Here is a 135,494-nt window from a genome sequence, read left to right as displayed (position 1 = left end):
GGATTGCAAGTGCTTCTACACTTTATCATTCATTGATACACTGTAAGGAAAATAATTAAAGATGCTTATTAAGCCGCTGATAATATTTTTATCGAATATTGCTCAGAAACCTTCCCAATTAAATCAGATTCGTAGACAGGCAAACTTTTGTAACCTATATAGCATTAAAGAACGGAAAGTCCAGTAACCATTTCATTTTGATCTGTGTTCCAAATCTACCGTATAAAAAGAGCAAATTGAATTGGAAGAAAGCATCTTTTCAATTTTTGGGACAGATATAGCGCCAGGAAGATAGTGCTTCGTTAGTTTTGATAATGATTTACAATCTATCTTTACAATTTTCTTCTGAACATAATATTACAGAGTTATTTGCGTTTAAAATTGAAAAAAAAAAAAAAAGCTTTTAAATTACAAATTGGAACTTTTGAAAAAAATTTGTATTTTAGAACTTAAAATTGCACTATATTTTCTGTAATACTAATCGTACAGGATTAATACGAAAAAAAATTGTAGTAAAGTTTAATTTCTATAGCTTTGCTAATTATAAAAATTGATAATGTAAATCGAAAAACTCTTCAAACGCTAATTCACGAAACCATATCTCGTTAATGATATATCAGATTCAAAAATTGCAAGGAAACTTTCTTCTAAAAATTTAATCCTTTTTTTTCCACTTGTTCATTTCATGCGTTAATGCTGTCTATTACTTTGAACTTATAGCGATAGTTTGAAAATAGAAATTGTGATTCATATGAAAACTGAAATTGTGAAGCTAATCATTTCACCAACCAAAAAAAAAACAGATTTTAGATATAAGTAGATGTTTTTTATTAATTTGTGTATAAATACAAAAGAAAAAAACTAAAACTTAAAAAAAAAATATCTTTACACTTAATTATTAACAGATAAGAAAATCACACTTGATAAATGTTCAGTTATATAAGCACAATCTTTATAAATATCATAAATAAATCGCATTATTTCTATACATAGATAATTATTGGGCTAAGTAATTTTTTAATTAACAAAGAAAATACTTAGCGTTAACCGTTTAAAGACTAAATATCACAAGATGAACTACGAAAACAAAATATATTGATGAATTCAAATATAAAATTAAAAATGAAACACGAAAAATTTATGAAAAAAAAACAAAACAAAAAAGTTTTTCAAATTTTCGAAAACTAGTACGAATGGCGGCCAGAAGGAGATGTAAAGCTCCTTTTTTGTTATGTTATTTTGACCGTTTTGGGGAGTTTTTTGCAATACAAAAAATGTGTGCTACCTACGTAATAGGTTAAGAACTTAAAAAAGTCATCATCCTATATGGGGTCCAAATAAAATACCAAAAAAGCAGTAGAATTTGAATGGCGTATAAAAGAAATATTAAAAGAAAATGAAAGAAACTGAAAGAAAAACAGCTAATTAAATTAAAAGGACAGAATTGAATATGGTTCGAATTTTATTTTTAATGTTTAATAATGACGATAAAAAACAAACTCTTATCATTTTCGTAATTAACTTATTTATCTTAATTTATTTTATAAAAAAATTAATTAATTTCTGTAATATTTTATTTTTTCATTAAAGTTTAATCCTTATCAACAAACTATAGCCAAAACGATATTTTTAAAAACACTCGAAGAAAAGCACAGTCGAATTTAACCTTATCGTCGTACTGGGCACTATGAAAAATGCCTTTTACCGAAATTTTAATATTGGGAAGTTAAAAATTTTTAATTAAAATAATAATTCTTAACATTTATAACTAGAACTCTTTTCACAATTTGTTGATGAAACTGCAAAACATTTTCGATATGACGGAGACAAATTTTACCTACCTAATATAAATCCAACGCTGAAGAGTTGCCCAGTTATAATTCACGGTTTGTATGTATTTGTGCCCTTTGTCCTGATGTCGATTTCGATATATTCGAGAATTGATGACAAGATCTGAAATCAAAATTTAAATCGATGATAAACATTATGGATATAAGCAATTAAATAATTTTTTCTTGTCTTATTCTTGCAAAACAATTTTTTATATGTCTCTATGGCAATAGCAAGTTATGACGTCACCAAGTGTTATTTTCCTTTCTTTCTATTTGTACATTTAAGTCCTTCATATTTTCATAGTTATTGATTCTATCCAAAAATTCATTTTTCACGGTGTTTTGGCTCGATAAGGAACGACCCATTGGACTTGTAGCATTCGAATAATACCGCAAATTTTATCCATTTAAATATAAATAAAATTCTGAGATAAAATTAAGGGCAAATAATAATAATAATAATAATAATTAGCCACTGGACCCACTAAGTGGGTATGGGCCTCTCCTCCATTTTTAAGGAAAAGTAATTTTAAATTTTTTTATGTTTTTAGATTGCTGGCAAGATTTTTATGGCATTTTTCCACGCATGTCTGTCCCTTGCAAATCTGGTCCACTCGTTACCAGCATAGCGTTTAAATTCGTTCATCCATCTTATATTCTGCCTTCCTTGCCTTCTTTTGCAGTAATTAGGTGTCCAATATATTAGTTTTTTAGTCCATCGGTCATCTTGCGTTCTTAGAATGTGACCGGCCCAAGACCACTTGAGTTTTTTTGCCATGAAGACCGCATCTTTAAGATCTGTTTTACGACGGATACTGTTGTTTGTTATTTTATCGCGTAGTCGTATATTTAGTATTGCTCTTTCCATTTTTCTTTGACACACTCCTATTGCTGTGTTTGTTGTGTCTTTCCTAGACCAAGTTTGACATCCGTAGAGCATTACCGGTAAGATGCATGTATCCATGACTTTCTGCTTAATTGTCCAATGAAAGTTTCCTTTTAAAATTTCTTTTAAGGACCAGAATTTCTTCCAAGCTGTAATACATCTTCTTTGCACCTCTTTTGTTTCCTTGTTGACGAAACTAACTAGCTGTCCTAAGTAAATGTAATCTTCGGTGTATTTCAATTCATACCCTTCAATTGATATTTTTCTGTGTGTACCGTTGGTAATGATTTCAGTTTTATTATAATTGATGGATAGCCCCGCTTTTTTAATCTCTGTAGCTAGTTCCATTAACATAGTCTCCAGCTTTTCAGCTGATTCAGCAAAGATTACTACATCATCTGCAAACCTGAGATTGGATAGATACTCTCCATTTATATTTAAGCCATAACTATCCCATTCCATATGTCTGAATATAGTTTCTAGGATGCAGTTGAAAATATCAGCGGACAGGGGATCACCCTGTCTCACACCTCTATTTTGCTCAAAAGTTGGTCCTGATATTTCTGTTTCTACATACATCTTATTATTGGTGTACATTTCTTTGATCAGATTTATATATTTGAAGTGTAATCCGCTGTTATATAACGCATATATCATATATTTATGAAATACAGAGTCAAATGCTTTATTGAAGTCTATAAAGGCCATATGTATTGTTCTTTGGTACTCTGTTGTTTTTTCAATAATTTGATTTATAGTTAAGATGTTGTCCAATGTTGAAAAATTTTTTCTGAATCCAACTTGGTTTGGAGATTGGTATTCATTTAGTATTGGAGAAATTCGTATTTGTATAGCCTTGCTAAAGACTCTGTAAACAGCTGATGCGAGGCTAATTGGCCTATAATTACAAATATTATTTTTTTCATCTTTTTTATGAATTAGTGTAATTTTTGTCAACCGCCATTCTTCAGGAATTTTACCAGTTATTAATATTTTATTAAATAGAATTTTCAGCGGCTCACATAACACATCTTTGGCAAACTTTAAATGTTCATTTGTAATTCCATCTGGCCCTGCTGCTCTTTCTAATTTTAAATTTTCCAATACAAATTCTATCTCATCATTTAAAATTGGGGGTATTTCTTCATCAGTAATATTAAGATCAAACTTTGTTTCTAGTATTTCTGACTCCCTTTCATGGCTGTATAGATTTTTATAGAATTCTGTGGCTATAAGATTTATTTCTGTGCGATTGAATTGTTCTTGATCATTGGAATCTTTAAGCGATTTTATCCACGAGCGTTTATAGTTGAGTTCTTTGTTAACTTTTTTAGTTGACGAATTGCACTTTTCTAGAATATCGTTAATAATTTTTTCACGATAGGCCTTAATGTCTTTACGTATAGCCTTTTTAGCAAGCTTTTTGGTTTCACGATATTCCTTTTCTAGCTCGGATGTTCTCGGATTAATATTTTTCATTTCTTCTCGTTTGGCAATGATATGGAGAGTTTTTTCCGTTAACTTATTTGTTTTGATGTTTTTTTGCATACATTTGTTTGATTCTTTAGCACTGTTGATAATGCCGTTTTTTATCAGATCATAATATTGGTTTGTAGGAATATGTTTTTCATCCGTTGGTATATCCAGATTTTTTCTTATCTCTGCGGTATACTCATCTTTATTTATATTATTTACAAAGAAACTTTGTTTCTGTTTATGCATTTCTTTTCTGGTATGTTTAGAATTCATCGCCAAAGATGCTCTCAACATTCTATGATCAGTGTCAAATTCAACACGATTCAACACTTCAATGTTATTTATAATTTTTAGATCTTTTATCAAAATGTAGTCTAACTCAAACTTGTCTTTATTTGGAGATAACCAAGTCCATTTTTTATTCTGCCTACTTTGGTAGAAGGTATTGCCAATTTTTAAATTATGACTAGACGCGAAGTTTAATAAATTTTCACCACGATCATTTCTTTCGCCAAAATGATATTTCCCTATCAAGTGTTCTTCTCCTGGATTAGCTCTCCCCACTCTGCTATTAAAATCTCCCATGATTATAAAATAATATATTCTTTTCTTATATATTTTAATAGTTTCTTCCAATTTGTTATAAAATTCTTCTATTTCTTCGTTTGGAGATACAGCTGTTGGGGCATGTACTTGAATAATTAATATTACCATTTTGTTAATTCTTATTTTTAGCGTAACTATTCTTTCATTAATTGGTATAAATTCTTCAATGTCATTTTTACATTTCTTATTTACCAGGAAACCAACACCATATTGCCCATTTATCGCAGATGAGTGTAGAAATAGGTTACCATTTTCAGTTTCTTCTATTTTTGTAAAATTTCTTCTTATTTCTGATATACCTAATACATCCCATTTTAATTTATTTAACGCGTTTTCCAGCTCGATCATTCTATCTTCCGTTTTTAAAGTACGTACGTTAAGTGTGCATATATATGTTTTTGGTTCTACTCTTCGTTTGTTTTCAGCATTTTGCTTTACCTTTATATTGGGAGGAGGTATTTGGTTATGATCTCTCACGGTTACCAGTCGTCTTGAGAGATTGTTAAATTGTTTATATCTATTTTTTGTTATCCAGTCCATGTGCTTATCCGTTTGACAAATTCTTTTCGTCTTATTTTCAATACCGGGAACCTCGGATGGTGGCTATGTATCTTTTTGTAGTTTATTTGATTTTTCATTTTCTTTTTCATTACTTAGATTATTTGCTGTTGAAGAACCCATGGAATTAGATCGTATTCTTGCGAAGTTCGAAATAGATGTTTGTGAAAGAGATCCGGTTTGTGGTTTTTTTTTGGACTCTCGTGCAATTGTTTTTACTGTAAAACTTTTTTCGGGGCTATTTTCATTAGGCCTCTTTTTATCATTTATGATATGTGATTTGATTTTATCATTTTCTTGATATTTAAAATTGTTTTCATTCCATTTAATCCCATCTATCCACAAATCATCTTTTTTGAAAATGGCTTTTTTGCCCTCGTTTCGGAATTTTTCTAAAATTGGCCTTAATTCTCTACGTCTTTGTAATGTTTTTTGTGACATGTCTTCTGTTATAAAGATATCGGTTCCATTGAGGTATTTTTTTCTTTGTAATATTGTTAGCTTCATGCCCCAAGTTGTCAATCCAACCAATACAGGTCTACATTTTCCCACAGATTTTTCGCCTAATCTTTTGACAAAATCTATATCAAGCCGATTACATTCTATGTCCAAATTTTCTTTTAATACTTTTTTTATCAACGCATCTAATTCGAAGTAGTTTGTTTCAGATTCCATAATTCCATACATTACAATATTTTTCCTTCGACGTTCTTCGTCATAAGTTTCCCATTTTTTGCTTAATTCAGTTTGTTGTTTTGCAAACAAGGCTTGGGTTTCATTAATTTGTTGAATTTGATTGCAGATATTAATGTTAATATTGTTTAAATCTTGTCTAACATTCGATTCTGATTTTTGTATTGCTTCTAATATCAATTCTAAATTCATTGTTAATTTTTTTGTTTTTATGTATATAATAACAATATTTTATGATCCGCTGCTCTTTCAAAAATAATTTAAAAGAATAACTTAAAACAAAAATTTTTTTACTTCAGATGGATTTGAACCTTCAATGGTCACTGTATTATTTTCAAGTCCGATCACTTAACCACACAACCACACTGGTACTTACAAACAATATAGTTTTGTATAATCAACTTCAATTATTTGAATGACCCACTATTTTTTATTTTTTTTAATTATGTTTTAAGATTTTTTTTTAAAATTAGATGACTTTCCTTCACCCAATTTATTTTATTTTATTTTTTTTTTTTTTAAGCACTTTCAAGTCCACACTTTCGGATAAATACACTTCAAACTTTGCACAATAATTTTTAAATTTTAAATCCTCAAAGATTAAATTAATACCTAAATGTTATTTTTATTTTTAGGTTATTGAAGTATAAGATTTTGAATAACTTTTGGGCAAATAACAATTGATTATTTGCAATGAATCAATTGCAATTGAAGTTTTAAGAGCTGAAGTGGCGTAGGAATTTGACCTAATATTTAATTTTGATTAATGAAAATTAATTTGAAATGTAAAACCCAATATTTCAAGAATATCTTCAATATATGTATAAGAATTCGATAAATAAATACGATTATTTTATTTCAAAACATTCAATTTGTTTGATTCTAAATGAATATTATTTACGTAAAATATCTTTCATTTTATTTTATAAATTTCCCATGTCCGTATCATTCGGGGAATCTACTTTAAATAATAGTCAAAAAGTCTGATTTTTTCATCCTGTTTGGTTATTTTAAATATCAACACAAGTCTGCCCATGCTCCACAACTTTTGGAGAAGCTGCAATAACGAGAAGTAAATGGAAATAGTAAATATTCTCTTGCACTTGCCAAGTTTTGCTATAAGAAGAATCACACTTTAGTAGAAGAATTTTTGAATTTAAGGTCTCTTGAAGCATTAGGCACTTTTACTGCTCATGTAAAGCTCCAAATGATTCAAGGAGGAATTGTTGTTACCGAATCTGAATCTTTTAAATAACACAATGAGCGTTTGGGCCTAAATTTGTCCAATTTAATTAATTGTGTCCAATAATATAGTCCAAAGTTACTCAAAGTGAGGAATGTGAACTCTTAGGGGCTCGCTATTTGAAGTAGAGGTTTACCAAGAATTACTAATGGCGGCTGGATGTCTGGTACAAGGCAATCCAAACGTGCATATTACTTGACTTGGTTATTTTTCAGATATTAATAATACCTACAGAAGCCTGGGCTCAAAAACCAACCACAACCAAGAGTATAATTACTAGTTTGAGTTCTAAGCAACAGAAGTCATTACTAGAAACTCTTCAAGCTGATTTAAAAAGGGTGACACTGTATTTGTTAAAAATAAAAAACCTTATTTTCTATAGCTAGATTTTCTTATTTTCTTTAGAGGGGGATTGGGGAGAAGGCGTTCCCTGTGGTCTAGGAACAGGCCAACAGAGATATGAAAGCCATAATTTTGATCCAGTCTAACCAAGCCAAACATAAACGTGTCCCCAAAAAAATTATACTAATCACATGAATAGGACCTTCTTAAAACAAACCTTGTCGAACTACAATGTTTGTTTTTAATATAATCTCATACCGCATCCCCCCTTAAACCATCAAAATAAATAAATGAATTTCTGTCTTTTATTATTCAATATTACACATTGTTCTTATTTCTTTTATATATACAATTTTCTTTTCTTCGTTTCTCTTCTCTTATTTCTGTGTTGTTAACTTTTAAAAGAAAATATAATATGTAGGCGCGCAGAATACGCCAGTCAGAGCGTGGCAAGTTGAATTGAATCAAACAAAAAGTTGTTAATTATCAAAAGATTAATTAATAATACACACACATATAGACATACAGAAGAAAGGGAAAATCACAATGTTCTACTTAGAATACTTCTGATGACAAAACAACAAATAAACATCCTTAAATTTACTACGTGCATTGTTTTTTTTTTGTCGGGATTTGAAAGCTATAATAAGGTCAAGTTTATTGCGGTAAGTCTGTTGTTTTACAAAGGTTTCTTTAGGTGTTTGATTTAAAAGGTTAATAAAGTCTAGAAAAAGATGGTTTTTGTGAAAGCTCTCTTAGTTATTTTAAATGAATGGTCAAAGAAAGACAAATGAGACTGTAGCATCTATTTTGTTACCACATCTGCTAAATCCTTTCTTGCTTAAACTCCAGACTCATATATCTGTCTAGAGGGGTGTGCTTTATAAAATATATCGCAGTGGTTTTAAGAAGGAGCTTAAACTATCCCGGATATTTTGTTAAATCAATTTTACATTTTACTATGGCAAGTCAATTTTAGCAAGTCTAGCAGCCTTAAAAGGAGGACTTAATTTTGTAATCCTTCATTCAAACCGGAATAAGTACTTCTAACTTTGCTAATTGCTTAAGCCTTCACTTAGAAATATACGATTCAGTGACGTGGAAGTGAGCACATGTTTTATGTGATATCTGTTTCAGGCTCATATAACCAACTCTGTTAGCCTGTGTGTTCTAAAGATTTTAATGTAAAAAATGTAGTTGGCCCAGAGCAAGGAAAATTTTTCAGTCAGTCAGTTAAATAAGAGAACAAAGCTGGCCAGTCAGCTCTAATGTATGCGCAATAAATAAATAAGATAAAATTAAACTTAAATATTGTTTTTGAGATACTTGTATATTAACCATAAATAAAATGTTCAGCTAACCATACAAGTTCCAACAAGTTCCGTCAGTCAGAGAAAACAAAACAATTGTTTTATTTCATTTTATTTCAATTTTTTATAAATTTTTGGGCTGACTGCTCCTCAATATTTTATTGTAGTATAGTATACAATTAGGTACCTCTAAAAAAAATTTCAAGTTAAAAATTTATGAATTGCGTCTTATTTATTGATTGTACACACATCAGGGCTGACTGACCAGCTCTGTTTTCTGCTTTAACTGACTGACTGTCATATCTGTTATTTATATGCAATATACAATCTGTATAACAATTTTCAGCTTAAGTAAATTCATTTAAATACCACGGAAATCATAAACGTATTGAAAGCATATATCTGATCCTGTTCTACCGTTTGCTTGACTGATCGCAGTATGTGTGTGTACACAACTACTATAACCAAACCTCAAATGATCAGCTTTAGTAAATTCACTTTTTCATCCTGGAAATAAAAATTGCTATGAGATTTTATCTATATTTTATGCAGTCGAATTTTCGAAGTTACAAAATTAATTTTGATACTTTTTTCAGGGCTTTCAATCAATCACCTTGACAATAGATAACTAAATTTATTCGGAAGTATTAAAAATATTTTATTTGTTGTATAATTATCAAGTTTCATTTTTTTTTTCTTCCATTTTTAATATATAATTTTTAATTAATTACCCAAACAAATGTGAATAGGTAATATAATTTTATCCTCCATTATACGATTAAAATATTTTTAAAATTAATTAAAACTTCCTGTGCATTAATTATTTATTTTCTGTTTTGTTGTGTTAACTTAAAAAATATGAACTTTTTCTGGAGAAAGAAAATTTTTAATCTTAATAAATAATAATTTTTAAACAGTTAATTATTTATAATTTATAACGATTTTTTCCTTCAACGAAAATAAGCTTTTGATATTGTACCAATGAGATCAAATTCTCAAATATACTCCAGTTTTAACTACGAAAGATTTTGTAAAATAATGTCGTTAAAATTTTTCTAAATATATTTTATTTTTAATTATTCTTAAAAGGGAATTCTCTTAGCTGATGCACCTCTTTTATGACGACCTTTTTTATTATGTTGCTTGTGTTTTTCTTGGGAAGTATTGTCTAATTGTTTCGGCCAATTGACATTTACATTTTCCAGCACAAAGTAATTAGTTCTGTTAATTTTTCATTTCTTTGTTATTTCATATTTTCTTTTTAATATTTTCAACTTTTAAAGTTATGATTAAAGGCTTTTTTTAATAAATCTTATGGGACCGCAATTAACAGTTATATATTATTCAAATTTTTACAGTGTACAGGTTTACAACTTTACAAAAGCTCTCTTTGTGAAATGTTTCGAACATTTTATAAATTTAAGGTATTAATTTTAGAAGACATATATTTGTTTTATTTTTTAAGGAATTCAATTTTATAGATGCTTTTATTTTTTAGTGTATGAATTAATTGTAATATTAGTTTAAAAACATACTTATGATTTAGCAGTCAACCCAATAAGTATGTGCATACATTACATTTGGTTTGATCAGGGTAATTATTATGACATAACTTTTCTTTGTACTTACTTTAAATTATCTCTATTATCTTTAACTTCTGATAACTCACTTTCACAACTCTTTTTTTTAATGTAAAAACATAAAATTTTGATAAAAAATATAAATTGACAAATTATAAAAATATTTTCTCAAAATTATTGGCAAGCTGAATCGATTGAAAAAGTTTTAGTTTCTTAGATGACCTAGGTGAAGAAAGTCGTTTTTCTGTTATAATTGTTTTGGTTTTACCTCCCAACTCACAAACAAATCAGAACGGTTACGTGCGATAAGAAACATGGATCAAAAATATTTTTCAATTTTCTATAAAAATCAGTAAATAACATAATCTTCGCCTAAATTATACAAAATATGTATTCATTTGTTCATTGGTTGAATAATTGATCAGATTTTGTACAATATTACGAGTGAAAATGAAAAATTCATTTTTAAAACAACACTTAATTCCTAGAAATTCTAAAACAATTTACATACTCATTCCTGTAACTTTCCAAAAGTGTTCTTCTAATTGGCATTTAGTAAAAGTTTTAACGATAACAGACATAACGAACACCATAAACTTTTTAATTTCTATCTAAAAAGGGATGCGTAAACATAACACCCTTATTTTAAAGGTGGATGTAACACAAGCAGTAAGTACCCAGGAGATAATTTATGAAAATAAAAAATTGACAGTAATATAATGTAACAACATATAATTGGAATTACAGAATCTACAAAAATAAAAATAAAATATACAAACCTGATGGTTTTTTTTAATGAGAATTTACACGTTTACAGAATGTAACAAATGTCGCTCTCAAATTTATTTCGATCTTGTGACAATAGTGCATTTTGGCAACCATTTCTAACGAGAGAAGCAATTTGAAAAACTATTGCTCGGACCAGGCGCAACACTTTCGAACATTTTAATAGCTGAGAACTTCTCTTTCAAGATCTTTTAAGGGGTTCAGAAAATTTTGTAATCCAGCACAAAATTAAAATTGATGAATATCCGTAGAGGATAATATTTACATTCCCGTCAATAAGATTTAGGATTTTATTCACTGAGAATAAATCGGTTGGATAAAAGTTTCTAATGTTTAATCATGGTAGATAACAAAATAAAAAATTATTTTTCATAAAAAATAAGGATTATTATTATTTTTATAAAATAACAAACGCTTAAACAAACGCAATGTAAACAGCATAACATTTTAAAAGGAGGAAGCAGATTAGATGATTACAACTGCTGAAACTTGCATACACTAAAATGCTTGTATGCCATGACTTGATTTCATTCAAGACAACATGATACTCTACATTATTTTTGAAGCAAATTTGAATTGGTTTTTGAAAATGCCAAATAGATAATGCAAATAATATTTTTTTTCTTAAATAATACTTTTTCGTGTAAATCAGACAGGTACAATGTAACGTATAAACTAATTTTTCAAATTTAGGACAAAAGCCTATTGTATCAATTATTAAATTATCTCATGTAAGATCGATTGACTCAACAGATTAAGTATTGGATTGCCACGTGAAAATCCCGCGTTCGATTCTTAGAGCAGTTGAATAGATTTTTTTTAGATAAATTAGCATATCGGTCGGTGAAATAAGATGAAAAGATTTTATCCACCCAAAAAATTATTTGAAAAATCGAATAACTTCCAAAATTATACAACAACTTAACGAATTTTTCTTCATTTCTATTACACACTGTTAAATACAATTTTATATCAGTTAATACCATTAAAAATAATTATATTATTACTTTTTAGTAGTGAAAATATCCAAAATTAAATTAAAAATTTATTGTGTATTTTTATGTTTTAAAATAAAATTATATTAAATGTAATTATAATTTTTATTTTTTTTATTTTACTTTATTTTATTTTTTGTGAAAGAACTCAAACTTTTATTAAACACAAGCTAATTTCGAAAAAATAATTCATTCAATCATTGTTTCTAATCAAAAATAATTATATTGTTTTAATAAAAGTAGTCAAAAAAATATTTGCCGGCACAAAATCATTTCATACATAAATTATCAAAAATTTTGTCGTTATTTTAAAGTTTTGGAAAGCTTAATTTAAGAGCCTTGCAAGTGTTTCAATCAGTTTTTCAGCATTCATAAAAGTTATTTTTGTTAATATATTTTCAGATAGTTTTTTTGTTCGAGATACAGAAAAAAAAACAAGATTAAAGACAAAAAATTGTAATGATATTTATCATTATAATAAAATAAACCCACAAATTTTCGAAAACAAACGACACTTTCGAAGTTTCCGTATTTCACCAGACCTGAGTATCAACTGGATATCTATTCAGGAACGATATTCCGATAGATAGGAATTCTCAGAGTCATGCTGACCTATAAAACTTTGTTCAAAGGCTACCTGATAGTTACAAATTCGATTAACTTTAACTTAAAAGATAGTTCCCTGATAGCTACCAACTTGTAACAGACTAGATGAAAAAAGTTTGCAACTATCGACACGGTTTTGGGTACAAATGCACTCCAATTTTCCACTATTTCAACAGTTGTGAATTTGCTATCATTTTTTTGCGTATACTATTGTCAATAGCGTTCTTTTAAGATGTAGCGAGTAAAAACCCCGCTGAAAAACACGAAAATCGAAAAGCATGGTTTCCATAAACCTAACGTATTTTAAAATAAAATCTGAATTTTCTTTATTATCAACGAATGTTCGCTTCAATATGAGCGCATTTTTATGTTAAACCAGAACCAATCTTTTCAACGAATTCGTACTTGATTATTCTTAAAAGTTAACATAGCGCCGATAAACAACAACCTATATGAACTTTAGTATTCTTTAAATGTAAACATAAAACGGTGAAACGTAAATCTTCAAAATCTTAAGAAATTGATAATAATATTAAGAAAATTTTTTTACAAAATCTCCATATAATATACTTTGTTTTATATATGGAGGTTAAGAAGAAAAAAATTATATCATATTTTTGTATTAAATAAAAAGAGAAAAAACAAAAGTTTTTTGTACTAATAAAATTTATATCACTCCTAAAAACAAGAAATGGAAATTATTTTTCTTAAAATTTTTTGTATAATTCTTCTAAAAGTTAATGAAAAATAGTTTCTTGAAAAAAACATTTTTTAGTAAATATTTCTCTGATAAAAACGGATAAAAAGAGTCCTAGAAAAAATCCCTCAGCTGGTTTCACATACAATTTGAATATAATTAATAAGTTAATTGGAATTGTAATTGTCATAATTTCCAGGCATCAAAAACCACGAATCTTTGAGTAAAACGTTATTTTTTCCAATTAATTTTCATTAGTTTTTAGAATAAAAAATATTCATTTATACAAAATTCGTATTTTAAAATTTATTTGTTGCCATCACATATTTATTATATTAATTAAGTCCAAAAATAAATAACTGAAATGTCATTCTTGTAAATTAATTAAATTTTAATTAAAATAAAATTAATTTATAAAATTTAAATAATAATATAATAAATTATAATTTTGTAAATATATAGTTTTATGCTCCCATTTTTTTTTAAAAATATTATTATGCTGCAGCTAGTCACGAAGGCGAATGGTAAAAAGCAACGAAAATAGACCAGTACCAAATAGGTTTATAACATCGCAAAATGAATGGGTTGTATTTGTTTTTCGGTGTTGTCTACTGTTTGGTACTTGTCTATTTTGGTGTTCGCCATGCCTGGCCGCAACATTGTATTAAGAATAATAATTATAAAGATAAATAATTAGATAGCTATTATAATAGATAAAAATTTACCCACGCAAGGTGAAAAAAATTATAGACACCGGGTGTAGGCTGAGCGAATTTCCTAGGAAATTAATTAAGCTTAATTAAATTAAAAATTTGCAATTTTACAAAAGAGAAGAAATAGTTATAGAACCATCGTACATTTTTCATCGAACAAACGCTCATTATCAAGAAAATTGTTTTATAGGATTCATAAAACTTTAGTTTCCTATGGAAAATCGCTAAGAAAAATTATTAAGAATTAAAAATATTAATGTAAAATTATTGAATGTAAAGAAAGAGTAACAAAAAAAGAGTAAAATTTTAATTTTATGAAATCACACAAAGAAAAAAAAAACCAAATATAAATGTAAGTTTAATGTACCATCACCACAAAAAAAAAACAAAAATCCTCAAAAAAATAACTATAATTCACCATAAAAATAAGATTTCACCGTATGTCATAGGTATTTATAAATTTAATTAAAATAATAAACAGCTTTTTGCAACCCAAAAAAAAAATGAAACAAAAAATAATTATTATACCTCTATATTATTAATAAACATACTACACAAGGCCGTGAGCCCATTATCACACGAAATTTATATGATTTTATTTATCTGTCTACTTTTTGAAGGTCAAGTCAACTAATACAGGAAAATGAAAAAAATCGCTCGCGTTTTGCTAAAACCTCATGGAATGTGTTTCTTAAATATCAAAAATCATTAGTAACTCATGAGTTAGTGGCGGAAATGTTTCTATTTGTTAATAAACAATAAATTGTTAATACAGTGAAACGATTAATTTTAAAGTTCACTTAAAAAATTTGTAATTAGGCAACTTTTATGACGTAAATGTTAAGTTATTGTCAAATAATCGAAAACTATTACACATGTATGGTGTATACGTAATTAAAGTTGCCTATTTATTAATTTTGTAAGCCAACTTTAACATTAATCGTTACATTGAATTAACAATTTATTGTTTATTAACAAATAGAAACATTTCCACCACTAACTCATGAGTTACTAATGATTTTTGATATCTATATATATTCGAGTGGTTTCTTCCATTTTTCTTTATTTGTCAAGTTTATCGAAAATGAGTTTTTAATTAACAATAGATTGAATGGACGAAAAAATGAAATAACGCTTGCAAATTGTCAAAAAAAGGTTTGTTTTGGACAACATTTTCAGTGTTGAAGCTTCCTGCCTTCTTTCCCGTATTGTATTGTTAAAAATTTTCTTTTAACGAAGAGGGCAAACACAGAAGCATCGTCGAAGAATCAAATAAAATTTATTCCCATAAATTTATAAACTCGAGTTGAGACTTCCGATTACTTATTATCAAATTTTACAACTCTCAAAATGGCATATAAAAATAATCATAGAAATTTCGCTTCATTGTGGGATCAAGGTCTACGAATATATATTACACTCACGAACAAAAACATCAAGTGAGAAATTTAATTTTGAAAATGGTGCCTTTGGCAAAATAAAAAATTTTAAAGTTAATACATTAACTAATGAAAAGATGAAAACTCAACCGAACAAAATGTGCAAAACATGAAATATAAAATCAAGAGAGTTTTTTTGTTTGTTTAAGTAACTTGTATATACTGAGTTGTAAATCTAACAGTTGACCGTAAAATCTAGAAGGATTAATCCCTTTCATAAATTTTTTTGTTAAATATGTTTAATATAAAATTAATGTAGAAAAAAAATTATTTTTCCATTGTATGAAAAAAAAATTATGTTGTTATTTTCTTAATACACTCGAAATTTTACGATCAACTTTAAGTGTATACTTAAGAGAAAACAATATTAGTCTCGGTTACATTACTCGTACGAGTTAATATAGAGGTAAAAAAATGAATTTTTATGAATGTAAATGTTTTTGTTTCAACGAAATTCGATAAAAAATGAGAAAATGTTATTTAAAACAAGACAAAAAAAAACTATTTGTTTACCAATATATAAATAAATAAAATAGTAACAAAAATGAAGAAAAAAAATTTGTATTTATAAGGTATAAAAAAATTAATTAATCTTTTTCTATGTTTATTTTTCTTGAATTAAAAAAATAAAAACAAATATTTAAAAATTGTATTTGAATTGTAGTTTTTTTTACATCAAAGAAAATCCTTTTCGAGCAAATAAATAAAGTTAAAAGGTACTCTCTAAAAACGAAATAGTGAAAAGTAAAACAAATCACTATTTTGTAGTGACTATTCACTAATTTTAACCGACTTCAAACAAAAAAGGAGGGTGTTATCAATTCGACTGTATTTTATTTATGTGTGTTACCTCAGAACTATCGACTGAGTGAACCGATTTTGATAATTCTTTATCTATTTGGAAGCTGAAAGCTTCTCGTGAGGTCTCATTTTATTTTGGTCCAGTTCTGACAACGACATCCATGAGAAAGCCAGAAAAGTTCTTAAATTTGTATTAAGATTATCTAAAAAGCCACAAATTAAAAAAAACTTTTAACAAAAATAAAACCGACTTCAAAAGAAAAACTTTTCCAAAACAAATTAATTTGCATTAAAAAGCAATAAAATAACGATAATATAATGTAGTTAAAATTATTGTTATTTTTGGAGCCGGTGTCATCCAAGCTAATGTAGCAAACTGTTCTGTCAGAGTTGTTTTCTAAGTTGACACCGACTCCAAAAATAACAATAATTTTAACTACATTATATGATCGTTATTTTTTTACTTCTTAATGCGATTTAATTTGTTTTGGAAAAGTTTTTATTTTGAAGTCAGTTTTCTTTTTGTTAAAATTTTTTTTATCACTATTTCAAACTTAAAAGAGTAAATTTAAAAGGTAAGTCTAGTTTTCAATAAAGGTAAGTAATCTGTAAAAAATCATTTTATTAAATCATGGACAAATACTTCTTTCTCAAATAAACCGTCTTTCCGAAATAGACCCTGGGACCGAAAGGGTGCTTTGTTAAATGGTTAATGCATACTGGAAACTTCGTGAGTGACTTCCTTTTAGTGAGTTTACCAACATTCGCTCTACGTCTTTTTCGAAAGTACTGCGTTTTCAAATGAGCATGATAACGGTATGTTTAAGATACCGATCTGAAAAAACGCGGCAGGAACACTATGACCGATTGATAATTATTTGTCGGACACTATGACCGATTGATAATTATTAAACAATTCATCAAAAAGTAGCAATAGTGAAGCCGCCACCATAGCTTCCGATTGGAGAATTAAATTTCATAAATTTAAATATGATGATAAGGAATTTCATATTCGACATTTTTTTTACGTTTTTGAACATTGATATTTTTTAAAAGTATAGTCAGCTATAGTTGACAAACTTAAAGTTATTAAATAAATGAAGCTATAGTAACACGGCGACTTACATACCATAATCATAATGATGTACTTATACTAATAATCGTGTTAAGGATGTACGAGCACCAAGGCAATTTTGGATAAAAGGCTTGATTCTTTTAAATATGAAGTTGAGTACAATCTAAATCAATTCTGAAAATTTTAGGGGGGGGGGGAGGTTGCCCGATTATTTTTTATAAGTAAATGACTTCCAATGTAAGAATATTTTATTATGGGAAAACGGTAAATCCACCAAAACTAGTAGGTGGAAAGTAAAAAAAAAGAAAGTTTTTAAATTAAAGTTAAAACCTGAATAAATAATTGAAAACAAAAAAAAACCGTTCTGCCCAAATAATTAAGGATGTATGAGCAAAAAAGTGGGGACAAAAATTATTTTTAAAATATATTTTTTCAATTTTTCGATATCTGGAGTAATTTTTAAAATATCGAAAATTGAAAATTTTGTTTAATTATTTTGCTTGAAATATTTCGAAAACCAAGGCAGATTTCGAAAAAATTTATTCGTATTTTTCGTCTACATTCATGAAGTTAAAACAAAATTAATCATCAAAATTGAAAATATGGTACAAATAATTTCAGCCACAAGGCAAAACTTGACTTGGCGCTCGTACTACCTTAATTGGTTTTACTTTAACAACTCATTTCACTATTACCACTACAAATTTGCAACTAAACTTATAATACCCATATGTGCATTACATTATATTTAGGGTAAACAAAATTGACAAAAAACCATATTTATTTAAAACAATTTTTTGTAGTCCATATAATTTATATATGTTTTAAATGATTGTATAATTTATTGATGGAAGTTGACAAATAATAATAATTATTACCTGATATATATAACCCAATAATAATTTGGTTTATCGTATTTTGGTAATTAATTACAATTATCCAAAATTATGATAATCTAAAATGATTTACACAGTATTTTGGCAAAGTTGAATTTATGTTGTACATTTAATATTTATGAGGTGGTCATTTTATCAGTTTATAATTTTTGGATAATATTATTAATTACTTTTTGGGTATATAAATTATACATCATTATATTTTATTAGCTTTTTGATTTGTTTATAATTCTTTATAAAAAACAGATTGATCAAATTTGATAAGTCACAAAATGTTTCAATAAATTACTTACATAACTTATAAAAAATTCTAAACAATTTTTATTCGCTGTCTTTATCTTAAAAGCATTTGCAAAAGTAAAGTCTTTTTTTATATCCTGTATACATAAAATATATCTCAAGGTATACTAATTATACCCTGTATATATGTAATATATATCAAGGTATACTAAGTTTAGTCCCAAGTTTGTAACGCTTAAAAATATTGATGCTACGAAAACAAATTTGGTATAGGAGTTCAAAAAAACACCTAAAGAGTACATTTCTGGTTATCTATCTGCCTGTATGTCTGTCTGTCCCTCTGTTAACACGATAACTCAAAAATGGAAAGAGATATCAAGCTGGAACTATTATAGCGTGCTCAGGACAAAAAAAGTGAGGTTTAGTTCGTAAATGGGCAACATAGGTCAATTGGGTCTTGGGTCCGTAGGACAGAGCAAAAGTTTAAATTTAAAAAATGTTCCTTATACAAAAATAAACAACATTGCTTGAAATATTTTTTCATAAACTGCCAATCATTCTGATGACGTAATATTGGTAAAAACAACAGTCGTATTTGTAGTTATAATATGTATAAAAAAATTGATGGTAACATAACCTACAATTACTATGAAATCCATCAACAAATTAGTAATTAATAAATATTATTTTTTCCTTAATGATGTCACATCATGGTGGCTTGTGTTTTAGGTCATGTGATATACATATTAAAAATAACGACTTTTAATTTTAATATAATAAAACAATAATGTGCTTTTATGAATCAAAATCAGAATATTTAAGTATATTTCCACATAAATTTTAATTATTATCAAATTTCATAATTTACTTTTTACTACCGAAAGTACCCTATTATGGCAGCACTCGGCAAAATTTCAAAGGGGTGTCATATATAGTATTGCCAAGGTAGTGGTGCAATGATAGTGAAAAACTTCAAGTTTCTATTTTTTAACCCCCGAACCAAAAAAAGGAATATTATAAGTTTGACCGCTAGGTGAGTGTGTCTGTCTGTCTGTCTGTGGCATCTTGGCGAATAAACGGATGAACCGATTTGGATTTATTTTGTTTATTTTGAAAGGTAATTTAATGAGGAGTATTCTTACCTATGTTTAAAGTGCGAGTCCAGTGTTACATACTCGAAAAAACTTAAATCGGTTCAGTTTGGAGAAGGCTTTAAGGGAAAAAGATAATTTAGTGGAAAGTGTTCTTAGATACGTTAATTTCACTTGTGTAGTTTCAGACTATTAGTAGAAAAAGAATCTTTGTTTATTTTTAAAAACAATAATGCAGATAACTGCAGATAAATACACATACATGCAGATAGATAAATACGAATATAATAATCATACAAAACAAAAAATTACCATTTGAAATAAATTTTTATTAATTTGAAAAAACAACATCAAAAACATCAAAACATTTTCCGCCTTTTTTACGTATGCTGTGTATGCTTGTTTTTTTTTCATGTTTTTGTAATATTTAATAAATTGATAATCGATAAACACAAATTACATCACAGAAAACTGAATAAAAATGATATTATTATTATGATGGTTGAAAACAATATTCAGTTACCTACACATCATAAGAGAAACGAGAGGATACTTTTGATAGACTTGTTGACTAAACTTTTTTTATCACTTCCGGCGAACAATTCTCACTGCACATTCAAAAAAGTGAAGTTGGTTTTTGAAAATCTTTAGTACGCAAAATATTAATGTTTAAAATTCATTATTAAACAATTGAAAACAAACAATTGACTGAATTAATTGTTGAAATACCATGCATAGTCAGTGTTGATTTCTTTATTACATAACACATGCATACATGTGACACATACATAACTGATATTCAAGTATGGTACATACTATAAAATTTCCGCCTAATTGGCGCTCTCACGGGTAAACAGTGATGTTTACGAAAAAATGTTTCAAGCAAAAGTTGTTTATTTTTTGATAAGGAACATTTTTTACATTTAAACTGTTGCTCTATCTCTAACGGTTTACAAGATGGATCCTACGGACCCAAGACCCAATTGACCTATGATGCTCAGTTACGAACTCGACCTCACTTTTTACGTCTTGAGTACGCTGTTTCAGCTCGATATCTTTTTTCGTTTTTGAGTTATCGTGTCCACAGACGGACGGACGGACGGACGATGGATGGACAACCGGAAATGGACTAATTAGGTGATTCTATGAACCCCTATAGCAAAATTTTGTGCGTGGCATCAATATTTTTAAGCGTTACAAACTTGGGACTCAACTTAGTATACCTTGCATATTACATATATGCATGGTATAATAAAGAGGATGATATACTTTGGTGACGTCATTGTCCGATATCATCATAGAGATACATATATAAAACTATGATTTGCAAAAAGAAGATGGGCAACAATCTATGAATGCTTATAACTTCTTCGTTTTTTAATCAATTTTAATTTCACTTTAAAATTTTGTCATGGTATGAAGTCTAGTTCAACATTTTTATGGGTCATATGACAAATTCTACATGAGGCAACTACCGTATTGTAGAAAAGATACAAGCCAAGATATTTGAATAATTGGGGAGCTGGAAGAAATAAAGGTGTAAGTTCTCAAAGTATATTTTGAGAAAAGCGGTATTGATAAAAAATACATTTTAAGCCAATTTATATTTATCAAGGAAGGCTTATGCTTAAAGCTTGTAACACGGTAGTCGCCTGATGCCAAATTTGCCATACTTTTGCATAAAAATGTAAGACTAGATTTTGTACCATAACAAAATTTGAAAGTAAAATTAAAATTGATCAAAAAATGACGAAGTTATAAGCATTCAAAGATTATTGTTCATCTTCTTTTAACAAAACAAAGTTTTATATGTATCTCTATGGTGATATCCAACAATGACGTCACTAACCTATATCGTCCTCTTAATAGGAATTTTAAACTAAAGATTTTCAAAAACCAACTTCACTTTTCTGCCCGTGCAGTGGCAATTCTTCACCTGAACTGATAAAAAAATTTAGTCAATATTCCTATTTAATTAATTTTCAACCCCAAAATAATTGAGCTTCCATTCGCATAGGTACTTAAAACTTTCAACTTATCCAATATGTAATGTTTAAACGCCCTTCATCGTTATAATTAAATAAGCTTTGTTAAAAATTGTCCATTTTTAGCCAAAATATGTATTTTATAACAAACTCATTAAATGTGTAGCAAAAAAAAAAAAATATTATCTAATCTCTAATCCGAACATCTTCGCTTTTTTGCTGATTTATGGAAACATCAAAGTTTGAAATAGGCCCTTATTTCCCGACTACAATACAGAAAGGAGTGGAAATTTGTTTATCAAGCTATCTATGTATGTATGTATGCGTGGATCGATTATATAGCACAGCAGTGCGAAGCGTAGATTAGTTTAAAATGGAAAATCGAAAATTGAAAGTGTAATGTATGATGATGTATATGTGAAATGTGTATGCTTTTGCTGTGACTATATATACAGGACGTCAAATAGCCCTTTTTCACACCCTTATATCTCAGAAACTACTTGAGCTATATTGGGATGATTCTAACGTCAATTGATTTCTCATAATCTTGCGAGTGGCACTAAAGGTTGGCACGAATGAAAATTAAATATGACGACAGTCAGATGACATAATGTGAAAAAAAATGAAAGTTTGCGAACTCTGTTAAGTGGAGGGTCCTTGAAAACCGATAATGTTAAATTTAAACTAAAAAGAAAACAAGTGAAAACAAACAATTAACTGAATTAATTGTTGAAATATCTGGTTTAAAAAGTAATGTGAGTGCTGGATTTTGGATTACGAAAATTTTCGGAAATTTGTTCTACAATTTTTTGTTGCGCAAGACCACTAGTTGAAGCTACCAAAAAATTTTTAACTGCCTATTTCTTTCCTATAGTTTTAGAGAAAATGGGAACCAAAATGTTGCCCTTTTTGCGCCCTCTCGGGTAAACTGTGATGTTGACGAAGAAATGGTTCAAACAAATGTATTCAAAGTTTTGTTCTATCTCTAACGGTTTACAAAATAAGGACCTCCAACGGTTTACAACATCCATTTGACCTATGTTGGTCATTTACTTGACTTGACTTATAGATATCTCTGTTTATTGTGAGTTATTGTGATCACGGATGAGCAGACACCCATGTCACTCTAGCCCCCCACCATCGCAAACCAAATTGGCTCAACCCAAAAAATTTAGTCCTAATTAGTTGCTCTATTTCCCGATTTTGTTGCTCCAGCCGTTTAGCTGGAATCAACGATTAAAAGTGGGGGTGCTAGGTTGACGTCACGGTTGCCCCCGCCAAATCGTAATGACGGCACAAATTCAAAAATTGAATATATGAGAATTTTGTGCTAATTAGTTTATTCCCGATTTTGTTGCTCAAGCCGTTTAGCAGAATACGACCATAACTTTAGATGGTGGACCAGGTTACCGTTAACCTAGATTTACCATGTTAAATACAATACAAATTCAATTGATAAATTTTTGAGAATTTGTTGTTTTTTCGTTGCTCCAAGCATCCACTGTAACATTTTTTCAATGGCACCACTTTTTACAGTGAAACCTTTACATGCCTTGAAACTAACGACACAAACTTCACATAGGTTACTCGTATAATCGATAGTTGTAGAGAAAAAATTTCAATATCTGTAGTTGTTGATATTTTATTGATCTGCGGATTTGGTATAATAAATAGAAATCATTTATTAATTTCGTCTGGAAATGTTTACCCATAGTTCTATGTTTCTTTAATTAATTATATAGAAAAACCAAACAAGTTTAGAGTCTTCAAGTGCGAGATTCGTGTTTCGTACCCGAAAAAACTAAAAAATTGGCGATGATCCTCAAAATCGATTTAGTTTGGAAAAGGCATGACATATAATTTTAACATATAAATAATTACTATGGAAATAAATGGTCAAATACACCTGGCCCCATTCATTTTGAAAAGTGAAATGGCAAAATAATTAAGTAATTCCAAACAATAATTCAATAGAACAAAGTCAACTTAAATATTTAAATATAAATATTTCCAAAAATTTATTCCAAAAAATGATAGCTCTCTATGTATCCTTTTATCTTATCTGATATCCTTGACCATCACATTGATATTGATTTAAGAAGGAGTGATATAAATTGAAAGTGTTTATCTGTACGTTTGTGTGTTTCTCAGTGGCATCATAGCCACTAAACGGTCGAACCGACTCGATTAAGAACATATTATACAACCAAGTTTCCAAAAATCGGTTTACAAATAATAAATCGCATTTGTCGGGGGTTTTTTAAATTTTGTATATTTCACTTGTATTTTAAATTTTAGACAGTCAAGTTTTTTTGATTTTCTCCTAAATACACTCCAAAATATGATTATCTGTTTTTGAGTTGTTATCTCAGAAATGCCAATTAATAATATATATATATATATATATACTATATGTATTATGCATATTTATAAAAAGGATTAAGAAGTTTAAAATATAAATATTAAATATGTACATTCTATTAATACACAATGCTAATTAATTTATTTAATTAAACAATATTAACTGTAATATACTAATTAAAAATCAACAAATTTTCATCCCATGTGTTGAGTATCTGTAATGAGGCCACGATTAAATATAATTAATAAAATAAATTTATTGTATCTAGGTATATTTATAAATAACCTTGAAAAAAAATTATCAAGATTTACCTACATCAACAAATAAAATTTACAAAATTTAAAAAACGCCCGACAAATCGATTTGTTTCTTGTAAATCGATTTTTGGAAACCTATCTATAAAATGTCCTCAATCAAGGCGGTTCCACCGTTTAGGGGCTACGATGTCACTGAGAAACACACAGACGGACATATAAACACTTTAAGCTTATTGGCGAACGAAATTACCTAGAGATGGCTCTTGTGTGAATGCAATATGGCCGATATAGAGGATTTTCGTTCAAGTTGTCAAAATAAATTTTTGCATTTTTTTTTGTTTATTTGTTTTTTTAACATGGAGAAAGCCCTGGATATTAATATTGGTGATATATTTTATCTACTTGGTGGATCAGTAAGGCCGTTGATGGAAGGAGAGGCGCTTTCTCGTTCCAAAAACTTGTTTTTCTGTGGTATCCAATCGAAGCAAAATAATTGTTTATTAATCAAATCTTCATGTTTGCAAACGTCGAACATCACCGAGAAACCTCATGAGATCTAAATCAAAGTGTTTGTAGCCAATGACAACAAAAAAATCGAATGCTATTGTTCTTGCAAAGCGGGCGCGGGAAGCAAGTGCAAGCATGTTTTTGCGACATTGTGCGACAACTGACGCCTGTAGATCTTGTTTTCCCACACTGGGGAACACCACAATGTTTTTCATTTTTGATAATTTCCATCTCAACAACAAAAACATTCATCACTTGTGTAGCTGTCAAAACTCAAAATCCTCTATACTAGTTTCATTAATCCTCACTGCGCGGCGCCACCGTATCTTGCGATCGCCAATAACACTCCTTCTTAAATCATTATCTATGTAATGGTCAAGGAAATCAGATGAGATGAAAAAGATACTTAGAGAGCTATCATTTTTTGGGACAAATTTTTGGAAATATTTTAATTGAAATTGAAATATTTGAGTTGAGTTTGTTCTTTTGAATTTTTGTTTTGAATTACCTAATTATTTTACCATTTCACTTTCCAAAATGAATTGAGCCAGGTTTATTTGACGATTCATTTCCATTGTAATTATTTATGTTAAAATTATACGTCATGCCTTTTCCGAACTTAATCGATTTTGAAGATTATCGCTAATTTTTTAGTTTTTTCGAGAACGGAACTCTAAGCTCGCTCTTGAATAGGTAAAAACACTCTCAGTTAAATTACCTTTCAAATGATACCAAAAAAATTAAAATGGGTTCATCCGTTTAGGCGCTAAGATGCCACAGACAGCCAAATACGCAGACACACACACACACACATAGCGCTCAAATTCATAACACCCTTTTTTTTAATTCGGGGGTTAAAAAATATATGTTCACATTATTATCAATTATATATATTTTCAATTTTGAAGGTGAATTATGTTATAGCTTGACAATATAAGACGAAAATTAAGAATTTTTCGGTATCTAGAGTAATTTTCGAAATATCAAAAATTGAATTTTTTTTTATTATTTAGCTTTCGATATTTTGAAAACCAAAATTCATCATCAAAGTTGAAAATAAGGTACAAATACGTATGACTTTAAAACTGACCAAATTTAATTTAAATTTTTATACCATGCATATATGAAATATACATAGCATATTAAGTTTAGTCCCAAGTTTGTAACGCTTAAAAATAATGATGCTAGGAAAAAAATTTTGTCATAGGTGTTCATAGAATCACCTAATTAGTCCATTTCCGGTTGTCCGTCCGTCCGTCCGTCCGTCCGTCTGTGGACACGATAACTCAAAAACGAAAAAAGATATCGAGCTGAAATTTTTACAGCGTACTCAGGACGTAAAAAGTGAGGTCAAGTTCGTAAATGAGCATCATAGGTCAATTGGGTCTTGGGTCCGTAGGACCCATCTTATAAACCGTTAGAGATAGAACAAAAGTTTAAATGTAAAAAATGTTCCTTATCAAAAATTAAACAACTTTTGTTTGAAACATTTTTTCGCAAACATCACTGTTTACCCGTGAGGGCGCCAATTAGGCGGAAATTTTATAATATGTGTACAAACTATACACTAAATGTCGGTCGGTAATGCAGAAACCTATAAAGTCATTTACATATGTACTATACTTTATTAGTTATGTATGTGTCACATGTTTGTATGTGTAATGTGATAAAGAAATCAACACTGACTATGCATGGTATTTCAACAATTAACTCAGTCAATTGTTTGTTTTCACTTGTTAATTTTTAAATTTCATTATACTTTTTGCTTTGATTTCTTAAAAATACTAAAGATAAAACATAAATTCCTGTAGCATTACCATCACTATAACGTTGAAAATTGTATTAGAAGAGGAAGATTTAGCAAGAATTCTTATTACTAACAACTTATAAATCTAATCTTCGGTCTTCGTAACAACAACAGTATAACGCTTATATTGAAAATATTATTATATAATGCAATCATAATATTTACTTCTTGTGTTTCATCGCCTTCAAGACTTCCGAGGAAATGTAAAATATTAAATACTGTAACATTTATTTTAAATAATTTATAATAGACTAGGAGCCGGTGATATTTGTATTTCTGAATATCTGGAATAAAAGAATAAAATAATAATGGAATAAAAAGTAATGTCCTGTGCAAAATTAGAATAGCCCTGGAACCCATGACAGTAAAACCTAACTTACACGGATATCTAAATTTCGCATATGAATCAATACAATTTAACGATAGGTTACAATATGGGCTAGGTGTGCCAAGATTAATACTGGCAGAAATATATTTTTCCCGGGTAGAAATTTTTATTTTTTACTGGTGTGATTGATATATTGGTCAAGTTTTGAGCTGTCACACCGAAATATTTCGAAAGTAAAACTCAAACCGAACAAATTTAAAAAAAAGTAATTCCTTGTTAAGGATAAAATTTTATTGGCTTTATATATTAACAATCTATGTGACAGACGTTTCTGTCACGATAAACGTTTGACTTTTTCGTAAATGATTACCGGATTCTTAGGCCACATAACGGAGGATAGCGTGGCGTCAATCTATTCTTTTATTTCATTCTTGCTAAACGGCTTGAGCACAAAAATCAGAAATAGAGCAACTATAATTAGCACATAAATAGCAGTAGATGTTTTGAGCAGAGCTGACTTGGTTGGTGATGGTCGGAGGGGGGAGGGGTCTAGGGTGACATGGGTGAAAAAACTCATAATTCAAAAATTATTTAAATTATATATGAATGTCTGTGTTTGTGTTTGTCAGCTTCTAAACGGATAAACCGATTTTGATTTTTTGTTTCTTTGAAAGGAAATTTAATCGAGAGTGTTTTTAGCTATGTTTCAAGAAAACTGGTTCAGTTTGGAGATTATAGCTACAAGGATAAAACTCGATTTTTTGGTGTTTTATAAATTTTATAAATTCCACTTCTTATGAATGGTGCTTGCAAAACTTCAGTACTTTAAAGTGGAAGCCTTGAATCGTATTTTGCTCGTTGCCTTTTTTTTATAATGTGGATTAATATATATACGTCTATAACGGAGGCCACCCACATCATTAAATTTGATCTTTATTTATTTAAAAACTTTTATAATGTAGGTCGAGTCGGTTACTTCGTTCTTATCCAAGCGATAGCCGTATGATCAATTTACCGCCCCATTAATTATAATTGATCAGAATGGTGCTGCTTACATTTGAACCCGCAACCCAAGTAGTCAAAGGGTTATAGTTTATTGCACTTTAACTCGCTCGGCCACTTAGGCTCAACTGTTTTACTCGCTTCCTGTGAAAAATAGTAAACTGTATTCATAAGAATCGTATTGATTTTATGTTCCGGTGAAACATTTAAAAAAAATTTTATTGGTTTCATCTACTTTTAGTATGTTTTTCTTTTTTAGTCTTGAAGGCCAGAGGATATATAAATATTATCGAAGATAATAAATGAGAACTCTAGGATAAATCGAAATAAATTTCGATTTTGCCCCAATTTACTAGATCAGTTTTTTGTATTTTTAAAATACGTATTTTCGACTACCAAGTAGTCATCATCAGTAAGAATTAGCTAGTGATTACTCTTATTATGAATGTTACTCTTTGCTAATTTGGTGGCGGACTTCACGTGCATCACTAGCTAATTTTTACTGATGATGACTACTTGGTAGTCGAAAATACGTATTTTAAAAATACAAAAAACTGATCTAAGAAATTGGGGCAAAAATCGAAATTCATAGCCAGAGGATATGTTTTTAATATTGGCTCACGGTCTCGGTGTTGTATTTATACTGAATGACCCTGCCTATTATTTATTTTTTCTTTATTATATTATGCAAAGATTATAGTCTACTTAAAACAAATTTTCAGGTATTATAAATTGAAATTGTTTGAATTATAAATAAACACATGCAAATAAATTATTTAAATAACGAAAAGTTGCTTTTAACTTTAAGTAGAATAGACCGTCAGCCCATAATAAAGCATAAATCTCATCATTTTCTTTTGTCAGCGATTTGGAGGATTTGGTAAGCTTGGGTCTTGACAATATATCAGAATAAAATGAATAAAAAATTTTTTAAAGTTTTTTTTTTAAGTATTTATATTGACACGGTAGTCAAAAAATGGAAGAAAAAATCGAAAAACTTGATTTCCATAAATTCGACTCTTGAACCACGATTAAAACCTCAATTTTATTAATACGCTTGTTCTAACAATCTAAAGGAGAAAATGAATCTGATTTCGACCCGATGTTTTTGTATATTTTCCTTGATAAAGTTGCCTTTTACCTAGGTTAAAAAAGACTTCAGATTTGGGTTAATGAAGAAATAAAGTATTTTTTGTGTTAATCTCGATTCATGACCTTAATTATTTTAAACAAAGTATTCAAATTTTTTTATATCTTTTAACGTGATCTTGTTAAGTATATATATAAGCAGGGCACCACGAAGCCAAAAAATTGTACGCCAATTATTTAGATATTTTATTTAGTTTACAATGAGAAAAAAATTCGAGAAAATTTTCTGAATACACATTTGTCCAACTTGTTCCTAAATTTCCAACGATAATAAATACTTTAGTGTGTACAGGAAACACCATAATTTTTTCTAATTTTTATACCATGCATATATGAAATATACATAGTATATTAAGTTTAGTCCCAAGTTTGTAACGCTTAAAAATAATGATGCTCGGAAAAAAATTTTGTCATACGTGCTCATAAAATCACCTAATTAGTCCATTTCCGGTTGTCCGTCCGTCCGTCCGTCCGTCTGTGGACACGATAACTCAAAAACGAAAAAAGATATCGAGCTGAAATTTTTACAGCGTACTCAGGACGTAAAAAGTGAGGTCGAGTTCATAGATGAGCATCATAGGTCAATTGGGTCTTGGGTCCGTAGGTCCCATCTTGTAAACCGTTTGAGATAGAACAAAAGTTTAAATATAAAAAATGTTCCTTATCAAAAATTAAACAACTTTTGTTTGAAACATTTTTTCGTAAACATCACTGTTTACCCGTGAGGGCGTCAATTAGGCGGGAATTTTATAATATGTACTATACTTGAATATCAGTTATGAATGTGTCACATGTTTGTATGTGTTATGTGATAAAGAAATCAACACTGACTATGCATGGTATTTCAACAATTAACTCAGTCAATTGTTTGTTTTCACTTGTTAAATTAATATTTATTACCTATAAAAAAAAAAAATATTTAGTATGGCATACTCGTTTATGACGATATTACAATAATCTAAAATTTCAAGATGACCTATTTTCAGCGTTAAAATAAAATTATAAATAATGGAGACATCCTTCCGGGATTGAAAGTTTTTTATTGTAAGTTTCCTCCTTAAATTTCTTAAATAATAATATTTTAATTAATATTGGCGAAAAACGAAATACCTTTATATCTTTCTTTAATTGTCTATAACTTTTGCAATTTTTTTTTGTGCTGAAAAATGCTTTTGGCACATTTTTCTAGACATCATTCCGAATCCAACGAGCTTTCACACGTATTTTTACCATTTTTTTACCATGTTACACCAATTTAAACTTTCTGACTAGACACTTTATCAATTTTCTAGCGAAAGGTGTAATTTTTCCACAAACGAAGTCAAATATCTATGGGTATACACCTTGATAGAAGACAAACTTGGCGAAAACAGATCTGGTTGAAAGGAAAACAGCTAAACTTGAAATTTTCTAATTTATACTGGCTCTTGGGTCAAAATTCTAAGCTATCATTGAACAATAAAGTGTTAGAGTATAAAACAATACTTTAACCTGCGTGGACCTATGGCATACAGCTACGGGGAACTGCTAGCAATAGCAATATCGAAATCCTGCAAATATTTCAATCAAAAGTGTTGCGAACTATTAGTGATTTCTCCGTGGTATGTGCGTAATGACAAATGCGTTGAAATATGTGCGATATTCACCGAAGTCTCGAAGTGACCACAGTACGTGAAGAAATTGCGCGTTTCAGTGATAGATACCTGGCACGCATTGAGGCAGCACATAGTGATCAATCTATTGGACAAGTGTGACAGTATGAACAAACTAAACAGACAAAATGTGCTAGATTTAAAATTTAGCCAATTAAAGTAATCACCAGTGGATAGATTACCGTTCAAGTCAACCTTTTAGGCACTATCTATAGTTCTTTTAAGAACTGATAATAGAAAATATAAACAAACAAACAAACAAAATTTCTAGCTGTTTGCCTGCTGCCAGAAAGAATCAATTTAATTAAAAAATTTCGCTTCATTATGGGCACACGGTTTATAAATTCCTATATATGTTTTTATTGTATTTGTTTTTTAATATCTTATTTTCTTAAAAATATTCGTCAAAAAGAGTTCACTTTTCACTTTGATCTATAATTCTGATTATTTTTTAATGACATTTCGGATATTATATTTGTTGAAAGGAAGATACTTTCATGTAGAAGTTAATGAAATTTTTTTAATGAATTCTTTAGAATTTCAAGTTGCTAGTCCATAAGAATGTGTTTATTTTTTTTAAAAGTGTTTTGTGATTTAATTAAGAATTTCGAAAAGTTTAAATAATCGAAGAAAAAAGGTTTGAAGTTTAAAGGTTTGAAGGTTAATTAGGAGTGCTGAAGTAAACGTCGTATTTTAACTTCTTTTATTTCAACGCAGGTGGGTTTCATTTGATATATTTAAATTAATCTTTAGAAGAAGTAAAACCATTTTTAAACGTAAAAATCACACTTAAATATAAGAATTCATTAAATTTCGTGCAGTTGAAATGTAATTCAGTAGATCTTTTTGAAACAGGATTATGGTTCATAGAAATTATTTCTAAATTCTTTCTATATGTTGGTCCTCCTGATAATGCAAGTAAGAAAGCTCGTAACTCTTGTCCATAATTAGAAACGGAAGTTATTTTTTTTTTTTATATAAATAGGTTCAGTAACACGTACCGAATGTAAATGCACAAAATTCTTAAAAATTTGGAAGACAAAAATACCGCCATAATAACCAAAAATATTCCAGCCTATATCTCCAGAAGCATACACTTTAGACCAAAATTGGTAGGTACTAGCCTTATTGTAGATAATTAAATTTTATATTTTTTTGTTAAATAATGTTTTTGGATCTCTAACCGTTTTCGACTTAAACGACTATTACGATTTATTTATTGACTTTTTGACCGATTTCTCTTCTAATAATTGTTTAAACGTTGAAATGTTAATAACTTTTTTATATTTGCAAATTTCCTACAACTTTTACTTTAAACTATTTTTCAAAAATTAATACTTTTGAAGTTATTGAAGTTACTGAATGCAAAGGTTAAATAAAAACGAGGTATGCATAAGTTAAGATGAAAATTCAATAAATATGTAAAAAATATTAGCAATAAATTATTTGCCTTCTTACGTGCAAGAATAGCGATTGGCCGTTGATAATTTTTAACGATATAAAAAAAAATATTTAATTTAAATGCTAAGAAATTAAATTAAGTATCTACAATAAAAGTTATTTCTATTTTTAGCTAAAAGTGTACGGCTATAAAGATATGGGCCGAAACGCTTTTTCTCAAAATGGTGGCACTTTCACCCCCCTAAATTTGCAAGGGTGTTGTGCATTTACATTCAGTACGTGAAAATCTTCTCTATAGTCTGTATTATGAGCAGATATCTTGGTTAGCAGAACCTTCGATGAATAGCTTTTAGCTTTATTTGCCATATAATAAGCATAATTTTCTATTCAGTTATTATTACGAAAAATGTCTGAAAAATAAGGCAGAGAAAATTGGAAGAGATGTAAATATAGTAAAAGATTTGCTTGAGTATCTAAAAAATTTATTATTTCCTAGCGCTTCCACAATATTATTTGCTGCCTTTATATTATTCAAAACAGAGAATTGCTCGATTTTTGCAAAAATATATTATGTAAAAAGTAAGCTAAACCAATGATTTTTAAAAAGATCAAATATCGAAAATATCGAACGTTCATTTTTTCTGTGATAGTGATTAAATCAAACAATATTGGTATGTTTGCTGACCTGATTTGCAACACGTTTAGTAAAATAATTCAAATTATATACCTACAGATATAATTTGTCCCAGTTTTTTTTTTCATCATTATATAATCCGCAATTAGATTTAATTAAATTAAAACTGATTAAATATTATTATACATTATTACAGTCACAGACACCATGAAAAAATTTAATTATAATCAAATATGTACAGTGTGTCTTCTTTAGTTGGCTCCATACGGAAAACTTACGAAAAAAAACTAAAAAATTAACATTCAGCTATTCACTCTTGACATCGAATGGGTGTCCACAAATTGAAAAAGTTCGATAGGAATATTAATGGTCGTTCAGAAATGTAGACCATTTAGAATAGATAATAAGGGAAACGGTTCAAGAAATCACTCCCAAGATATTTAGAAATGTGGAACGTGAAGGTGAAAACGTTGAGGCAAAAACGAACTAAAGATGACAGCTTTTACTTACGTCAAAAATTATAATTGTAACTTTATATATGAAAAATAACTGTTCTGTATTAATTATTTTGTAATAAATGTTTCAAATTAGCAAATAAACATTTTACTTACGATGACTGGTTAATTAGAATAACAGATAACGTGTTTTATAAAAAGGATTTGCAAAATTTAATTTAAAAAGTGAACTGGTGAAAACATTCCTATCGAACTTTTCAATTGCTCAAAGTTAATATTTTCGAAAGTAGAGATTTTATAAAGAATAGCTTGATTTCGTAAGCGTTACCTATAGTAAAGAAATTTTTTATATGAAGCCAACTTAAGTAGACACACTGTATATTTACACATTTCAAATTAAACATAATAATATTAAAACGAAACACGTTAAAAAACAAATCCGATCTACATAAATTAAAAATTTAAAGAAACCTGTAACACAAAATCAGATTTGATTGATTCGTTTGCGATATCGTTACTAATAAGCAGATGAATCGATTTTGATTTTTTTTAAGATAATTTGATTGAAAGTGTTCCTAGCTATGTTTTAAGAAAATCTACTCAACTGTTTGAATTTTTTTACCTCTTCTCTAGCCGTTATCGTATACGGAACTATAAAATGCTCAAATTATCTTTCAAACAAATTAAAATCGGTTCATCCGTTTAACAGCTACGATGCCACAAACACACAGATAGTCAGATACCTTAAACTCATAATACGCTGTTTGTTAGTTTGTTAGGATTGAAAATAATTGATAATTGTCTAGAAAGAGACGATAGAAACGAAAAAATGCAATACCTTAACCTGTGATTATTCTACGTTTAACTTGGTAAACGATTATTTAGTATCAAACTCAAACTCAAAATTAATTTATGTCTCGTTTTATGTTTTTGTATAACGTTTTGAAAAATATCTCATCATGGATTTCAAATATAATTTGAATTATATTTGATTCTACCAAAATATAGATAATAAGGAATATTCATGAAATTTTTTAATATTTTTAATTCATTGTTTACACCGTTATAACAACGTAAAAAAATATAAATACTGCTTAAAAATACTGTAATTAAGTGTAAACAAATAATTAAAATACAGAATAATTTTGAAATGTGTAAACGAATTATTTTGGCGCTCACTGTTGATGACGCATAAGTACGCGATCTGTCAATTGGTGACAGTTATGTAAATTTTCACTTTACAAAAATGAATTTACAACATAGAATTTACACTCGTTATTATTAACTTTTCTCATATAAAACCGTAGAATAATACAATTCAATGTAATACCATACAAAATGTAAGTAATTAATATCATACAGTATGTCAACAAATTTGACAAGCCAGTACTATGATCGTCTGTATAAAAATTTGAATTTCCGTTTTAAATGCCCTCACTGAATTTGTACTTTTATTAATTAAAGTAATTAAAAAGATATTAATTACTAAAATAATGGTTTAGTTGAAATGTCCAGTCAATAAAGTTACGGAAGAAAAATATTTGCACCAAATTTAAATTTCATGAATATTCCCTATTGAGTTATGAAATTACATCGGACATTGAATTCTCAGAACAAAATTAATTGATGAGAACAAAATTAATTGATGAATTATGTATATTTATACCGCCAAAAAAAAATAATTTTTTTATTAATATTAATATTAAAATTATAGAATAAATTTTCACATCCATATACCAATTAGAATATTTGACGCAACAGTGATTTTTTCCACTGAATTTAATCAGAAATTGTATATTTTCTACCTTTAAATTTATAATTTGAGCCTCTAAAGTTGTAATTAAAATTCTAGGATTCATCTATTCTATTATTAAAATTAACAAAATTATTCGTCATATATGTTTCGTTTAAAATTTTCAAAATTTAAAAATCAATTTAATTAAAAAATAATTTAAAAACTAAATACTATGAAAAATGGCGGGCGTTCATCTTTTGAAATTATTTTCAAATAATCAAAAAGTTATTTAGGCGAAATAATCCAACAGCTCTAAGCAATTGATATCCAGCGCTTTTAAATTCAATGAACATTCAGCCAATATACTTCCGATGAATTATGCTTTCATTTATATATGAACTAGCCTGATACGTCCGTTTCACTGAGTTTAAAAGTAAAAAACATCGCTTTATAGCCTCCACCTCTCTTGATGTGCATAGTTTTTAATTTTGTTAAATGTAAAATAGTCACAATTCATTGCGTATATCAGAAAAATTGGCCATGAATGGTTTGACATTTATTATTTTAAATTTTTACAGAATACTTTAATTTATGGATCAAAATGATGATTATATTTGCTCCATCTATAATCATCATTTTGAACCATAAATTACAGATTTCTGTAAAAATTTAAAATAGTAAATGTCAGATTAAATTTTATTTTATTTATTTTTTTTTTTAATATATCTTTATAAATTAAAGCTCATGTGTTATTCTGAGGTATGAGCTACATTTATGTACAGTTTCATTAAAAAACATTCGCTAGTTTTAGCGTGAAAGCGTAACAAACAAACAAACAAACAAACAAACAAACAAACATCTTTACTTTCGGATTTACAATATATAGGGAAAAGATTTATGGTTAAAAAAAAATGAATGCAAGTTCTCAAATGAATTTTAAAACATATTTGGAGGAAATTCGATTGCGGACTAGGATATATTTTGTAAATTCCTTGTCCCCATCAATTTTCTTACTGAAGATTTTTCTGGTAGAGGAGCTGGATATTTAAAAATCCACTTTGTTTCTCAGCCCTATGAAAAAGGAATCCCCCGCTAACAATGTTAATTTTCTCAGTTGATAATGTTATAAAGCACAACATTGACAATATTCCCTTCATTAATAAAGAATTTGCCATAAATTAGCAGCTAACAAACAAAATAGTTTAGCGATTTATATTTTCGATACAGATTTTTGGGTATGCATATGATATTGTGGAAGTCAAATAAATACTATGTGCGATGTATTGATATCGACCGTGAGCCTATAATAAAATGAAAATTCTATGAATAGATTGAAAATAGAGAAGAAATAGTTGTTAATCGTTAAATAGAGTAGAAATAGAGTCTGCATTTACAACTTCTAACGATTTGTTTGTAAACATTTTTTTTTTCAAATAATTTTCATTTACAAAAAACTCGATTTCCATAAATTCGATCACGACAAAAATTATCATCGAAATTGCGTATCATTATGGGTTCATGGTCATTTTTTTATCTAATATATATGGTATAAGAGCTAGCAGCGTTACGAAAAAGTTGATTTCAGGGGAGCTAATTTTCTGTTGGACAATTCCATGCTTATTGAAAATAGGTAGGGACGTTCTGATACCTGAGAACTCGAAAGAAACAGAGAAATTTTTAATTTTATAGCCACCATTAATTTTGCATGTTCTGTTGACAATATGAATTATAATTGCCAGACAGTTTCGTCCGTTGCTATCATTTTACAAATTAACCCGTCACTACTCCCGTCATGATATTATATTTTTTCAATTCCTCCGGAAATTGTGAGAATTTCATCCCGAGACTAACGAGAGTATTCGTGTGTTTTCGTTAGTTTACGGATACTCTGTACGGTATAAATCGTTGAAAATTATTTGTCAAAAACATTGCCATAGTAATTAATTGTGTAATAATTTTAGTGATAATAATTCATAACTGTTACTCATGTAAGTAAATTTTTATGATTTATAAAAATTATAACTTTCATTGAAAGCATTTTTATTTCCTTTATTAAATCCTCATTTTTAATTTGCAAAGAATTAATTCAATAAATATTTACAGTATAATTACTGAATATGACTATGATTATTTTGATTTTTTGTTTTAAAATTATTAACTTATAATCGAATTCGTTCTCAGTAAATTAAAAAATATTTAACAAATCTTTCCTCACGGGACTAAAGATTACCGAACGGTTGATGGGAGTACCTACTGGCGGGCTAAAAAAACAACAACAGCCGTGGATAGAGTCTGGTGCGATCCTTAAGGTTCACACGATTAATTTCCCAGCATAATAAAAAGTTAAATAAAAGTTCCCAGCATAATAAAAAATTTAAAAAAGTAAAAACTCGACCGACTCGTAATGGTTTGATCGAATGTTATGAAATTCTTTTCGAATCATATTACCGCTATACGCTTCGATCGAAACCTCAACGAAGTCGGTAAAATTTTTTGTTCGCGCGATACCGACGACGAAAAAAATGTCTACGGACGGACGTACGTACATAAACACACACGCACATACTTCTCCAAATTAATTTTAATGCCTTGTCCTAACCATGAAACCTAAAGATATGTTGAAAATTTCTATTTCGAAAATCTGCATTACAATAACTTCTATAGTGGGAAGTTAACATATGATTTTTTAGTCTTTCTGCAATTTTTAATTCGATTTCTTTACTAGCACACTGTCCCTACATTAGCTCAATAAGAAAAATGAACTCTAGAAAATGTTGCCAGCTCGCATACCATTAATTCGAATCTATATATAGAGATAGATATCTGTTATTAGAGACATGTATTGGAATTTTGTTTATTGATTTTAACATATTTTCATGTACACACAATTTTACAGATATTTTATATTTATTGTATGAAAATATGACAATGATTAATATGCCAACAAGAATGTCGTCTACCAAATGGCAAATATTTCTACTATTCATATTATATACAATCATATTGATATTATTTGTATTATTTGTACAATATGGAAATGAAAATAAGAAAATCGATCAAGAATATATTGAAAAATATCCATGTAAGTATTTTTCATTTTCTTTTTTTTTTTTTTTTTTCAATTTTTGTTTTTTTTTTTTTTTTTGAAATTTTTCTGTTCATTCAAATTCTTAATTTTTTTATACAAGTAGATGGTAGAATTACAGTGATCCAAGTAACATTTTTGTAACAGGACTTTAATATCTTTCGTTAGAACTTAAAATCGCCCTATTAGCTCACTTGGTTAAGGCGTAACTAATTCCGTCCGCGGTATGCTTAGGGTAGCAGGTTCAATTACCGCCGTCGCAACAAAATTAATTTCATTAATAGTTGAAATGGGCATGGTATATGCATGAAGGAGGTGCACTCAGCCTCTGAAATTGAGGAGCTGATAAATGAAATTATCAGCGGAAAGGTGGTATCACAATGGGCTCTATAGCCTATGTGTGTCGTTCGTAGACAGCCAATATAACCTAACCTAACCTCTACTAGAATTTAAAAATTTGCAGGATTAGATGACAAGATCTGAAATCAAATTAAAATCGATTGATAAACATAAAAGATATAAGTAATTAATGAATTTTTTCTATCTTATTCTTGCAAAACATCTTTTAATTTGTAGTTTTTATGACAATTGCAAGTTATGACATCACCAAGTGTTATTTTCCTTTCTTTCTATTTTTACATGTAAATCCCTCATATTTTCGTGATTATTAATATTATCCAAAAATTAATTTCACACGATGTTTTGCTTCGATATCGAACGTCTTTTGACACAAACAAAAATTTTAGGAGAACGGCTCATTGTGAAAAAGTAAAGAAAATTTGTTTTTAAGTTTTAAGGAGATTTATTAATATTAACCATTTTTGGAACAATAGAAAAAGAATATTCTATAAAATTATTTTTATTTAAAAAATTAATTTTCGTTTTTACAAATTAAATATTAACACTAATGATAAACGACACTTCATTGAAGAATTACGCTTTTTCATGCCCACATATTAGCGGGGAGCCCCTGACAGTAAAACTGCACTTACAAGAATTTTGAAATTTCGCATATGAATCAATGCTATTTTATACATTTTACATTTTATTGCAAATTTTTTCAGGAAAATTTAGTTTGACAGCTGTTTTTGTGGCAGAAAGGTCTGTCACATCGATTTTTAATATATAAAGGCAATAAAATTTTACCCTTATCGCGGAAATACTTTTTTTTTATTCAATTTGTTCGTTTTGAGTTCTACCTTCGAAATATCTCGTTGTGACAGCTCAAAACTTGACCAAAATATCTGTCACACCAATAAAAAAAAAAAATCCTGACAAAAAATATTTCTGCCAGGAGAAACCCTGGCGCACCTAGTACATATTGTACTAGTTAAATAGTATTAATTCATTTTGCGAACTTCCGAAATCCGTTGTAAGTGCAGTTTTACTGTCACGGGCTCCAAGGCTAATAACAAAATCTTTATTTTAAGAAAAATGATACTTAGGTCACTATAGTTCTGTTATCGCAATATCATCTGTTGATAGATGAAAGAAAATTTCTAGTACATTCCGAAACCACTTACATATAACTCACGAAACAATATTTTATTTATAACTGACATGTAATAAAAAAGTTCTCGAATCGCCGACATTTAAAATAATAAAAACTTACGAAAACTTGTCGTTGTTGAATTGAATATGAATTAAAAAGTACAAAATTATTTTTAAAAGTTATATTTTTAAAAGGAGAGTAAATTTGTTTTTTTTTTTAATTTCAATACAAGTAAATTTTCATTGTTTGTTCAAACTCCAATTTTAGAGTTAAAGTCAAATCTAATTTTATATTACCAGTGAAAGCATTTTTCCACTGCTTCCACCAAATTTCTATTTGATAAAATATGTAGTGCCAGAATATTGTAATAAGATTTGTATTTATTTTCAAACTAATAAACTGCTACGCTAAATAGAAACGTTGGTTTAAGAAAACGGCATTTTAAAAAAATCTTAAATTATTACTCTAGATTTTAGAATATCAATTTCAAAGTAACTTAAGCCATAAAAATCGAGCTCAGATGCCGATTGGTTGTAATTATTATTTATCGACTCTGTCAACGGGATTTTGCCCAATATCTCAACATGCCCCTAATTTTCATTTTTTTTCTTCCATTTGGATCAAATTTCTTTTATAGAAAAATGGGTTTCATTTAGGTACCAAAGAAATGAACTGGCTTGGCTCCGTAACATCCTCTTTCTTCGACAATTTGAACAAAATCTCAGAAGTTACTCTTTAAGATATTTCTAGCATGGAATTTGCAGTTTCTGTGCTAAAATTATGGTAAACACCCTTCTCAACAACAGAATTTAACGAATTTTTTTTCACAAACTAAGAAAAGGGCTTACTATTAAATCCCATAGTCTCATAAATTTTGACCGTTTAAATCACGAAATAATTAATGCCTAAGTTTCCAATTTTGACATTTTATGTCAAAATTAATATCTCGAAAGAAAAACGTCGTGGTTCTATTTTATTTATTTATTTTTATTCTGAAAATTTTTTTTAAACTCTTTCTTTCTAAAAATACGATAAAACAATTGACCGACTTAATTGTTAAATACCCTGTATACAAAGTGTTGAATATCAGTGCTTACTTTAATTACTTTTAATCATTAGAAGAGTTTATAAAGAATAAATATAATAATTATGGCGGCCTTTCGGTCACTATTTTTTTTGGTTTTTGAAATTTTCAAAATTTTTTGAAAGTATTTTCCAGAATTTTTTTTCGTTTTTTGAGAATTTTTTACAAGATCACAAGTTGAAGAAACTTGCAATTTTTAACTTCCTTTCTTTTATAGTGCGCTCTCACGGCTAAACAGTGATGTTAACGAAAAAATGTTTCAAACAAAAGTTGTTTATTTATTTTTTTATAAAACATTTTTTGGTCTCCAAACTATTGTCTATTTATAATGGGTTACAAGATGGGTACTACGAACTCAAGAACTATAATCGTTTACGAACTCAAAATCACTTTTTTTGTCCTGAACACGCTATAAAAATTTTTAATATTTTTTAGCGTTACAAACTTAAGGATGTATGAGCATGACAACAATGTTTGATTTAAAGGCTCAAAATTTGTTTGTAGGTAGTTAAAATTTCAGCTTAGGTATCCGTGCAAATTTTTAAGAAAAAAGTCATTAAAAATCGATATAAAATACATTGGCTCTTATGGAGGAATCTCAAAAAACGACATATTTTGGAAGTTTTTGATAATTTTCATTTGGAATGAATGAAAACAAATTTTAAAAAAAACTTTTAATAGAAAGTAAACATATTAGCAATGAATTAGAAAAGAAAAAAACTAAGTGTCACCGTCCATATAAGGGATGTAAGAGCAGGGTAGATTAAGGGTTGAAATTATTTTTATCTTATTTTCAACTTTGATGATGAATTTTGTTATAACTTCATGAATGTAGACGAAAAATAAGAATAAAATTTTTCGATATGTGTCTTGGTATAATTAAACAAAATTTTCAATTTTCGATATTTTGAAAATTAAGCCACATATTGAAAAATTTTATTCTTACTTTTCGTCTTATATCGTCAAGTAATAATATAAATTTATCATCAAAATTGAAAATATCTATTTTTAAATTTGTGCCCCCACTACCATGCTCATACATCCTTAAGATTAAAATTAGTATACCTTGATATATATTTTTAATATATGAAGGATAAAAAAATCTAAAGTAGAAATTTATACAAAAAGCTCACTGTCCTGCCTGGTACGAAACAAAGGACATTCAAGTTACCACATTATTACCACACTCAAGGCATACTTCAATGCTTTACAATTGCCCCTTTGTGTTATTTTTTTCCAAACAGTATAAAGAGTTGCGGTTGTAATGTTTAGTCATTGTAAATACTTGCTTCTACTTACTACTTATTACTTTCTCTGTATGTGAACTATAGGTACCTATTCAAATCACATAGAAAACAAAAAGCTCATTTACTGTTATATGTCTGTCTGTTACAAAGCTCATTTTGTTGTGTCTATATGATTTGTTTGTCCGTCTATCTAGTCTGTCTGTCTGTCTGTCTGTATGTATGTATGTTTAGTATAATAGTTAAAGCATAGATAGATAGAAAAAAAAAGAAACAAGAAGTTAACTAGTACAAAAACATTTTAAATAATTCATGATTTCATCACGGAACTATTTGCATGCATTTTTTTATTTTATTTGTGTGTACAAAATGTTCCAGAATGATTGTGCTTAAATAATAATCTCTTTTCTCTTTTATAGTCTTTTAGTCTCCTTCGAGTTAAAGTTTTCACCATGCTGTGAGCCATTTCGTTTCTCAAAGAGAGTCATTTTCCAGGAGGAGTTTATTTCGAATCATGATAGTATCTTCTAGAACATTATCTACCATGGGTTTGTACGGTTTTCTTTGACTGATCTCTTTCTATGGGCCCTTACAATGCAAATTCACATCGAAAGGCTAAATTTTCATTTTTTTGTTAAGCTATTCTAGAAAATTCTATAACTTGTTTGAGTTAATCTCCTTCGAATTGACGTTAATCTGAAAGTTTTGTTTTATTGTACTGTTTTTTTGATACACAGCATATGCAAGGATTTGATAATAAATACTAAGAATTTCTTTTTTGATTTAGAATATTTCCAAAAATCACAAAAAATTCCTAGATCACCAGGCTTTTTATTATTATTTAATCGTTCAAAGTTGGCTAAAAAAAGATGAATCATATAGGTTATCCTTTTCAATTGGATATTTTTATATCAAAAAATCTAGAGAGTGTGATAAAAAAAACTATCTAAAATATTTAGACAATTTTGTAGTTTATAATAATATCATGAAAATATAAAGTTGTCGATGATAGAAAACAAAATTTTAATTGAATTATTAAAGAAGATCCATCATTTGATGAACAGAGTCGACTATAGTTAGAGCATTGATGATTGAAGAGCGATATCTATATTATAAAATTTATGAACATCATTTTCACACAATATATTATATATTTTTGTAGTTGCATGGTATTGTAAAGCTAAAAATAACTCATTATTTGACTACAAAGCATGTGTTTGGTTTATATGTATGTACCGTGCAATAAACCAAAACTTATTTACAATACTGTAGGTTTACAATCAACTACGATAAATAATTCTAGAACATTCTGTATCTTGTGTGAAGTACGTTAGCATATTTTCTTGTTGTTTTTTTATTTTAAATATCCTTCTTTTGTTTGTCATTCTAGGTGGTGTGTTTGGTTCTTTTGTATGTTATGGTGTGTGGTGGGTGAGGTGACATTGATTTATTTATTCTATTGAATGAAGAAAAAGATTTTTTTTTTGTATATGTTGTGTTGTGAAAATGTGAAAATAGGTAGAGTTGTCTAGGTTGGTCTGTAGTTCGGACTAGATAGGCAAAGTGTAATTTTTTATTTTTCCAATCATGTATCTTAACTTTGGTTTTTTATGTATTTTTCCTTAAGCATGTATGAGCACGGTAGTGGGTGCACAAATTTAAAAAATAAAAAATACAAATTTCGATATCTGGCATAATTTTCAAAATATTGAAAATTTTGTATAATTATTCAGCTTTCGATATTTCGAAAACCAAGGCACTAATCGAAAAATTGTATTCTTATTTTTCATCTACATTCATGAAGTTATAACAAAATTCATCATCAAAGTTAAAAATAAGGTAAAAATAATTTCAACCCTAAATCTACCCTGCTCTTACATCCTTTATATGGACGGTGACACTTGGTTTTTTCATTTCTGTGTCATTTTTTTTTAAATTTGTTTTCATTCATTCCAAGTGAAAATTATCAAAAACTTAAAAAATATGTTGTTTTTTGAGATTCGTCTATAAGAGCCAATGTATTTTATATCGATTTTAAAGGACTTTTTTCTTCAAAATTTACAAGGATACCTATGCCAAAACATTAACTACACGTTCTTTGAGTCAAAGTCAGCCTATAAAAATTTTGAGCCTTTAAACCAAACATTGTTGTCATGCTCATACATCCTTAAGTTATTTTGATACAAAAAAAATGAAAATGATTGAATAATTTTGACAATTTTTGAAAAAATTTTATTTATCAATTAATCATCCTTTTATACGTCTTTTGTGAAAAATTCATATCGATTCTCTGAACGGTTTATGAGAAATTAACTATCAAAGTCAGTTTTTTTACCAAAAAACAGGCGAATTTCTCATAAACTGTACAGAAAATCGATATGAATTTTTCACAAACGGCGTATAAAGGGATGAATATTGATAAATAAAATTAAAAATTTTTTGGGTCATTATCATTTCAACTCTTCTAGGTATTTCGATTTCGTAAATTGAAAATGGTACCAAATACTTGAAATTTTATTTATCAATCAATCATCCTTTTATACGCCTTTTTGTGAAAAATTCATTCCGATTCTCTGTTCGCTTTAGGAAAAATTTACTATCAGTCAGTGTTTTTATCAAAAAAAAGTTTTTCATGTTTATACATAGTTTTTAATTTAGGTATGATTTGAAAGCTTAAAACTTGAAGACAACATTTACTACGACTTCTTCATATTGCATCATATGTAAAAAGGGCTGTTTTTAATAATTCATTTATCGTAAATCGTACAAAGAATCGACTTGAAATTTATAGAAGGTATTTCATACTCATTAATTAAATTTCAGTTTTTTTAACAACACTTTAAGGCAATGGACGCTTTTCTTGTCATAAATGAATGTTTGAAAATAACCTAAGCGGGAAATTCAATTCTACCTTGACAGCCTTCTCCTAGAAAATATATACAAAATAATTTAAACAGAGTATTTATTATCTTTCGTTGTAGAAAAAAAAAATGAATCAATTATATTAAATAGAACGAAGATGAAACAAAATATTGTAAATACATTTATTTTTATAAATATATTCAAAGACCTTAGTTTTTATGTTCAGAATAATACATGCTTTCGAGTTCAAGGTTTCTGGTATGTAAATTCTGTAAATTGTTTAAGAACGAATGATGGTGACTAGGATGTCTAATTTTTTCAATTCTATAACGGAAGAAGCTGTAAATTATTACGGTACGCGCATATACTGCAAAATTTTCGGAAAAGATGCATATTAATTTTTTATATCCTGTATATATGGAATATGTCGCCCTATTACCTCAGTTGGTTAAGGCGTAACCAATTCCTTGCTTAGGTTAGCGGGTTCGATTCCCACCGTCGCAACAAAATTAATTTAATTAATAGTTGTGATGGGCTGGTGTAGTGCATGGTATATGCATGAAGGAAGTACACTCAGCCTCTGAAATTGAGGAGCTGATAAATGAAAATATCAGCGGAAAGGTGTTAAACACATATATGGTTTTCACAATGGGCTCTATAGCCTAAGTGTGTCCTTCGTAGACAGCCAATATAACCTAAGCTAACCTATATATGTAATATATATCAAAGTATTCTCAGTTTCATCCCAAGTTTATAACGCTTAAAAATATTGATTCTACGAACAAATGAAATTTCCGTTTTCCCGTCGGTCCATCTATCTGTCCATCTGTTAGTCTATGGACGTCTATCTGTCGTTCCCAAGACGTAATAAGTGAGGCTAAGTTCGTAAATGAGCAACATAGGTCAATTGGGTCTTGAGTTCGTATGATCCATCTTGTAAACCGTTAGAGAAAGAACAAAAGTTTAAACATAAAAAATATTTCTCATGAAAAAATAAACAACTTTTGTTTGAAACATTTTTTCGTAAACGTCAATGTTTACCCGTGAGGGCGCAAATTAGGACTAAACTTTGGTGTCCATTTTCTCCAAAATTATGAAAGAGAGGGAGTTGAAAATTTTCAGGTACCTTCAGGTACTAAATTTCTAACAAATACTTCTGAAAATCTACCTTGACTTTGTTGGACAGACGTATACGAACTTTTGAGCCGGGTCCCCAAAAAAAACCATATTTTACTTTAAAATTGTAACTTTTTTGCCTTTATCCGACTTCATTGATTAAATACAGTTTCAACATTCTAACTAAAATTATTTGAACAGAAACATCTGTATTACTTGTACCTACATAGCTCCAGTGATAATAATAATTTATACAGCTCATATATCAAAATCTACAGTAAACATTGAATATCAAGGGACTTCAATATATACTGACGATAATTCTCTTTTAAATTTAAGAAATATAGAGATTTATATGTACATAGAAATTCAAATTAATTTATTATTTATAAAGATGTTAAATTTTTAGAATTATAAAATATAGAGAAACACAGTAAATTATATCTCTCCAGTTATTTCTGTGTTTAAAAAAATATATATATTCCAATCATAGTTCTGTTTTTGTACTCAAAATAACAAGTAACGATATTTAAGATAGACTTGCGGTTGAAATTATTTGTTATAATTTCATGAATGTAGACGATAAATAATAGGGTATTCTACTATTTTTGAAAAAATATTTCAAAATGTTGATTTTGCTATTAAAAAGCCACCAAAAATTTATTTCGGAAAAATAGACACGCTTTCTTGCCAAAAACTTGTACATTACATTTTAAAATTTTATTAAACTGTCAAAAACGCGGGCATCCAATTTGAGGACGTAATATCGGTATCATTATACAAAATAACACAAATAAGTTTGACAGATATATTCATAGACATCTGATTATAATAAATATAAATACTAATTATCTATGGATATATTATACCCAGCTGTCTACACTGAACTTACTGATGGTCTATGGTTCATACCGATATGACATCACATCAGGGCTTGCCCGCGTTTTAGGTCACGTGATATACAGTTTAAAAATTACGATTTTTAATTTTAATATTTTAAAAGAAAAATGTGCTTTTATGACTCGAAATCAGAATATTTAAGTATATTTTTACATAAATTTTAACTCATTTCAAATTTCATAATTTATTTTTTTGACTAACAATAATACCCTATTATAAAAAATTTGCAATTTTCGATATTTTGAAAATTACTCTAGATATCGAAAAATTTTATTATTACTTTTCGTCTTATATTGTCAAGTTATAACATAATTCTCCACCAAAATTGAAAATATATATTTTTTGAAATTGGTGTCCCCACTACCTTGCTCATACATCCTTAATTAGCCGGGCACAACGCATTTGTTTTTGTTTTCAATAATTTATTAAGTATTAAATAGTTTTTTTTTAATTTCCACCGACTAGTTTTGGAGAAATCTATGAAAACATACCATCCATTTACCGTTTTCCCGTTAGACCAGTGTTTAATATACCTACTTTTGAAGCCCCACCCTCCCATAACATTTTCAGAATTGATTCAGACTTAGTCCAACTTCATATAAAAAAATCAAGCCTTGTATCCAAAATTTCCCTGGCGCTCGTACATCCTTAATTAAAATTGTTGAAAACCTCCTGCATAAAACCAGATCGTTTGTAACTATACGTATTTCCTAAACGGATAAAACGATTTTGACTTTTTGGATTTTGTTTAATAGTAAATTTGATCGAAAGTATTCTAAGCTATATTTCAAAAAAATTTGCACAGCCGTGTGAAGATCGTAATTTATTTTCTGATTGCTTTTGAATCCTAAACTCACACTTGCAATATGGCTAAGAAGAATACTCTCGATCAAATTTCCTTTCAAACAAACAACAATAAAAATCAAAATCGGTTCTCCCGTTTAGGTGCAACGGTGCCACAGAAAGACACACAAATTCACGGACATGTTATACCTATACAACTCTCTTTTAGTCGGTGGTAATGCTTCTGTGTTGACCACAAAGAGAGAGAAGAAAATTTTGCAGGCCTTTAATCTTATATAGCCATGATCTTATATTGGTGTTCCATCAATATTTTGTCTCATGGTACAATTTAATTCATTCGTTTTTCCCTCATTTTAGTCAAAACTGATAGTCTATAGCTTCTTCTGAAGCAGTGCGGAGAAAATGGTGCAACCTTTTTGTTATCTTACTAAACTTTTTGGGAAAAAATGTCATATTCCCATTCGGAATGCTACAAATATAAAAAATAAACTATACGAATAATATTAACTTAACCTATTCATTATATATAATTTTACTCATAACTGTAGTTCCCTGATTCCTTGATTTACATAAAATTCCCTGTTCATTACCAACTATACAGGATCTGTTTATATGTTCTGGCATCTCTATGTTAAAAAAGAATTTACTAAAAAAATAATAACTACTTATAACGGTATCATTGCCAGCGGAGGTGACCGCTTGGAGCCGGAGATTTGCCCGTCTCTTTCGGGCAAAACATAGTTTTATAGGTAATTTCTATGGTGATACCGTGCAATGACGTTACCAATCTATATCCTTCTCTTTCTTTAATTAAGAGTTTTAAACTTTCATATTTTGCACACTTCTAAAGATTTTCAAAAACCAACTTCACTTTTCTGTCCATACAGTGAGCATTCTTCACCTAAAGAGATTTAAAAACAAGTGAAAATAAACAATTGACTGAGTTAATTGTTGAAATATCTTGTTGACAGTGTTGATTACTCCATCACATTTCACATATACTTATACATGTCACACATACATAACGGATAATCCCATATTTATACATACTATAAAATTTGCATCTAGTGTGTGTCCTCGTCAGTAAACAGTGAGGTTTACAAAAAATGTTTCAAACAAAAGTTGTTTATTTTTTAACATTTTTAAAATTTAATCTTTTGTTCTATCTCTAACGGTTTACAAGATGGGTTTTACGGACCCAAGACCTAATTGACCTATGTTGCTCATTTACGTCCTGAGTGCGCTGTAGGATCAATATTTTTTAGCGTTACAAACTTGGGACTAAATTTAATATACTGTGTAACTGTGTATTTTTCGTATATACCTGGTATAAAAATTTAATCATAGCCCATTATGTAAATAAAGAAAGAATTTCCAAAGATAATTGAAATGTTTAGACCAAGTTTCTCTATGCCACTTTTGTCGAAAGTGCTACATTCTCAAATTAGAACGATAACGTCATATTTAAGCTATTGGAAAGAAAAAACGCAGCAGGGAATTTGTCGGACACTATGATGACCACTGGATAAAATTAATAATTATTAAACAATTCAGCAAAAAATGAACGATGCATGTACTGAAAGGCATGAACGGCAAATGTATTGAAGGCTTATGTATCTATTGAATTGTTCAAGGCTTGTTCAACGGATTGTTTAAGGTCATAGATAAGCTTATCGGTGATTTTTGTCGGATAAAATATTTTATTGCTTAATAATTATTAATGTTATCACGTGGTCATTGTGCCCGGCATATTCCCTACTGCATTTTTTTCAGAATGAGAAACTCAAATGTGACGTCATCATGCTCATTTGAAAACGCGGCCTTTTCGAAAAAAGTCGAAGAGGATAGTTTGATAGACTCGTCAAAAAGAAGCCATTCACCAAATTTCAAGTATGTAATACTCATTTAACAAAGCACCCCTTTTCTGTCCCATAGTCTATAAATTAACAGAATTTACAATTTTCTTTTTAACCTCCGAACTAAAAAAAGGAAGTGCTATAAGTTTGACCGCTATGTGTGTGTGTCTGTGTGTTTGTCTGTCAGTGGCATCATAGCGCCTAAATAGATGAACGGATTTTAATTTTTTTGGTTTCATTTGAAAGGTAATTTAACGGAGAGTGTTCATAGCTATGTTTCTTAACTATGTGCGAGCATAGAGTTCCGTACTCGAAAAAACTAACAAATTGGCGATGATCTTTAATATCGATTCAGTTTGGAAAAGATCGATGACGTATAATTTTAACATATAAATAATTACTATGGAAATGAATGGTCAAATAAACCTGGCTCAATTCATTTCGAAAAGTGAAATGGTAAAATAATTAGGTAATTCAAAACAAAAATTCAAAAGAACAAAGTCAATTCAAATATTTCAATTTCAATTAAAATATTTCCAAAAATTTGTCCCAAAAAATGATAGCTCTCTAAGTATCCTTTTTATCTCATCTGATGTCTTTGACCATCACTTTGATATTGATTTAAGAAGGAGTTTTATAAGTTTAAAGTGTATATCTGTGCGTCTGTGTGTTTCTCAGCGGCATCGTTGCCCCTAAACGGTCGAACCGACTTGATTGAGAATATTTTATAGCTCAGGTTCCAAAAATCGGTTTACAAGAAATAACTCGCATTTGTCGGGAGTTTTTTTAATTTTTTAAATTTCACTTGTTAAAATTTCTATCTATAGCACTTGTGTTTATATTTAACCGTAGAGTTTTCGCTAACGAAAATGTTCAAAATAATGTATTCCTAATGATTTAATACACCTACTGTTAAATATTTAAAAATTTAAAATATGCAAATAAAAGAGTAAGAAAAAAAACTCTTCTTTTCTCACGATACCTGTTCTAGATTACCTAAATTACATTAACGTTTTATGTATACATTTGATTGAAGTAATCTTTTCTTTATACGGCCAAATGCAAATTGCCCTTATTACGTAAGACACGACCTAAATAATATATATACAACAATGACACCAATTTTATTATTCAACTTTGCAGAGAAAATCAGTTTTTTTTTTCGTTTAATGAAAGGGCATTAGAGCAATTTATTAATAAAAATTTGAATATCAATCAGTTGTTTGTCAATAAAAAGTCGAAGTATTGAGTAGCATGGAAAAAATTTAAAAATTTTGATATATGTCTACAATTAGCCTTTTTGCTCTGAAGATTAATAAAAGATCCTCTAGATGGCAGGTATATTTGTACCCCCCTAGTGTTGCCATCTAGCGGATCTTATATCTTCTGAGTAAAAGGGCTAATTAAAGCATTATATTTTTTAAATAATACAAATAAAAATTTTTAACTACATAAGACAAATTATAAACAATATCATATAAATATAAATATTATCGAAGATATTAATATAGGATATATCGAAATAAATTTCGATTTTTGCCCCAATTTTCTAGATCAGTTTTTTGTATTTTTAAAATGCGTGTTTTCGACTACCAAGTAGTCATCATCAGTAAGAATTAGCTAGTGATTACTCTTATTAAGAATGTTACTCTTTGCTAATTTGGTGGTGGACTGCACAATGATACTTTCGTGTATTTACAATTTATACTGTTCACAGTATCTGTCAAATTGTAGTATCAGTATAAATAATCCTTTACTTTTATAACGTATTACCAATTTTTAGAAATTCAACCTTGATTTTGCAATTTTTATTAGATCCGAATTTGGAATAGGTCCTTTGTCCAAGTTCATTGTTTCATTAACCAGCTTTTGAATGAAGATGCTTTTATAAGCGTCAAATTTGCAAGGATTGGGTACTGATTTCAGGAGCAGAAGTTCGAATCGAGGAATTTGAACAAAAATTGTTTTATCTTAGCTCAGTTGGTTAAGGTGTAACCAATTCCGTCCGCGGTATGCTTAGGATAGCGGTTTCAATTCCCGCAGTCGCAACAAAATTAATCTAATTAATAGTTGTGATGGGCTGGTGTAGTGCATGGTATATGCATGAAGGAGGTGCACTCAGCCTCTGAAATTGAGGAGCTGATAAATGAAATTATCAGCGGAAAGGTGGTAAAACACAAATATGGTATCACAATGGGCTCTATTGCCCAAGTTTGTCCTTCGTGGACAGCCAATATAACCTAACCTAACCTAGAAAAACAAATCATTTTTATTGGATTTATTGGAAAATTTTTTTCGAAGAGAATTTTAATATAAAAATACAATTTTAGGAAAAACTTCTCAGTCCGTTTATGCTTTATGCCCTAACTGTACGGTTTGCGGAAAGATGTTTAAAACAAAAAATGTTTCTAAAATCAATAACAACTTTCTAATTTAAAGTGTTCATCTATCGATTACTGAACATCTATGATTATGAAATAGAGTGAGCTTTTCATTGAGCTTGAAAACCAAGTCAAGTTTTATGTCTGCGTAAGATGTGCGCCTACACATCCAAAATTTTTTGCTTGAAGCATTTTTATCGATAAAACTTATTTTTCCAGTTTTCTAACATGTGTAAATTTGAAACACTCTCTTAATCCACTGGCTAAGGCCCTGTTAGTGCATGTAAAGAAATGACGGGAACGACTGTAAACATTCACCAATTGCTCGCCGAGCAATGAATTTTTATTTTCCTATAAATAAAAATTTTACATCTCTATCAACCAGAATTTTATTTTTTTTGTTTTTACAATGAAAGTTTATTACAAAATTAAAATTTAATTTGTAAAATAAAACCCAAATTTCCATATCGAATAATCGAATGCTCATTTTTTGGTTATTATTAAAAACTTTAACACTTTCACCAATTAAATAATATTTTAGAATATAAAATCCATTCAGATGGATTTAGTTCTCTCTATATCTATGTATTCAAAACCAATAGATTCACCAGTGTTCAAAATAAAATAATTAAAAAGTAATTATTTCAAAATGTAAAATTTTATTCATACATCGCTACAGAGAAAATAATTGCACAAGTTACTTACAATACTACACAATGTAATTAATGTTCAATCATGATGTAGATAGATATATATATTTATACAGGATGTTTAAAAAAATATTGGCCATAAATTATCCTGGGCACATCAGTCTTAAGCTTTAACTAGTTTAAGGCACAGAGGTGGGACTTTTTAACCTTGTTTTTAATTTCCTGTCTCTGACAATCACCTTTGATTTATTTAATTGTTCCTCGAAAAATAAACCTTCATTTTTTAACCGACTTGAAACAAAAACGGAGGAGGTTATCAATTCGACTGTATTTTTTTTTTTTTTAATGTTTCTTACCTCAGAACTTTCGACTGGGTTAACCGATTTTGATGATTCTTTATCTGTTTGAAAGCTAATGCTTCCTGTGTGGTTCCATTTCATTTTGGTTTAGTTCTGACTATGGCATCCATGAGAAAACCATAAAAGTCTTAAATTTGCATTAAGTATGCACGACAAGAGGACGAATAACTCAATATCACTTCGATGATTCTTTTTTTAGTGAAAAATTAGTACTTCAGATTCACTAAAAATCACAAAATAAAAAAAACTTTTAACAAAAAGAAAACCGCCTTCAAAAGAAAATTTTTTCCAAAACAATTAAAATGCACTAAAAAGTAAACAAATAATGATAATATAAAGGAGTTAAATTTATTGTTATTTTTGGAATCGGTGGCAGCCAAGGAAACAACTCTGACAGAACAGTTTGTTACATTAGCTTGGCTGACACCGACTCCAAAAATAACAATAATTTTAACCCCATTATATTATCATTATTTGTTTACTTTTTATTTTAATTTGTTTTGGAAAAATTTTTTTTATTGAAGTTACAATTGAATTTCAACCACTGCGATTATACTCTTTATTCTATCAATTTGAAATTTGGTTCTGCTTTTATACTCAAAATAATACAAAGTAACAATATTTAAGATGTAAATGTGGTTGAAATTATTTGTACCTTTTTTTCAACTTTTGTTATTTTCTGTTAAAATTTCATGAATGTAGACGATAAATAAGAATAAAATGTTCAATATCTGCCTTGTTTTTCGAAATATCGAAAGATAAATAATTCTCAAGTTTCGATATTTTGAAAATTACATCAGATACTGTATTCTTACTTTTCCTCTTATATTGTCAAGTTATACCACAATTCAATAAATTAAAAATACATAATTTTTTTTAATTTATGTCGCCATTACCATGCTCATACACCCTTTATTAGCCAGGGACAACGGGCTTGTTTTTGTTTTCAATAATTTAATAAGTATTAAATAGTTTTTTTTTTTTTAATTTCAAACGTCTAGATTTGGTGAAATCTATGAAAACATATCATCCATGTACCATTATTTAATACTAATTTTGAAGACCCACTCTACCGTAACATTTTTAGAATTGATTAAGACTTAGTCCAACTTTATACAAAAGCCTTGTATCCAAAATTTCCCTGGCGCTTGTACAGCCTTAATTAAAATTGTTGAAAAACCTCGTGCATAAAACCAGATCGTTTGTAACTATACGTATTTCCTAAACGGATAAAACGATTTTGACTTTTTGGATTTTGTTTAATAGTAAATTAGAACAAAAGTATTCTCAGCTATATTTCAAAAAAATTTGCACAGCCGTGTGAAGATCATAATTTCTTTTCTGATTGTTTTCGAATCCAAAACTTACACTTGACATATGGCTAAGAAGAATACTCTCGATCAAAAAATCTTCAAAAAATGGTTGTTACAATTGAATTTCGAGCACTGCGATTATACTCTTTACCCTATTTGAAATTTGGATTTTTTAGGTATTCATAATATAGGTATTCATATTCTTAATGCCCTGCGATTTTTATTTTTCGAAAATTCTGTTAATTTTTCCAATTTTCATTGTTCACACGCAGGTACATTTTCTTATTCCACTGTACGTGGATGTGAACATGTAAAAATGGGGAAAATTAACAGAATTTTCGAAAAATTAGCATCCGAGGCAGGTAGAATATGAATATCTATAATAAACGGTAATCGATAGAATAAAGGGTATAATCACAGTGCTCAAAATTCAATTGTAACCTTAATCATTCTTATCCGAAAAACCACTTTTCTTTATAAATTTTTTTTCACCAATGAATATTTTAGAGGATTCTAAAAAAAAAAATAGAAAGATTTACGCCAGTCAAAGATGTGTATAGAACAGCCTTAAATAGTTTATAAATACAAAAGAAAATAATTTTTTAGCGAATGGAGCTATTGCTTTTGTACTGGGGATGGAATTTCGAAAAATTTTTTTTTATTTTTTTATTAGTTTTAAGTAATAACATACTCTTGTGATTTTTTTCTCTAGACTCTTAGTTTTCGAAATAAAAAACCTCCACCCTATCATGATATACACAGTTTTCAATTTGGTTAAATGTAAAATAGTCATAATTATATATCAGAAAAGTTGGTCATAATTTGTTTGACATTTACTATTTTAAATTTTTACAGAATTCTTTAATTTATGGTTCAAAATGATGATCATAGATCTTATCTATCTTTAATCATCATTTTGAACCATAAATTAAAGTTTTCTGTAAAAATTTAAAAAATGGTAAATGTCAAATTAAATTTAGTTTTTTTATTTTATTTTTATTTTAATATATCTTTATAAATTATAGTTCATGTGTTATTTTGATATATCAGCGATATTACTGTACAGTTTCATTAAAAACCATTCGCTAGTTTTAGCGTGAAATCGTAACAAACAAACAAACACACAAACAAACAAACAAACATGCTTACTTTCACATTTGTAATATATATGGATAGGGATAGGGATTATATTTAATAAAAGACTCTTGTGGGTTTAAAAAGTGGTACGGATCCACACACAATAATTATAAAAAAAGTATTTAAAAAATGGTCGGAAAATTTGAAACCCTATCACGCTTACCCAATTTCAATAAGAGAAGATATCTCGAAAATTCATTCCAATTCAAAATAGGAAAGTTTTTTATCTCATCTTGTACAAGTCCGCATACTTTCAGTTATCAACCCAAAGAGAGGGATTTCCTTCTAAAAAAGAATCCTTAGCAAGCAAGCACACACACATTAAAATGTGCCAATAACACAAAACATAATATATTTCTTTTGTATAAAATAAAAGTGATAAAAAAATAAAATAAAACAAACTTTGTTTTAAAATCTTCTTTACTGTCTATCTATAATTCTTCTCCTTCCTAAGCTTCGTCTTCGTCTTCGTCTTCAACCATTCATTGTCAAATGATTGCACACACATACCAAAGTACTGTTGTAATTTATGTATTGAGTAAAGTTTTTTGTAATTTAAAAATATTTAAAATAGAATAGAAAGAGTTGTTGCTTTTCATCAATAATTAAATTTGAACCTTACTGTAGAGTTTAGTTTAAGAGATGATCGCTCAAACCATTTTATTCTATTCAGGGCTGTATGTAGAATTAGGAGATCCTGGGGCCAAATTTTGGTGAAGGTCCTTAAAATTATTTCGTATACCATGTGTGTTTGTACCATCTAGGCATGTACATTTGTGTAGTATGACAGAATACATCCGTTTAGAAATGCGAGAGGTATTATATACATGTATTGAACATTAGTTGGAAGACACTTGGAGAGTGGGAGTTTTCAAATCAATTAATAATATTTGTATGCAACCTTACTCCCACTCTCTGCATGCACACAACAGAAGATCTATCGTATCGTATCTGTAATCTTACACACATGTATATAATACCTCTCGCTTAGATGCATTACTAAACGGATGTATTCTGTCATACTACAGATATGTATATGCCTAGATGGTACAAACACACATGGTATAATGCAGTATACTTGTATTATATTTGCACACTGACAATCGTTTATTAATTCTAATTAAATTAAAGCTTTGCGTAATTTCTTATTAGCAGTAAAGTGTTGGTAATCTCATCAAAATTCATATCGCGGAGAATGTCGCTTTCAAAACTGAGAAGCATGAGATTCGGCAGGCGTTCACGAGTCATCAACGCTCGTTATCTGTTCGTTATAATCTTTAGTTTTGAAAATGATCTTTTCTTACTGCAATTAGTTACCATCATCGATAAATAAATAAAAATTGCCACTTATGCATTACAAAAAGTAGATTACACATTATTTTGCAAAATTATCCGGTAGAGAAAAATTTCATTTGATTCACCCTTTTTTCTTTCCGTACTATTATGCAAAAGTGGCGAAATGAATCAATTCATGTCTTAATTATCAGGGTAATGATATACAAGATTTTTGGCCTTTAGTTCCAACTGAGAAGGATCCATTGTGGTTCCATCTCAGCCAAGAAACCGAATCGTTCTTCTACAATTTCGGTTATTCGAGAACTACAACTACACTAGAAAATCCTTCTTAATTTCTATCGAATTTGGGATCAATTAAAAAGCATATCAATAATTTCTATTTTATCCAAATCGGTGGGGGCCTTCCAAAACTGCAAGGAAAATTCTGTTTTTTGAATAGTCGATTCTTGATTAATTTAATAACACTTCAATTATAAATTTGAGTTTGTTGGATTTTTATAACCCGTATATATGAAATATATATCAAGGTATACTAAGTTTAGTCTTAAGTTTGCAAGGCTTAGAAATATTGATGATACAAACAAAATTTTAGTATATAGGTGTTCATAAAATCACCTAATTAGTCCATTTCCGCCTGTCTGTACGTCCGTCTGTGAACAAAATAACTCAAAAACGAGTGTTGAGTTCGTAAATTAGCAACATAGGTTAATTGGATCTTGGGTTCGCAGGACCCAATTATCATGTAAAACGTTAGAGATAGAACAAAAGTTTAAATGTAAAAAATATTCCTTGCTAGATTAATACCCGCCCGCTTCACTGGGCTTAAAAGTAAAAACCACCGCTTCAAAGACTCCACCCTCTCTTGAAATACACAGTTTTCAATTTTGTTAAACGTAAAATAGTCATAATTCACTGAGTATATCAGAATAGTTGGCCAAGATTTGTTTGACATTTACTATTTTAATGGTTTAACTCACGGATCTAGTAATTATAGTAGGGATGTAGTATAAAGTCCTACTTTAGACGGAGGGGGGGGGGGTGTATCAATCAGGGGGGAAGCAACGTGCTTACTTTTGATTGGCTGCGGCTCTCATTTGCGGGAAATTCAAATAGTATATCCATATCCATGGTTTTAGATTGCCTCAAGCAATATGCATGCTTTTGATTGGCTGCGGCGGGAAAATCCCAATTGCGGGAAAATTTAAATGGGTAGCGAATTCTGCGTGTATTGTAGATTGATCCGAGCAAAAAATCTTTCTATGTAAATAATTCGTAAAATAATAAAAATAAAACTTCACTTATTTAAATTAAGATTAGTTTCACGGGTACATAATTCAATTCATAAATAAGTAATAATTTCCCCAAATAAATTTTTACATTAATTTCATATTTTAAAAATTCTATAATACGTTGATATTTAGTATTGAAAATTAATCGACGTATTTTCGAGACATTCTTAAGCCCTCTTTTGAATTTCATTAGTTAACTTATAATAGTTGTAACACTAGGATTAAAGATTGAATATTCACTAAATTGAATAGAATATTGTTGCGTTTAGGTTACTTATATCGTTGAAAAAATTGTTTTAAAACAAGCATAAATACTTCACGTATTTATTTATTTTTGTATAAATTTTACTTTTCTTTTGAATATAAGATTATTTATGTATGTTGTCCACACACGTCAACCATATGTCAAACATGTTTCCATGCTTACAAACGAATCAAAAACACTTAAAGAAGGTTTTGAGCATACTTTCAGCATGTGCCTAGTTAACAAACAGCCAATAGAAAGTAGGCACAATGATACCCTGTTCTAGATTTAAGATTTAGATTTACGTAAATAGTTTTATTTATAGTTCACATACTATAAATTCGATTAGGTGGCTATCACTGGGTAGTTGCCGTTCATGTTATCTATTCATCAGACCTATTTATAGTTCCTTTAGGAACTGATAATAGAATATTAGGATACCAAAAAAAACAATGATACCCTACCTCTTCCCCCTGAGTGAGACTCACCCCATTCGGTTATACTCCATCCCTTTAAAAATATTCCTTTATCCATGGTTTAACCATAAATTAACGATTTCTGTAAAAATTTACAAAATGGTAAATGTCAAATTAAATTCAATTTTTTTATTTTTTTTAATATATCTTTATAAATTGTAGTTCATGTGGAATTCTGATATATCAGATATATTGCTATACAGTTTCTTTAAAAACCATTCGGTAGTTTAAGCGTGAAAGCGTAGCAAACAAACAAACAAACAAACATGCTTACTTTCACATTTATAATATAAAGAGCTTTTGCTTGAAAGATTTTTTCGTAAACTTCACTGTTTACCCGTCGGGCGCAAATTAGGACAAAACCTCGGTGTCCATTTTCTCCGACACTATTGAAGTGGGGAGTTAGAAATTTGCAATAAGCTTTAACTAGTAGTCTTGTGAGACATTTTCGAAAAAAGAAAATTTCTAGAAAATAAGGTTAGATAGTAAATTTGTTAGTTTTTTAAACTCTTATTTATAAGAACTAACTCTAATTATAGAAAAAAAAAAAAAAAACTAATTTATAAAAAATAATATAAGCACTGTCCTTCAACCCTTTTTATACAAGGTATTTCAACAATAAACTTAGTCAATTGTTTGCTTTCATTTGCTTTCACCATCAAAATTTTTGTAGTTAATCGTCAATCCGGAAGATCTTGATCAGGATAATCGGGATAATATTATTAAATTATTGTCTCGTAATTGGTCCTTTGTAAATGTGTGAAGTTTCAATTTTGAAATGTGTGAAAAATAAATTTCAAATTAAATTAAATTAATTTCAATTAAATTAATTTCAAATAAAATTAAATTTCAAAAGATATTTCATTCAGTTTGAAACTGTTTCGTTATTACAGATCCCCCTTCTTAAAAACCATCGAATAATGATTTTGAGAAAAATCGAGAACTTTTAGAAAAATAATTTTTACTTTGTTTATTTGATTTTGAGAAACTTTTTGTGTGTCAGATAATTTCGTAACAAAAAAACATTTAACCATCAAACAGGATAAGTGATTCGATGTCTGTTTTCCGCGATAGCTTAAGATCCCACTTTCATTCGAATATCCCTGATTCGATTCGTGGAAGATGTGTAGTTTTTTCATTGATTAATCAATTGAAATATCCCGTTTCAGTATTTCAGGATATTCATATGATGGTATTTATTGGTGTGGGATTTCTAATGACATTTTTACGCCGATATGGTTACAGTGCTGTAAGTTTTAACTTATTGATGGGTGCATTTTTAATCCAATGGGGAATATTATGCAATGGGTTTTATCAAATGGAATCGATTAACGACAAAATTCATCTTGGTATTGAAAGGTAACGTTAAAAATAGTAAACATGGTATAATGAGCTACCTACTATATTTGATGGATAATTATTTTGTTGTAGTTTAATGGGAGCTGATGTTGCAGCTGTCACCGTTTTAATATCAATGGGTGCAGTTTTAGGGAAAACTACATATTTACAATTAATTATTATGGGAATAATTGAAGTTGCATTGTATGCTTCAAATAAGTATATTTGTGTGGAATTATTAAAGGTTAGTATTAATAAATGTAGTCGCGGAAACGAAGCACTGAAAAACGAAAATTTGAACAGTAAGACGGATTTGAACGCGGTTTTCTGAATTCGATTCGCTTGAGCGTCAGGAAAATTTGTAATTTATAAGAATTGATTTATATGAAATTAAAAATATGCAAATTGCATAAATAATATGCATTTTTAATTGCATTTTATATTGACCGTAAATATAGTAATTTCACAATTCGGATAATAGTGATAAAAATTATTCCAAAATTGTTACTCGGGGTTTTTTGGGGTCCAGGGTAAAAGACAGCCTCGTCGTCTCCAGAAGTTTGCGGGAAATGCCTTACATAATCGGCCAAAACTCGTAACTCGGGGGGTTTCGTGTTCAGCGACTCCAAAAACCCTCGAGTAACAAGTTTGGAATCATTTTCTTCACTATTAACCGAATTGTGAATTTAGTATATTTATGCTTAATTTAAAATGCGATTATACATATTTTTTATGCAAATTGCATATTTTTAATTTCTTATAAATAAATCAATTTAGATAACAAAATTACCTGACGCTCTAACGAATCGAATGCAGAAAACCGCATTCAAATCCGTCTTACTGTTCAAATTTTCGAACATTGACTGTTTTAAGTGTTTCGTTTCCGCTCCTAATGGAACTATGCAAGATCCCAACAAAAATAGACCACATCACCTACCTACGATAAAAGTGCAAAAAGACAAGTAGATATTCGTCAATGCTTGCCCATTTAATATTACCGTTTCTCGAACTTTCAATATTGAATAAAAAATAACTAATCATTTATTACTCATAGTAAAAACACTTTAAAGTAGAAAACTGTCTGCCCGCTTCCCCCAATAAAATGATATCGGAATTTAAAAAAAAATGAGCCATGCCAAAATTCAACTCCTACATGAAAGGTTCCGTATCTTTTTCAAATTACTCTTTCATAAATACGTCGCATTGTATACCGTTATTGTGCTTAAATCTATATATGTAAAAGAAGAAACTGACTGACTGACTGATCGATCAATGACCAGCTTAAACCGCTGGGTCTCGAAGCATGAAATTTCCCACCAAATGCAAAAAACTGTCTTACTCCTACTTTTTCGGAGTGTTACAATGTACGTGATTAAAATATTCTGTTATTTGGACTTCATTTTGGGTCGATTTGTGAAAATCCCATGTTTCTATCATAGAACTAAAAACTGTAGCAGAAATAGGTTAACAGGCTGAAAATAGGTTACAGTTCAAACGCTAATAAACAGATGCATATTAAGAAACCATAGTAATTAACAACAAGAAGTCTTAATAGATGTTGGTTTTTTAGACAATAAGTGCTTTTAAAAATATTTTCCTATTTACATAAAAAAATTTTATCAATATTCCTCAAATTTTTAGCTATTATAATCAAAATTAAGAGCTGTGAAGATAAAAATGAAAAAAGTTTTTTGGTAAAAACACTGACTTTGATAGTTAATTTCTCTAAATCGTAGAAAATCGATATGAATTTTTCACAGAAGACGCATAAATGGATGATTAGTTGATAAATAAAATTTCAAATTTTCTCGATAATTTTCAGTTTTTTGATATCGGAATATCTTGATACCGACAAGCTAGTCAGTTATGGGATAAATATCCCTTGAATTTTCACAACTACGGATTCTTAAAAACGACACAAGAAACTTTATACCTATAAACAAAAACAAATAAAAATCGAACGAACGTCGAACGATTATGATAACATTAGCAACATCAATACCATTAAAAAACATAATAATAAATTTTATAAAAACTCGATACAATGCAATAATAACAAGTGAAAACAAACAATTGACTGAGTTAATTGTTGAAATACCATGCATAGTCAGTGTTGATTTCCTTATCACATTACACATACAAACATGTGATACATACATAACTGATAATCAAGTATAGTACATTTTTTAAATTTTCCGCCTAATTGGCGCCCACGGGTAAACAGTGATGTTTACGAAAAAATGTTTCAAACAAAAGTTGTTTAATTTTTTATAAGAAACATTTTTTACATTTAAACTGTTCTATCTCTAACGGGTTACAAGACCCAATTGACCTATGATGCTCATTTACGAACTTGACCTCACTTTTTACGTCCTGAGTACGCTGTAAACATTTCAGCTCGATATCTTTTTTCGTTTTTGTGTTATCGTGTCCACAGACAGACGGACGGAAGGACGGACGGACAACCGGAAATGGACTAATTAGGTGATTTAGTGAACACCTATGACAAATTTTTTTTCCTAGCATCATTATTTTTAAACGTTACAAACTTGGGACTAAACTTAATATACTATGTATATTTCATATGTACATGGTATAAAAATTTAAAAAAAAAGGACAAAACCATACATTATAGCCAACCAACCAACTAGCTATGTAGTAGCGTCACTTTGCCGTCAAACAAAAGCTGACTTGGTAGAAAAAAAATGGAATTTTACAAGGAAAAATAAAAACAAACATAGGACACAAACAACAAAATAAATGACAAACGTAATAGTTTGTAGTGTTCGTTAATGGCTATCATCTATCAAATAGATAAAACTATGATATAGATAAGGAGTTGACATGGATTTTTATTTAGAAACCCTAACTGTGTGATGATTGGTAAATTCATAACTGATGATTATAGAGAAGACTTTTTGTTTCCTCTACACGTAAATCCTACATTTTCGTGATATATTGGGCCTTAAACTAAAGTGGAAAGTTGTTATCCTTACTGCAGTCAGCCAGCAGTAAGAAATTTTAATTGTATACCATTCTTCCGGACTTAAATCGTCAATATTGAAGCACTGATCGAGTTACTGGAAAAGTGATAAAATTGAAATTTTTTTTTGCTGGTCATGTATCTCTGTGTCACAAAATCTGAACTAGTTGATTATAATACATTTTTATTAATTCTGTAAAAATTTTAAGGTTTGGGCTTAAAAGTAAAAACCACCGCTTTATAGTCTCCAAGTCTCTTGATCTTATTTATCCCTCTTCCGTAACACTCGATGGGATTGTTTTACACAGCAAAAATATATGCACAGTTTTCAATTTTTTTAAGTGTAAAATAGCCAGAATTCATTGAGAATTGTTGTACATTTACTATTTTAAATTTTTACAGGATTCTTTAATTTATGGTTCTAAGTGATGATCATGGATGGAGCAGTGAAATGTCAGGAGAAATTTATTTTTTGTCATTTTTTTTTTAAATATATCTTTATAATTTATAGCTCATGTGTTTTTCTGATGTACTAGCTATATTGTTGTACAGTTTGATTCAATTCCATCCGCCAGTTTTCGCGTAAAAGCGTAACAAACAAACAAACACCCTTACTTTCATATTCATAATATACAGGGATAGGGATGTTTATCACCAAATATATATTAGAGAAAAAAGTATGGCACTTTTTTGACATTTGCTCTTTGCAGATATTGTGACACAGAGTATCTATAACTAGGTTGATATATTACTGCAATATGCCGACTAGAAATATCAGTTAGGCTTATATAAGCTTTGAATGAGGCATTCTGAATTCCCTGTTTAGTCCATCTGCCCTCCTAAACCGGAATGCCTAATGTGGCATGAATTCGGAAGTCACTCTTGTGTATGATGATCTCAACCTAGCCGGGCGTAAATTCAGCCTTCTATTATTTTTTTTGGGTTATTATATTTTTATTTCTATTTATTTCTATTAGTATCCACATCAGGCCTTCCTAATTGTTGCTGAAAGTGTGGCTTCCAAATTGCAGCCTATAAAGGAAACCCAGTTTGGGCTATCACCAAAGAAGAAAACCATACTAGATTTTGGGCTATGAATATCAAGTATGGCTTCCAAACTGCTGTCTAGTTAGGAAGCCAAATTAGGGAGAACCTCATAATTTGTTTATTTCCCAAACGTTGGCCTTAGTGATGAGCGAGACAAATTTGTAGCATAAAGACAGCCAAATTAGCCGTTTTTTGGTCTTGGTGTTTATTAGTATTTGGCCTAATTTGAATTCCTCACTTACCGCAAGTTTGACATTCAGTGTGTCCTATTTGGACCGAATCAATGCCATACTGAAATTTCTAGTCGGAATCATCTCGAAAACGCTGGAGCTATCAGCCATGAACTTGCCAAGCATTGTCCGATTACCTTTTTTAATTAAAAAGCGTGTCAGCTCCTACATTATTAATATTTATATATTATGTAAGAAGTCAATTTTGAAAATATGTAAAGAAATTTTTTGGTGAATTATATAGAAAATAATATTTTTTTACCCGAAATATTTTTCCTTCGTTTTATAAGTATAAAACAGCTTAAAACGTACCTTTTTTTGTTGACTTATGAAAAGTTTAATAGAGAAAATTTTTCATGTTTTAATGTTGAATATTCTATTGAATTGAATTGATTTTCTTTACAGACTTTTATCGTTTAAAACTTTTAAAACACGAACACAATTCAAATTTTTACACTTTTTAAAAATTTTCAAATCACGTCACCAAATTCATTTTTGTACTTTTACATATATTATTTTCTAAATCCTGAATAAATCTTTAAAAAAATAAAACTTTTAAAAAGATCACATCAATCAAAACTAAGGCACGCTATAGCAATCTGGTACCTTTCAGTACAGTTCTGGAATGTAAATAGTGATCAAACATGTCAAAATCTACACCTTCATTCGAAACATACAAATTATTGCAGAAACAAGTGAAAACAAACAATTGCCTAATTGTTGAAATTCCATGCATAGACAGTGTTGATTACTTTATCACATTACGCATTCATACATGTCACACACTGATATTCCCATATAATACATACTATACAATTTACGCCTAATTTGCGCCCTCACGGGTAAACAGTGATGTTTACGAAAAAATGTTTCAAACAAAAGTTGGTTATTTTTTTATTAGGAATATTTTTTACATTAAAACTTTTGTTCTATCTCTAACGGTTTACAAGATGGGTCCTACGGGCCCAAGATCCAATTGACCTTTTACAAATTTGACCTCACTTTTTACGTCCTGAGTACGCTGTAAAAATTTCAGCTTGATATCTTTTTCGTTTTTGAGTTATCATGTTGACAGACAGACGGGCAGACGGACAGACAACCGAAAATGAACTAATTAGGTGATTTTATAAACACCGATACCAAAATTTTGTTCATAGCATCAATATTTTTATACAAACTTGGGACTATATGCATGGTATACAAATATTTTCTTGAAATTTTTAAAGAATTCGATAAATCTAAAAATATGTCGTAAAAACAGGAGCAATTGCTTACAGAAATCTATAAACGTCTTGGAGAATTTAATAAAAATTTCTTTTGTTTAGGCTAGTGATCCTGGAGAATCTATGTTTGTACATGTGTTTGGAGCATATTTTGGTCTAAGTGTCAGCTTTATATTAGATCGTTCCCGAAAAGATTCACAAGAAGATGAAAATGGCTATGAAGAGTCCAGTTATATTTCTGATCTCTTTTCTATGATTGGTAAGTAATTTAAGTATTTTAACAAAATTGGTCAAGTAAATTCTAGTCTATTTTTTGGGCAAAGGAAAAAATATCTTGTTGATGTATTGTTTTAAAATGTAAAGCATATCCTTGAAACTGCAGTAAAAAAAGAGCAAAAACTCTTATATTTAAGGGGCTATATCCAGTTGCGAGGGCAAAAAAACTTTTTTTAATGAGTTTTTTACGTAATTAACGGGAAGAACATTTATTTTACATAAATATAAAAATACTGTGTCCAAAAAATAAGGTGACATTTCAATTTAAAATGCCCGCGTTTGTTGTGCATTATGAATTCCTTCCGCCCGGCCAAACAGTCAACAAGGAATATTATTTGAACGTTATGCGTCATTTGCGTAACACTATCCCCCTAAAAAGGCCGGAATTGTGTAAAGACAATTCATGGTTTTTACACCACGATAATGCACCATCCCATACTGCACTCATAATTCGTGATCATTTCGTCAAAAACTCAACCCATATCGTTCCGCAACCACCGTATTCACCTGATCTGGCGCCGTGCGACTTCTGGCTGTTCAGCAAGCTCAAAAGACCGCTCCGGGGATACCGTTTGATACGATAGAGGAGATTCAAGTCGCAGCGAAGACGGAACTGAATCCCGAAAAGTGACTACAACCAGTGTTTCGAATATCAAAATAATTTTCAGAAATCTTATTCCTTCGATTAATACCTGGGGAAAATATCTTAAAAGATTGTGGAAAAATTCGAAACCGATTGGTCAAATCGTTTCGGAGAAAACTTACTTAAAGCTCACCGAATTTGAAAATGTTGTTTACAGAAAAACGCGTTTAAAGTTTCAAAAGACATCGTGTGATCAATCCCTGATAAACAAATTTTCTATTATGAAAACTAGCACATCCCGTATTAAAATTAGCCTTAAAGGAATAATTGAAAATTTTCCTTTGAATTACTTTACACAAGAACATCTTCATAGTAAAATATTAATAACTAATTGGGCAGAAATGAATATTGAATTTGGCGTAGTTTATGAATAAATAGGTATAATTGATAACAGATGCTCCAAAATTGTGTTATTTCCAGGAAGTAAATTACTGCAATAGTAAAAGCTATCCAAGTTCTTAAACCATTATTCCTATTAAACAATTATCTTGGTTAATAAATAGGTACAAATTATTTTAGAATGCTTATAAATATTTCCTATGATATCGGATCCTTTTAAAGACTTGTTGACTTTTAATGAATTGTTCAACAATTTTAAATGTAATATTTATAAAATCTACTACAAATGATTCCAAAAATTTTATAAATCGGCATTTTAAAAAGCTAGTGATACAAAGAAAAGTAGCTTATAAAATTACGTAAAGAGCTTTTAAAACCATTTCAATTTTCTATACCGTCCGATGATACATTCTCGAAATATTATTTATTTTGTAAGAATAGAACAAAACAATTTTTAAAGTTATGGAAAGCAATATTCAAAATATTCCGAAAGACAGAACTCTGTTTGGTAAATTGAATAATACATACATGTAACTTCGTGAGTCGACTTCAAACTTTACACTTTTTCAAAAGTGTTGCGTTTTCAAATAAGCAGAAATTAAATGCAATAATGACATAATATAAAGTCGAATTTCCTCCGAAAGTTGACGATTTTTGAAAAAATGTTTTTTTTTTTAATGAGGATCAACTTTCTAATTTAAAGTGTTATTCTATCTTTCACGTTTTATGATTTAAATTGACTTTTAAAGCAACCCAGCCCAGGGAACTAGATACAATCTGACGTCAGAACATGATGCCTCCCCAATCAAACTCTGCAACTTTTGCTTAAGTTATTTTTTTATTGATTTGACAGATGATTGTAAATAGTATCACAAAATTAACCAAATTAAGATTTGAGTGTTGAGCCAATTTACCCATTATCCAATTACGTGATAGCGTTGACAATGGAAACGCAAAAACAGCTTGACAGCCGACAAGGTTTTTAAAATTTAAACAGAAAAACCTTGGCATTTTACATGTTTTACTGTAAATTTCACTGGATATGCTATTCTATAGATAAACCAAAGTTTATGAATTAATAAAAAAATATACAACTTTTAATTAAAAAGTGTGCTTTGGCTCAAAATTACTTATTGCGCTAATTTTGGGATTATAATCCAGGAATTAATTGCTGTGAACAAAACATTGTGACATCCTGTATACAATTACCAATCATTTAAAATTTATTAGACAAATAAATTAATATTTTATATATTTAGAACAATATTTATTTACAAATCTATTAATTCAGAACATAATATTTGTACCTGAAATAAGATCCATACAAAATGTGCATATTGCACACTTCCTACATATACACACAAGTTCAAAAATATTGAATCAAATCGATATAATTTTCGACAAAAAATTCTAAACAATTTCCAAATCAATGTATAAAATTCTTAATCAAAAAAGATTACAATTTCATTTAAATCAATTTGCTTAAGGTAGTAGGAGCACCAAGACAAGTTTAAACTTGTGGTTGAAATTATTTATTCCTTATTTTCAACTTTGATGATGAATTTTGTTATAACTTCATTAATGTAGACGAGAAATAAGAATAAAATTTTTCGATATCTACCTTGGTTTTCGAAATATCGAAAGCTTAATTATTAAACAAATATTTCAATTTTCAATATTTTGAAAATTTCTCCAGATATCGAAAAATTTCATTATTACTTTTCGTCTAATATCGTCAAGTTATAACATAATTTACCATCCAAATTGAAAATATATATATTTTTTAAATTTGTTTTCCCACTACCGTGTTTATACATCCTTAATTAGCCGGGCACAACGGCTTTTTTTTCAATAATTTATTAAGCTTTTAACTTTTATTTAAATAGTTTTTTTTAATTTCCACCTATTAGTTTTAGAGAAATTTAAGAAAACACATCATCCATCTACCGTTTTCCCATTAGAACATTATTAATATGTCTACTTTTAAAATCATTTATTTATTTAAATAATCGGGCAACCTCCTCTAAAATTTTCAGAATTGATTTAGATATTTTAACTGATCTAATGTGTACGTACGCCCACATAATGTGTATGTATACACAGGTGTAATTCAATTCGAAATTGAGGACTTTCTTAGCCAAACATACGAGTTTTGGTAGAGAGAATTTGTTGGTAGAATTGAGACAACAGAAGGAAGACGTATGTACATTATATTATGCATAGGTAGAAAACAGTTACTGTTAGGTAATTAGTTTTCATTGGCTAGTTAAGTTAAACTCTTCGTCTCTCTCTCTCTCTCTCTCTCTCTCTCTCTCTCTTTTTGTCTTCGTAATACAAGTGTAATAATTTCGTATATAGTATTATCATAAGCATGACATACATATACATTCACGTTATAATGTAATAGATACAACTTTTGTTTTATGTTTGTACAACTAAACTATATTATTATGCACACTGGAAAACAGGGCTTGCCGAAAAACCATAGCACTCATACTAAATTATTATTTGAGCAAGTGAAACCAAACAATTGGCTGAGTTAATCATTCAAATACCATATATAGACAGTGGTGATTATCTAGGTTAATTGGATTACTTGTTAAACTTCTGAGATATTAGCAACTTACCGAAGGAACTAGAGTTATTGATTTTATACTGATGTGGAATTTTGAAAAAATTACTTCAAATGTTCATCGATCCTACCTTATAGACGTCAAAAATGATCACCGTTAAAATTTATTTATACATATGTGTCTAGGTGGCGGTCTCAATTTAAGTCCGATTTGAATAAAACTTGGTATCAAAAAGGGTGTGGGTATTTGAAAGTTCAAGTTCGTTAATGAGAAAAATCGACAGATAAACAAGGGGTAGGGGGTGAGTAAAGTACAAAATATGGATTTTTTTTTTAAATATATATATATTTGTACTTTATGATCAGTTTTAAGCAAAAAAGTACTCTTGTAATTTTTTTCTCTAGATGCTTAGTTTTTGAAATAAAAATTCTTGAAATGCAATATCTCTCTAAAAAGGCAATATTCGATTTTAGGAAAAATCTGTTCTTTTCAATCTCTGAGGGAATTCGCTTAGCTAACGCAGCTCCTGCGCTACGAATTATAATATATACCGACGAGCGAGCAACATATTTTTGAACCACTTTGTAACCTACAAGTTGGTTCAAGTTATAAAAAAAAAACAAGAGAACGGCTGCTAGAAAAATTAGAAAGTTGACATACAATGGCCAAAACGTGAACTTAGAAAAATTGGAAATTTGTCAGTATAAGCTATGTAATGTTTCATATAACGTTATTATTATCATTACCGTTATTAAAACAGGAAACGGGATGATTTACCATAAACCATAAGTTATTAGTTTATACTGTTAAAATTTTCCATTTTTCAAAGCTTGTGTGTTCGAATTATTCATGAAAAGTTAAAGTTCAATAGAAAAGGACGCTTTCCCGATTGTATATTTAAAAATCAGTTTGTTAAAATCAGTTCGATTCTAAAAATAGGATTTTTCATGAAAACGTACAAAGTTAGCTGTATAAATGTTGATAGTATTCGCTCCGTGCGTGAGTTTCGTTTCCATGGTAACGATACACTACTTTAATTATAGAATTGTATGGATGCATATATAATTTTATGGATTGCATTTAAGACTTACATTGAAAATTTAATATTATTGTCTCACAAATTTAAATAAATAATTATGATAATTTACATTTGAAAAATAATATTTGTGCCATTTGATTTCTTATTTTCACAATTTTTAATGCATTAAGTTTAATTAATAAGTGTTTTTCAATAATTTTAATTTAACATTTCTATAAAATTAACATGTAAAGAACTGAAAATTAGTAATAACAGGCCCCTTTAACGCCAAAATTTTTCACTGGAAGCGCTGGCATCGATTTTATTGTCCCTAGCATGACTACGCACACAACGAATATGTGATACTTATAAGCAAGTGTAACAATTTACACTTACTGTTGACATAAACGCTGTGTTTTATTTAAATTAAACAAGTTATTGTCGTTTAAAACAAACAATTTTTAAGGCATATTTTTGCAACAACCTGTATACCCTGTAATATATAAGCTTTGCGAAATTGTACGTTAAAATTGCTACTATAATTTCAGAAAATACATAATATTTTAAAAATCGTGATGTTAAAGTGAGGTAAACCTAATGAAAAACACCTTTATTTTGCCCGTAGAATCTAAAAATGAAATAATAATCAGAGTGTTCCATTCTTTTTTAAATACAACTTTGATACATTCCGCGCTTCCGGTCACCCAGTATATAACAAAAGTAATTGGAAAATATACAGCCCTCCACATAAACCTCCATCTATCCCAGAAAGATAATTTTGTTATAATCAAGCCGTTTAGCCATAATCGTCCGTCTCGTATAGTGTGAACAATTTTTTATATCGCTAGATAGAGTCGTTCTTTGCATTGATATCCAAAAAAAAAGAAAGTAATTAGTCACTTATACGTTATTTCTTTAGCCGGTTTTAGCCATGGGTACATCACTGCCCGGTTGTTAACTTGCATCACCCTGTATATATATATATATATATATAGTGTGTCTCCGGATAGAGGTAACTATACTTGTAAATTTTCTTATTTTGCATTTTAAGAAAAAAAGTCATTCTTTATAGGAAGTTTTGCTTCTTCTGATAAGTATGTAGGAATATTTAAAACTTCTAAATAATGTACAGGGTAGCCAAAAATTTGGTATCACTATTTTTTTTTATTGGGTAAACTACCCTTCGTTTTTAAAAGTTGACAAAATGTTATTAAAAAAAGTTACTCGAAATTAACAATTATGACTCTATACAAAATATCAAGAAATACTGGAGTAAATCTAAGCAAAAAAAGGCTGTTATATGGATTAAAAGTTCGAGCAGCGAAACTTTGGGGTTATTCTTTTCACATCAAAATAAGTATTTTTTGAAATTTTTTACTTTCCCGGAGTGGTGCAACATGTTTAAAAAACAAAATGGCGTCAAAAATGAAATTATTTTCAGAAATTTTATCATTTTTATTTTATATTCGCAAAAGAAGACATCGGTGCATATCCAAATTTGGTAGGTTTGTAGTCCATGTTAAGAACTACTCCTCATAATTTTTTGGTGGGGTTTCGTCCCTTCCCCTCCCAGTTATATATATATGTATACATACATATGGTAAAACAGTTCATTTAACTATAACTTGAAAAATATTCGATTGATTTTAATAAAACTAATATCAATAGTAGGTTTTATTACTTACAACTTTCGGTTAAAATTTTAGCGAAATCCGTTAAATAATTCGGCCAAAATTTCCAATTTAGGGAATTGTTTAAAATGGCTGCCATTTTATGCCATTTTGTCCTACGAGGTTAAATTTTTTTTTAAATTGTAGCATTTTTTATTTTCTTTCGATTTTATAATAAGTGGCTTACCCGTAAAATGACTCCTTGATCCATATTTTTGCGAAAAACGGAAAATTTAACACTTTCTGGAAATAATTGTTTGGGGGGTGTATGGACTGGCTTTGGGGGGTGTTTTTTGCTATGACATGAGAAAACTATTTTTAAAAGAGGTCTATATGGTTTAAAGCAAAATTTTTAAGTTTTAACCCCCGCGCTGTAAGGGGGAAGGGGTGTATGAAATAAATGTATCTTAAAAGATTTTAAAAAGAGGTCAAAATAGCTTAAAATGCTAAAGTAACCCAAAATTTTAGATGTTTTTATTAATATAGCACTTTTTACAACATCCGCCCCTTCCCCTTCCGCTTTCATATTTTTTGCAAATTCAAAATTTTTATGACGTATAAAGGGGTTTTGGGGGTCGATAAAATCGAAAGAAAATAAAAAATGCTACAATTTAAAAAAAAATTTAACCTCGTAGGACAAAATGGCATAAAATGGCAGCCATTTTAAACAATTCCCTAAATTGGAAATTTTGGCCGAATTATTTAACGGATTTCGCTAAAATTTTAACCGAAAGTTGTAAGTAATAAAACCTACTATTGATATTAGTTTCATTAAAATCAATCGAACATTTTTCAAGTTATAGTCAAATGAACTGTTTTACCATATGTATGTATACATATATATATAACTGGGAGGGGAAGGGACGAAACCCCACCAAAAAATTATGAGGAGTAGTTCTTAACATGGACTACAAAACTACCAAATTTGGATATGCACCGATGTCTTCTTTTGCGAATATAAAATAAAAATGATAAAATTTCTGAAAATAATTTCATTTTTGACGCCATTTTGTTTTTTAAACATGTTGCACCACTCCGGGAAAGTAAAAAATTTCAAAAAATACTTATTTTGATGTGAAAAGAATAACCCCAAAGTTTCGCTGCTCGAACTTTTAATCCATACACAAGGCGTAATTTCACTCTACTAAAAATCTTTCCAACTTTGACAATTCCTTTCTTAGTGAATGTTTATCCGAGAAAATAAATTTTCTATTCAATTTTCTAAACTAGTCCACAAAAAATTACACTCTCGGATAGTACATGTTAATTGACTTATTATTATTTTCTTTCTTACGTTTTTTTATAATTAGAGCTTTTGTTCAAATAAAAAAATTATGCTATAATTAAAGTACACGGATCTTCTTGATATTTTGTATACAATCATAATTTTTAATTGCGAGTAACTTTTCTTTGTAACATTTTGTCAACTTATAAAAAAGAAGGTAGTTTACCAAAAATGAAAATAGTGATTCCAAATTTTTGGCTACCCTGTACATTATTAATAAGTTTTTAATATACCTACATACTTTTCAGAATAAGCAAAACTTCTTATAAAGAATGACTTTTTTTCTTAAAATGCAAAATAAAGAAATTTACAAGTATAGTTACCTCTATCCGGGGACACACTATATATATATTTATATATTTGTTTCTCAGTATCCATCTCAAAGTCTATTGAGTATTATTATGGATGGAAGAGCCGATAAAGGTGCCTATATCATACATATAGGACGTATAGTATGTAATAATGTTGGTCGTCGTAGTTAGAACTCTAAACTCGAACTCAACTTAGAAATCCATCTCATATAAGTATAGATAGTTAGAACTACACAATACAAAACATTATTCAGGATGTAAGTAAATTTCACAAACTATTTTATAATAAACTAATATGAAATTACATTATTATCAAAAGATATGCTTTTGTTGTTTATTCCCTGGACAATCTTTCTCCTATATATACATAGGTAGGTACCGATGTTGTATTCCTGTATATATTCTACAGGAACAGAATGTTATGTGTATGGTACGAATAAAGTGTTTGGTTTCTAATTAAAACTATTTCAACACAAGAGATATAGAATATTATTTATTGAACAAGATAAATAATACCCATCTACGAAGGTTTGAAGCTGAAAGCTAGAAAATTATATCCATAGTTTATTCAGAAATGTAGTATAATCTCCAAGTAATCGGAAAAATACACTAAATTTGAACATTTTTGATCCGTCCACATTTTCAACAACACTCTCTACAATCACTGAAAAATGATATGGTTAGTTTGTATACAATTTTCAAGTGTACAGTCCATAAAATTCTTAAATAATTCTTAAATACATAAATTCCAATATGTGCTGGAATTTATAAGGTGATTTTCGAATTAAAAAAATGAAAAGTTGTGGATTAAATTGTGCTAGAGTTGTGCTGCAATGTGCACATTTTAGCACAACTTTTGATTTTTTTAAATTCAAAAATCACCATTCGAACTTCCAGCACATAATTCCAATACTGATTTTGTCTTTACATTATTATTCTTTATAATGAATTTTTCCCAAACAATACCAGTAATGTGTTCCGATTGAATCACAATAATCGAGAGTTCGAGTTTCGGCCCCTATGTAATTTTTATACCATGTATATATGAAATATACATAGTATGTTAAGTTTAGTCCCAAGTTAAAGTTTAGTAACGCTTAAAAATATTGATGCTACAACCAAAATTTTGGTATAGGTGTTTATAGAATCTTCTAATTAGTCCATTTCTGGTTGTCCGTCCGTCCGTCCGTCCGTCTGTCAACTCGATAACTCAAAAACGAAAAAAGATATCAAGCTAAAATTTTTACAGCGCCCTTCGGACGTACTTAAGAAGTGCTTAAGACGTAAAAAGTAAGGTTGAGTTCGTAAATGAGAAACATATAAGATAAATGGGTTTTGAGTCCGTTGGACCCATCTTGTAAGCCGTTAGAGATAGAACAAAAGTTTAAGTATAAAAAATGTTCCTTATCAAAAAATAAACAACTTTTAATAATTGAAATATACACGTAATATATTTTAAAATTTTTTTTTATTTAGCAGTGTATATTTCAATTATTAAAATGCAATTCCACAAAGTAAAGCTTGACACAATCGAATAAACAACTTTTGTTTGAAACATTTTTTTGTAAACATCACTGTTTACCCACGAGGACACACATTAGATGCAAATTGTATAGTATGTATTAATATAGGATTATCAGTTGTATATGTGTGACATGTATATTTGTGTAATGTGAGAGTGTAATCAACACTGTCTATACATGGTATTTCAACAATTAACTCAATTGTTTTTCCACCTCACTTTTTACGTCCTCAGCGCGCTATACAAATTTCAGCTTGGTATATCTTTTCATTTTTGAGTAAACGTGATGACAGACGGACAGACGACAGACGACAGATAGACAACCGGAAATGGACTAATTGGGTGATTGTATGAACACCCATACCAAAATTTTGTTGGTAGCATCAATATTTTTAAGCGTTACATACTTGGGCCTAAACTTAGTATACCTTGATATATATTACATATTATATACATGGTATAAAAATTAATATAATATATTTCTAAAAGATCTATATATAAAACTATCTATAAAGCAATAATAATAACGTAACCTATAACAACCAATACAAACCAATATACAATATTTAATATTATATATGATTAATAATAATATTTAACACAATAAAAATATTATATATAATTTAATTAATTGATAATAATAATAATATATTATTTATTTATTTATTTTAAACAATATAAAATAGTTTTCATTATTAAATGATAAACTATTTATTTTATTATATATATTTGTATTTTGTATTGTTATGTTTTTATTCAATATTTACAAAATACCTTTATAACCTCATCAATATATAAAATAATAATAATAATATAGCTTCATCAATAAATATTGATATTGATCATTATCAAATAATGTTTGATGTGTTTTAATATAAAATATATGTCAAATATTTATTATTATAATAATTAATGTAATTAAGTTATTTTATTAACTTCTCACTTTAGGAAGTTAATAGCTGATTTCCGCCCGCTGCACTGGGCGTATTAACCATTTGGATGTGAATATTTCAAATTGTAAATTTTTCAAATTTTAAATAGGAAACTAGAGTGCCAGTCAGTACACAGATTTCCACATCTCCCGTGAGGTACTATGTATTGGAATGCGTTGCCGTTGTTTGTGGCGGGTCCCAGTCAGTGTTCCCAACTTAGTGGTTTTACTACTAAAACTAGCAGTTTTTATATTTTGTTAGTGGGATTATTTACTTTTTGGTGGTTAGTGGTTTTTTTTAGTGGTTTTAATTTATGATTTGTTTGAGTAAAATATTGTTTGCTATAGAGTAAAAATGTGTACTCTATTGTTTTTCTATTTTATATAAAGAACTGTTTTCATACATATTAATTGAATTTTTATTAACCTAAAGTTAATTGAACAACATCATAAAAATCTAAATAGAATTTCAGAAATATAAGTTTTAAATTTTCAATTATTTGCTTCATAATAAATTTAAAGTTTTGAATTTTTATTGTGGCAGAAGTCTTAGTGGTTTTCTAGTGGTTTTCTATCGTCTGTTTAGTGGGTTTGAGAATTGAAAGTTGGCAACACTGGTCCCAGTAGGCCTACACCACGAAAAATTTGTCACCATAAAACATAGGACATTTGTTTTTTTCTTTTAACTTTTATATTTTTACGTCCTTTATTTTTTATGTATGACAATTTTTATAAATAACAACTACATTTCCATTTTTCATCACATTAATTTATTTCTCTTAATTTTAACAATTTAGAGTAGAGTCACTTCGTAAATCTACACCGGCTAATTTTAAACCTTGACCCTGTGCTTTATTGATAGTCATCGCATAGCAACATTTTACTGGAAAATGCAAACGCTTAAATTCAAAATCATAGTCAGATGGAATCAGAGGAGTTCTCGAAATGAATATATTTTCACCCTCATACTTTCCTGTAAAAATTGTTGCTTCGATAACGTTTCTTTGGATGGTTTTGACTCGTAGTCTGATGCCATTACACAATTTTGGGGGATTTAAATTACGCAACAACATTTATGATGCACCAATGTTTAGATGAAGAATATGAGGTGGTATCCCAATGGGTTCAGTGTATGTTGAAACTCGACAGGATAGTTAACAGTATCTTCTACCTCTGTGACTATTAATTAATGGACCCATGTCACCCTAGCCCCCCCACCATCGCAAACCAAATTGGCTCAACCCAAAAAATTTTGTGCTATTTATGTGCTAATTAGTTGCTCTATTCCCGATTTTTGTGCTCCAGCCGTTTGGCAGGAATCGACGATTGAAATTGGGGGGGCTAGGTTGACGTCACGCTAGCCCCCCCAAATCGTAATGACGACACAAATTGAAAAAGTGAATATATGAGAATTTTGTGCTATTTATGTGCTAATTAGTTGCTCTATTCCCGATTTTTGTGCTCCAGCCGTTTGGCAGGAATCGACGTTTGAAATTGGGGGGGCTAGGTTGACGTCACGCTAGCCCCCCCAAATCGTAATGGAGATACAAATTGAAAAAGTGAATATATGAGAATTTTGTGCTATTTATGTGCTAATTAGTTGCTCTATTCCCGATTTTGTTGCTCTAGCCGTTTGGCAGGAATCGACGATTGAAATTGGGGGGGCTAGGTTGACGTCACGCTAGCCCCCCCAAATCCGAATGACGGCACAAATTCAAAAAGTGAATATATGGGAATTAGTTGCTATTTATGTGCTTTAAGAAACCGGTAAAACATTTACGAAAATGTCTACCGTTTACAGTGAAACCTATACATGCCCTTCCCCTACTACCACAAAACAAATTCGTTCTATCCAAAAAATTTAGTGCTATTTATGTGCTAATTAGTTGCTCTATTCCCGATTTTATTGCTCCAGCCGTTTAGCAGGAATCAACGATTAAATGTGGGGAGGCTAGGTTAACGTTACGTTAACTCTGCCAAATCGTAATGAAGGCACAAATTCAAAAAGTGAATATATGAGAATTTTGTGCTATTTATGTGCTTATTAGTTGCTCTATTCCCGATTTTATTGCTCCAGCCGTTTAGCAGGAATCAACGATTAAATGTGGGGAGGCTAGGTTAACGTTACGTTAACTCTGCCAAATCGTAATGAAGGCACAAATTCAAAAAGTGAATATATGAGAATTTTGTGCTATTTATGTGCTTATTAGTTGCTCTATTCCCGATTTTTGTGCTCCAGCCGTTTGGCAGTAATCAACGATTAAATGTGGGGAGGCTAGGTTAACGTTACGTTAACTCTGCCAAATCGTAATGAAGGCACAAATTCAAAAAGTGAATATATGAGAATTTTGTTCTATTTATGTGCTAATTAGTTGCTCTATTCCCGATTTTGTTGCTACAGCCGTTTAGCAGGGATCGACGATTGAAATTGGGGGGGCTAGGTTGACGTCACGCTAGCCCCCCCAAATCGTAATGGCGACACAAATTGAAAAAGTTAATATATGAGAATTTTGTGCTATTTATGTGCTAATTAGTTGCTCTATTCCCGATTTTTGTGCTCCAGCCGTTTGGCAGGAATCAACGATTAAATGTGGGGAGGCTAGGTTAACGTTACGTTAACTCTGCCAAATCGTAATGAAGGCACAAATTCAAAAAGTGAATATATGAGAATTTTGTGCTATTTATGTGCTAATTAGTTGCTCTATTCCCGATTTTGTTGCTCAAGCCGTTTAGCAGAATACGACCATAACTTAACACGATGGGACCAGGTAAACGTTAAGCTAGCTTCATCACCATGTTAAATACAATACAAATTCAATTAATAAATTTTTGTGATTTTGTTGATTTTTCGTTGCTCCGAGTATCCACTGTAACATTTTCTCAATGGCACTACTTTTTACAGTGAAACCTTTACATACCTTAAAACTAACGACACAAACTCTACATAGGTTACTCGTATAATCGATAGTTGTATAGAAAGAATTTAAATATCTGTAGTTGATATTTTATTGATCTGCGGATAATAAAATCCAAATCATTTATTAATTTCTTCTGGTAATGTTTACACATAATTCTATGTCTATCTAAATTAATTATATAGAAAATCCAACAAGTTTAGATAATGTACCCGTGTACTCAAATTAATTTGATTTTTATAATTTGTTTTGAAATCTACCACTAGAAGTGTTGTCATCAAAGGGTATGTGAGCAACGGCTGTGATTACGCAATTATTCACGAATATCTGTATTGCTGTGATCCGAGTACCCGTAAAATTGATATTATTTTTATTTAAAATTGTATCGATTTGCAATAGAAAAATCCTCTCGAGCTATGTTTCAGCACCCGACACATTTTTAATTGTTTATCGAGAATTAAATAACGCGTAACAATTTTCTAAAAAGTTGTTACAAATAAATTTTAATTGCTTACGAGTGTCCGGGCCACGTTGGTGTACTCTGCATATTTTTAAACCGTATGTTCTCTCTAAAACCCAATACTTATTTTTTTGGTAATACACATTGCTGATTAAACAAAAAAAAAAAAACAAAAAAACTGGTTCGAAAAATATAAATTTATTCAAAAAAACATAAAAATTTTACATATATACATATATTTTTTTTACAAAATGTAATAGTTATGAACTTATTCCCACAAAATTTGGGAATGTACGAAATTATCGTGCGGATTCAATTTTAAAAGAATAAGTTATATAGGAACGCGCAAATTGGGTTTGCACGTGGAACATGCAAATGCGGGTCATTAATAAAATGTTATATCGATAACAATGAAAATATAATTACCAAAATAAAATGTAAATTTATTAAAGGTGCAGGGAATCTTTGCGGAAAACGCTACCTTAGAAATCCAGTTAGGGAAGCGGTTGCACAAAAATTTGATGAAATGAGCGTTGCAAAATTAATGGTCGATATGGCAGAAAATTTAATGGAATGCGGTGATAAAATTGAGCCTCCGCATTTGTTTAAATCAAATGTTTTACGAAATGCAAAAAACAAATCAAAGCAACAAAAATATTATCATAAAGATCCGGTTAGTTCAATAGAAATAATGAAAATGGGACCAATGAAAAATGTAATTCATAACATAGGATTAAATCCATTTTTTGTGCATTATTGGTCGAATTTTAAATTAGATGTGTATCGTTCATATGCATCAAATGAAACTGTGTCTATTTACATCGATGCTACAGGAAGCATAATAAAAAAATTAAAAAGGCTGATAAAACAAAAACAGGCGAAATATTTTTGTACAATTGTGCGGTGAACTCAGAAAGAAATGGACTATTTCCTGTCACACAGATGATATCTGAAAGGCATCATACGGGAATGAAGCAACTAATTAGCACATAAATAGCACAAAATTCTCATATATTCACTTTTTCAATTTGTATCTCCATTAAGATTTGGGGGGGCTAGCGTGACGTCAACCTAGCCCCCCCAATTTCAATCGTCGATTCCTGCCAAACGGCTGGAGCACAAAAATCGGGAATAGAGCAACTTATTAGCACATAAATAGCACAAAATTCTCATATATTCACTTTTTCAATTTGTGTCGCCATTACGATTTGGGGGGGCTAGCGTGACGTCAACCTAGCCCCCCCAATTTCAATCGTCGATTCCTGCCAAACGACTGGAGCACAAAAATCGGGAATAGAGCAACTAATTAGCACATAAATAGCACAAAATTCTCATGTATTCACTTTTTCAATTTGTGTCGTCATTACGATTTGGGGGGGCTAGCGTGACGTCAACCTAGCCCCCCCAATTTCAATCGTCGATTCCTGCCAAACGGCTGGAGCACAAAAATCGGGAATAGAGCAACTAATTAGCACATAAATAGCACAAAATTTTTTGGGTTGAGCCAATTTGGTTTGCGATGGTGGGGGGGCTAGGGTGACATGGGTAATTAATGGCATGCATATGAAATATATATACAAGTTATACTAAGTTTAGTCCCAAATTTGCAACGCTTGAAAATATTGATGCTACCAACAAAATTTTGTTATATGTGTTCATAAAATCAACATATTAGTCCGTTTTCTGTTTACACGACTGTCTGTCTGTTTACACGACGACCACTCAAAAACGAAAAGAGATATCAAGTTGAAATTTTAATAGCGTGCTTAAGACGTAAAAACTAAGGTTGAGTTCGTAAATGAGCAACATTTGTCAATTGGGTCTTGGATCCGGACTACCCATCTTGTAAAACGTTAGAGATAGAACAAAAGTTTATATGTAAAAAATTTTCCTTATAAAAAAATAATATCTGGATGACCGAGCTTTGCTCGGCATTCTTAAAAAGACACAAATTTTATCACTAATAGAAGACCGTTTTAAATGTCTCCACACAAATACCAATTTTTTATTTCATTAACTACGATATACACCAATAGATGTCAGGAAGAGATATAATTTGCATTGTATTTCATTAACTACGATATACACCAATAGATGTCAGGAAGAGTTATAATTTGCATTGCTGGTTTCAGTTTTTCATGAAAAGACGGATAAAACGACGTTTTTTAAAAATGAAAGTCCTTGTTAGATCGACTTATCGCCCCAAAAAACCCCTACATACTCATTTTTATGAAAATCGTTGGAGCCATTTCCAAGATTGTTGATATATATATATATACAAGAATTGCTCGTTTAAATATATAAGATATAGCTTTTGTTTGAAACATTTTTTGTTTAATATCACTGTTTATCCGCGAGGGCTCAAATTAGGTACAAAATTTTTAGTATGTATTAGATGGGAATATCTGTTACATGTGTGTGGCTATCTGAGAGTAGATGATATCTTTATTTACAAGACAAGGGTCATCATGTCTTTACATGGTTTTTAAACAATTAACTCAAGCAATTGTTTGTTTTCACTTGTTTTGTGTAATATAACTTGTTTTTCAGAAAATACTTACAATATACCACCATAATATCGGTACCGTGTCATGTCCATTTCTAGAATTTAAATTTCAGCTTGATTTCTCTTTTCGTTTTTGACTTATCGTGGTTATGGACGGACAGACATACGGAAATGGACTGAATATATGATTTTAAAAGTACCTACACCAAAATTTTGTTCTTAGCATTAATATTTTTAAGCGTTACAAACATGGGACTAAACTTAGTATATATTTCATATATACAGGTTATAAAAATAGGATATTCTACAATATTGGAAAAAGTTCTTCAAAATGTTGATTTTGCTAATAAAAAGCCATCAAAAATTTATTTCCGAAAAATACACACGCTTTCTTGCCAGAAACTTAAATTAAATTTTAAACCTCTTTTAAACTGTCAAAAACGCGGGCATTCAATTTTATGATTTAATATCGGTATCATTATGCGAAATAACACAAATAAGTTTGACAGATATATTCAGAGATAACTAATTATAATAAATATAAATATTTATTATCTATGGTTATTTTATACCCAACTGTCTACACTGAACTAACTGATGGTCTATGGTTCATACCGATATGACATCACATCAGGGCTTGTCCGCGTTTTAGGTCACGTGGCATACAGTTTATAATTTTCGATTTTTAATTTTAATATTATAAAAAAAAAAGTGCTTTTATGACTCGAAATCAGAATATTTAAGTATATTTTGACATAAATTTTAACTTTTTTCAAATTTCATATTTTATTTTTACTACCGAAAGTACCCTATTGCAATATACCAACAGAGTGTCTTTCTTGACAATTTCCCCTATGTTGCGTAGGTATATTTTTGAAGAACATGATAATATTTTATGATAAAGCAATACAAGAGAAAATTGGTGCTAATATAAAAATAGGGTTTCGTTTTATGAACAATTTCTTCGAAGGGCATTTTTTTTTACTTCAAATTTTTATTGATGCTTGCTTTCTTATTTTGTTTGCACTACAAAAAATTGTACTATATGACATCAATATCTTTTTTGTTTTGTTTTGTTCTGTTTCATTATTTGATTCTTTTATCATCCAATAAACTATAATCAAACATAAAAAATTTATAGATTAGTGGAAGAGGCGAACATTTGAAAAAGTTTTTGCTCGAAATATTTGATTAACATCTGTTTTAAAGGATTAAGAATTTGTTTATTTTGAAATTACTTTTGTAAATTAAGAAAACACGCTACTTATACATGAACTCAAAAATACAAAAAAAAATTCATAATTTTTAGCTAGTGCTATGAGCATTTCACTCACGCTGGATTTAAAACATAAATAACTTTTTTTTAATCTGTTTTGGAATTAAGAATAATAATTTTTTCAACGTAACTTCAAGTCAACAATTTCTTCAATTCCATTAGAAATTGTTAGAATTTCTCTCATCACAAGAGTAAAGGTGTAAGCAAAAAAAAAATCGATAACATTAAGAATATTAAAAGTCCGGTTCTATTTGCATTTGTGTGGATGTTGTAAATTGCTTCATCGATTTTCAAGCAATGACCTCTTGGACTATAACATTTTCCAAATTTCTTGGAAATTGGTACTTGCATACTATACTGATATAGAAAACCTTTGTAGTTTGGATGATTTTATAAGACGTCGATCTGAATGAAAATAAATTAAATGCTTTTATACAAACGTTTTTAAACATATGCGTTGATTCTTTATTAAAAAAGGGGAGTTTGTAGAAATGTACCGGGTTGTTCACGCTATTCGACACGAAAGATTATAGCGAAACGACTTGATTTTAACAAAATTTTCTTTTAGGAATAAATGGAGGGTCATTGGTTGTAAATTTAAAAATTATTTTTATAACATACAGTTATTTCCCATTAGTTTTCCATTTTCAAGTTCCACGATCAAGATGTTTTTCATTAAGGTTTACCTCACTTTAACTTCACGGTTTTCGAAATGTTTTGTATTTTCTAAGATTATAGCAGCAATTTCAACATATAATTTCTCAAAGCTTATATCATTTTTCAAACCAAATTTAACTTGGAGTCTACTAATCGATTGAGTTTCTTGCCGCAAAGTTTTTAACGATAATAACTTGTTTAACTTAAATACAACACAGGGTTTATGTCAGTTTTTAGAATCGAACTGATGTTTAATATATAATTAAGTACCTCTAAAAAAAATTTCATTGAATATTATTTATTTATTGTACATACATGAGGGCTGACAGACCAGGTGTGTTCTAACATTTAACGGACTGACTGTCATAACTGTTATTTGTATGCAATATACAATTTGTTAACAAGCTTAGTATATTCATTTAAATACCAACGCAATCATAAACGCTTTGATAGCATATATCTGACCCCTCTTCTATCGTTCGCTTGACTGATCGCAGTATGGGTGTGTACACAACTACTATAAACCAATCCTCAAAGGATCAGCATTAGTAAATTCAGAAAATTTTTGAAGTGAAAACTTCTTTTGGCACGATGAGCACTTTTTGAGTGAACAAAAATCATGGAACTCTCTGTAAGTGTTTTTACTTGAACTTCTCTTAAACGGATGGATCGATTTTGATGAAATTTTTTGTGTGTGTTTAAATGGAAGCGAGGATGGTTTAAATTCACCAATCGGTCCACTAAAAAATATTTTAGAGGGTTCCGAAACAAAAAATTAAACCCAATGAAATAAATGGTGGAAACGCATATAAATGGTAAATTACATTACAACTTACTATTCAAATGTATTTATTTGCGCTTCCACCATAAAAATTGATATAATAAATTGGTGAAAAATAAATCGAAATTGAATATGAAGAATAGTGTTTTGAAACATTCTTAAAACTAACTTTATGCGAAGATAAAAAGTAATAACATCGTTATTTTACAAAGCCTCAGTAAACTATAAAATAAATTTTGTGTAATAGAGGCTTCTTTTTATAAAATATATGAAATTTCCAGTATAAAAACAGTAAAAAATAGAAACAGCAAACAATATACCAACAACTAAAACGTATACATGGGGTGTCTTTTTAAGTTGATATATGCTTCAATTTCAAAAAATAATTTCTATCGATAAAAATGCTTCAAAAGAAAAATGTGGGGTTTTGTAGGCGCACATTTTATGCAGACATTAAACTTGACCTACTTTTTCAAGTTCAATGAATATCTCACTCTACTCTATAACTGGTAATCGATAGATGAACAGATTCTTTTCTTAATGCAAGCTTTCGTTTTTTTTGGCGAAAGCATTGATAATAACATCGCTTTCCAGATGTTTAGGAAAGCAAACCTGAATAATCCTTCCTGTTCTATTTCGGCAAGCAACCAAGATTTTATCCCGTGAAGTGTAGAAAACAATCTCTCTGCGGTAGGTACGCTGGTCGAAAGAGTTAAGGTACAAATCTTGGTCGCATGCTTCAATGAGATGAGCTACCGATTCTGGTATGGCGGAATTATATTCACATTATGTTTTTCATTTGGCCATCCAGATCATTTTATTAAATCATAAGTCTGTTTAGGTGATGGGAATACCGAATGGGTTGCTCCGTAACTGCAAGCACATGTTAACTTATAAAAGACACTCTGTATTTATAGAACATGTAAGCTTTTTATTGATTCTATACTTCTAATTTAATATTATGGTTGTATTGTTGTTGTCGATATACTAACCTCATATAGTGGACAACAATGTCAGATCATAAACTGAAAATAAATAAAGATAAACATGTCATTGAATCATAATATAATAAATCTAATAACATATAGAGCGTAGTCGTGTACTGAGGTTTGGTTCAGAGTTAGTTATCTATCCTAGCGATCGGTCAGGATCGAGGTACATATACAAATAAATCCAGTTTTCATTTAGAATTAGTTCACAGAAAATATTAATGTATATAGGTAAAATAGTGACCAAAGTAGTATTTTATTTACAGGGTGGCTTTTTTTAAGTTGACATTGACATTAAGTTGATTTGTGAAGTTGACACAAACGCACGAGTTGTTTGTATGAAAGTAATAACACTTTCAAATATTGTTGTTTTGAAATGGAATATAGTTTCAAACAATATTTTTTTTGATTCTACCTCTTATAAATATTATAACAAAATACTGATGTGATTTTCACAACCACATGAGCAGGTTTATAAGATTTTTTTTAAAATTATATTCCTTCGAGTCGGATTTGAGCCAGCGAAATATGGATTACTATTGACTTTTTTGTCTTAATTCTACCGCTGTACCGACTGTGCTGCTGTTGCTTGTTATATATATGTAACATATTTAAAAAATGATCAAGTTTATTTCAAACTCACTGTAAGTAAGTAACTACAATCTTCATGTAGTTGACACAATCACACATGGACTAGACATAACAGCTATGTGTTCATAATAACCAAATCCTATATTTAAAGCAAACGCAAAGAAATTTGCTTTTAATTCATCGATTCGCTTTATTTACACGATTATATATTCCAACTAAGTACAATTTTATTTTCCATCAATAAAATGCATGATTTTAAACTAAAATCAATCTCTTTCATAGAAGTAATGATTTTGTTTATTTAACTTCAGTGATTTTGTATCAATGAATTCATATTTTAAATTAAATCCCATTCTATTGTTAATACAATTATTTAACTATACTTGTTCAAATCATTAGAAAATTGTTTGAAAGTATTTTTATTTTATTTCAATATGAAACTGCCAACTTCGGAATGAGGTTGTCCTTATTTTATTATTTTTTTCAGTGTAATAAATTTCCTAACCTATAGTTATCCTTACTTAAAAAAAAAAAGTAATTATATTTATACGTATTATATAATATATATTGAAGCATAACAAAATTTTGAAATATAACATGGATTTCCGCTAAAATCATTTACATAATAAAACAATTAAAGATGTTACCCATACAATTTTAAAACAGGAACAATACAAAAAAAAAATTATTAGATATGGACTTAATAAATAAATATAGTAGGGTCATGGTCGTCCATCATCGAGAACTAAATAACCCAACACAAAGCTCACTAAAGGGACCACCACATATCATTTCATGTAAAAGAATGTCGTCTATTTAGTTTATTTAAAATATTTAAGTACCAATGCGGTGTGCATTTTATTCAAATCGCTGCACAGTGGAGTATTTATACCAATTTTCCAGATAAAATTTTGGTATTGGTGGTCATAAAATCACCTAAATAGTCCATTTCCGTTTGTCTGTCTGTCTGTCTGTCGTCTGTCCGTCTGTCATCACGATAGCTCAAAAATGAAAAAGATATCAAGCTGAAATTTTTATAGCGTGCTAAGGACGTAAAAAGTCAGGAGTTCGTAAATGAGTACCACAGGTCAATTGGCTCTTGTAAACCGTTAGAACGGTTTCAGAGATAGAACAAAAAATGTTTCTTATAAAAAAATAAACAACTTTTGTCTGAAACATTTTTTCGTAAACATCACTGTCTATCCGTGAGAGCGCAAATTATGCGCAAATCGTATAGTATGTCACACATATATCAGTTATATATGTGTGACATGTATGTATGTGTAATGTGACAGAGTAATCAACAATTTCTATACATGGTATTTCAACAATTAACTCAGTCAATTGTTTATTTTCACTTGTTTGCAAGTTGTTTTTGGATGTAATTAGATATTATTACAGGCGGGAGGCGAGGTTAAGGCAACTCAAGTGACCTGTTTGTGATGGAGTGGTTAAACCACTCCATCACAAACAGAACAGGTCACTTGAGTTACCTTAACCTCGCCTCCCGCCTGTTTTGTAGGCCGCTACCTACCTGTTCTTCCGGATCCATGCTTTTATTGTTGTTGCTCTCGATTTACCGTGTCATTCATTTTACGTTTACTGTCTTTGTAAGTGCAATTAAGTAAGGATTTTTTTTTATATTTAAGAGGAAGTTTTGTGCTTTATTTATTAGCTTTTAATGTTAATGTTTCTATTCATATAATTAAATATTTGTGATTCATATTTGCTGTTAAAAATGGTAACTTTTTTCATTAAATTTTTCATAACTCAAAGCTTTTTGTTTTTGTGCCCCTTGTTTTGTAACAGGGTAACGTTTAAGTATTCTATAACATGTTTATGAAAAAAAATCATGCGCGAACTTGCGTCTTTTCTTGTAAGACTAAGATAAGGGTAGAGATTAAGATAGCTTAAGTCAAATGTTAAAAAAAGAAGCAAGGAGTTTTCCAGTGAAGATTTGTAACTTAAAATTTCAAAATCATCTTACGTTTCAAAATCATCGCCCTGGTAGCTTAGTTCGGTCGTCGCAACAAATATTAATTTAATTCAATAGTTGTAATGGGCTGGTGTAGTGCATGCATGGTATATGCATGAAGGAGTTGCACTCACCGTCTGAAACTTAGGAGCTGATAAATGAAATTATCAACGGAAGTGGTGGTAAAACACATGTATGGTATTACAATAGGCTCTATAATCTAAGTGTGTCCTTCGTGGACAGTCAATATAACCTAACCTAACCTACATGGGAATAAAAGCAAGCATAGATAGGAAAAAAAATGGCTCAGGAGCAACAAAATTGAAGAAGAATTTGAAATAATTGGGTTTGAAGACGAAAATGATATTTTTTATTATTGCTTTATAAAAGGCACTTTTGCATCTAAATAGTCTTTTGAATCAATTTTGACCATAAAAATCCCTGCATTATATATTGTCCGGAAATTTGGTATAAATACTCCACTGTGCGGGGTTCGTTTTATTTACATTTACTGTAAGTAGAATAGGACAGTTCTGTTACTGAATTTATAAGACCATCTTATTTTATTTGCACTTAATGAAAATAGTGTAAACACTAAAGTGTACAAAAAGAACAGTGATTTAAGAAAAATGTGGACGCTTTTGTTTTATAGTATATCTCTCATGGGAGCTATTGTGTTTTTTTTTTATTTTATTTTATTGTAGGCTTGTTTTTTTATGTTTAGACCTGTGTTGTGTTGTGTGCTTATAAATTTTATATGTTTAGTTTTTCATAAAATTATCGGAGCATAAACATTTTAATCAAATCATTATGGTCTATTGTTTAAATTTCTTGAAATTATTATGTCTTAAATGCGTTGACCATAATTTATGTCTTATATTCGTTGTGTGCGTAGTCATGGTAGGGACAATAAAATCGATGCCAGCGCTTCCAGTGAAAAATTTTGGCGTTAAAGGGGGCTGTTATTACTAACTACTATTACATAATGCATTAAAAATTGTGAAAATAAGAAATCAAATTGCACAAATATTATTTTTCAAATATAAATTATCATAATTATTTATTTAAATTTGTGAGACAAAAATATTAAATTTTCAATGTAAATCTTAAATGCAATCCATACAATTATATATGCATCACGGAGCGAATAGGATATCCCAAAAGTAACTATATTCTTATATTAGGTGAGAGCGGAAAATTGTGCTTATGCTATGGTAAAAAAACTTTTAACAAAAAGAAAACCGACTTCAAAAGAAAAACTTTTCCAAAACGAATTAATATGCAGTAAAAATTAAAAAAATAACGATTATATAATGTAGTTAAAATTATTGTTATTTTTGGAGTCGATGGCAGCCAAGGAAACAACTCTGACAGAACAGTTTGTTAAATTAGATTTGCTGATACCGACTCCAAAAATAACAATAGTTTTAACTACATTATATTATCGTTAGTTTTGTACTTTTTAATGCATAGTAATTTGTTTTGGAAAAGTTTTTCTTTTGAAGTCGGTTTTCTTTTTGTTAAAAGTTATTTTTATTTTGTGATTTTTAGTGAATTTGAAGCATACTAGCAAATTTTTCATTAAAAAAAGAATCATCGAAGTCAGTTGTCGTGATATTGAGTTATTCGTCCTCTTGTCGTGCATACTTAATGCAAATTTAAGACTTTTATGGTTTTCTCATGGATGCCGTTGTCAGAACTGGGCCAAAATGAAATGGTACCACATGGCAAGCACCAGCTTTCAAATAGGCTACTACTCCCGGCCACTACTCCATGAACCATTTGGAGCTGTTTAAAAATAGCAGGAGGGCTTTGACGTCGACTGACTTTAGGTCGGAGAGGTCGTCAAAGAGAGGCTGGCTCAAGTAAGTCCATCTCCTCATGACAAGAGCTGGGCAGTGAAGATGAGACATTGCCTCCTCCTCGTCACAACTGTGACAGCTCCTGCAGTAGTCGTGTTTTAATATTTAAAGCCAATAAAATTTTACCCTTATCGCGGAATGACTTTTTTTTTCGTTTTGAGTTCTACTTTCGAAATATCTAGCCTAGTCTATATTGTACCGATTCATATGCGAAATTTCGAAATCCGTGTTAGTTCAGTTTTACTGTCACGAGGTCACCGCTTATGATGGAAACGATAGGAAAATCAGGTCATATATGGAATATCGGACATTGTCATCTGATTTATATAAACATGGATAATTTTACCTGAATTGGAATAATGGAATTGGGTTAGTTAAACTTTTAAAATTCTAGGACATACATAGATGCAGTTGAAGTTAAAAAAAAGTGAAAACAATTGACTGAGTTAATTGCTGAAATACCATGTATAGACTGTGTTGATTACTCTATCACATTACACATACATACATGTAACACATACATAACTGATAATCCCATATTAATACATACTATAAAATTTGCATCTAATGTGTGCCCTCGTGAGTAAACAGTGATGTTTACAAAAAAATGTTTTAAACAAAAGTTGTTTATTTTTTGATAAGGAACCTTTTTTACATTTAAATAAGGATAAGGAACCTTTTTTACATTTTCTTCTATCTCTAACGGCTTACAAGATGAGTGCGCTGTAAAAATTTCAGCTTGATATCTTTTTTCGATTTTGAGTTATCGTGTTCACCGACGGACGGACGGACCGACGGACAACCGAAAATGGACTAGTAAAATGATTCTTTGAACACCTATACCAAAATTTTTTTCGTAGCATCAATATTTTTAAGCGTTACAAACTTGGGGCTAAACTTAATATACTATATATAATATGTATACAAATATACATTTTCCAAATTGTTTTTTTACTTAATTTTTTCATTTTTTTTTTTTTTTTTATTATTGCCGTTATAATTTTTAGTATTGCCAATATATATTTTTTTCAAAGTTCATCAAACCAATGTTGTTATTTATTTATATTAACTATGAAACCATAAAAAACAAACTTTCAAATTATATTAAATAAACTATAAAAGAAATATATTTTTAATAAGTTTGACATGAACCAGACAGGTGAAAACATTTTTATTAAAAACAAACATACAAAAAAACAAAAAATAAAAAAACCATATTTTTGTAGAAAACTTGTGTAAAAATCACGTGTAAATTGTACATAAGTTATTTAACCGTTTATATAAAATCGTATTTAGTCTAGGGTCAAGTAAAATAATTAACCGTATTTTCCAAACGGATGATCATTTGAGGAAAAGTTGTTATCAAAATCGTATCAGACAACTTTTTTCTCTAAGAGAATTTTCCGGGAATGATTGTAATCTCATTCATCTAATTCATTTTTTCCATCTCCTTTCATATATGAGACAAAATCGAGAATGTTCGTTCTGCGCGAAAGCCTACTGTTGGTATAAGAACGGAAAATTCAATTAAGATCGGATAAAGTTTGGGTTTATTATGAAAAAAATCGATTTTTTTTAACTTTATGACGTCGTCAAAATCAAAAAAATTGTATTTTCCTCTATCACATCCAAATTATACCCAATATTTAATAAATCAAGTATCATAATTTTCTTTGTGATAAAATTTAAGCTGCCTAAAAAAGTTTTAAAGATAGTAGGATCTTGGTACCAATATTTTTCACAAAGCTAAATTCAAAAATTTAATATCAAATATGAAAAGTTTGACCCAAAATTAGTGAGTTCAATAAAAATTCAATTAAGATCGGATAAAATTTGGGTTTATTATTAAAAAATTTGATTTTTTTGGTTTATGACGTAATCAAAATCAAAAAAATTGATTTAAATTATATCAAATTTTAATAAACCAAGTGTGGAATAATACTAAATTGCGGTCATACTTGTGGTCAAATTTAATTAATGGTCAAAAACTTGACAATATAAGACGAAAAGTAAGAATAAAATTTTTCGATATCTGGAGTAATTTTCAAAATATCGAAAATTTTGTTTAATTATTTAGCTTTCGATATTACGAAAACCAAGGCCCATTTCGAAAAATTGTATTCTTATTTTTCGTCTACATTCATGAAGTTATAACAAAATTCATCATCAAAGTTTAAAATGAGGTACAAATAATTTGAACCACAAGTGTAAACTTGCCATGGCACCTGAACTATTTTTAGTTCAATAAGGAAAAAAATATCTGGATGACCGAGCTTCGCTCGGTTATTCGCCAATAGATGTCAGCAAGAATCATATTTTTCACTTTAGACTACTCAAACGCCTCCTTTTTGTTATGTTATAATTTGCATTGTATTTCATTAACTACGTTATACACCAATAGATGTCTGATGAATTTTTCATGAAAAGACGGATAAAACGACATTTCTGATAAATGAAACCTAGCTAGATCGACTTATCGCCCCAAAAAACCCCTACATACTCATTTTCATGAAAATCGTTGAAGCCATCTGGATGACCGAGCTTCGCTCGGTTATTCGGCAATAGATGTCAGCAAGAATCATATTTTTCACTTTAGACTACTCAAGCGCCTCCTTTTTGTTATGTTATAATTTGCATTGTATTTCATTAACTACGTTATACACCAATAGATGTCTGATGAATTTTTCATGAAAAGACGGATAAAACGACATTTCTGATAAATGAAACCTAGCTAGATCGACTTATCGCCCCAAAAAACCCCTACATACTCATTTTCATGAAAATCGTTGGAGCCATTTCCAAGATCGTTGATATATATATATATATATATATATATATATATATATATATACAAGAATTGCTCGTTTAAATATATAAGATTCTATATTGTAATGACTCTCGTAAACGTTGCCAATTCTCGTAGCCATTTCAAATACTATGACCGGTTCTTGACTTAAACGTAGATGGGTAAGACAGACGGTAGATGTTGTACAAAATTAAGTTAATAATAAAAGTTGCTTTTCAGTAATTTTACCATATAATTTTATAACAACAATCAACTGCACGAAACTTCACTTCAATTCTATAGTCTTCGGTAAATATTTTATAACTGTTTAATTTAAGTTTCAAGTAGGGTTATATTATAGTTAAGTTATATAATGTTTATTAGTTTTCAAGAAAAACTCGATTAAAATGTACTTTTGATAAATTATTTTACTTTCTAATTAGGAGAAAAATGATATCGAATCGATTTTTGTGATATACAGTGTGTCGCATCTAAGATGAACACATCTTCATATTTTCGCCATTCATAGATTTTTTAAGATACTTAACCGAAATCTGAACTTTCAATTCAATTCAATTCAATTTATTCATTCTTTTTTTAAACAATACAATATTGTACAGAACATGTCATTAAAAAGGATAGGGAAAAAGAAAGGAAGGGGAAGGTATGCAGCTATAGCTGACTTTGTTAGCAACTATCCCGGCATTAACCTCGTACAAAACCCGGAAAACTATAGAAAACCAAAGGTAGGATAGCCGGCAACTGATACTAAAAATGCCTCCTGAGTATCACTCATAGTGTGATTTCTTTTAAAATGATACCATTATAATTTAAATTTCAATGTTCTCATTATTATCAATTCAATTGAGAAGTCAAATATTTACGGAATATAAATCCTTACAATAAAATTGATATGAAAATGATTAGAATTGTCAGAGCGCTACCTAAAGTGTATTTACATTAACAAAAACTACCACCTGTTTAGAAACACAAATATTATCGTACAAAAAAAAATGATTTGCATAAAACACGAAGCGCACAAAACAATAACTTCTAATACAGGCCAGTTCAGAGTTCACTGGTAGTATAGGTTTACATTTAGATCCGGTAAAATCCGTCATTGAGCATGACTTATTTTCGCATGGAAAATTTTTACAGGATCACGTTTGAAAAATACTCCTGATCATAAAAGTACAGGTTGCCGGTGGGTTACCCGGTCGGATATTATTAAAACTAATTTTTTTTTTACAAATAAATAATACTGACCGAAAAAAATTTATTATATAACTGGTGTCAAATTAACAAAAAAATGTTTTTTCAAAAGACATTTTTCTCTAAGCTCTTTATTTTTCGAGTAAAAAATTCTTAAATTTTGAAAAAACACGATTTTTACGATTTTCATCCCTCAAAAAGTTAATAAAAAATCCAATTTTTAATCTGTATAAAATTATTATTTTTAGTGTAAAGCTTATTGCATTTTAAGCTCGTGATTGTTAATTGAAGGGTTGTAAGTATAAAGTATCTAAGTGCCAAAAAATCAAAAGACAATATTTATACAAAAATACAATCTAAGTGCCAAGCCTAATATTATCAAAAAGGATCCCACTGCCTGTTTCTTTTAAAATTTTACCCATACACATATAAAGTTGGGGCGGGATCTAAGTGCCAACTTACTTTCGCTCAAAAACATAACGATTCGATACCGCGGGACAGCATCAACATTTTTAAAAAAGGCAAGTCTCCAAACCAATTAAAAAACTTCACTTTGCCATCATTAGATGCTCGAAATAATATTTCAAAAGAGAAAAAACTATTTAAAGGACATTCTACCATATGGACCCACCGAAAATAGAGCATTCTAAGAAAATTTGTTTAATCAAACAGAAGACTGAGAACTTTTTTATTATCTTTCATAAAAGATAATAAGTAGTCTTTATACCATGTATATATGAAATATACATAGTATATTAAGTTTAGTCCCAAGTTTGTAACGCTTAAAAATAATGATGCTAGGAAAATAATTTTGTCATAGGTGTTCATAAAATCACCTAATTAGTCCATTTCCGGTTGTCCGTCCGTCAGTCTGTGGACACGATAACTCAAAAACGAAAAAATATATCGAGCTGAAATTTTTACAGCGTACTCAGGACGTAAAAAGTGAGGTCAAGTTCGTAAATGAGCATCGTAGGTTGATTAGGTCTTGGGTCCGTAGGACCCATCTTGTAAACCGTTAGAGATAGAACAAAAGTTTAAATGTAAAAAATGTTCCTTATCAACTTTTGTTTGAAACATTTTTTCGTTAACATCACTGTTTACCCGTGAGGGCGCCAATTAGGCGGAAATTTTATAATATGTACTATACTTGATTTTCAGTTATGTATGTGTGACATGTATGTATGTATGTGTTATGTGATAAAGAAATCAACACTGACTATGCTTGGTATTTCAACAATTAACTCAATCAATTGTTTGTTTTCACTTGTTTTTCAATATTTTTCATAAGGCACTTCAGACATTCTAAATTATTGAATGTTTATTTTGTATTAATTCCTAAGATTCCTATTTGTTTTACGATTTCGGGTAGTTATAAGACTGTGTATAATTGATTTAAGTAAAAATAAATAATAATTTCAATAAATTGTTTATTTAATTATGTTTTTTTGTTATATCTCTAAATAATAAAATTATTTCTTAGACCCTTTAGACTTACAACCCTTCAATTGTCAAGAGAGCGAACGAAAAACCACTCAAATAAAAGATTTTCTGTTCTATACATGTTAGAAAGTTGAGATTTTCACCAATCGACTCGAAATTAAATCAAATTAACAGATTTGAGATCAACACAAGTTCCACAGCTCAACTCCTCGGAAAATCGATTTAATAAAGCACCTAAAATGCTATTAGGTACAAAATTTTTGAGGGTTGTTGTTGAGTAAGCTTTACACCACAAATAACAATTTACATATTAAAAATCTGGTTTTTCCATACACTTTTTGAGGAATGAAAATCGTAAAAATCGCAAATTTTACAAATTTTTTTTCTCAAAAACTGAGAGCTTTAGAGAAAAATGTCTAATTTTTTGTTAATTTTTGACCTCAATTACATGATAAAAATTTTGCGAAGCAATTCGGTTAATATTATTTATTTGTTTAAAAAAAAATTTGATTAAACAATATCCGACCGGGTTACCACACCGGCACTTTTACGTTCAGAAGCATTTTTTAAAACGGGATCCTGCAAAAAATTTCCATTCGAAAATTATTTATCCTCAAGGACGGATTTTACCGGGTCTTATGAGTTGTTGTTGGTATGTATGCTGGTAACAGACCGTTTTTTAATTCATTTGTGTTTGTAAAAGAATAGTTTTATACAAACCTTTACCTACAACAACGTATAACAAATTTTTGATAAAAACTGCTTTTTATTATTTAGTATACACAAAAACAACGAAAAACTGTTTTTATGAATACAAAATTGAGTTTTCCGCCAACAATACGAAAATGATGGTTTTGTATCAAACAAAATGTTTTCTAAACTCTACACAAACTCTATGAAATAAATGTTTTGTATTATCTTTTGGTATGATTTTGTCCATGTTTTTAGGGGAAAGAAAGGCAAAACGGACCGACCTTGAAACTTATAAATAAATAGGGTATTCTACAATATTTGAAAAAGTACTTCAAAAAGTTGATTTTGCTAATAAAGAGCCACCAAAAATTTATTTCGGAAAAATAATCACGCTTTCCTGCCAAAAACTTAAATTAAATTTTAAACCTTTTTTAAACTTTGTGACGTAATATCGATATCATTATACGAAATAACACAGAGAAGTTTGACAGATATATTCATCGACAACTAATTATAATAAATATAAATATTGATTATCTATGGATATATTATACCCAGCTGTCTACACTGAACTAACTGATGGCCTATGGTTCATACCGATATGACATCACAGCTTGTACTATCAGCTAATTCCTAAATTTTAAGATGAAACCCTTAAATGATTTGACTATAAGCATTTTTTTTCACATTTCCATTGGTCAAAAATGATACAGATTTGAATTTCGTTCCGTCTCCTAGTCTCGAAATGTGAAAAAAATATAACACACTAATGAAATTTCATCATCGATATATCACGGCGTCATTTCTATTAGACGTAGTAAAATAATTCTCGTCCGATACTGCTTATAATCTGTATAAAAAAAGAATTTAATTACGAAAGTCTGTTTTTATTTTATTTTTTTTAATATATATATAGAACAATAAAAGTATGAAAATTAAATTCTCAAAATAAAAATGGCATTATTACAATTACTTCCAGTCTAATTAATTGCCTACGAAGTTATTATAAGCATGCGGATGCCAACCATATAGGATAATAATATGATATTTTCATGAACATAAAAATGAAGTTAAACTTAGTTATACACTATTAACATCTAGGCATAGAAATATCACGAGTATGACAGAGTACATGCGTTAAGCAATGCATCAAAGTAAGATGTATTATAAGTGTTATATAAAATTGCAAACTGATTTGTATCGTGGCTTATCTGTTGTAGTTTATCTATTCAACTGAGAAACTCCCACTCTCCAAGCGTCTTACAACTACCTCAACGCATATCGACGCTTTAACACATGTATATAATACCTCTCACTTAGATGCATTACTTAACACATGTATTCTGTCAAACTTGTGATATTTATATGCCTAGATGTAAATCAAACATTCTGTATATGTATTAAAGCTGCTATATAAATTTTTGATTGGTTTGAAACAATCTTCGATTGGCGTGAAACTTTAGAATTTTTTAAGAATCCCCTTAAATATTCATTGGTGGAAAAAACAATTTATAAAGAAATGCGGTTTTCCAGATGAGAATGGTTAAAATAACAATTGGATTTCAAGAACTGTGATTATGAATTTCAAGCACTTTATTTTGAAATTTGGTTATGCTATAGATATTCATTTCTACCCGCTCTGCGTATTTTAATTTTTCGAAAATCTTGTTAATTTTAACAATTTTAATTTTTCACGCTCAAGTACAGTGGAATAAGAAAAATTTCTATAGTCCCAAGGCAGGTAAAAATACCTTCCCATTATAATGAGGATTGAAAAATTGCAAAATTTTCTTTCATTATTTTAATGGGAGGGTATTTTTACCCTCAATTAACAATTTTTCGTAAAATAATAAATGATAGTACTTCTCTATTCGGTAATTTTCCCATTCTAGAGTTTCTCTACAGGACGAACGGCGTATATTAAACTTTTGCATAGTTCTACAAAAAAAAATTATTGTTCCAAAATTGTCTAAATAAAATTACTACTTTTTTGTATACCCTGTATATATGTAATATATATATATATAAGGTGTACTAAGTTTAACCCCAAGTTTTAAACGCTTAAAAATAATGGTGCTACGAACAAAAATTTGCTATAGGTGGTCATAAAATCACCTAAAGAGACCACCATTTCCGATTTTCTGCCTGTCCACTTGTTAACAAGAGATATTCATATCAAGCTGCAATCATAGCAAACTCAGGATATAAGTGAGGCTAAGTTCGTAACTGCGCAACTTAGGTTACTTGAGTCTTGGGTCCGTTGGACCCATCTTCTTAGAGATAGAATAAAAGTTTAAATACAAAAAATGTTCCTTATAAAAAGATAAATAACTTTTGTTCAAAAAATTTTTTCGTAAATATCACTGTTTACCTATTAGGGTGCAAATTAGAACACCCAATTTTGGTGTTTATTTTGTCCAAAACCATAAAAGATAGGCTGTAGAAAATTTGCAGGTAGCTTTCGAAAATTTTCGAAAACCAAATAAATGGCGCCATAATTGTATTGGTTTTTTAAACTCTTCTTATTTACAAAAGAAGATAATGTAAGCACTGATATTCAACACATTCTTTACAGGGTATTTCAACAATTAACTCAGTCAATTGTTGTTGTTTTTTTGCACTTGTTTTTACTAATATTTACTAAGCTTCAAAGCATAACGTATACTTTAAGCTTCACATATCTACCACCATCAATAGTCACTTGTTTGTGTCACGGATGAACTATGATATGGTTGGTTAGGAAGATTCTTCTTTAATGAGGTTTCACTGTACGTATATACATATAATAAGAATGTAATTTAAATTCTGTTTTATATATGTTAGTCTTACTTATATTATCATTATTTGTCACTTAATGAATTGGTACAATGTTTTTACTTACAAAATTTATCAGATGTTATAATTCTCACGCTTAAAAATATAATTCCATAAAATTATTATTATATTTTAACTACTTTCAACCATATAGATAGGAGGCATAATAGTGATGTCGCAAGCAACGAGAGAAACAACACGATACGATCAAACATCGTCGGAGAGACAGAATCTTAATTTTCGGGATGATAATAATCTTAATTTTCGATAATTATTGAATAGATATTCGAGAAATAGATGATAAATATTCGAAAGGTAAACAATTAGTTTTTCAACCGAAATATTTTTTTACAAAAAAAATTATAAATATTAAAACAGATGATATTTTTTTTATCCTTTTTATACCATGCATATATGAAATATACATAGTATATTAAGTTTAGCCCAAGTTTGTAACGCTTAAAAATAATGACGCTAGGAAAAAAATTTTGTCATAGCTGTTCATAAAATTACCTAATTAGTCCATTTCCGATTGTCCGTCCGTCCGTCTGTGGACACGATAACTCAAAAACGAAAAAAGATATCGAGCTGAAATTTATTTTACAGCGTACTCAGGACGTAAAAAGTGAGGTCAAGTTCGTAAATGAGCATCATAGGTCAATTGGGTCTTGGGTCCGTAGGGCCCATCTTGTAAACCGTTAGAGATAGAACAAAAGTTTAAATGTAAAAAATGTTCCTTATCAAAAATTAAACAACTTTTGTTTGAAACATTTTTTTGTAATCATCACTGTTTACCCACGAGGGCGTTAATTAGGTGCAAATTTTATAGTATGTATTAATATAGGAATATCAGTTGTGTGTGTGTCTTTTTAAAAGTGAATATCTTTTGTTATTTACGTGACGTCAAAAAAACAAACGATTGCGCATCAACACTGTCTATACATGTTTGTATGTGTTATGTGATAAAGAAATCAACACTAACTATGCATGGTATTTCAACAATTAACTCAGTCAATTGTTTCTTTTCACTTGTTACTAGTAAGTTAGTCGTGTGGACCTTTCGGGTCGCACCTAGACCGCTTTTTTTATTTTTAATATTTTAAAATGTATCAAGGTAGTACGAGCGCCAAGGCAAGTTTAGACTTGTGGTTAAAATTACTTGTACCTTTTTTCAACTATGATGATGAATTTTGTTATAACTTCATGAATGTAGACGAAAAATAAGAATAAAATTTTTCGATATCTGCCTTGGTTTTCGAAACATCAAAAGCTGAATAATTTTTAAAAAAATTTCAATTTTCGATATTTTGAAAATTACTCCAGATATTGAAAAATTTTATTCATACTTTTCGTTTTATATCGTCAAGTTATAACATAATTCACCATCAAAATTGAATATATATATATATTTTTTAATTTGTGTCCCCACTACCGTGCTCATACATCCTTAATTAGTCGGACACAACGATTTTTTTTTTCAATAACTTATTAAGGTTTTAACTTTAATTTAAATAGTTTTTTTTTTTTAATTCCAGCGACTAGTTTTGGAGAAATCTATGAAAACGTACCTTTCTATCTATCGTTTTTCCATAAAACCATGTTAAATATGCCTACTTTTGAAGTCATTTATTTATTTCGAGCAACCCCCCTTAAATTTTCAGAATTGATGTAGACTTAATTCAAAAAAATCAAGCCTTTTATTCAAATTGCCTTGGCGCTCGTACATCCTTAATCAAAAGACAGAAACCGACAAATTTTTCCAGAGTTTCTAGGTTGTTCCATTTTTATTTCGTCGAATCCTTGTTGAACGTATATATCGACAAGATAGTAATAATTATTATCTTCATTTGATAATATCGAAAATAATTTAAACTATTAAAACGATACGAGACGAAACGACAGAAAACTTGTGAAGTCGAAACAATGCTAATCTCGCCTGGCCCGATCTTGCGACAAAACTATGCATAAAGTATATAAATATATTAACTACATCGTCTCTTTTAAAATGTGTTTAAAATTCTGCAAGACTTTAAGTATTATTCATTGTAAAAACCAATGAAAATAACATAAAATTGATTGTCTTAGAGTAGGGAATATAAGTAATTATTTTTATGATAAAAGCAAGTGAAAACAAACAATTGATCAAATAAATTGTTGAAGTACCCTGTATAGAAAGTGTTGAATTTGTCAGTGCTTGCATTATTTTTTTAAAATTAGAAGAGTTTATAAAACCAACACACTTATGGTGGCGACCTTGCAAATTTTCAACTTTCTATCTTAGTTTAGTAGTTTTTTTTACAAAAAAATGTTTCAAACAAAAGTTGTTTATTTTTTTATAAGGAATATTTCTTTGTTTCTATCTCTAACGGTTTACGAGGTGGGTCCTACAAGACCCATTTGACCTATGTTGCTCATTTACGAACTCAAACTCACTTTTTACGTCCTTAATATTTTAAATTTAGCGCCGTCATCTTTTACAAAAAGTAAAGTTTGAGTGATTCATACAAAATTTTTTTTTACTTTTTAGTACAAAAAAAAACTTTGTTTCTTTCAAAATTAGTTTTATTAAAATTTTTTTTACATTAATTTCCAAAAATTTTACTTTTGGTTACTAGCTTGATACCCGCTCGCTTCACTGGACTTAAAAGTAACAAGTGAAAACAAACAATTGACTGAGTTAATTGTTGAAATACCATGTGTAGACAGTGTTGTTTACTCTGTCACATTACACAAACATACATGTCACACATATATAACTGATAATCCCATATTAATACATAGGTACTATAATACATAGTGTTGATGCGCAATCGTTTGTTTTTTGACGTCACGTAAATAACAAAAGATATTCACTTTTAAATAGACACACACACAACTGATATTCCTATATTAATATATACTATAAAATTTGCACCTATTTAACGCCCTCGTGGGTAAACAGTGATGTTTAAAAAAAAATGTTTCAAACAAAAGTTTTTTATTTTTTTATAAGGAACATTTTTTACATTTAAACTTTTGTTCTATCTCTAACGGTTTACAAGATGGGTCCTACGGACCCAAGACCCAATTGACCTATGATGCTCATTTACGAACTTGACCTCACTTTTTACGTCCTGAGTACGCTGTAAAAATTTCAGCTTGATATCTTTTTTCGTTTTTGAGTTATCGTGTCCACAGACGGACGGACGGACGGACAACCGGAAATGGATTAATTAGGTGATTCTATGAACACCTATACCAAAATTTTTTTCGTAGCATCAATATTTTTAAGCGTTACAAACTTGGGACGAAACTTAATATACTATGTATATTTCATATATACGTGGTATAAAAACTACTGCTTTATAGCCTCCACGTCCCTTGATCTCACTTATCCGCCTTCCATAACATTTCAAGGGATTGTTTTACGAGGCTAAAAGATTTGCTCAGTCTTCAATTTTTTAAATTGTAAAATAGTCATAATTCATTCATTGAGTATATTAGAAAGGTGGCCATGAATTGTGACATTTACTGCTTTAAATTCTTACAAAAATCTTTAATTTATGGTTCAAAATGATGATCATTCTGCTCCATCTATGATCATCATTTTGAACCATAAATTAAATATTTCTGTAAAAATTTCAAATAGTAAATGTCAGATTAAATTTAATTTTTTTTTTTAATTAAAAATCATTCGCTAGTTTTTGCGTGAAAGCGTAACAAACAAACAAATAAATAAACAAACATTCTTGCTTTACATTTATAATATATAGGGATTAAATTTTTTGGGTTATGCTTAAAATTTGAAGGTCATTTTTTCATCATAAGAAAAATACCTTCCTTGATATCTTTAAAAAAGGGTTCACCAAAAAAACAAATCCTTCTAGAGAGCACAAGCAAAGCTTATATATATATAAAAAAAAAAAAAAAAAAAAAACATTTGAGTAATAATTTTTCAACATACGATAAATTATACGGATTTTTGTTTTTCAAAGATTTATTTTATTATATATGTCACGTTTTATGAACTCTGATTTGTGTGAAGTATCTATCTACCTTCTACATATTATACATACATATATAGTCACTCATCCACAAAAGCTCAACGCTTTCTAGACAAGCCGCTATGAGTACTACTCTTCAAGTTACAACCAGAAATTGCTCGTAGCCATAATCGTATACTCCTTCCTAACTTTAATGAGCAAATGCATCAATCTGATTTACTTTTTACAAATTTTTTATTGATTTGTCCACAACTCCTCGAGTAAAAAATTTATTTAAAATTGATTATTATTAACTTCTGTTTGAAACATTTTTTCGTAAACTTCACTGTTTACTCGTGAGGGCGCAAATTAGTTTATAGCATTATATAGTACTAGCTTGATAACCGCTCGCTAAGGTTTAAAGAAAAAAATTGGTAAAGGCCACCGCGTTAAGGCCTTTACCTCCCTTGCTCTTACTTATTCTCCTTCCATAACACTGGAAATAATAGAAGGGTTTAATATTTTTCTACACAGGTTACATATATGTACAGCTTTCAATTTTTTTTATTAAAATAGTCAAAATTCATTGAGTACCTACATTAAGAAAAATGACCATGAATTGTTTTACATTTACTATTTTTAAATATCAGATTAAATTTAAATTTTTTTAATATATCTTTTATAAATTATAGCTCATGTGTTATTCTGATGTTTGAGCTATGTTAAAAAATACCGAGTAGCTCGGTTACCCAGGTACTTTTGATTTTCTCGGAGAACTCAATAATTTCCTAACAGAAAAGCTTTAAAAAAATCAAAACTCCTCACATATCCAGATACTCAGTATGTATGTATGTATATACATGTATACAGGGTGTTCTGTTATTGACTGCAGATCGTCGGCCTACAGAAAAAGCTCATAAAGACGAAGGAAAAAGTCATTTACCAATTTTGGATTTGTGCCCTAGTTTGGGCGCTACAGGTATGGCAAAAATTGATAAATTTGTTCATTCACTGACTATGATTCGATAACCAGCAGCCAATGATAATCAGTAGATATTAGTATCTATCATTTAATAATATTAAACTAAAGAAGGGATATGAACTGATTTCAATTGGATTTTATTATTTTGAAAAAACATTTTAAAAAAGTATTTGATTGGTTTGGTCAAATCCTACTTTTTTTATTTTTATTATATTTTTCCAAGAAAACATTAGATTCTTAGTAAAAAAACAAATTAAGTCATAAAAGGCGTTGTTTAAATTTAACGTAAACAAACAAAAAAACGCCTATGCTGACGTAATTTGTTTTTTTACCAATTGCATTTTAAGTTTTAATAATTTCGTTTGTTTACGTTAAATTAAAACAACGCCTTTTATGACGTAATTTGTTTTTTTACTAAGAATCTAATGTTTTCTTGGAAAAATATAATAAAAATAAAAAAAGTAGGATTTGACCAAACCAATCAAATACTTTTTCAAAATAATAAAATCCAATTGAAATCAGTTCATATCCCTTCTTTAGTTTAATATTATTAAATGATAGATACTAATATTTACTGATTATCATTGGCTGCTGGTTATCGAATCATAGTCAGTGAAAGAACAAATTTATCAATTTTTGCCATACCTGTAGCGTCCAAACTAGGGCTCAAATCCAAAATTGGTAAATGACTTTTTCCTTCGTCTTTATGAGCTTATTCTGTAGGCCGACGATCTGCAGTCAATAACAGAACACCCTGTATACATACATACATACATACATACATACATACATACATACATACTACATACATACATAAAGTAATCACTATATTACATACAATAATGTACTTAGTAGAATGAAAAATCTATATAATATGGTGTGATGGTGATGGTGATGACATGAACATATGAAAAATATAATTTATGATCAAAATGCTTGAATAAGATATTTAGAAAAAATATTATATTCATTCTGAATGATATAGAAAATTTATTTTATATAACATATACTTTACTTTACTTACTTATATACACATACCTGACTGACTAGTGACTACTAAACTACTATGTAGGGGAGGGAGAGCTTTGAAATCGGTCAATCACTTTTATGTCTACAAGAAGTAAAGATTTTGTAATGTGTAGAATGCAGAAATGAAAAAAATGGTTCGACTGTCAGGTGACTTTCAATTAGTCGGCTAGGCAATTTGTATGACATACATGTAAGAAAATGCTATAAAAATATCGTTAACTAGGCAATTTGTATGACGTAAATGTAAAAAAAAATGCTCTAAAAATATCGATATCGATATTTTTCTGATATATATTTCATATATACAAGATATAAATAATTGTAAAGCCAAAAATATTTATAGTATTTTTCATCTATTAATTATATAAATATAAAAAAATGTTTCTTCTGCACAATTTGCTCTATTAAAAAAGAAAATAATCAATTCCAATACCTTTTCTTAAGTAAAATGATTTTGTCGACTTATAATAAGATCGTCTAGACATTATTGTGTTAACCAAACTTCATCCCACGATAAACATGTATATGGAAAAAACATTAAGTTGCAAGTTTTAAAAAAAAATAGAAATAAAAACACTATAAATTACTAACTAAAACTATATACAGAGTAATTGATCAAATTTAAGTCATTCCAAAAAATAACTGTTTTCTGCTGATCATTTTACTTGTAAAGTGAAATTTACAAAATTTGAAGAAAAAAAATAGAAATTTTTCAGTACAGAACCATAAATTCGCACTTGAAATTGAACCCTAAACTTGCACTTGAAACATAGCTAAGAACACTTCCCATTAAATTACCTTTCAAACGAAACAACTAAAAAAAAAAAATCGGTTAATCCATTTAGGCTTTAGGCGCTACGATGCCACAGACAGACAGACATACATAGCGGCCAAACTTATAATTATAACACCCCTTTTTTTGGTTCGGGTGGTTAAAAAATAAAATGCCTCATGTGAAGTTATTCAATATTCCGTTTGACATTGATAAGTAAACCGTAGCTAAAAAATTACTAAAAAAATTCATTGCATCCCATGAGTGCATAAAACTATGCAAATTTTCGAGATAAAACACATCCTTATTTTAAAGAGATAGTGCAAAAATTTAAAAGGAAATTGAATACGATTTTTTGAAATTAAGTGAAATTTAGATAAAATATTTTGTTGTTTGTTTTGTAGGTGGTTAAATAAATTTTTAAGGATTCAGATTATCCCAAAATTATTGGTAAAGTCATGTTTAGATATCAATAGGGAATATTCATGTATGTATAATTTTCACTTTAAAAAAATGAATTTACAACACATTCGATCTTATTATTAAGTTTTCTAATAAAAAGTCGTAGAATAATATAACTCAATGTAATACCATACAAAATATAAGTAATTAATACCATACAGTATGTCAACGAATTTGACAAGACAAAACTATGACGTTATGTCCATTTTAAAATTTGAATTTCCGTTTTAGAAATTTTGAATTTCTCCCACTGAATTTGCACTTTTATTAATTAATTCTAAGTTATTAAAAAGATATAAATTACCAAAATAATGGTTTAGCTGAAATGTCCAGCCAATAAAGTTACGGAAAAAAAATATTTGAACCAAATTTAAATTTCATGAATATTCCCTATTGTTAAAGAACAGCATTGAATTTATACTATAGGCAAGCTAAGGGCGGTAAGTTTTCTGGGGTAACAAAATTCAGACAGTGAGAAATAAAATTTTCTCAAATTGGCATTAAGCATAGTAGAAGGGGAGTACAAGTAAATCGATCGTAGAACTAAGAAGAATTATTGAGGACAAAAAATAAACACTCCTTAACAATCATTTACACCATTTTTTCCATTGAATCCGATTCACATACAATCTATTTCTTCAAGTGCAACCAATACAAAAACTCTAATAAAAATTGGTCAAATATATAAAAATAATAAAAATCATATATTCTGCACTTACCTACGATAACTCTACGATTATATGTACCTTCTATGTGCAGTATGTTACATGCATACTATATTGTAACGATGCGATACATAGAGCTTGCTTCTGTTTATGAGAGTAGGGAATATTATTTATACAGGGTGTAATATTTAAGTTGACATATGGTTGAAATTCTATATATCAATTTAAATATTTATGCAATGTGTTCTGTTATTGACTGCAGAAACCTAGCTTCCGAAAGTAAGCTTATCAAGAACAACAAAAAACTCTTTACCAAATTTGGATCTGAGGCCTAATTTGGGAGATACGGGTATGGCAAAAATTGATACATTTCTTCATCCACTGACTATCATCCGATAACGAGTAGCCAATGATAATCAGTAGATATTAGTAACTTTCACTTAATAATCGAAGGGATTTTAAAAAAAGTATAAATAAAATAAAATAATTGAATTTGGTCAATCTGTCCCACTTTTTATATTTTTATTCTATTTGTGAGAAAATAATATATTCTCACATGGTTTGTTTGTTTACGTATAATAATCTAATGTTTTTTCGAAATAATATAATCCAATAAAATCATTCTATACTTTTTAAAAATCCCTTCCTTAGTTGAATATTATCAAATGAAATTTACTAATAGCTACTGATTATCATTGACTACTAGTTATCGAATGATAGTTAGTAGCCAATGAAAAAATGTAAGTCAAAGGCATACATCTTATACCGGCATTAAATTCGATCTAAGTTTATAGGTTCAACACTTTAAATTAGGAAATTGTTCTTTATAAATACGCTAACATTTTTGTTTGAAATTTTTTTTTGTAATCCGAATAGTTTAAACAGTAATTGATAGCATAACTCTTACATTTTGTGTGTTTGTTCATTCAATTTGAACAAAAAAAAAATGGTCTCTATAGGAAAACAAATCACTTTTATTAGATTTATTGAAATTTTTTTTTCGAAAAGTGCCTGGATTCCGCAGAAACATTAGGGGATAATCCTGATATCGAATCGGTCATATAACCCATAAAAATGTAAAAATGGACTTGATCCCATGACAAAATTTGAAAGTAAAATTAAAATTAATTAAAAAACGAAGAAGCTATAAGCATTCAAAGATTACATTCAAAAGATGGCCATCTCCTTTTAGCAAATAAAGTTTTATATGTAATCTCTATGGCGATATCCACGTATGACGTCAGTAGTGTGTATCTTCCTCTTTGTTTAATTTGGAATTTTAATCGATCATATCTTACATACTAGTAAAGTTTTTTAAAAACCAACTTCACTTTTCTATTCGTGAAGTGAGAATTCTTCACCTGGAGTGATTAAACAAATTTAGTCCGTTCCCCTGTCTTCCGAAATAATAACAATTTTGGATAAAACTTTCCGTAAAAAAGTTCGTTTTTACATGTTTTGCAGAAAAATGTTTCGAACAAAAAATGTTACTTTTTTAATCAAAATTTTCGAGTTTAGAAGTGTTCATCTATCGATTACTACCAGTTATGTATTAGAGTGAGCTTTTCATTGATCTTAAAAACTTAGGTCAAGTTTAATGTCTGCGTAAGATGTGTTCCTACACACCCAACAATTTTTGATTAAAGCATTTTTATCGATAAATTATTTTTTTGCGAGTTTCAAACATATGTCAACTTAAAAAACACCCTGTATGTGGGCAGGACATGTGGACGGTCAATGAACCCTACAACACTACCTACTAAGACGGTGGTACATATCACGGTTACTCAATCGTACTATATAGGTCAGTTTGTGTGTCACTGATATTGAACCAACTTGCCGACATACATATTATATAGAAATAAATTCGGTCACGACACATCTATTTAACAAGCTGAAAGTCATCGTTGCATGCATGGATAAATCTTCTTCCTGGATTTTTTTCCAGACGTATTGAATATGGTTTGAAAACGCGCTACAAACATATAAGAAAATTTCTTTTGAAAAAATGAATTTTTTCAATCTTAACTTGAGAAAACAAAAAATATTCTAGATTCGTCTATACTTACGTAAGGGAGAATAGTTTACGGTGTACTGGTTCTTAATTCGGATCGGGGGATTTTCTCATAGATGTAGTCCAGTGCGAATTAGCGCATGAGTACAAGCAACTATTTCACCTCAATTTCTTTATACGATTCTCTTCAAATTGTTAAAAGGATGATATAAATACATGTTGCCAGGTCGAAAAAGTGGTGGGAAAACTTTTAAACAATTTTCCTAAACAAAATTGTGAAAATTATTTATTATGTTTCCGGAAAGATTATAAGGTTATTTGGACAATTAAAAACAAAAAAATTTTCTCTAAAACTAATAGTTTCAGAGATATTAATTATTTAAAGTTCGAAAAAATGGAAAAATGAATACAATCGTGAAAAACAATATGATAAACTAAAAATTTTAATGTTACCAAAGTTCTTAAATATTCCTTCAAACATCCCTTAACAAAGTTCCATAGCGTTTGATTATTTTTGCAATCGATATCAAGTGCTAGACGAATTTCATTCCTACCTCATTTCAATAAGGAAAGTATCCGAAATTCAGTCATCTCAACATTAACCTTCGAAAAAGTTCTCGTATCATTATTCATTTGCATTTTAATTTACCGAGATCGATACTGAAAAATAGAAAAAATAAATTATTTTACATTTTAAATTATGCCTAAAGGTATTTTTATTTTGAACTATGTATACAAAGTTTTCAATTTGTGGCAGTTTTTAAATGTATAGTTGGTCATTACATTTTACGACCCTAGGCTTAACAGTTAGATTTCCTACTATATGTGATATAAATTTTATGTGACTTCGCCAAAGCTTGCATCTGGTCTTGCAGGATCATAAATAGTATACAATCCAAAGCCAAAATGTTGGATGCTCTTCGAGTGATAGTTGTCTACCATCGAGGCATCACGGCTGAAAGAAAAAGCTGCCACAACCAGAATGAAGAAGAAACGTCAATTTATCATCTTGTCAGTAATTTCTCAGTTCTCGCTGAGAAAACTTGCTCAATTGGATCGACTATTCTTTGTCGTTTTCTAGGAGTTGACCTATCGACGTGAAATTTCGCTAAATGTTATTGAGCAGCTCTTAATGCACGAATCCTACGAATCCTATTACTAAATAATTCCATTTTCTTACACTCTCAGGTACGATCTTCTTATGGACATATTGGCCAAGTTTTAATGATGGGAGTTTAAGTGGTGACGAACAACATTGTGCTATTGACCTGATCAAATGGCACTACAGCCCTGGGTGGAACTTGTGCTCCTCAACAATTGACCTCCATAGCATTCTCTTTTTCATTTTGAAACACCATCCTGTGATCTTCATAATTCGGATATCATCAATGACATGTCCATCCATCTCATTTTAGGCCTCCTTCTGGTGTAAACTTTGGCATGTAGTACTTTTTTAGGCATTGGCGAGTCGTCCATGCGTTGCATTTGGCCAAGCTATTCAATTCTGCGAGCTTTGTGTAAATTTTGCAAATTGTTATTTACCTCTGCTTTGTAGCAGATTCTCCATTCGTTGTTTTCTTTCACTCCACCGTTTATCTTCCTGATTACCTTCCTTTCGAATCTTCTCAATGTTTCCTTATCATCTTCAGCCGAATGTGCAAATTAGTGAAGCATAAATTTGCATCGTTGCAGCGTGATTTAATAATTTGAGAATTTAAGAGATTTATATTTGCATAGTTGGCTCTAAATCCAGTTTGTATTCGTCCTTTAATTGCTATCGATCAAATTTACAAGCACATGAAGGATGTTACTTCCTTGAAAGTTTTGTTATCAATTACAATATCTACTGAAATTTCTGTTTAGCCTGATGACACGATCATGTATTGTGTTTTTTTATTAATTATGAGACCGACTTACTTAGCCTTTTCTTCCAAGCTTCTGATAGCTCCACCAGCCTAGATTTAGTTCGTGCTAGCAATCCGATGTTATCTGCATAGGCACATATTTGTGTTGGTTTGAAGAATACTTTTTCACTACTAAATAATTCTAAAACAATCCCATTTTCTTCTTCTCTCAGGTACGATCTTCTTATGGACATATTGGCCAAGTTTTAATGGTGGGGGTTTAAGTGGGGATGAACAACATCGTGCTATTATTAACACATATCTATCAATTGGTGGTTCATGTGTAGCTGCATTTATTACATCTGGTTTAGTGAATACAGAACGACGTTTTGCAATGGCTCACGTACAAAATGCGACATTAGCTGGTGGTGTTGCTGTAGGCACTGTTGCTAATCTAATGATACAACCATATGGTGCACTTCTCATTGGTTATGCAGCCGGTACACTTTGTGTTGTTGGTTTTCACTATATCCAGGTAAGATATAAGTCTATCTTCTATTCTATTCTCTCTATTTGTGATAATCAAATTTATTATTAAATAAAGATGAGTAATTATAGGTTGTTTGATGAATAAGCAGAGTTTTTCTTTATTCGTTGTGTGTATAGTTATGGTAGGGGCAATAAAATCGAAGCCAGCGCTTTCAGTGAAAAATTTTGGAGATAAAGGAGGCTGTTATGAGTAATTTACAATTCTTTACATGTTAATGTTATCGAAAATGTCAAATTAAAATTATTGAAAAAACACTAATTAATTAAACTTAATGCATTAATAATTTTGATAATAAGAAATCAAATTGCACAAATATTATTTTTCAAATGTAAATTATCATAATTATTTATTTAAATTTGTTAGAAAATAATATTAAATTTTCAATGTAAGTCATAAATGCAATCCATGCAATTATACAACGTGTTCTGTTATTAACTGCAGAAACCTAACTTCCCAAAATAAGCTCATCAAGAGCAACAAAAAAACTCTTTTCCAAATTTGGATCTGAGCCTTAATTTGGGAGCTACAGGTATGACAAAAATTGATAAATTTGATTATTCACTGGCTATCATTCGATAAGCAGTAGCCAATGATATTTAGAAGATATTAGTAAATTTTTTTAAATAACATTCAACTGAGGTAGGGATTTTTAAAAATTATAACATGGTTTGATTGGATTAAATTATTTTGCAAAAACATTAAAATTATTGTACGTAAACAAAAAAACTATGTGACAATGGGTGTGGTTTGTTTGCTTAGATCCAATTATAAGTTGTTTACTTATAATTATTATTATTTTTCTCAGAATAATAGAATAAAAATATTAAAAGTGGGACAGTTTAATAATTTTATACATTTTTTATTCTATTATTCTGAGAAAAATAATAATAATTATAAGTAAACAACTTATCATTGGATCTAAGCAAACAAACCACACCCATTGTCACATAGTTTTTTTGTTTACGTACAATAATTTTAATGTTTTTGCAAAATAATTTAATCCAATCAAACCATGTTATAATTTTTAAAAATCCCTACCTTAGTTGAATGTTATTTAAAAAAATTTACTAATATCTTCTAAATATCATTGGCTACTGCTTATCGAATGATAGCCAGTGAATAATCAAATTTATCAATTTTTGTCATACCTGTAGCTCCCAAATTAAGGCTCAGATCCAAATTTGGAAAAGAGTTTTTTTGTTGCTCTTGATGAGCTTATTTTGGGAAGTTAGGTTTCTGCAGTTAATAACAGAACACGTTGTATATGCATACATAAAATTCTATAATTAAAATAGTGTATCGTTACCATGAAAACGCCTCCTATAAAACTCACGCACGGGGCGAATAGTCTAGTTCAAATTATTGAAATATAGAAATAATGGTCGTAAAAATGCGTGTGATAGCTTGCTGAATTCGGAATGATGTCTAGATAAATGTGCCAGAAGCGTTTTCAGCACATAAAAAGTTGGACCTCGCAATATTAAATAGGGAAATGGCTTTCTGTGAAACTTTTTTCAGCCCACCCAAAAATGTTCTTTGGATCATTCTGGCCAAAAGCTCTCACGGCCACAGAAATTAAATGAGAAGTTTTCGAGCTACGGGCGATCGAATCTACGAAAATATTATAATTTTAAGTATATGACTAGGAAAATGGCTTTCAGTAAAACTTTTTCAAACCGCCTTTAAATGTTTTTCAGATCATGTTCTGATCAAAAACTCTCACGATCACCAAACTTTTTAACGAATAATTTTCAGGCTATCCTTCTCGAATTTTCCCGCATTTGTGGCTTATACCAATCGTAGGAACACCTTATGGTTTAGCCTTGTGCCAAGTTTAATTGAAATCATTGAAGCCATTTTTGAGAAAAGCCCAATAAAAAGGTTTTCCCAAGGGTGTGGGCCTTCTTGAATTTTCCTGGATATGTAGCCTATACCAATCCTAGGAACACCTTAAGGTCTAGCCTTGTGTCATGTTTAATCGAAATCGTTTGAGCCATTTCGCCGGTTTTTTTTAATAGATAGAATGATTCAAGAGGAAGGTTTATAAGTAGATGTAATACATGCATAAAATAGTAGATTAAGGAGTTGAAAGGGTTGTGCTAAAAAGGTGAGCAGCGATTATATCAATTATTGACAAGATTGAAGATATACAACCAGCTTCAAGGATTATTTTTCTCTATTTTTAATCTTGGTGGAGCGAGAAAATGGGGATGAAAAATCGAATATTTTCAAATATATCTAAGTGAGTATAAAGGGGACTAATAATACTGTAACCCCTATGCAAGGGAATATGATTAGAGGGGGTGAAAGTGGAGATGTTGTCCAGCAAAGCGGGTAGTTTATAGCTAATTACATTACCTATAAAAAAGTATGCTGTTTCCCTGAATAATTTTTTTTCTGATTCAAATGTAAATAAAAATTATAAATCATTTGCTTTGACCTTGTTTAGTCAAAAATGTTTAATCGAAAAGTTACAAAAATCTATTTGATTAAAATTCAGGTATTGTTTTTACCCCGACTATACAATGTCGAAGGTTATGTGTTTGACCCATATGTATGTATGTTCATCTGTTCGCACCTAGCTTCTAAACTACTGATCATAATTTGACAAATAGGGTACCGTTAAAAGCGTCTTGATCGTCCGCTGGTTATAGGCTATGTAGGTGGCGTCACATTGAATTGAGGAAATAAAGTTATGATCGAAAAACAAATTTCGATTTAATGATCGCGTGTTGGGTATGAAATTAAAGGGCGTAATTAGCACTTTTCAAAAAAATATATATTGATATACTTAATCATGAAATTATCACCGCAAAATTGTTTAAAATGTATTAATTTTGGTCTGTTCCCGCCGAGCTTCTAAATTACTTATCATAATTTGACAAATGGGGTATCGTATAAAGCATCTTGATCGTCCCCTGGTTGGTAGCGTACTTTATCACAAAACTATAACCCCGAAATAGATTAAATAAAATAAAGTATAAAAACTAAAACCCGGACTCTCTAACAAAATAGTGCTCTTAAAGGTATGAAAACAAGAAAATATCTGAAATTATTCTTATGATCAGTAAAATCGTCATTACAGTCGGGGGACCTCTTTTCTGTCCTGTGGAAAACTGTTTAATCTTGTATTGACGATTTTACTGATCATAACAATAATTTCAGATGAAAATATTTTCTTGTTTTCATACTTTTAAGAGCACTATTTTGTTTAGAGAGTCGAGGTTTTAGTTTTTGAACTTTATTTCATTATTGAAGACAAGAAATATAAAATTAATTTTCACAAAATATGTAGAAGGATAAGAAGATTGTTATAGGTCTTTCTTAGACCCTAACCTGAATAAATATATGTAAATAATAATTTCAGCGATAGATAAAATACTGTAGATACGTGCTTGTTTTTTGTTTCTATGTTTTAAATCATATGGTTTTAAAAGATTCCATACAAGACGTGATTTAAATCTATATCGGCTTATTTAGAAACAAGAATTGGTTTTAATACTTAGTTTACATACTGATTGTGTATAAGATATACCTACCTATTCGCACCGTGCGTGAGTTTTTTTTGAGGCATTTCCATGGTAACGATACACTACTTTAATTATAGAATTGTATGGTTGCATATATAATTGTATGGATTGCATTTAAGACATTGAAAATTTAATATTATTGTCTCACAAATTTAAATAAATAATTATGATAATTTACATTTGAAAAATAATATTTGTGCAATTTGATTTCTTTTTTTCACAATTTTTAATGCATTAAGTTTAATTAATTTGTGTTTTTCAATAATTTAAATTTGACATTTTCTATAAGATTCACATGTAAAGAACTGCAAATTAGTCATAACAGCCTCCTTTATCGCCAAAATTTTTCACTGGAAGCGCTGGCATCGATTTTATTGTCCCTACCATGACTACGCACACAACGAATACAAACGTTACCTACTATTCAAAATAAAATGCAAATAATACATTTCACTTTAATGGAATGTTACTCGAATTGTATACATATATAGAAAATTCTATTAGTGATAATTCGATATAAACTGTAATAATTTTTTACTTAAATCGATTTAAAATCGAATAGAAACAAAATTAATATATAACATTCGATGTGAAGATGGAATTATATACTGTGAAAAAGTACATATATTAAGGTAGTTGGGCCTTACATGAGATAAGTGCAATTAACAAGTGAAATTTACAAAATTTAAAAAAATCTCGACAAATGCGATTTATTCCTTGTAAACCAATTTTTGGAAACTTAGCTATAAAATGTTCTTAATCGAGTCGGTTCGACCGTTTAGGGGCTACGATGCCACTGAGAAACACACGGACGGGCAGATAAACACTTCAAACTTATAACACTTTTTCTTAAATCAATATCAAAGTGATGGTCAAGGACATCAGATGAAATGGAAAGGATTCTTAGGAAGCTATCATTTTTTGGAACCAATTTTTGGAAATATTTTAATTGAAATTGAAATATTTAAGCTGACTTTGTTCTTTTGAATTATTGTTTTGAATTACTTAATTATTTTCCATTTCACTTTTCGAAATGAATGGAGCCAAGTTTATTTGACCATTCATTTCCAATGATTTATATGTTAAAATTATATGTCAAGCCTATTCCAAACTGGATCGATTTAGAAGATCATCGCCAATTTTTTAGTTTTTTCGGGTACGAAACACTAATCTCGCACTTGAAACTAGAAACTAGCTAAGAACACACTCCGTTAAATTACCTTTTAAATGAAACCAAAAAAATTAAAATCGGTTCATCCGTTTAGGCGCTACGATGCCACAGACAGACTAACACACAGACAGACACACATAGCGGTCAAACTTATAACACCCCTTTTTTTAGTTCGGGGGTTAAAAATGACATTTTTAACACACGTAGCATAGAAGAAGCGTGTGAAAATGGCAATCTTTTTAATTTTTTCCAGTGAAGGAGAATTACTGTTTTGACTAAAAACTACTATTTAGATGAATATTAATATATCATTTGAAAAATAAAAATTATTAATTTTTTTTAATCGAGTGTAAGAGAAAGGCTCTTAATGTGAGTGCTGACGGGTTAGTAGCCATTCCATCGAAAACATGGTACAGTTAAAGATATTTCAAATAACGGAAAATGAGAGAAACCGCTTGCATTTTGGTCAAAAATCATGAAATGTGTCACTAGGGTGTCAAATATCATTAGTTACGGATGAGTTAGTGATGCAAATGTTTCTATTTGTTAATAAACAATAAATTGTTAATTCAATAAAACGATTAATGTTAAAGTTGACTTACAAAATTATTAAATAGGCAACTTGGATTACTTATAAGTTATACATGTCTAATAGTTTTCGATTATTTGACAAATACTTAACATTCACGTTATACAAGTTGCCTAACTACTAATTTTTTAAGTGAACTTTAGCATTGATCGTTTCATTTAATTAAATATTTTTTGTTTATTAACTAATAGAAACATTTGCGCTACTAATGATATTTGACACCTACGTAAAACATTCCATGAGGTTTTAGCAAAATTCTAGCGATTTCTTTCATTTTCCTTTATCTTTTATCGTGCTATAAAAATTTTTAAGATTTAAGCCTGATTATGACTTTGTGGACTTTGTGATGTCATAAGTGATTTTCATATGCATCGGAAATGTTACTTAATTAAAGATAGTGACCTAAAGAACTACTATTCCAATTCTAGCCTGTAAGTAAGATATCATCATACTTTTGTTTTTATACCATTTATGTATGAAATATATCAAAGTATACTAAGTTCAGTCCCTAGTTTATAACGCTTAAAAATATTGAATGCTAAGAACAAAATTTTGGTATAGGTGTTCATAAAATCACCTAATTAGACAATTTCTGGTTGACCGCCTGTGGGCACAATAACTCAAAAACGAAAAGAGATATCAAACTGAAATTTTTATACTGTGCTCAACACGTTTAAAGTGAGGTTTAGTTCGTAAAAGAGCAACATAGGCCAAGGTCATGAGTCCGTAGTACCCGTCTTGTAAACCGTTAGAAAAAGAACAAATGTAGAAACGTTCCTTATAAAAAAAAGTAACAATTTATGTTCGATACGTTTTTTCGTAAACATCACTGTTGGGAGTAAAGAGAAGTATGTTAGCACATTATGTAGTAGGTATGTATACATGCATTGCATTGTATCAAGTAAATGTATATGTATGTGTTTGTTTATTACTATGTACATTGAGGAAATAATTGCGTAATCAACATTGTCTATACATGGTATTTCAAAAATTAATACAGTCAATTATTTGTTTTCACTTGTTTCAATATATTTTATATTATACCCCACAAATAGCCATTTTTGAAGACTTTCGAATACTTTTAGTGCCTACTTTGAAAAACCTTGAAAGAACACTAAAAGATATGAATTCAGAAAAATTAAACCTTAGTGTTCTTAAATGAATGTTTTATTGCGTCCCAAAAAATGATAGTGAATGATTAAATTGCATAACATGAAATAACAAGTGAAAACAAACAATTGACTGAGTTAATTGTTGAAATACCATGCATAGTCAGTGTTGATTTCTTTATCACATTACACATACAAACATGTGACACATACATAACTGATAATCAAGTATAGTACATATTATAAAATTTCCGCCTAATTGGCGCCCTCACGGGTAAACAGTGATGTTTACGAAAAAATGTTTCAAAGAAAAGTTGTTTACTTTTTGATAAGGAACATTTTTTACAATTAAACTTTTGTTCCATCTCTAACAATTGACCTATGATGCTGATTTACGAACTTGACCTCACTTTTTACGTCTTGAGTACGCTGTAAAAATTTCAGCTCGATGTCTTTTTTCGTTTTTGAGTTATCGTGTCCACAGACGGACGGACGGACAACCGGAAATGGACTAATTAGGTGATTCTATGAACACCTATGACAAAATTTTTTCCTAGCATCATTATTTTTAAGCGTTACAACCTTGGGACTAAACTTAATATACTATGTATATTTCATATATACATGGTATAAAAAGTATGTAGGTATGTATCTTGCGGACAATAAAATTGTGACAAAGCTGTATATCAGATATATTTATTTGGTGGCACACATATTAATTAATGTGTATTTTTCAACCAACAAATATATCAGAATTACAGCAAAGTATCGCTTTTTTTTCCACAAGTGTACAAACTTGAAATGAATGAATAGGGTTGGAATACTCATAAAACACTACGTATAATGATTAAATTCATAATAAGTAAAAGTGGATATAAATAAAGTTTTGTTATATTAAGTAAAACGTTTTTGTTCATTAACTTAATGAAGAATATGAATACATACATATTCTTTATACATATATACACACATACAGGATGGGACAGATTTGTGTTCGATTTCGAAAACGTTGTTAAAAAAATATCCCATCACTACATTTTCCAACCATCTTAACCTGCCAGCATTCTTGTCCGTTTGGTAATCTTCAGTGGCGTGATGAGAAATTCTTTAACTTTGTAAATCATAACCTCTACATAATTTCAAATAAATTTATTTGATAATTAAAACTAGTTTGATTACGTGATTATTGAATGATGTTTGAGAATGAAAATATTAGAGCAGAGAAATATTCTATAAATAATTAAATTCATGTTAACTAGTTTTACTACATTTCTATCACACGTTTTTTTTAATTTACTGAGTACGACTTATATTAAACTAACGAAAGTACACAAACACACATTTACTCACAAACACACGTTTGCTCACACATTTACTTTCGTGATTGAAAAAAATTCAGTAAAAAAAAATTGTAGGTAGGTTGAAAAATATGAAAAATTCATACTACATAAACGCAGTATCGAAACTGGAAGCAGTTTAGTCAAATCTGTATCAATCTTTATCGATCACCTTAGTCAAAAAAGCGGTCAAACCCAGAATCTAACGAAATAACAACCTTTATTTTGGTAATAAAAATGTCGTGTCAATAGTCACATATGGTCACGTGTGCGCATCTTTAGATATTCGAGGTCAATGATCGCAAAAACCAGTTGTTTTTTCTTTGAGAATATTTCGCTTCCCTGACCTTCAATCGTATTTACATTTATTATGTAGTGGATAAAATTATCTACAAATTTTGCCCGAAACTTTTTGCCCGAATACATTGAACCGTTTTTGAAATAGAGAATGCAGAAGATAGAGTCCTCAGCTTAACGTACTTTAGTGCAGAGTCAATATTTATAAATAAATATAACCTGTTAAATAATTATTTAAGTAGTATTTAATTAATATTGTTTTTAAAAACCGTATAATAGACTGGGTCTGACCCAGTCTATTCTGCGGTCTTTTTTACTTAACTATTCATTAAGGATGTATGAGCATGGTAGTGGGGGCACAAATTTAAAAATAGATATTTTCAATTTTGATGATAAATTTATATTATTTCTTGACGATATAAGACGAAAAGTAAGAATAAAATTTTTCGATATCTGGCTTAATTTTCAAAATATCGAAAATTGAAAATTTTGTTTAATTATTTAGCTTTCGATATTTCGAAAACCAAGACACATATCGAAAAATTTTATTCTTATTTTTCGTCTACATTCATGAAGTTATAACAAAATTGATCATCAAAGTTGAAAATAAGATAAAAATAATTTCAACCCTTAATCTACCCTGCTCTTACATCCCTTATATGGACGGTGACACTTAGTTTTTTTTCTTTTCTAATTCATTGCTAATATGTTTCCTTTCTATTAAAAAGTTTTTTTTAAAATTTGTTTTCATTCATTCCAAATGAAAATTATCAAAAACTTCCAAAATATGTCGTTTTTTGAGATTCCTCCATAAGAGCCAATGTATTTTATATCGATTTTTAATGACTTTTTTCTTAAAAATTTGCACGGATACCTAAGCTGAAATTTTAACCACATATTCTTTGAGTAAAAGACTACCTACAAACAAATTTTGAGCCTTTAAATCAAACATTGTTGTCATGCTCATACATCCTTAAATACTACTTAAATAATTATTTAATACCTTATATTTATAAATATTGACGAAAGTACGTTAACACCGCACTAAAGTGCATTAACAGATGAACAGACCGGTCGCACACATAATCCTCGAAACTGATTTCGTTTTTATAGCGTTTTCGAAATCGCACCTATATATCTGTCCCACTCTGTAAAAACATCCTGTGCACATATAACATATTATATGGATTAATTTATTTAGTATATATCATTGTTATTGTTCTTACATTATTTTATTTTGAACATTCTATGAACAGAAGCACAATGAATGTAGGATAGGTAAGGGTTACAAGTGTGGAGCTTTTTATATACGAACAAATAATGGTTGGATATATAGTTCAAAAAGAAATATCAACAGATTCATTTAAACTGTATTATTTTTTTGACAATACTTAAATAGTTTTATATAGTAGAGGGGGTGGTTTTGTTTAGAACTGGAGTGGAGAAACAAAATAAATCCAATAAAAGTGGTTTGTTTTTCTATAAAGACCATTTTTGTTCAAATTGAATGATGAACAAACGCGCAAAAAGTTAGATTTTTTCTATCAATTACTGTCTAAACTATTCGGTTTACAAAAGAAATGTTTCAAATAAAAATGTGTGAGTATTTATAAAGAAAAACTTTTGTGTCACACATAGGAGAAAGAGTTAATCGAGTAAGGCCAGTATTTGTGGATTGTACAACTTGGAGGTTAAAAAAATAAATTTTGGTAAAAAAATGGCTTTTAAAAAATTCAACGGTTATAATTAAAGAAGACTTGCCCAAGGAAGTGAGAGAGGACAGAAAGGAAATAGAAGCAACTATGATCCAACTTAGATCGAATGGGAAAAATGCAAGTATGAGAGGAAATACCGTTCTCCAAGCCGCCTGGTGAGCGTAGGAAAAGCGTACCAATTACCTTCCGTTGACGAAAATAGGAAAATAAGCAACATTGTGAACTTTCGTAAAATAATTAAAACTATAAAAACTTAGTAAAAACATAAAATTAAAGAAAAAATCATAAGTAAGTAATCTATTCTATCTCTGTACATTAAATGCAAGGACACTATTAAAGAATGGCAAATTAATCGAACTGGAAGCAGCAATGGGAAAAATTAATTTTGACATAATGAAGAGATCAATTTACAAACTTTGGCCAGAGATCGAATATTATGAAAGTCGATGAGAGAGGCCTTTGCCCAAAATTTGGGATGTTAACGGGCTTATTATTGTTATTATTATTGAAGAATAACTTTCTAGTTTAAAGCGTTCATCTAATATTTGTCCATTATGAATCAGAGTGAGGTTTTAATTGAACCTGAAAACTTAGATCGAATTCGATGCCGACATAAAATGTGTGCCTATGAAACTAACATTTTTCGTTTGAAGCATTTTCTTCGATTAAATTTGTTTATCAAGTTTCAAGCATATGTTAACTTAAAACAGCACCCTGCTTTTCTAGAACGATAGGTTAGGTTAGGTTAGGGTAGATCCCATTGTGTTACCATATATATGTTTTACCACCTTTCCGCTGATAATTTCATTTATCAGTTCTTCAATTATTTTCAGAGGCTGAGTGCACCTCCTTCATGCATATACCATGCTCCACACCAACCCATCACAACTATTAATAACAATTAATTTTGTTGCGACGGTGGGAATCGAACCCGCTACCCTAAGTATACCGAAGACGGAATTGATTACGCCTTAACCAACTGAGATAATAGGGCGACTAGAACCACATGATGGACCACAGAATTTTTGTTGACAATTTTGAGGGAACTCTAGGGAAGCACATACTGATAACATATTTATTCACACAAGTACCTAAAGCAACATTCTTACTATACATATACAACATATTATTATTAATATAATATAGAACGTTCATTCTATCTGTACAAGAACCTCAGTTAATTAAAATATTTTATTAAACAACAACCATACTCTTTTTCATGTGTAAAATAAATTTTATGTAAATAATTCATAATCTTATATATGGATATACATATATATGTATTATTATTTACAAAAATATTATCTTAAATATCTATCTAAAAAACAAATCTATGTATGTCTTCATCATTTATCAAAATTGTCTGTAAGCTGTCTATAGACAGTCGTTGTATTTTTTCCTGTTCGATGTTTCAATCATAAAGATAATACATAACGAGAACGCTAGTAGTGTAGGAGGAATCGGCGCATGAGTACCGAAAACTATTCCACCTCAATTTTTTTATGCGATCCTCTTCAAATTGCCCTCCTTATGATATAAATGCATGTTGCCAGGGCGCAACCCGGTGCCATATTGTTTAAACCGAAATTGTTTAAACAATTGCAAGGAATTGTTATTTTTCAACCGGACAAATTTTTTTTATATTCTTTATTGAAATATCAATAAAAAAGGTCCTTTGACTATTCACGATAAAGTTAATATTTTTAAAGATATGAGTTTTTAAAGTTTCGAAAAATCTCAAATTTGGGTACTTTCGACCCATGAAAAATATATTTAAAAAAAAAAAACATAATGTCTAAGTAATATTTTTTTTTAATTCTTTATACAATTGTTAATAATATTGTTAAAAGAGATTTTAAAAAATTTCATTGTTTATATCTTTTTTTTAATTGTTAATTCCGCGCGCTCACAGGTATGGGTTGCGTCGGCTTCTATGTGTCTTGAATCATTATTTATCAATTATCTTAAAAACTATCAACTTTATCAAGATTGTTAAAGAGAGCAATGTTATTAATAATTAAATTGTCTACAATTTGTTTTTAATAAATTTTTTTCTGAAATCAATTTTTCAAAAGTTATTTAAGCATAAATCGAAACATGTAATTAAAATTACTTTTTTATCAGTTTATATTACTTTTTTGTTATAATCATAGTAATTTTTGCATTTATATCAACAATAATAAGATATAATGGTATTTGACTATTTTTTGAAATCACAATTATTTATAAAAACAATCACATTGAGGCTGATACTCGAATTTTTTGTCACGCTGCTTATAATATTCAGTTTAATTCTGAAATAATAATTTCAAAAAATTAATGTTTTTGTACTATGTATTTATTATTGGTCCCGGTTGAAAAAAAGTGGTTGTTCCGGACTATGGATGGAAATTAATAATAAAAAATCACGCTTCCTTTCGTGTCACACAGCAGCTGATTCTCTAACATACCCGGTTTGTGAAGTTTTACCTGCTTTACACGCATTTACGGGTTGTGATACGACTAGTAAAATTGGCACCAAAAAAAAAAGCTTTAGAAATAATAAAAATTAAAGAAAATCGTGATGCTTTAGTCCCTCTTGGCAATGGCTTAGAATTAAGTAGTAAGGAGTTAAAAGGTTTAGAAACCTTGTATTTAAATATTTTGGGTAAAAAAGGTAGCACTGCGGATGAAGCTAGACAAATAATTTTTTCTCGTTGCTTTGGCACTAATATTAATTTATCTAAAATTCCGTGCACATCAGATGCCTTGCAATTGCATGCATTTAGAGCTTCTGCCCAGACATACCTTTGGAAAAATGCTTTGAATCCCCAATATGAAATATTAGATTTTACGAATTTCGGTTATAAATTAGAGAATGGTACTTTGTTACCTTTATTTATGAACAAAAGCCCATTCCCAACTAATCTTAAAAAACCGTGTAATTGTAAGAAAGCCTGTAAAACCAAAGCTTGTTATTGTAAAAAAAATAATATTAGTTGCATACTTCTATGTGGTTGTGATTCAGAAGACTGTAAGAATATAATATATAAAAATGATGTTGATAATGAATAAATACTTATTTTTAAATCTTGTTTTATTATTTCATACTTCTCTATCTATAACTTTCGTTTGAAGAAGTTATTCAATGTAATTAAGGTAAAAGACCCAGTTATTGACACTTACAATTTTATTTTAGTTAAAAAAAAAAAACAAATCAATTCTAATAAATTATTAGATATAATTTTTGAATTATAAATTTTAAGACAATCGATTTTTTGAGAAAATTGCATTTGTTTAATTAGAATAAAATTGCAAGTGTCAAACAACTAAGCCAGTGTCAATAACTGGGTCTTTTACTTTACTTTCCGTTTTAATAACAAAAAAGTAATATAAACTGATAAAAAAGTAATTTTAATTACATGTTTCGATTTAAATAACTTAATATAATAATGCTTAAATAACTTTTGAAAAATTGATTTCAGAAAAAAATTTATTAAAAACAAATTGTAGACAATTTAATTATTAATAACATTGCTCTCTTTAACAATCTTGATAAAGTTGATAGTTTTTAAGATAATTGATAAATAATGATTCAAGACACATAGAAGCCGACGCAACGCATACCTGTGAGCGCGCGGAATTAACAATTAAAAAAAAGATATAAACAATGAAATTTTTTTAAATCTCTTTTAACAATATTATTAACAATTGTATAAAGAATTTAAAAAAAATATTACTTAGACATTATGTTTTTTTTTAAATATATTTTTCATGGGTCGAAAGTACCCAAATTTGAGATTTTTCGAAACTTTAAAAATTCATATCTTTAAAAATATTAACTTTATCGTGAAAAGTCAAAGGACCTTTTTTATTGGTATTTCAATAAAGAATATAAAAAAAATTTGTCCGGTTGAAAAATAACAATTCCTTGCAATTGTTTAAACAATTTCGGTTTAAACAATATGGCACCGGGTTGCGCCCTGCAACATGCATTTATATCATAAGGAGGGCAATTTGAAGAGGATCGCATAAAAAAATTGAGGTGGAATAGTTTTCGGTACTCATGCGCCGATTCCTCCTACACTATAGGGATTCGCTAGCCTGGAAGTGGATGCGAAATGATGAATGAGAGAGAAGGTTGATAGTGAGTTCCTCTGTGTCCTTGCCATAATCGCATATGATGTATGGCGATTTTGTGTATGCTATTATATTTGTACTATTCTCTTTATGTAATCCTTTCTTCGCATATCACAAGTTTTGGGCCCTGGTACATAAACTCTTTGGTTTCAATACGGTAGTACTACACTTCATGACAAAATTTGAAAGTGAAACTAAAATTGATTAAAAAAAGAAGAAGTTATAAGTATTCAAAGATTGTTGCCCATCTCCGTTTGGCAAAATAAACTTGATATGCATCTCTATAGTGATATCGTTCAATGACGTCACTAACCTATATCTTCCTCTTTGTTTAATTAGGAATTTCAAACGTTCTTATTTTGCGTACTTCTAAAAATTTTCCAAAATCAACTTCATTTGTCTGACCGTACAATGAGAATTCTTCACATGAAGTGATAAAAAAAATTTAGTCAACAAGTCTATTCTACTTAAACGATATGAAAATAGTTTCTCTGCCGATGACGTAAAAAGGTAAGAAGGGGATAATTTCTGCAAGCGCAGATCCAAACAGCGGCAATCGGAACAATTGTTCACATAAAACGATAGGAAATAGACAATTTTAAGCAATTAATAAATAACTTGAGGTCTCTAGACATGACACATAATATAACTGAATTGGCAGGGAGCATAGTGGGTGGAGAGGATAGCTAAATCGACTGTAGCGCTGTTATCTTATTAAATTTGCAATAAATCATGCTTTTTATTTAAAAAGTGACTAACTTTAAATTGTTTACATTTTAAAATTATTGAAAAACAAGTGAAAACAGACAATTGACTGAGTTAATTGTTGAAATGTCACGTATAGACAGTGTTGATTACTCTGTCACATAACACATATTTAACTGATATTTCCATATACTACATACTATACAATTTGCGCATAACTTGCGCTCTCACGGGTAAACAGTGATGTTTAAAAAAAATGTTTCAAACAAAAGTTGTTTAGTTTTTTATAAGGAACGTTTTTTATATTTAAACTTTTGTTCTATCTCTAACGGTTTACAAGAAAGGTCCTACGGACCATGACCCAATTGACCTATGTTGCTCATTTACGAACTTGCCTCACTTTTTACGCCCTGGTCACGCTATAAAAATTTCAGCTTGATACCTCTTTTCGTTTTTGAGTAATCGTGATGAAAGACGGGCAGACAGGCGACAGACAGACAGACAGACAGAAAGACAAACGGAAATGGACTATTTAGGTGATTTTATGTACACCTCTATCAAAATTTTGTTCTTAGCATCAATATTTTTAAGCGTTACAAACTTGGGACTAAACTTAGTATACCTTGGTATATTTCATATGGTATAATAAAAATCAATTAAACTTTTTGCATTAGAAATTGAGTATTTTAGGAGATATCCCCAGAATCGTTCGAAATAAATTCTTTTCGTACAGGGTTTTGTTCGTAATTTCAAAACTAACTCATCCAATCGTCAAATGAACCCGATTATTATACTTTTTAGGTCAATGCATCCCCATGTAACAAATTTCATCAAATTTCGAAATACAAAACTTATTATATATTATTATACTATTTCTATTTTTTCAAAGGGTCCTTAAGAAAATTTCGAAAAATCGAAAAAAGTATTTATCTACGAATTGTATGAAAATCATTTTTTTAGAGTAGTTTTGTCCCAAGGAATACAAAAATCGGAACCCTTTGGCGATTGGAAAAATAGCTTCTGAAAAAGCAACTAATGGAGAGTGATCTCTGGGGAATTTCAGCCAATTTCGTAGAAACTTATCGTTCAATCGCCAAATTAATCAAACTTTCGAGTTTTTTGTTTCAAAAACTTATCACAAAATACTACTTCCTGGTTATTATGAATTTTAGACAAAAATATTGGTGTATTGGTTGTATCATTTATTCATAAATTTTTCGAGTTCCAATTATCTCTGCATCAAGACTCTCAGTCTAAGTTAACTATTAAAGATGGAAACAAGAAGGAAATGATCTTCTACGTCTATAAGCCGCTTTATTATCACAAACAGATAATGTCTTCAAAATAAATAATTTACTGATAGAATATAATATGAGTATTTTGATATATCAGTGATACGCCTTAAATTATTTTGTTTGTGTATTTCTTCGTTTGTTTGTCTTTTATATTTTCGCCAATTATATTTAGAACAACTGAAGTTATTCTTACGCCCAATTATTTTTGTACAAATACTTTTCAACTCGCTAAATACGTGGAGCTTGCTTTTTCAAATACCTACGTGATTTTTAATAGATTACATAAGACAGTGTGGAAATAAATTTAAATTAAAGCTTCATCAAGCTGATACATCTTATTGTAATTTTCTTTGAAACCCACTAATTTTGTGTCATTCTTTTCAGCTGTGATGTCAGTTTTTCGATAGCTATCACAAATGTGCTTTATTCCGTTACCAGGACTCCGAATTCTTGAAACGTATTATCGCTAGGTTAATTTTGATCACAAATTTGAAAAGTATGACCTAAATTAAATACTTGGTTTATCAAAATTTGATAAAATTTCGATGTGATAGAGCAAAATTAAATTTTTTGGATTCTGATAACGTCATAAAATTATTCGACTTTTTTGATAACACAGGCATATTTGATCCGATCTTATTGGAGTTTTTTTTATAACCCACTAATTTTGGGTCATTCTTTTCAGCTGTGTCACTTTTTCGCTAGGTTTCACTTATGTGCTTATTCCGAGACCAGGACACCACATTCTTAAAACCTATTAGAAACAAATTTTAAAAGTAAGACCCAAATTTAGTAGGATTACATACTTGGTTTATCAAAGTTGACGTCATAGAGCTATAAATTCGATTTTTTTGATAACACAGGCAAATTTGATCCGATTTTATTGGAATTGTTTTTAAAACCTACTAATTTTGGATCATTTTTTCAGCTTTGATATCAGTTTTTCGCTAGCTATCACTTATGTGCTTAATTCCGAGACCAGGACTCCACATTCTTGAAACCTATTAGAGTTAGGTTAATTTTGATCACAAATTTGAAAAGTATGACCCAAATTTAGTAGGATTACATACTTGGTTTATCACAATTTGATCCGATCTTATTGAATTTTTTTTTTGAAACCTACTAGTTTTGTTTTGTTTCAGCCATGGGTTTATCAAACTTTGAAAATCCACGACACATGCGGTATTAATAATTTGCATGGAATGCCTGCAATATTTGCGGCAATTTTGGGTGTTGTAATGCCAACTCTTGCCAGTGAAAGTGCATCTCGAGAGCCATCAGAACAAGCTTTATATCAATTTATTGCATTGGTGACTACATTCCTGATTGCACTTGTATCTGGTAACATAACAGGTGATTTTGTAGCAATTTTATACTTTTCAAGCTCTTAGTTGTTTTTTCTTCAGTAATGTATCCTGGCACCCTTTTTTCCTAATTTATCCTGGGACCGTCTGATGTTTGTTTTCATACATCACAGGAGAGTAAGATATCCCCATAGAGATAATACCACAGAGCAGTATAGAAAGAGACAGAAATAATAGAGCGTATAAGAGAGACGAGGAAACGAGTAAAACTAAACGCGCCTACATAATCTGTTTTTATCTATCTCTCTACAGCTATACGCGCCTACTTTATCTGTTTCTCTCGTTACTGCGTTCAACCGTTTATTTTCGACATCTTTGCAGGTCCATGGAATTTTCTCTATGGACATCCCTCATTTTCTGAACCATACAAAAACAAATAAATACGTAAACTTTAAATTTATCAAAAAAAATTTTTTTAATTCTGTTTCAGGATTTGTAATAAAATGTTCAATTTTTGGATACATACCAAGAAAACATCGTTTTGATGATTCATTACAATGGATTGTGGCAGATTTGGATCATAAGAACAATATTAAACCAATCATAAATACACTTAGCAGTCCAAATTCTAATATTTAAGTCATTTATTCCAAAGAGTTAAAGGTTAAGAAATTAGAATAAGACATGTAGTCGCATCAATGAATGTTTTTAGTCGGGAGTCCTCAACGACAGCTCCGATTTTGATGACTTTTTTTTTTCAAAAAGATTCTTTTTCGATATTATTTATAATCAGAAATATTTCAGATGGGGGAAATAATCTAGAGGGGGAATAGGTAATGTCGACGCCCAGCCTGAATCGCTAATGATAGAAGTTTGGAATTTCGGGAGATATTGATTTTATACTGTAGGTGTCACATAAGAAAGGATTTTTCGAAATTTATCCCCTAAAAGGATGAAATAGTGGATGAAAGTTTGTATGGAAATATAATTAAATCGTCATTTTTGAGTAGAGGAATGCTACATTATCAGCAAATAAAAGGGGTTATATTTTATTTTCAAAAAAATTGAGGTTCCGCACCAAAAGTAAAAATCCATTAAAAAATGAAACCGACATTTTTGAATTCACTACGTAACCGATTTAAAAAAAATGTTCATCTATAGAATGCTACATTATCAGCACGTGACATGGCCGTATTTTCTTTTCAAAATTATTAGGGATTCACACTTTAAGTTACAATCCATTAAATAGTGAACAAAAGGGAAGTTAAGAAAATTGATGCCTATAACGTAGAAAACTGCTTGTTATTTATCTTATATGACATGTACAGTATAAAATCAATATCTTCTCGAAATTGGAACTTCTATCATCAGCGATTTAGGCTAGACGTCGATATATCAGTCTCGACATTGCCTATTCTCCCTCTGGATTATTTCCCCACTCTGAAATGTTTCTGATTATAAATAAATATACAAAAAGAATCATTTTGAAAAAAATCATCAAAATCGGAGCTGTCATTGAGGACTCCTTAAGAAAAGCTATTTTATGTATCTTTTATCCGACGAATACATGATACATGATTAATAATTTTTTTAGATATATATTATAGAGTATTTTTATGAAAATCGACTGTTATAGTTTTAAATTTTCAATCAATAACAAAAATATTGTTGTAGTATTTGTATAAAGAAAACTATATTACCGTTTCTAAAGATTTATTAAAATCCGATGAAATATATAGAGAATCTCACACACTTAATTGAATCCTTCCAAATTTTTCATCCGACATTTAAAAGGAAACCTAAAGGATCCCTAATGTCCTTTCTCAGACTCTAGGCTCTCTCTGTACGAAATTTAATTTAAATCGGTTCATTAGTTTAAGCGTGATTGCTTAACACGCAGACAGACAGGCAGAGCTATAACTAAATTTGTACCACTTTTGTCTTCTACATGAAAACACCCTGTGAAAAAATCGAAAAAAAAATTTTCTATCCGATTTCGATAAAACTTTGTAGATAAGGTAATTTTGACCCAAAAGGTACACAAATCGGATTCATTTGTATTAGTAGTTTTTGAGATATAACGAATTTTGCAATAATTTCAGGCGATATTTCAAAAACTGATACCCCAATCGGTAAATGAATCCAATTTTTTAGATCAAAATTATCTTTTCTACAAAGTTTTACCGATTTTGACGATTGCGTTAGTAGTTAGTTTTTGAGATATCACGAATTTTGTAGTAATTTCAGGTAATATTTCAAAAACTCCTACTCTAATAGGTAAATGAATCTAATTTTTGAATCTTTTGGGTCAAAATTATCTTATTTATAAAGTTTTACCGAAATCGGATAGAAAATTTTTTTTCGGTTTTTTCAAAAAGTTTTATCATGTAGAATAAAATGGTACCAAATTGTTTGCTAAATTTCTTTATAACAAATTTTCTCTCCACTCTGAGCGATGAGCAAGTTGAAAATTCGGATTCAACGGGTCAAAATACATTTAAATACACTCTTTGTTTGGTAAGACCTGTAAATCCAAACGAAACCTGCTAAGCGCCTACACTACTAATGTAGTGTAAAATTAATAAAAATCATACAAATAATATTAACTAGTAGCAGTAGGTACCCTATACATCCTAACACTTTATTTTTTTTATGTTTATGTTTAATAGGCCAATAACCGGGTTTTTTTTTCTGCAATTTACTGCAGAAATTTTTTTCGTATTCAAATATGTTTAGGAGTATCCTCCGAGTGTAAATCCAAATTGGCGTAAGCAGGAGCATGAGTTTCAGCCGCAATCTTAGAAAACACGTTTTACCAAATATCTCGTGAACCGGGCAAGGTACAACAAAAACGATAGGATTCTTTTTCATATAGAATAACATTTTCTATAACTTTTATTCGAAATTTTTTTCTGTATAATGCATACGTTTTTATTTATACCGATCCAAACTTTTCTTAATATGGTTATTGCTAAATATATAGTAACCGGTTCACGATATATTAAAAATGATGATATGCAAATTTGTAGAACATATAATTTCCAATAAACTTCACCCAAAACTTTTTGCCGTAATATTCGTAATGTAAGAGTTATAGACCAATAACCAGATATTTTTGCAGTAAATTGAAGAAAAAAAACCTGGTTAATGGCAAGAATCGTTAACTATATATTTGGTAATAACCATATTAAGAAAAGTTTGGAGCGGTATAAATAAAAACCCTTGAATTATTCAGAAAAAATTTCCAATAAAATTTATAGAAAATGTTATTCTCTAAAGTGATCCCTACCATTTTTGTTGAACGATGCCCGGTTCACGAGATATTTCATAAAACTTGTTTTCCAAGATGGCAGCCGAAGCTCATGCACCGGCATCCCAATTTGGATTTACACTCGGAGGATACCCCTAAATATGTTGCAAGATGAACAAATTTCTGCAGTAAATTGCATTATAAAACTACTTTTTTTGCTCTGGCTATATATATATAAGTTAAAACCTTAATAAATTATTGAAAACAAAACAAAAACCCGCTGTGTCCGACTAATTAAGGATGTATTAGCACGGTAGTGGGGACACATATTTAAAAAAATATTTTTTTTCAATTTTGATGATGAATTATGTTATAACTTGAAAATATAACACGAAAAGTTAAAATAAAATTTTTCGATATCTGTAGTAATTTTCAAAATATCAAAAATTGAAAATTTTGTTTAATTATTTAGCTTTCGATATTTCGAAAACCATGGCAGATATTATTTTTCGAATACATCCATGAAATTATAATAAAATTTATCATCAAAGTTGAAAATAAGGTACAAATAATTTCAACCACAAATCTAAACTTGTCTTTTCGCTCGTATTACCTTAACAGAAAAATAAAACACAATTATATATTAATTTCATATTTTTATTCTAACTCTCATCATTTATACATCATTATATATATTATATGATATACGACACGCAGCAAGAAATTAACTCGCTTCCATAAAAAAATATTATGTTAAATTTATTCCATCTTATCTAGACTCAAAAAATTATGTTTTTTTTTTTTTAATCGGGGCATATTATAACATGCCGCTTTTTTTTATATAGTCAGAAAAAATTTTTCATTTCTTAGAAAGAAAGTTTGTTTTTAACTTTTGTAAAATTAACAAAAATGTTTTTTTCTCAAAAACATTTTCGCAAGTAAATAAATTACTTATTAGATAAATTATTTTTATACACTAAAATTTGTAAATTATTGCGTTCGACCAAGATAAGCGCTAAGTTAGTTTATCCAGAGAACTCCGTGTAGTGACTACAAGTAGATTGCATGCATTGACCGTGTCAGTCATTGATTGCTGTTTGTCTTGAAATTCGCTCAGTAAACTAACTGAGCGCTCATTCGGGTCAAACGCATCCAATTTTGTTTAAATTATACAAATAAAAATTTCTTTCATATAACATAACCTAATATTTAGCAGTCATTAAAAAATACCTTGCATTCTATATCGATTTACTTCACACTAACTTTTAATCGGTTTGTTTAACTAAAACATTAAAAAAATCGTCAATTTCTTTAAACTTTCAGAACGGTCGCGTTGAGAGCATGATGACGTCAATTCAAATGAGCATGATGACGTCATATTTAAGTTATCGCTCTGAAAAAACGCAGCCGGGATGAGCTTGTATACCACCTAGAACATGCTGTACTTAAGTATTTTTATTTTTGAATACGTAAATGGTTCACTTTCGCTGAATTGCTTAATAATTGTGAATGTTATCAAGTTTTATAATTATGAATGTTATCATCCTCATTTTAAAAAGCAGCCATTTCGAAAAAAAATCGTAGAGGAAAGTTTCGTAGACTCATCAAAAGCCACTTACGAAGTTTCAAGTATGTATTTATCATTTAAAAAAAACCGTGGTGTCTCACGGTCTACAAGTTTTATCAGAAAAAACAAATACCTGTAGATTCAAGCGTCGGAATCTCATCAGTGCCGGGCCAAGAGTAGAGTAAGTGGAGTGGGTGTTCCAGGCCCTAGGTTGCAAGGAGCGCCAAAATGTCAAATGTGAGAAACAATTTCGCATTTAAGTGATGATTATTGAAATACAAATGAATTTTTTGAAAAAAAAGGCACCGACAGACGATCTCTCTCTACCTTGATTTGCACAACGCTTGCACAATACCGTGAGAGTTTATCACATCATAAGAGATTGTGGTTCGAACAACGACCAGTCTGAAAGCTTAAAAAAAACAAGCAAATAAATACTCCAAAAGAAAAAAAATATGCTATGTTACACTATCAGTTATTTAAAATCTGATATCTAGGAAATGTTCAGGGAATTATTTATTTCGAGGGTTACATTCGATACAACAATTGGTGAAGATTCTTGGTCACACCAAAGACATTTAAGGCAACAGGGAAAAAAGTTATCTTTTTTAGTTCTTTCAAGTCAATGTACATTTTTTTTTTTTGAATTATTTGCAATAAATCGCAAATTTGAATGAGCGATCTTCGATAGTCCTAGACTGGATAAGATTGTTAATCGTTATTCAAGAGCTCCCTATATCTAAAAGGCGTGGGAATAACTTCCCAGCATAATAAAAAGTTATAAGTAATTTTAAAAAATAAAAACTCGACCGACTTGACCGAATGTTATGAAATTCTTTTTGGATCAAATTACCATTACGCTTCAATCGGCACCTCAACGAATTCGAAATCATTTTTTGTTCGGGTTGATATCGATCAGGAAAGAATTTAAGACTCGACCGGTTATTATGAAATTATTTTTCGGATCATATTGCCGTTAATTCGCTTGAATCTCTCCTCAACCATGTCGATATCATTTTATGTTCGCGCGATTTCAACGGCAAAAAAATTACTATGGACGTACGCGTACGAACGTACACTCACACATACTTCTTCTTCAAATTGGTGTTAATGCCTTGTCCTAAGCATGAAACGTAAAGATATGCTGAAAATTTCTATTCCGAAAATTGGACCCATTACAATAACTTCCTATACTGAGAAATTAAAAAGTGAGAAATTCTTGCTTCAAATTAACCAACCTATGTAATTAAAACTTACATTAAAATAATTTTCGCGTTATTAGCCAGAATAATATTAACTAAAAAATTAATTTTAGAAATAATTCGAATAATTTCTTACTTAAAGAGCGAAGCTTTCTTAATAACGCATATTCTCTCCATGTTGTCGGATTATCTAGTCCATAATAATTTTTGTCTTCTTAAAACTTTCACTTAAAAATGTACGTCGACTTTAAGACTATTTTTCCAAAACATAATATCATTTGACATTGATAAAATATTTAATCAAATCGAAAGTTAAACCCATAATTAAAAAACTGATGAAAAAATTTTCGTTGTCCGGTATTCAGAATTTTGAACACATGTAGAGATCTCCTATTAAACACATGTAAAGATAAGTTTCAACATTGAAAGTAAACAAAATTTAAGCATGGAAATCTTCGACAAAGGTTATTTAACTTTTTATTTCGATTTAATAAAAACTTTCCGGGTTATGAAAACGCTAAATTATTAACATTCGGTATAAAATGACTAAATCTATTCAAAAATTTCGAACTAATTTTGTTAAAAAGTGAGAGATAGTGTTTTATTTTGGAAGTTACGATTTTTGCTATACGGGTGAAGGTGAATTTTCTTCGTGATTGAAAAAATACGCAGCGGTGTCGTGAATATTTAACTTTTTTTTTCAAAATTTTTGGATTTTTTAAATGGTTAATTTTCTTTTGGAGATATACTAAGTCGGGTCGAAAATTGATTTTAGAGAGTTTCTTAATGTACAACTTCATAATTATTATCAATGTCACGTTTAGGCAAGATAATATACATCAAGCCTCCCCGGTGATCAGGTAATTCAACTAAATATTTCAGTTTTTTTTTTTTGGAACCAACATATTTACACAATCATACACGGTCTTTTGTACAGGCTTTAAAATGG

At 29.4% G+C, this 135,494-nt stretch overlaps 1 protein-coding gene across 1 annotated transcript; it reads left to right on the top strand.

The window, feature by feature from the left end:
- The first annotated feature begins 30,874 nt into the window (after positions 1-30,874).
- Positions 30,875-129,594, top strand: LOC123293058 (ammonium transporter Rh type A). Its single transcript, XM_044873773.1, has 9 exons — positions 30,875-30,929; positions 31,668-31,832; positions 31,900-31,920; positions 59,897-60,086; positions 60,159-60,309; positions 65,651-65,807; positions 111,039-111,340; positions 128,365-128,575; positions 129,017-129,594. The coding sequence occupies exons 1-9, from the start codon at positions 30,875-30,877 to the stop codon at positions 129,163-129,165; spliced, it is 1,401 nt and encodes a 466-aa protein (XP_044729708.1). The 3' UTR covers positions 129,166-129,594.
- The last annotated feature ends 5,900 nt before the right edge of the window (positions 129,595-135,494 follow it).

This window comes from Chrysoperla carnea, chromosome 2 (genome assembly GCF_905475395.1).
Source record: "Chrysoperla carnea chromosome 2, inChrCarn1.1, whole genome shotgun sequence".
Lineage (NCBI taxonomy): Eukaryota > Metazoa > Arthropoda > Insecta > Neuroptera > Chrysopidae > Chrysoperla > Chrysoperla carnea.
The sequence above is the reverse complement of the archived record's forward strand: the minus strand, read 5'-3'. Positions and strand labels throughout refer to the sequence as shown.

What these genes read in the sequence shown, in the direction of transcription:
- LOC123293058 (XM_044873773.1), top strand. Translation starts at nt 30,875, where the DNA reads ATGACAAATGCGTTGAAATATGTGCGATATTCACCGAAGTCTCGAAGT. An exon ending in TGGTCCTCCTGATAATGCAA is followed by an intron (nt 31,833 to 31,899) that starts GTAAGAAAGCTC and finishes TTATATAAATAG; the next exon opens with GTTCAGTAACACGTACCGAA. An exon ending in TTTGTGTGGAATTATTAAAG is followed by an intron (nt 60,310 to 65,650) that starts GTTAGTATTAAT and finishes TCTTTTGTTTAG; the next exon opens with GCTAGTGATCCTGGAGAATC.